Source organism: Balaenoptera acutorostrata, chromosome 12 (assembly GCF_949987535.1).
Source record: "Balaenoptera acutorostrata chromosome 12, mBalAcu1.1, whole genome shotgun sequence".
In the NCBI taxonomy this organism is placed as follows: Eukaryota; Metazoa; Chordata; class Mammalia; order Artiodactyla; family Balaenopteridae; genus Balaenoptera; species Balaenoptera acutorostrata.
This window is the reverse complement of record NC_080075.1, coordinates 15,847,964-15,974,475: the sequence shown is the minus strand read 5'-3', so window position 1 is coordinate 15,974,475 and position 126,512 is coordinate 15,847,964. Positions and strand designations below refer to the sequence as shown.

Sequence of the window (126,512 nt, the reverse complement as noted above, 5' to 3'; positions counted from 1 at the left end):
AGAATTTTTCAAAATTAATGACCGCTTAAAACCACAGATCCAGGAAGATTTAAGAATACCAAACATAATAAATAAAAGGTCTACACCTGGTTATATGTTCAAACTGCAAAACCAAAGGCAACAAGAAAATCTTAAAAGAAGCCAAAGGAGAAAAACAGCTTACCTGTAGAAGAATAAGGATAAGAATTACATCCAATTTCTCATCAGAAACCATGTAAACAAGAAGAGAATAGAGTGAAATATTTAGTGTTGAATGAAAAAAACACCTACTTAGATGTCTGTATCCAATAAAATTATTCCTCACAAGTGAAAGAGAAATAAAGACTTCCCAGACAAAACCTCAATTTGTCATTCATAGACTTGCCCTTCATTTTAACAAAAAATGTTAAGTTTTTCAGAGAGAAGAAAAATTATAAAAATCAGAAAATCAGATCTACATAAAGAAGTGTTAGAAAGTAATGCAACATTGTAAATCAACTATACTCCAATAAAATTTTTTTAATAAAATAAAATAAAAAAGACGTGTTAGAGAAGGAATAAATAAAGGTTTAAAAATCTTTTTTCTAACTCTTAATTGATCTAATTGATAATTGTTCAAAGTTATGATAGCAACAATGTATTTGGCAATTATAGCATCTGGGTAAATGAAATTAATGACAGCAATCTTACAAGGGACAAGTGGGAAGAATTGGGAATGCTCTATTATAAGGTACCTGCACTACTTGTGATACTCATGAAGTGGTATAATCTTATTTTAAAATACATCTAGTTCATTGGAAATGTATACAGCAAACTCTAGGATAACTACTAAAAAAGAAATATATGTGATATGCTGAGAAGAGAAAAATAAAATTTAGAAAATACTCAACTAAAACCAGAAAAGGAAGGAAAGGCAGGGAAGATAAAAAAGAAATAAAGAAAAGCAGGAACTCGAACAGATACATATATGAGGATGTTCATAGCAGCATTATTCACAATAGCCAAAAGTGGAAACAACTTTTATCAAAACAATAAATGTCCATCCATCAACAGAAGAATGGATAAACAAAATATGGTATATCAATACAATGGATTATTATTCAGTCTTAAAAAGGAATGAAATTCTGATGCATGCTACAACATAGATGAAGCTCAAAAACATTATGCTAAGTGAACTAAGCCAGACACAAAAAGACACATATTGTATGATTCCATTTATATAAGATAGCTAGAATAGGCAAATTCATAGAGACAGAAAGTAAAATAGAGCTCACCAGGGGCTAGGATGAGAGGGGAATGGGGAGTTATTTTTTAATGGGTACAGATTTTCTGTTTGCAATGGTGAACAGTTCTGGTAATAGATAATGGTGATGGTTATACAACATTGTGAGTGTACTTAATGCCAATTAATCATACACTTAAAAATGGTTAAAATGGTAAATTTTATGTTATGTATACTTTACCACAATAAAAAATAAATTTAGAACAATTGCCATGAATAGAAAACAGTTACAAGCATGGTAGATATTAATATCACTTTGTCAATAATCAGTGTAAATGTGAATGGTAAAAATACACCAATTAAAAAACAGAGACTGTCAGAGTAGATTTTAAAAGAGACCCAATTATATGTTGTATAGAAGAAATCCACTTTAAATATGAAGACACAGAGTAAAGGGATGGAGAAAAACATACATACAAAACCCAATCAAAAGAAAGCTACAATAAGTTATATTAATTTGACCAAGTGGACTTCAGAACAAGGAAAATATCAGAGATAAAGTGGGCATCATGTAATGATAAAGAGGTCAATTCTCCAAGACAATGTAACAATCCTTGATCTGTATGCACTTAACAGCAGAGTGTTAAAATACATGAGACAAAAACTGAGGGAACTGCAATGAGAAATAGACAAATTCACTCTTTTAGTTAGAGACTTCAGCATCTGTCAGTAGTTGACAGAACCATCTGGCAGAAAATCATAAGGATATGGGACTTCCCTGGTGGTCCAGTGGTAAAGAATCTGCCTTACAATGCAGGGGACACAGGTTCAATCCCTGGTCAGGGAACTAAGATCCCACATGCCGGGGGGGCAGAGGGCAACTAAGCCCGCGTGCCACAACTACTGACCTCACGCACCTCAACTAGAGAGAGAAAACCTGCACACCACAACTAGAGATAAGCCCGCGCACCACAATGAAGAGCCCATGCGGCAATGAAAGATCCCGCTTGCCTCAATGAAGATCCCGCATGCCACAACTAAGACCCTGAAGCAGCCAAAAATAAATTAAATAAATAAATAATAAATAAATAAATCTTTAAAAAAAAAGAAAATCATAAGGATATATTTGACCTGAACAGCACCATCAATCAACTGGATCTAATTGACATTTATAGAATAGTTCATCCAACAACAGAATACACATTCTTTTCAGACTCACATGTAACATTCACCAAGTTAGACCATATTTGGGCCATAAGACACTCCTCAATGGATTTAAAAGAATTTAAATTATACAAAGTATGCTTTCAAACCACAGTGGAATCAAACTAGAAATCAGTAACAGAAAAATTGCTGGAAAATCCCAAAATATTTGGAGATTAAACAGCACACTTCTAAATAACACAAGTCAAAGAAGAAGTCACAAGAGAAATTTTTAAATATTTTGAACTAAATGAAAATGAAAATACAACTTATCAAAATTTGTGGGATGCAATGAAAGCAGTGCTTAAAGGGAAATTTATAGCATTGAATGCATATAATAGAAAAGAAGAAAGATCTAAGAATAAACAATCTAAGCTTCATATTATGAATCTAGAGAAAGAAGAGCAATATAAGCCTAAAGCAAAGAGAAGAAAAGAAATAATAAAAATTAGAGCAGAAATCAATGAAACTGAAAACAGGAAATCAATAGAGAAAAATCAATGAGCCAAAAGCTGTTTCTTTGCAAAGACCAATAAATGGATAAACCTCTAACCAGGCTAAGCAAGAAAAAAAAAAGAGAAAAGACACAGATCACTAGTAATAAAAATAAAAGAGGGGTCATCACTACTGATCCCAAAGACACTGTAAGGATAATAAAGGAATATAATGAGCAACTCTATACCCACAAATTTGATAACCTAGATGAAAATGGACCAGTTCCTTGAAAGACACAAACTACCAAAATCCACACAAGGAGAAATAGATAATCCAAATAGGTTTACACCTATTAAAGAAACTGAATCAATAATTAATAACACTCCCCAAAAGAAAGTACCAAACTGAGATAGTTTCATTGGTGAAGGCTTCCAAACATTTTTTGAAATAATATCAATTCTCTACAGTCTCTTCCAGAAAATAGAAGCAGAGGGAACACTTCTGATCTATGTTTTCTTAGACTTTGTATTTATCTATTTGTCATCCATTAGTCATAGGCAAAGTTATTTACATCTCCCCTTCAATCCAGAGCCCTTACCCTTTATCTAACTCTCACAAATAAAGACAATATTTCTCCTGCCCTAAATCAATCCAGGGTCAAGTACCAGACAACTAGGAACAGCCCTGATGTCCCAAAGCCCACCAAAAGTATTCAAACTAGCCAGTCCTAAGCTGTTTCCCTTACCTGCCTTGCCTTTTCCATGGAAAACACAATAGAGGCTCTGCCCCAGACTTCCTTGCTCCCTCTGCCTCCTGACCAAACTTGGTGCTTCCTCACATTCCCCTGCCTGTAGTGGCATGCCCTCCTTCTCTTAGGAAATGTAAGTAATAAATTATTCTTTCAAAAGTGGTTGTCCTTGTGTCTGTCACCTTACCATACCTGAATAAAACAAATCCTGAGAACACATTTTAGAACAACTTCCTAACTCATTGAATGAGGCCAGCCTTACCCTATCACCAAAATCAGATAAAGATATTATAGGAAAGGACAACTACAGATCAATATCTCTCATGAACATAGATGCAATAATCCTCATCAAAACATTAGCAAATCCAATCAAACAATGCTTAAAAAGAATTATAGGGGCGGAGGAGCAAGATGGCGGAAGAGTAAGACGTGGAGATCACCTTCCTTCCCACAGATACAGTAGAAACACATCTACACGTGGAACTGCTCCTACAGAACACCTACTGAACGCTGGCAGAAGATGTCAGACCTCCCAAAAGGCAAGAAAATCCCCACGTACTTGGGTAGGGCAAAAGAAAAAAGAAATAACAGAGATAAAAGAATAGGGACGGGACCTGCACCAGTGAGAGGGAGCCGTGAAGGAGGAAAGGTTTCCACACACTAGGAAGCCCCTTCGTGGGCAGAGACTGCGGGTGGCAGAGGGGGGAAGCTTCGGAGCCACGGAGGAGAGCCCAGCCACAGGGGTGCGGAGGGCAAAGCGGAGAGATTCCCGCACGGAGGATCGGTGCTGAGGAGCACTTACCAGCCCGAGAGGCTTGTCTGCTCAGCCGCCGGGGTGGGCGGGGCTGGGAGCTGAGGCTCGGGCTTCGGTGCTAGCCAGGAGGGAGTCCGGGAAAAAGTCTGCAGCTGCTGAAGAGGCAAGAGACTTTTTCTTGCCTCTTTGTTTCGTGGTGCGCAAGGAGAGGGGATTCAGAGCGCTGCCTAAACGAACTCCAGAGACGGGCGCGAGCCGTGGCTATCAGCGCGGATCCCACAGCAACAGGGGCGCAGAGGGAAAAACGGAGAGATTCCCGCACGGAGGCTCGGCGCCGAGCAGCACTCACCAGCCCGAGAGGCTTGTCTGCTCAGCCGCCGGGGTGGGCGGGGCTGGGAGCTGAGGCTCGGGCTTCGGTGCTAGCCAGGAGGGAGTCCGGGAAAAAGTCTGCAGCTGCTGAAGAGGCAAGAGACTTTTTCTTGCCTCTTTGTTTCGCAGTGCGCAAGGAGAGGGGATTCAGAGCGCTGCCTAAACGAACTCCAGAGACTGGCGCGAGCCACGGCTATCAGCGCGGACCCCAGAGAAGGGCAGGAGACGCTACGGCTGCTGCTGCCACCACCGCCACCAAGAAGCCTGTGTGCGAGCGCAGGTCACTCTCCACACCGCCCCTCCCGGGAGCCGGTGCAGCTCGCCGCTGCCGGGCTCCCGTGGTCCGGGGACAACTTCCCCGGGAGAACGCACGGCGCGCCTCAGGCTGGTGCAACGTCACGCCGGCCTCTGCCGCCGCAGGCTTGCCCCACATCCGTACCCCTTCCTCCCCCGGCCTGAGTGAGCCAGAGCCCCCGAAGGAGCTGCTCCTTTAACCCCATTCTGTCTGGGCGGGGAACGGACGTCCTCAGGTGACCTACATGCAGAGGCGGGTCCAAATCCAAAGCTGAACCCTGGGAGCTGTACGAACAAAGAAGAGAAAGGGAAATCTCTCCCAGCAGCCTCAGAAGCAGTGGATTAAAGCTCCACAAACAACTTGATGTGCCTGCATCTGTTGAATACCTGAATAGACAACGAATCATCCCAAATTCAAGAGGTGGACTTTGGGAGCAGGATATATTAATTTTTCCTCTTTTCCTTTTTTTGTGAGTAGATATGTGTATGCTTCTGGGTGAGATTTTGTCTGTATAGCTTTGCTTTCACCATTAGTCCTAGGGTTAGGTCTGTCCGTTTTTGTTTTTGTTTTTTTTTTTTACATAAAAAAAATTTTTTTTCCTAATAAATGTTTTCTTAATAATTTTTCCTTATTTTCTATTTTTAGAAATTAAAAAAAATTTTTTAGTAAGTTTTTTCATATTTTTTATTTTAAAAAATTTTAAAAAATTTTTTCTTAATAAATTTTTTTCTTAATTTTTTTCTTATTTTTTATTATAAAAAATTAATAAATCTATCTTTAAAAATTAAAAAAAAATTTTTCTGAATACATTTACTCTTAATAATTTTTTTTCTTATTTTTTATTATAATAGCTTTATTTTATTTTATTTTATCCTCTTTCTTTCTTTCTTTCTTTCTATTTTTTTCTCCCTTATACTCTGAGCTGTGTGGATGAAAGGATCTTGGTGCTCCAGCCAGGCATCAGGACTGTGCCTCTGAGGTGGGAGAGCCAACTTCAGGACACTGGTCCACAAGAGACCTCCCAGCTCCACGTAATACCAAACGGTGAAAATCTCTCAGAGATCTCCATCTCAACATCAAGACCCAGCTTCACTCAACGACCAGCAAGCTACAGTGCTGGACACCCTATGCCAAACAACTAGCAAGACAGGAACATAGCCCCATCCATTAGCAGAGAGGCTGCCTAAAATCATAATAAGGCCACAGACACCCCAAAACACACCACCAGATGTGGACGTGCCCACCAGAAAGACAAGATCCAACCTCATCCACCAGAACACAGGCACTAGTCCCCTCCACCAGGAAGTCTACACAACCCACTGAACCAACCTTAGCTACTGGGGACAGATATCAAAAACAACGGGAACTACAAACCTGCAGCCTGTGAAAAGGAGACCCCAAACACAGTAAGATAAGCAAAATGAGAAGACAAAAAAACACACAGCAGGTGAAGGAGCAGGGTCAAAACACACCAGACCTAACAAATGAAGAGGAAATAGGCAGTCTACCTGAAAAAGAATTCAGAATAATGATAGTAAAGATGATCCAAAATCTTGGAAATAGAATAGACAAAATGCAAGAAACATTTAACAAGGATGTAGAAGAACTAAAGAGGAACCAAGCAATGATGAAAAACACAATAAATGAAATTTAAAATACTCTAGACGGGATCAATAGCAGAATAACTGAGGCAGAAGAACGGATAAGTGACCTGGAAGATAAAATAGTGGAAATAACTACTGCAGAGCAGAATAAAGAAAAAAGAATGAAAAGAACTGAGGACAGTCTCAGAGACCTCTGGGACAACATTAAACGCACCAACATTCGAATTATAGGGGTCCCAGAACAAGAAGAGAAAAAGAAAGGGACTGAGAAAATATTTGAAGAGATTATAGTTGAAAACTTCCCTAATATGGGAAAGGAAATAGTTAATCAAGTCCTGGAAGCACAGAGAGTCCCATACAGGACAAATCCAAGGAGAAACACGCCAAGACACATATTAATCAAACTGTCAAAAATTAAATATAAAGAAAACATATTAAAAGCAGCAAGGGAAAAACAACAAATAACACACAAGGGAATCCCCATAAGGTTAACAGCTGACCTTTCAGCAGAAACTCTGCAAGCCAGAAGGGAGTGGCAGGATATACTTAAAGTGATGAAGGAGAAAAACCTACATCCAAGGTTACTCTACCCAGCAAGGATCTCATTCAGATGTGATGGAGAAATTAAAACCTTTACAGACAAGCAAAAGCTGAGAGAGTTCAGAACCACCAAACCAGCTTTACAACAAATGCTAAAGGAACTTCTCTAGGCAAGAAACACAAGAGAAGGAAAACACCTACAACAACAAACCCAAAACATTTAAGAAAATGGGAATAGGAACATACATATCAATAATTACCTTAGGGGCTTCCCTGGTGGCTCAGTGGTTGAGAGTCTGCCTGCCAATGCAGGGGACACGGGTTCAAGCCCTGGTGTGGGAGGATCCCACATGCCGCGGAGCAGCTGGGCCCGTGAGCCACAACTACTGAGCCTGCGCGTTTGGAGCCTGTGCTCTGCAACAAGAGAGGCCGCGATAGTGGGAGGCTCGCGCACCGTGATGAAGAGTGGCCCCCGCTTGCCGTAACTGGAGAAAGCCCTCACGCAGAAACGAAGACCCAACACAGCCAAAACTAAATAAAAATAAATAAATAAATTAAAAAAAAAAATTACCTTAAATGTAAATGGATTAAATGCTCCCACCAAAAGACACAGGCTGGCTGAATGGATACAAAAACAAGACCCATATACATGCTGTCTACAAGAGACCCACTTCAGACCTAGAGACACATACAGACTGAAAGTGAGGGGATGGAAAAAGATATTCCATGCAAATGGAAATCAAAAGAAAGCTGGAGTAGCAATTCTCATATCAGACAAAATAGACTTTAAAATAAAGACTATTACAAGAGACAAAGAGGGACACTATATAATGGTCAAGGGATCGATCCAAGAGGAAGGTATAACAATTGTAAATATTTATGCACCCAACATAGGAGCACCTCAATACATAAGGCAAATACTAACAGCCATAAAAGGGGAAATCGACAGTAACACAATCATAGTAGGGGACTTTAACACCCCACTTTCACCAATGGACAGATCATCCAAAATGAAAATAAATAAGGAAACACAAGCTTTAAATGATACATTAAACAAGATGGACTTAATTGATATTTATAGGACATTCCACCCAAAAACAAGAGAATACACATTTTTCTCAAGTGCTCATGGAACATTCTCCAGGATAGATCATATCTTGGGTCACAAATCAAGCCTTGGTAAATTTAAGAAAATTGAAATCGTATCAAGTATCTTTTCCGACCACAACGCTATGAGACTAGATATCAGTTACAGGAAAAGATCTGTAAAAAATACAAACACATGGAGGCTACACAATACACTACTTAATAATGAAGTGATCATTGAAGAAATCAAAGGAGAAATCAAAAAATACCTAGAAACAAATGACAATGGAGACACGACGACCCAAAACCTATGGGATGCAGCAAAAGCAGTGCTAAGAGGGAAGTTTATAGCAATACAAACCTACATCAAGAAACAGGAAACATCTCGAATAAACAACCTAACCTTGCACCTAAAGCAATTAGAGAAAGAAGAGCAAAAAACCCCCAAAGCTAGCAGAAGGAAAGAAATCATAAAGATCAGATCAGAAATAAATGAAAAAGAAATGAAGGAAACAATAGCAAAAATCAATGAAACTAAAAGCTGGGTCTTCGAGAAGATAAACAAAATTGACAAACCATTAGCCAGACTCATCAAGAGAAAAAGGGAGAAGACTCAAATCAATAGAATTAGAAATGAAAAAGGAGAAGTAACCACTGACACTGCAGAAATACAAACGATCATGAGAGATTACTACAAGCAACTCTATGCCAATAGAATGGACAACTTGGAAGAAATGGACAGATTCTTAGAAATGCACAACCTACCGAGACTGAACCAGGAAGAAATAGAAAATATGAACAGACCAATCACAAGCACTGAAATGGAAACTGTGATTAAAAATCTTCCAACAAACAAAAGCCCAGGACCAGATGGCTTCACTGGCGAATTCTATCAAACATTTAGAGAAGAGCTAACACCTATCCTTCTCAAACTCTTCCAAAGTATTGCAGAGGGAGGAACACTCCCCAACTCATTCTACGAGGCCACCATCACCCTGATACCAAAACCAGACAAAGATGTCACAAAGAAAGAAATCTACAGGCCAATATCACTGATGAACATAGATGCAAAAATCCTCAACAGAATACTAGCAAACAGAATCCAACAGCATATTAAAAGGATTATACACCATGATCAAGTGGGGTTTATCCCAGGAATACAAGGATTCTTCAATATATGCAAATCAATCAACGTGATACATCATATTAACAAACTGAAGGAGAAAAACCATATGATCATCTCAATAGATGCAGAGAAAGCTTTTGACAAAATTCAACACCCATTTATGATAAAAGCCCTGCAGAAACTAGGCATAGAGGGAACTTTCCTCAACATAATAAAGGCCATATATGACAAACCCACAGCCAACTTTGTCCTCAATGGTGAAAAACTGAAACCATTTCCACTAAGATCAGGAACAAGACAAGGTTGCCCACTCTCACCACTATTATTCAACATAGTTTTGGAAGTGTTAGCCACAGCAATCAGAGAAGAAAAAGAAATAAAAGGAATCCAAATTGGAAAAGAAGAAGTAAAGCTGTCACTGTTTACAGATGACATGATACTATACATAGAGAATCCTAAAACTGCCACTAGAAAACTACTAGAGCTAATCAATGAATTTGGTAAAGTAGCAGGATACAAAATTAATGCACAGAAATCTCTTGCATTCCTATATACTAATGATGAAAAATCTGAAAGTGAAATTAAGAAAACACTCCCGTTTACCATTGCAACAAAAAGAATAAAATATCTAGGAATAAACCTACCTAAGGAGACAAAAGACCTGTATGCAGAAAATTATAGGACACTGATGAAAGAAATTAAAGATGATACAAATAGATGGAGAGATATACCATGTTCTTGGATTGGAAGAATCAACATTGTGAAAATGACTCTACTACCCAAAGCAATCTACAGATTCAATGCAATCCCTATCAAACTACCACTGGCATTTTTCACAGAACTAGAACACAAAATTTCACAATTTGTATGGAGACACAAAAGACCCCGAATAGCCAAAGCAATCTTGAGAACGAAAAATGGAGCTGGAGGAATCAGGCTCCCTGACTTCAGACTATATTACAAAGCTACAGTAATCAAGACAGTTTGGTACTGGCACAAAAACAGAAATATAGATCAATGGAACAGGATAGAAAGCCCAGAGATAAACCCACGCTCATATGGACACCTTATCTTTGATAAAGGAGGCAAGCATATACAGTGGAGAAAAGACAGTCTCTTCAATAAGTGGTGCTGGGAAAATTGGACAGGTACATGTAAAAGTATGAAACTAGAACACTCCCTGACACCATACACAAAAATAAACTCAAAATGGATTAAAGACCTAAATGTTAAGCCAGACACTATCAAACTCTTAGAGGAAAACATAGGCAGAACACTCTATGACATAAATCGCAGCAAGATCCTTTTTGACCCAGCTCCTAGAGAAATGGAAATAAAAACACAAATAAACAAATGGGACCTAATGAAACTTAAAAGCTTTTGCACAGCAAAGGAAACCATAAACAAGACCAAAAGACAACCCTCAGAATGGGAGAAAATATTTGCAAATGAAGCAACTGACAAAGGATTAATCTCCAAGATTTACAAGCAGCTCATGCAGCTCAATAACAAAAAAACAAACAACCCAATCCAAAAATGGGCAGAAGACCTAAACAGACATTTCTCCAAAGAAGATATACAGATGGCCAACAAACACATGAAAGAATGCTCAACATCCTTAATCATTAGAGAAATGCAAATCAAAACTACAATGAGGTATCATCTCACACTGGTCAGAATGGCCATCATCAAAAAATCTACAAACAATAAATGCTGGAGAGGGTGTGGAGAAAAGGGAAACCTCTTGCACTGTTGGTGGGAATGTAAATTGATACAGCCACTATGGAGAACAGTATGGAGGTTCCTTAAAAAACTAAAAATAGAACTACCATACGACCCAGCAATCCCACTACTGGGCATATACCCTGAGAAAACCATAATTCAAAAAGAGTCATGTACCAAAATGTTCATGGCAGCTCTATTTACAATAGCCAGGACATGGAAGCAACCAAAGTGTCCATCATCGGATGAATGGATAAAGAAGATGTGGCACATATAGACAATGGAATATTACTCAGCCATAAAAAGAAATGAAATGGAGGTATTTGTAATGAGGTGGATGGAGTTAGAGTCTGTCATACAGAGTGAAGTAAGTCAGAAAGAGAAAAATAAATACAGTATGCTAACACATATATATGGAATCTAAGGAAAAAAAAAAAAAAGGTCATGAAGAACCTAGTGGCAAGATGGGAATAAAGACACAAACCTACTAAAGAATGGACTTGAGGATATGGGGAGGGGGAGGGGTGAGATGTGACAGGGTGAGAGAGTGTCATGGACATATATACACTACCAAATGTAAAATAGATAGCTAGTGGGAAGCAGACGCATAGCACAGGGAGATCAGCTTGGTGCTTTGTGACCACCTAGAGGGGTGGGATAGGGAGGGTGGGAGGGAGGGAGATGCAAGAGGGAAGAGATATGGGAACATATGTATATGTATAACTGATTCACTTTGTTATAAAGCAGAAACTAACACACCATTGTAAAGCAATTATACTTCAATAAAGATGTTAAAAAAAAAAAAAAGAATTATACACCGTGACTAAGTGGGATTCACTCCAGGTATGCAAGGCTGATTCAACGTTCAAAATCAATTAATGTAATCTAACATATCAACAAGATAAAGAAGAAAAATCTTATGATCATATTGATGAATGCAGAAAGTGCATTTGACAAAATCCAACAACGATTCATAATAAATGAACACCCAATCAGCAAACTAGGATTAGAGGGGGACTTTCTCAAGTTGATAAAGAACATCTACAAAAAACTTACAGCTAACATCATACATAATGGTGAAAAACTAGATGCTTTCCCCCTAATGTCAAAAACAAGGAAAAGATATCTGCTCTCATCAATCTTATTGAACATAATACTGGAGGTCCTAGCTTGTGCAATAAAATAAGAAAAAGAGGGGGAAGGGTATATGAATTGGGAAGGAAAGGATAAAACTATCTTTGCTTACAAATGACGTGAATGTTTAGGTGCCCAGGGAATCAATAACAACAAAAAATTCCTGGAACTAATAAGCATTATAGTAAGGTTGCAGGATAGAAGGTAAATATACAAAAGTCTATTACTTTCCTACATACTACCACAAACCATTGGAATTTGAAATTAAAAACACAATACTATTAACATTAGCACCCCCAAAAGATAAATATTAATACTTAGGAATATGTCTAACAAAATATGCACAGGATCCATTTGAGGAAAACTATAAAACTCTAATTAAAGAAATCAAAGAAGATCTGAATAAATGGAGAGATACATTCACGGATAACATTTAATATTGTTAAGGTGTCAATTCTTCCCAAATTGATCTGTAGATTCAAGGCAATCCTAATTGAAATCCTAGCAAGTTGTTTTGTGGATATCTACAAACTGATTCAGAAGTTTATATGGAAAGGCAAAAGACTCAGCATAGTCAACACAATACTAAGGAGGAGGAAGAAAGTCAGAGGACTGACACTATCCGACTTCGAGACTTACTGTAAAGCTTCAATTATCAAGGCAGTGTGTGGTATTGGCAAAAGAACAGACAAATAGATCAATGGAACAAAACTGAGAACCCAGAAATAGACCCTCACAAATATAGTCATCTGACAAAGGAGCAAAGCAGTTCAGTGGAGAAAAGACAGTCTTTTCAACAAATGGTACTAGAATTAATAGACATGCATATATAAAAATAATAATAATCTAGACACAGACCTTACACCTTTCACAAAAATTAACTCAAAATGTATAATAGATCTAAAGGTAAAATGCAAAACTATAAAACTTCTAGAAGATAACGTAGGAGAAAACCTAGATGATCTTGGAAACAGTGATGACTTTCTAGATACGACACCAAAAGCACAACACATGAAAGAAATAAAATGATAAGTTGGACTTCATTAATGTTAAAATATTCTGCTCTGTGAAAGGCACTGTCAAGAGAATGAAAGACAAGCCGCAGACTAGAAGAATATATTTGTAAAACACATATCTAATAAAGGACTTGTATTCAAATATACCAAAAATCTTTGAAAATCAACAGTAAGAAAACAAACAACCCATTAGAAATTGGGCAAAAGATCTAAACATACCGCATCAAAGAAGGTATACAGATGGCAAATAAATATATGAAAAGATGTTGAACATCATATGTCATTAGGGAACTTCAAATTTAAACAACACTGAGAGAGCACCCCACATGTATGAGAATGGCTAAAAAATTTTTTTTAATAAGAAATAAACCTGACAATATCAAATGCTGGTGAGGATATGGAGCAACAGGAACTCTCACTGATTGCTGGTAAGAATGCAAAATGGTACAGCCACATTGGAAAACAGTTTGGCAGTTTCTTATAAAACTAAACATAGTCTTACCAGGGAATTCAGCAATCACAGTCCTAGGTATTCACTCAGTTCAGTTGAAAACTTCTCTGTATGCAAAAAGCTGCACATAAATGTTTATGGCAGTTTTATTTATAATTGCCAAAAACTTGGAAGCAATCAATGGAATATTATTAAGTGATAAAAAGAAATGAGCTATCAAGTCATGGAGGAATCTGAAATGCGTATTACTAAATGAAAGAAGCCAATCTGAAAATGCTGTATGATTCCAACTATCTGACATTCTGGAAAAGGCAAAACTATTAGAGGTGGTAAAAAGATCAGTGGTTGCTGGGGGCTGGGAGGTAGGGGATGAAAAGGTTAAGCACAGGAGTTTTTAGGGTGGTGAAACTATTCTATATGATGCTTTAAGGGTAGGTATAAGACATTATGTATTTATCAAAACCCATAGAACTATAGACACAAAGAGCAAACCTTAATGTAAACTAGAGACTTTAGCTAATAATAATGTATCAAAAATATTGGCTCTTTAATTGTAGCAAATGCATCACACTAATGCAAGATGTTAGTAACAGGAGAAACTGTGTAGGAAGTTGGTCTTGTGGGAACTCTCTTTACTATCTGCTCACTTTTTTCTCTAAATATAAAACTGTTCTAAAAATGATCTATTAATTTTATTTTTTTTTAATATTCATTTATTTATTTGGCTGCGCCGGGTCTTAGTTGCGGCACGCGAGATCTTCATTGCCGCTGTTGCGGCATGCAGGATCTTTAGTTGCGGCATGTGGGCCCTTAGTTGTGGCATGCAGGATCTAGTTCCCTGACCAGGAATCAAACCCGGGCCCCCTGCATTAGGAGTGTGGAGTCTTAACCGCTGGACCACCAGGGAAGACCCTAATTTAAAAAATATATGGAGCTTTATTGATAGATAGCATTGCAGTATAAGTGAGCACAAATGTTTTTGCCTGTGATTTCCTACTACCCCATGATCCTCCCTATCTGGGCAGCTAGAACAAGAGTCTCCCCCTTCCACTGGTTAATGGCAGGGCTGTTATAGAGGAACGAAGAAAAGAGTCTGAGTCTTGGCTTTAAGGTTTCAAAACTCCAAAGATGATTTAGAAGACTATTCTATCCATTAGGTAAGGTTTTCCCATGAAGGAAGAGGGAAAAAATGTGCTGGAGTGAGAGAGAAGAGCTGAAGGGGAAGCAGGAGGGTGAAAAAGGCCTGAGAAGCTCCACATCTCCATCCAGATAGCTTTTAACAAAACATCATAGACTGAGTGGCTTAAACAACAAACACTATTTCTCATGCTTCTAGAAGCTGGTAAGTCCAAAATCAAGGTGCTGGCAGATTCCATGTCTGATGAGGGCCCTCTTCCTGGATTGCAGATGGTAGTCTTCTCCTTATGTCCTCACATGGCCTTCTCTTGGTGTGTGCACAAGGAGAGGGAAAGATCTCATGTCTCCTTCTCTTTTATAAGGACACTAATCCCATCATGAGGGCCCCACCCTCATGACCTCATCAAACTCTAATTACCTCCCAACGACCCACCTCCAAATACCATCACATGGGAGTTAGGGATTCAACATGTGAATTTGAGGGGTACACAAGCATTCAGTCTATAGTAGTCCCCCAAGCTACAGGAGAGGCCAAGAAGAGGGAATAGTGAGAGGAACCCAGAAAGGCATGGGTGATGGTCCAGGGGCAAAGAGGCCTACCTTTCCCTTCCTGGGGATGGAGGGCCTCTGGGGCTCCCTCGTGCCCACAATGACAGGAACACGGAGGGGGAAGAGGCCCAAGACAGCCTCGGGACCCTGACTTCCCAGGCTGGAGCCTGAGGAAGCACGGCCAAATTTCTCCCTCGCAGGAGCTGTGAAAGAACCAGAACTGTGGGGACCCTCAGTCAGGAGAAGCAATGACACAGCAGTGACCTTGATGGACCAGAAGGACAGCGTCCACCACAGTGGGCACCAGCCTGACAGACAACAGCAAGGATGGACTCCGTGCTCACCCCAAATCCCCACCTGATGCCATGATCCCCTCCACGTTCCTCAAAAATCAGGCTAACAATTAATCGAGGAAACTCTGACTGAAAAATAGAAGTTAGGTTGAGTTCTTTAAATACAGAAAATTACATGTCTTACGCACCTGAGTTTGTGGGTTAGGATTCACTCACACAAAGACTAGATAAACCTTCCTTGCTTCAGCCTCCAGGGTAAAGATGCTCTCTCTCATTTACTGCTCTTTTAGCACTCTTTTCTCATCAAAGGCATCCATCATAACTCTCAAAGAATGCCTTAAAGAAGAAAAAAAATTTTTGTTCAAACACAGCATGCTTTCTCCCTTAAAACAGGGTATGTAGCAACACATTCAGAGGTGCATGTTAAACCAGCATCTGAAATGCCCTCCTGGGTAACACAATCTACCCAGGAGCAGCAGTTCTTCCAAATGACATTTCTGATATGCAAATAGAGTGGAGAAGAAAAATTAGTTAAATATCTTTGCTGCCTTTGGTAACAAGGATGATGTGAACAGATTGCTACCAAACACAGAAGCTTCGCAGTGTGGACAGCTCTACCTACCCTCCATCCCACCCGATCCCATGCCCATTCCAAACCTCCCTTTCACACCTGGTACTTGAAATGTGCCTTAATTATCTTTTCTTACCCTGTATACAGCCCTGATTGGATGATTATATAATAATTGTATATACTTACATATCATTATATGTATAGATAATGATTATATATTATCTATATATATGTGTAATAATTATATTTACTGTCTTTTTTAGAGGATGGAAAGACAGAGACGTGAGATACAGGGCTAAACCCTTTAATGTAATGGAGAATGGTTAACTTTTATTGGGTGATTACTATGTACTAGGTTTTCCATTTATTAACCCTTTTAGTCCTCACAATCCTATGAGAGAGCTGCCATTATCAGCCCAATTTTTTAAGTTAAGGACCATGAGGCACAGAGAGGTTGAGCAATGTGTTAAGCAAGGCCACACACACAGGAATCCAACACCAGAGGCCATGCTGGTAAGGACTGTGGTTTACTGCCTCCCATCATGTGGGTCTCATTTAATGACATTTACATACATTATTTACTCTTACTATAGTACTACGAGTTAGACGTCATCCCCAATTTTCTAATGAGAAAACTGTGACCCAGAAAGGTTAAGTGATTTTCCCCGCAAGACACCCAAATATTAAGTGGTAGAGGTGGAATTCCATTCTCAGAGCATTTTCCATCACACCAGTAGAATGCAAGGTCAGTGAGGGCAGAGAGTTTTCACTTTTGCTCATTGCTGTTTCCCCAGCACTGAGGACATTGACTAGCACATAGCAGGTACTCAATACATATGTGTTAAATAAATGAAGGCTTCCACTGCTATAAATGCCGAGCTAAGCAACAATTATTGTCAGGAGATTAGAATCACGTATCCATGCAGACAGCCTTGGTTTCATTGTGCAAGATTCGGGGATCTCCCAGGTGTTTGCAACTCAGACTCTTCAATTTACGTATGAGGGGAAAGTTATATGATATACATCTACTCATCTAACCTTCATCTTTTTCCAGAAAGGGTTTAAGGCAGTTTACAGGCTTATAACCAAAGAGAGATGAAAACTGAGGCAAAAATATTATGAAGACAAAGTAAAGCCAAGAATGGGGCTCAATAATTCGGAGCTTAAGGAACTCAGTGCTTGCTAGGTGAGCCTTATATTATGCTCCAGGCTTCCTAGCAGCCTGTGCGAAAGGAATATCTGATTAGTTACACAATCCACAATGTCTGTGAGATGAAGACAAACTCCTGGATCCGAAGAAGTATAACTGTTCTTAGTCCTAAAATCAGAAAAACCTCTATATTGGAATTTCTCATGAAGGTGACTTGTGTGCGTTTTATTAGAAACTCAAAAAGTGAAACCAAAGGAGGAAGGTCCCAGGGTAAGAATTTAACTGAGCCTTTACATAATGTAACAGAGCTTATAGCTCAGTGTACTGGATTACATGCTAAGAAACAAGTCCCTACACATTGTCAGAGTGACATGCCATTGTGTGATAGACCTTACAGTTTTCTAGTTTACTTAGCTGAGGACACACCAGTAAGCCTGCATAGAAGGGATGTTCCTAGTAGAACTCCACTGGCCCCTCTCAGATCCATGGGGATGCACTGGTGACTATTCCCTTAGCTGCACTAGGACATGACCAACATTAATTCTCTTCAGTTGTTTAGTTACTCCAATCCTTCAGTTAAGTCTCTTCTAGACATATGGAATTACACAGTGATCATGGTGGTGATGGTGGTGGTGGTGATGGTGGTGATGGTGGGGTTGGTGTTGGTGTTGGTAGTGATATTGGTAATATTAATGGTGTTGGTGGGGGCAGTGCTGGTGATAGTGATGGTGGTGATGCAGGTAATGGCAGGGGTGGTGGTTATGCTAGGGGTGATGGTGGGGATTATGGCGGTGGTGACGGTGGTTTGGAGAATACAGGGAATGGGCAGTAAAGCTAAAGCAAATGTAGCCTGCTGCCACATTTCTACAAAGTTGGAAGAAAACACACACCACTAAGGAGACTAATCCTAGGATTTCCAGGCACTGACCAGCAGCCGCAGGAGAAGTACAAAGGTGACCTACCTCTTTTGCAAGGCAGTACCTTCTGGAAGGGCCAGGATTCTCCTCAGAAAATAGTTTTACATTCCTGTAAGTGCACAGGCAAAAGAGACCTCAAAGTTCTACTCTAAATGACCTGGCCAGGGACTTCCCTGCTGGTCCAGTGGTTAAGACTTCGCCTTCCAATGCAGGGGGTGCAGGTTCGATCCCTTGTCAGGGAGCTAAGATCCCACATGCCTCGCAGCCAAAAAACCAAAACATGAAACAGAAGCAATATCGTAACAAATTCAATAAAGACTTTAAAAATGAAAAAAAATTAAATGATAAATAAATGACCTGGCCAAAATGGTTTTCTTCAAAAATGTATAAAGAAAGCTGAAATCTGACACCTGACTTGGCCAAAATAAACACTCATTCAGTCACGCAGAGAACCATTGCCCAGCTTTGAGCAATGCTGCCTCCTAGTGCCCCTCTCTACCCATGAGGTGTTTGCAAAACTGCAAGATGGCATGGAAGGGTGGCTTGACTGTGTAGGTCAGGGGTCAGCAACCTTTTCCCATCAAGGGACAGACAGCAGATAGGCTCTGCAGGCCATATGATCTCTGTCGCAACTACTCACCTCTGCTGCTATAGGGCAAAAGCAGCCACAGACAATACGTAAAGAAACAAGTGTGGCTATGTTCCCATAAAACGGTATTTACGAACACTGATATTTAAATTACATATAATTTTCACAAGTCCTGCAACATTATTCTTCCTTTGATGTTTTTCAACCATTTAAAAATGTAAAAACCATTCTAGCCTTGCAGGTCCTATAAAAACAGGTGACAGACTGGATTTGGCCAGCAAGCCATAGTATGCCAACCCCTGGCTTAGAATGTCAGTTTTTAAACCAGTCAAGAGCTGGGGAACTTCTTTTTTTTTTTTTTTTTTTTTTTTTTTATGAAACCCTTTTATAGGAACATATTTGCAAAATCATCAGAGTACACCCAGAACTGTCTGTAAATGACAAAAGACTTAAAAATGACCATGGTTAAAGATTTGATGAAAGTTCATAATAATGCAGTTGACAAGAAAATTAGTTATTTCTGAGATATACATTTTAAAGTAATAACTAGGATTATTACTTATAACATTATACCAGAACATATAAGATTTTTAGACGTTTCCTGTAATGTCTGAAACATTTATATTAACATATTTCCATACATATTTCCATACAAATACAAATATAAGATTTTTAGAAATTTCATGTAATGTCTGAAACATTTATATTAACATATTTCCATACATATTTCCATACAAATACAAATATAAGATTTTTAGAAATTTCATGTAATGTCTGAAACATTTATATTAACATATTTCCATACATATTTCCATACAAATACAAATATAAGATTTTTAGAAATTTCATGTAATGTCTGAAACATTTATATTAACATATTTCCATACAAATAACCCAATGAAAGTTTAGTATTAGTTGTTTTGTTTGTTTTTTTATACTGCAGGTTCTTATTAGGCATCAGTTTTATACACATCAGTGTATACATGTCAATCCCAATCGCCCAATTCAGCACACCACCATCCCCACCTCATCGCAGTTTTCCCCCCTTGGTGTCCATATGTCCATTCTCTACATCTGTGTCTCAACTTCTGCCCTGCAATCTGGCTCATCTGTACCATTTTTCTAGGTTCCACATACATGCATTAATATACGATATTTGTTTTTCTCTTTCTGACTTACTTCACTCTGTATGACAGTCTCTAGATCCATCCACTTCTCAACAAATGGCTCAATTTCGTTCCTTTTTATGGCTGAGTAATATTCCATTGTATATATGTACCACAACTTCTTTATCCATTCGTCTGTTGATGGGCATTTAGGTTGCTTCCATGACCTGGCTATTGTAAATAGTGCTGCAATGAACATTCGGGTGCACGTGTCTTTTTGAATTACGGTTTTCTCTGGGTATATGCTCAGTAGTGGGATTGCTGGGTCATATGGTAATTCTATTTTTAGTTTTTTAAGGAACCTCCATATTGTTCTCCATAGTGGCTGTATCAATTTACATTCCCACCAACAGTGCAAGAGGGTTCCCTTTTCTCCACACCCTCTCCAGCATTTGTTGTTTGTAGATTTTCTGATGATGCCCATTCTAACAGGAGTGAGGTGATACCTCATTGTAGTTTTGATTTGCATTTCTCTAATAATTAGTGATGTTGAGCATCTTTTCATGTGCTTCGTGGCCGTCTGTATGTCTTCTTTGGAGAAATGTCTATTTAGGTCTTCTGCCCATTTTTGGATTGGGGTGTTTGTTTCTTTGATATTGAGCTGAATGAGCTGTTTATATATTTTGGAGATTAATCCTTTGTCCGTTGATTCATTTGCAAATATTTTCTCCCATTCTGAGGGTTGTCTTTTCGTCTTGTTTATGGTTTCCTTTGCTGTGCAAAAGCTTTGAAGTTTCATTAGGTCCCACTTGTTTATTTCTGTTTTTATTTCCATTACTCTAGGAGGTGGATCGAAAAAGATCTTGCTGTGATTTATGTCAAAGAGTGTTCTTCCTATGTTTTCCTCTAAGAGTTTTATAGTGTCCAGTCTTACATTTAGGTCTCTAATCCATTTTGAGTTTATTTTTGTGTATGGTGTTAGGGAGTATTCTAATTTCATTCTTTTACATGTGGCTGTCCAGTTTTCCCAGCACCACTTATTGAAGAGACTGTCTTTTCTCCATTGTATATCTTTGCCTCCTTTGTCATAGATTAGTTGACCATAGGTGCGTGGGTTAATCTCTGGGCTTTCTATCTTGTTCCATTGATCTATGTTTCTGTTTTTGTGCCAGTACCATATTGTCTTGATTACTGTAGCTTTGTAGTATAGTCTGAAGTCAGGGAGTCTGATTCCTCCAGCTCCATTTTTTTGCCTCAAGACTGCTTTGGCTATTCGGGGTCTTTTGTGTCTCCATACAAATTTTAAGATGATTTGTTCTAGCTCCGTAAAAAATGCCATTGGTAATTTGATAGGGATTGCATTGAATCTGTAGATTGCTTTGGGTAGTATACTCATTTTCACAATGTTGATTCTTCCAATCCAAGAACATGGTATATCTCTCCATCTGTTGGTATCATCTTTAATTTCTTTCATCAGTGTCTTATAGTTTTCTGCATACAGGTCTTTTGTCTCCCTAGGTAGGTTTATTCCTAGATATTTTATTCTTTTTGTTGCAATGGTAAATGGGAGTGTTTCCATAATTTCTCTTTCAGATTTTTCATCATTAGTGTATAGGAATGCAAGAGATTTCTGTGCATTAATTTTGTAACCTGCAACTTTACCATATTCATTAATTAGCTCTAGCAGTTTTCTGGTGGCAGTTTTAGGATTCTCTATGTATAGTATCATGTCATCCGCAAACAGTGACAGTTTTACTTCTTCTTTTCCAATTTGTATTCCTTTTATTTCTTTTTCTTCTCTGATTGCCGTGGCTAGAACTTCCAGAACTATGTTGAATAATAGTGGTGAGAGTGGACATCCTTGTCTCGTTCCTGATCTTAGAGGAAATGCTTTCAGTTTTTCACCATTGAGAATGATGTTTGCTGTGGGTTTGTCATATATGGCCTTTATTATGTTGAGGTAGGTTCCCTCTATGCCCACTTTCTGGAGAGTTTTTATCAGAAATGGGTGTTGAATTTTGTCAAAAGCTTTTTCTGCATCTATTGAGATGATCATATGGTTTTTCTTCTTCAATTTGTTAATATGGTGTATCACATTGATTGATTTGCGTATATTGAAGAATCCTTGCATCCCTGGGATAAATCCCACTTGATCGTGGTGTATGATCCTTTTAATGTGTTGTTGGATTCTGTTTGCTAGTATTTTGTTGAGGATTTTTGCATCTATATTCATCAGTGATATTGGTCTGTAATTTTCTTTTTTTGTAGTGTCTTTGTCTGGTTTTGGTATCAGGGTGATGGTGGCCTCATAGAATGAGTTTGGGAGAGTTCCTTCCTCTGCAATTTTTTGGAAGAGTTTGAGAAGGATGGGTGTTAGCTCTTCTCTAAATGTTTGATAGAATTCACCTGTGAAGCCATCTGGTCCTGGACTTTTGTTTGTTGGAAGATTTTTAATCACAGTTTCAATTTCATTACTTGTGATTGGTCTGTTGATATTTTCTGTTTCTTCCTGATTCAGTCTTGGAAGGTTATACCTTTCTAAGAATTTGTCCATTTCTTCCAGGTTGTCCATTTTATTGGCATAAAGTTGCTTGTAGTAGTCTCTTAGGATGTTTTGTATTTCTGCGGTGTCTGTTGTAACTTCTCCTTTTTCATTTCTGATTTTATTGATTTGAGTCCTCTCCCTCTTTTTCTTGATGAGTCTGGCTAATGGCTTATCAATTTTGTTTATCTTCTCAAAGAACCAACTTTTAGTTTTATTGATCTTTGCTATTGTTTTCTTTGTTTCTATTTCATTTATTTCTGCTCTGATCTTTATGATTTCTTTCCTTCTGCTAACTTTGGGTTTTGTTTGTTCTTCTTTCTCTAGTTTCTTTAGGTGTAAGGTTAGATTGTTTACTTGAGATTTTTCTTGTTTCTTTAGGTAGGCTTGTATAGCTATAAACTTCCCTCTTAGAACCGCTTTTGCTGCATCCCATAGGTTTTGGGTCGTCGTGTTTTCATTGTCATTTGTCTCTAGGTATTTTTTTATTTCCTGTTTGATTTCTTCAGTGATCTCTTGGTTATTTAGTAACGTATTGTTTAGCCTCCATGTGTTTGTCTTTTTTACGTTTTTTTCCCTGTAATTCATTTCTAATCTCATAGCGTTGTGGTCAGAAAAGATGCTTGATATGATTTCAATTTTCTTAAATTTACTGAGGCTTGATTTGTGACCCAAGATGTGATCTATCCTGGAGAATGTTCCGTGTGCACTTGAGAAGAACGTGTAATCTGCCGTTTTTGGATGGAATGTCCTATATATATCAATTAAATCTATCTGGTCTATTGTGTCATTTAAAGCTTCTGTTTCCTTATTTATTTTCATTTTGGATGATCTGTCCATTGGCGTAAGTGAGGTGTTAAAGTCCCCCACTATTATTGTGTTACTGTCGATTTCCTCTTTTATAGCTGTTAGCAGTTGCCTTATGTATTGAGGTGTTCCTATGTTGGGTGCATATATATTTATAATTGTTATATCTTCTTCTTGGATTGATCCCTGGATCATTATGTAGTGTCCTTCCTTGTCTCTTGTAACATTCTTTATTTTAAAGTCTATTTTATCTGATATGAGTATAGCTACTCCAGCTTTCTTTTGATTTCCATTTGCATGGAATATCTTTTTCCATCCCCTCACTTTCAGTCTGTATGTGTCCCTAGGTCTGAAGTGGGTCTCTTGTAGACAGCATATATATGGGTCTTGTTTTTGTATCCATTCAGCCAGTCTATGTCTTTTGGTTGGGGCATTTAATCCATTCACGTTTAAGGTAATTATCGATATGTATGTTCCTATGACCATTTTCTTAATTGTTTTGGGTTTGTTTTTGTAGGTCCTTTTCTTCTCTTGTGTTGCCCACTTAGAGAAGTTCCTTTAGCATTTGTTGTAGAGCTGGTTTGGTGGTGCTGAATTCTCTTAGCTTTTGCTTGTCTGTAAAGCTTTTGATTTCTCCATCAAATCTAAATGAGATCCTTGCTGGGTAGAGTAATCTTGGTTGTAGGTTCTTCCCTTTCATCACTTTAAGTATATCATGCCACTCCCTTCTGGCTTGCAGAGTTTCTGCTGAGAAATCAGCTGTTAACCTTATGGGGGTTCCCTTGTATGTTATTTGTCGTTTTTCCCTTGCTGCTTTCAGTAATTTTTCTTTGTCTTTAATTTTTGCCACTTTGATTACTATGTGTCTCGGCGTGTTTCTCCTTGGGTTTATTCTGTATGGGACTCTCTGTGCTTCCTGGACTTGGGTGGCTATTTCCTTTCCCATGTTAGGGAAGTTTTCGACTATAATCTCTTCAAATATTTTCTCTGGTCCTTTCTCTCTCTCTTCTCCTTCTGGGACCCCTATAATGCGAATGTTGTTGCGTTTAATGTTGTCCCAGAGGTCTCTTAGGCTGTCTTCATTTCTTTTCATTCTTTTTTCTTTAGTCTGTTCCGCAGCAGTGAATTCCACCATTCTGTCTTCCAGGTCACTTATCCGTTCTTCTGCCTCAGTTATTCTGCTATTGATTCCTTCTAGTGTAGTTTTCATTTCAGTTATTGTATTGGTCATCTCTGTTTGTTTGTTCTTTAATTCTTCTAGGTCTTTGTTAATCATTTCTTGCATCTTCTCAATCTTTGCCTCCATTCTTATTCCGAGGTCCTGGATCATCTTCACTATCATTATTCTGAAATCTTTTTCTGGAAGGTTGCCTATCTCCACTTCATTTAGTTGTTTTTCTGGGGTTTTTTCTTGTTCCTTCATCTGGTACATAGCCCTCTGCCTTTTCATCTTCTCTGTCTTTCTGTAACTGTGGTTTTTGGTCCACAGGCTGCAGGATTGTAGTTTTTCTTACTTCTAGCTGGGGAACTTCTACCAGAAATCACAGATTGAGTTTTAGATTCATTGAACTCTGGGGCTTTCTTTCTGATGACAGTTCTGCCAGCTGGGACCCCTTCTATCTACTTCAGTGTGACAGAGCCATCTCTTCATCTGTGACAGAAAGCTGGTCTTTCTGTCCTCTGCAGCAGAGGCTGAGCTTCCATTCCAAAGCTGGCCCAGATCATTAGGAAGAATGTTATCAAGAAGCGAAAAGAGGGAGGGTAGAAAACAGTTCTCAGGCCACCCCACCCCCCGGAGGCTCTAACTGCTTTGCTCCTATTGCTGCTGGCTATCCTGGTGGTGCTACTTTGTGGGCAGAGGAAGGAACCAAGTTCTAACTTCTTGGGGGCAGACCTGGGGAAGGCACTGGTCTACAGGATAGGAATGGAAGCCACAAAAACGCCAGCCCCTAGCCTTGATTTTTCATTCTCTCTCTAACGTCTGTTATCATATTCTTAACAACTGTCATGTCAACGTATAACATTGAAGGGACTTCCCTGGTGGTCCAGTGGCTAAGACTCTGCACTCCCAATGCAGGGGACATGGGTTCAACCCCTGGTCAGGGAACTAGATCCCACATGCCGCAACTAAGAATTCGCATGCCACAACTAAAAATCCCGCATGCCACCACTAAGACCTGGAGCAGCTAAATAAATAAATAAATAAATAAATAAATAAATAAATAAATAAATATTTTTTTAAAAAACATATAACATTAAAAATATAACAAAAAGTCACCACCATTGGTGGGGAGCACCCTGGCTAGAGCCTTAGCTTTGCTTCTGTAGTTCCTGCCGCAGAGTCAAAGGCAGTAGAAATATCAATAAAAGCTTTAAATTGGGTGGTGGTTCCAAGTTCAAGGTCTAGAGTCAGATAGGCCTGCTAGTTACTAGTTCTGAGATCTCAGTCAACTTACTTGAAACTGCAGTCTGTACTCCACTGCCATGGCTACTGAGAATAGTCCCTACTTGTCCACCATCTTTGGGTCAGTCCTTCCAGATTTTTCTACTTGGGGGAAGCTCTGGATTGGCTGAGCCTGTCACATGGCAGCATCCCAGTTGCCGGGGGCAAAGCATCTGGCCACCTTTCAGCTTCTACCTTGCTTCCTATCAAAGTACGTACATTGGGAGATGCTCCCCAAATAGGAAGGAATACAACTAAAAATGACACTTCACTGAATTAATTACATTGTAGAATTATTGTAGAATAATGCTTAAGGACATAGAAAAAATGCCACTTATTGGTAAGTCAAATTTTAAAAGATTACAAAGTGAATGTATACAGTATGATTTTATATATATGTATATATATATATGTTAATGGAAAAATTAAGACCAAAAAGTTAAAAGTGGGTACCTCCAGTAGGATGATAGGATTATGGGTGGCTTTTATTTTCTCATTTGTGGTTTTCTATCTATCCCAAATGTTTACAAAAGTAAATAGAATACCCACTAAGCTGGCTATAATCAAAAAAACAGATAATAACAAGTGTTGACAAGGATGTGTAATGGTGCAGTCACTTTAGAAAATAGTCTAGCAGTTCCTCAAAAGGTTAAATATAGAGTGACCATAATACCCAGCAATCCCACCCCCAAGTATATTCCCTAGGGAAAAAGAAATACATGTCCACATATAAACTCATACACAATGAATGGATAAACAAAATGTGGCATACACATACAATGGAATACTATTCAGCCTTTAAAAGGCATGAAATTCTGATACATGCTACAACATGAGCGAAGCTTGAAGACATTATGCTAAATAAAATGTCAGTCACCAAAGAATAAATATTGCATGATTCTACTTATATGAGGTACTAAGAATAGGCAAATTCACAGAGACAGAAAGTAGAATGATGGTTGCCAAGGGCTGGGGGGAGGGAAGAATGGGGAGTTATTGTTTAATGGGTAGAGTTTCAATTGGGGAAGATAAAAAAAGTTCTGGACATAGGTAGTGCTAGTGGTTGTACAACAATGTGAAAGTACTTCATGCTCCTGAACTGTACACTTAGAAATTTTATGTTTATGTCTATTTTACCATAATTTTAAAAATAATTACCAAAAGTTTTAAAAAGAAGTGGAAATGAAACAAATATAGTTCTATAAATGTAAGCAAATTATTTTATACACTTAATAAAGTATTCTACAATAATTTTATAATGGTTAATATGGTAACTTTTTTTTTTTTGGCCGGGCGGCTTATGGGATCTTAGTTCCCCGACGAGGGATTGAACCTGGGCCTTCAGCAGTGAAAGCACGGAGTCCAAACCACTGGACCACCAGGGAATTCCCTGGTAAATTTTATATTATTCATATTTTGCCACAATAAAAAAATGTGTACATGAATATTCACAGCAGTACTATTCACAATAGTCAAAAAGTAGAAACAGGGACTTCCCTGGTAATGCAGTAGTTAAGAATCTGCCTGCTAATGCAGGGGACTTGGGTTCAATCCCTGGTCCGGGAAGATCCCACATGCCGCGGAGCAACTAAGCCCATGTGCCACAACTACTGAAGCCTGCGTGCTCTAGGGCCCACGTGCCACAACTACTAAGCCCACATGCTGCAACTACTGAAGCCCACGCGCCTAGAGCCTGTGCTCCACAACAAGAGAATCCACCACAATGAGAAGCCCGTGCACCGCAACGAAGAGTAGCCCCTGCTCGCCGCAACTAGAGAAAGCCCGCACACAACAATGAAGACCCCACTGCAGCCAAAAATAAATAAAATTATTTTTTAAAAAGTAGAAACAAACCAAATGTCCATCAACTGATGAATAGATAAAATGTAATATATCTGTACAATGAACTGTTATTTAGCAATAAAAAGGAACAGAGTACTGATACATGCTAAAACATTGGTGAACCTTGAAGACATTATGCTAAGTGAAAGGACGGACACAAAGGCTATATATGGCATAATTCCATTTATATGAAATGATAGAATACACAAGTCCATAGAAAATGAAAGCGGTGCCTGGGCCTGGGGAGTAAATATGTAGTTGCTGCTGTCTGGGTTTCTTTTGGGGATGGTGAAAATGTTCTGATTTTAGTGGTGGTTGCACAACTCTGTGAATGTATTAAAAGCCACGAGTTGTACAATCTAAACGGGTAAGTTGGAGCATATGTGAAGTCTGTCTCAACAAAACTGTTACCAAAAGCAGTTAATGGGGGGAAAAGCAATCTATAAAGGCATAAGCAATTTTAAATTTGAAATGCTCAATGGTAGAGACACAGATTAAATAGTAAAAACAACCAAAACAAATGTTAAAACTATTCAAATCCAGGGCTGACCTCTCCTTGAGATGCCATATTCATCAAACAGTCTTTGGTTCCACAGGGCCTGGGGGTCTTGTCTGGTACAAGGTTGCTGTGGTCTGAATGTTTGTGTCCCCCCAAAATTCATATGTTGAAATCCTAACTCCCAAGGTGATGGTATTAGCAGGTGGGGGCGTTTGGGAGGTCATTGGGTTGTGAGGGGGGCGCCTTCATGAATGAGATTAGTGCCTTATAAAAGAAACCCCACAGAGCGCCCTAGCCCCTTCCTCCATGTCAGGACACTGTGAGAAGACAGCCGTCTATGAACCAGGAAGCAGGCCCTCAATAGACACTGAATCTGCTGGCTCCGTGAACTTGTACTTCCCAGCCTCCAGAATGGTGAGAGAGAAGTTTCCGTGGTTTATAAGCTACCCAGTCTGTGGTAGTTTGTTCTAGCAGCCTGTAAGGACCAAGCCAAAGATGAAGTATCATGCAACCATCCTAAGGCAGTCCCAGACTAAAGGCTTCCTGCTGAGGGGTGCCTGAGAAAGCCGGCAGAAATACAACTGCTTTCCTAGGGAAGAGGATGTGCTCAGGAGGCCTACGCTGGATTGCGACACTCGTAATGTTTCAAAGATGCATGAAATTTCATATCAAAGTCTCATGTGCCTCCACCCCTCAAAAAAAAAAAAATCCCATGTACCTATATGGGCTGGACCAAGGTAGCACCTGCCTCCTGTGTAAGGCATGGATCTCACGGCTTCTACAGCACCCCACTCCTACCTGACTCCCGGTAGGTACTCACACTTGCTTTACCTGCCTGGTCCCTACGGTACACCCCAACCCCCTGCTTAAGGTGTCTAAGGGCAATGAGGGAGTCAGCTCTTTGGTTTGAGGGGGCAGGGGTATCACCCTGTGGCTGGTTTCTGCCTTTAAAAAACGTTCTGCAATTCTTGGCTAAATTTAAAATGTGAATCAGAAAAGAAAAGGCTTGGTGGCGAGAGAGGCAAGGGACAAAATCCCTCCCTGGGGGGAAAACAAGTCTAGATTTAGAAATTACCAGGAGCTGGGTTCCTTGAGCCACCTTGGCCTTGAACGTCCTACAAAAGGAGGGCATCATCGAGGATTTAAGAGGTACTTGAGACCCCGCCCTTGTGGTGGCCTTTACACTTTGGTTTCGGTTTTAAGCACGTGGCTTTAAAGGGGACTTTCCCCATCAGAGCAGGAAGCGTTGACAACGGGAACAGCCCCAGAGCAAGAAGCAAACTGAGCTGAATTCAAACAGCTACATCTGGTGAGCAATAAGCTTGAGATGCTGGATTGTCACACAGCTGCCAGCAGCTGAAACCAGCCAGCGGCCCGTCCGATCGGAGACTTGGGACCTGACACAGACCAAACCCTGAGGCTTGTGAAAGCACAGAGCCTTTCTTAGGAGGTGGAAAAGGAAATGAAAGCTAACATTAGGTTGAGCAGCTACTGGCAACACTGAAAGTTCAGGCCAAGTCCACGTGAAGAAAGATGCCCCAGGTGGCCTTTCTGCTGCAGGATAAAGGGATCATCTCGATGAACCTCAGCCAGGGACACCCTCCCAGAGACACAAATTGCCATTCCCCTCCCTGTCCTCAGGTAAGGAGAGTAAGGAGAGGGGTGCCTTATAAAAAAAAAAAATAGACAATACATTAAAATTGTAAATGATGATCTTATTTGCAAAGCAGAAATGGAGACGTGGAGAACAAACGTAAGGATACCAAGGGAGAAGTGGGGGGTGGGATGAATTGGGAGATTGGGATTGACATATATACAATCTTGATACTATGTATAAAATACATAACTAATGAGAACCTACTGTATAGCACAGGGAACTCTACTCAATGCTCTGTGGTGACCTAAATGGGAAGGAAATCCAAAAAAGAGGGGATATATGTATACGTATAGCTGATTCATTTTGCTGTATAGTAGAAACTAAAACAACATTGTAAAGCAACTATACTCCAATAAAAATTAATTTTAAAACATTTTAATGGTGAGAAGTACGCACTGAAGTTTCCCTCTCATCGTCTCTTGGACACCCAGTTCCTCTCCCCAGAAGAACAGTAAGTTTCTTTTGTTTCCGTAAAGAGCTAGTTTATACATATATGATATATATATATATGTATAATTTATATATATATATATATATAATTTTTTCTAAAAATGGCAGCATATTATAACACAGTTCAGTCACTTGCTTTTCCAGTTCTCAGCATATCGTGGAGAATGTTCCAGATCAGCACATACAGAGCTTCCTCTTCGGTTTTACAGTTGCATAGGATTCCTTTGTGTGGCTGCACCATCTTTTTTATTAATGTTGAACATTAAGGTTATTTCCAGCCTTTGTTATTACCAACAGCGCTGCAGTGAAAAACCTTGTACGTATGTAATTTCTTACATGTACAAGGAAAGGTATGCTCCTGAAAGAGAAAATGCTGGAAAATTTTTGCTCGTTATTGCCAAAAATTTTCCTACATAAAATCCATGCCAAATACAGTGTGTGTGTGTGTGAAAAAAAAAAAAAAAAGTCATGGGATCTCTCTACTACATCTTACATATCAGTCTATAATTATCTCAAAATAAAAGGTTTAAATTGTTTAAATGAAGGAGAAATTCTGACATTCTCAGGTGAACAAAAAGAGAGAATTCATCACTCGCAAACTTTCCCAACAAGAAATGCTAATTGGAGTCCTTCAGGCTAAATGAAAACACACTGGGTGGTAACTCAAATCCTCATGAAGAAGTAAAGAGCACTGGTAAAAGTAACTACAGAAATAAATATATATGACAGTGTAAAAAAAAAAAAAAAAAATCCATGCCAAAGGAGGGAGATGCAAGAGGGAAGAGATATGGGAACATATGTACATGTATAACTGATTCATTTTGTTATAAAGCAGAAACTAACACACCATTGTAAAGCAATTATACTCCAATAAAGATGTTTTTAAAAAAAAAAAAATCCATGCCAATTTACCCCCCCATTTGCAATTCAGGGCATGTGCTCCAGGCAGGAATTGAGATGATTCAGTCCCAGGGGGAAAGGGCTGCTCCTTCTTTCCAGAACTCTTCCTTTCTACCCGTATTATTCGTAGTCATCAAATTCAGGATGATCATTTGGTCAGTCTCCCCAGCTCTGGCCTGTGAACCCCACAAGAGCTACAAATTGGGCCTTATCCACCTTTGTACCTCCAGTGTCTGGTCCAGAGCAGGTGATCAATAAATGTTTATTAGATGAGTGAACAAATTAATAAATTGGGCTCCTAGCTTCCCTCTAGGAAAAAGAATTGGAAACTGTAGAATAAGGACTAAGGCTGTAATAACCATAAGAGATTTCTTAACTCTCTGCATCTTTCCTGTGTTTGGGGGTTTTGCCTTCTCATCTGTATTTCCCTAGAGAGATTAACAGTTAAATATCAAAACTCTTCTATTTGGCTGTTGCTGAGTCATATCCTTTATAAGAAACTGGTGAATACAAGTAAAGTGTTTCTCTGAGTTCTATGAGCCATTCTAACAAATTACTGAACCTGAAGAGGGGGTTGTAGAAACCCCCGATGTCAGGAGTACAGGTGGGAACCTGGGCCTTGCTATTGGCATCTGAAGTAGAGGCATGCTTGTGGGACTGAGCCCTTAACCTGTGGGATCTGACACTAACTCCAGGTAGGTTGTGTCAGAATTGAATTGAATTGCATCTGAAGTAGAGGCATGCTTGTGGGACTGAGCCCTTAACCTGTGGGCTCTGAAACTAACTCCAGGTCAGTAGTGTCAGAACTGAATTGAATTGTTGGACACCCAGATGGTGTCTGGAGAGTTGGAGAACTGGTTGTTGTGAGGAAAACACCCATACATTGGATGTCAGAGTATCGTAAGTCAAAACAGTTCAGGCATCCCCAGCTCCCAAACCGGAGAACCTGGCATCATCTTAGATGCCACCCTCCCACTGCCCACCCTTACCACTAGCCCTGCCCAATACTTTGACAACTTATCCTGATTCAACCTCTCAAATATCTCTCATCTCCCCTCTTCACCTTTTATTCATCGGTTTACTCATTCAGTCCGATATTTACTAATTACCTTTTCTGTGCCAAGTTTTATGCCAGGCATTGGAAACCAATGAGACCTGGCCCCTGCCTTAGGAAAATCACACTCTAGTCATGACTTAGAAAGAAAAATACAATCATAAAGCAATGGAATTCACGCAGAAACAGAGAAATGCCCAGAACCTCACGGAGCTCAGAGCAGGGGTCCCTAGCCCAGCTGGGAGAGGTGGGGGATGGGATGGAGATGTCAGTAAACGTTTCTTGGTGGGGTGATGCCTGCGTTTTAAAAGTTTAAAGACTGAAGGAGAACTGGCCATGCCAAGAGGAGGGAAGAGGACATAGTAAGTGGAGTACGCAGCTTTGAGAATGGCCCAGAGGTAAGGGCAGCATGGACAAGAGATCGTTGACGGCTCTCTCCTCCCATTCTCCTCCACCAGAAAATCTCTCTAAAGCTCAATTTTTTTTTTGTTTAATAAATATACTTATTTATTTATTTATATTTAATTTTTTTGGCTGTGTTGGGTCTTCATTTCTGTGTGAGGGCTTTCTCCAGTTGCGGCGAGCGGGGGCCTCTCTTCATCGCGGTGCGCGGGCCTCTCACTATCGCGGCCTCTCTTGTTGCGGAGCACAGGCTCCAGACGCGCAGGCTCAGTAGTTGTGGCTCACAGGCTTAGTCGCTCGGCGGCATGTGGGATCTTCCCAGACCAGGGCTCGAACCCGTGTCCCCTGCATTGGCAGGCAGAGTCCCAACCACTGCACCACCAGGGAAGCCCTAAAGCTCACATTTGACTTCCTGTTTCCCCTGCTTGCTGCCCTCTGCTAGTTCCCCTTCCTGGTCTGTGGCTTCTCAGCCTCAGCTCTGTTCATAAACTTCTTAAGGTGCCCTGGACAGTATTTCCCGTCTCTGGATCTGCATCTCTGCTCTTCTCTCTGCCTGGAATTTCCTGCCCTGCCTTGGTGGATTTGGCGAACTCCTATTCACACTTCAGAGTGACTCAGCTGTGACTCAGATGTGACCCTTGCACAAAAATCCCCTCCCACTTGCACTCACCTCTGTGGTGCACGTATTCCAGGGCCATGAACTTCACCTATCTACAAGTCTCCCTCCTGCTCCGTCTGTGCGGGTACAGACCTCCTCCACCCACTGGCACCAGGACTAGCCCGCAGCGGATCTTCAGCAAATGAGGAAATGAGGGCTACTGACCAGGTGAAAATGCAGCTGATGACCCGGAAAGCAGAAGCTGCTGGAACATTCCTGAGACCCTTTAGAGCTAGAAGGGGCTTGATGTTGGGGGTTGGGGGGTGCTGACTAGAGAAGGCCTGAGCTGAGGCTTGATGCCTCTGTCTTCAGCTCTGCCTCAGACCCTGGCTCCAGACACAGCCTCAAGCCTCCCAACCAAGGCTCTGACCTGGCTTCTCAACCAACCTGCCTCCTCTTTGTCCAGGGATCCGTGTAGACTCCCATTTATAACTATGAGATGCCATGGCTTAGAGGCACTATGTAATGGTGATTGTGTGGTTATTATGATCGCAAAGTTGTTCTATTTTATGTAGCATATAACTTTATGTACATCGTGACTAAGACTAGTAAAATTCTTTGAATTAAAAACATCCCAATTGAATTTTGTTTAATTACAAAAGCAAAGCTCTCTCATTTTGAATGTGCACAACATTCAATAAAGTCAGGAAAAGAGCCCATCTGTCCCAACCTCCCACTTCCCCAATCCTAATCACTAGGTGTGACCACTGTTAACAGTTGGGTGTGTGTCCTTGAAGGTGTATGCAATTTTGCTCCCTCCCCCGAAAAAAATATACATGTATATATTTAAATGACTTGATGGACATCTTTGTCAAAACACCTAATTCTATTTGATTCTCTTTAATAGCCACATAGTAAGAATTCATCATATCAGAGGTGAGCAAACCGTGGCCTCCACACCAAAGATGGCCCAGCACCTAAATAAAGCTTTACTGGCACACAGCCAAGCCCATTCATTTACATATTGTCTGTGGCTGGTTTTGCACTACAGTCACCGAGATGAACAGTTACATCAGAGACTCTATGGCCCACAAAGCCTAAAACTTTACTATCTGGTCCTTTACAGAAGAAGTGCGCCAGGAAATTCCCTGGCAGTCCAGTGGTTAGGGCTCCGCGCTTCCACCTCAGGGGGCACAGGTTTGATCCCTGGTCAGGGAACTAAGATCCCACAAGCCGCGAGGCTCGGCCAAAAAAAAAAAAGTGTGCCAACCCCTGAAATATATGGCTGTCCCATGCTTTATTTAATCTGTCCTCTATTAATCACATTTACATTGTTTTCATTTGTTCACCATTACAAACAATTCCACCAGTGGGATCAGTGAGCGAGAACATGACGGAATGTGAACTCGATGTGTTCACACAGAAAGACTTCCTTCAGGGACTTCCCTGGCGGTCCAGTGGTTAGGACTCCACATTTCCACTGCAGGGGGCACAGGGTCGATCCCTGGTCAGGGAACTAAGATCACGCAAGCCGTGAGACGCCCCCCAACCCCCGCCAATAAAAAGAGATTTCCTTTAAAGGGGGTCTTCAAGTTAATAGACTGAGTGTCTCATGAGGGGTTTCTGGGGTTCTGAGCAATTGTTAAAGTAATTGAGATCTCGTTTTCATGAAAAAGAACCAGGACACCCACCAAAAAGCATCAAAGCACCCTCCAGGATCCAGGATTAGATGAAAATTCAGGGATGTAAGACAATGAAAAATAGATTCTAGCAACCAATGGCCTACTCTCTATAATGGTGGGACATAAAGGAGCCAAAAAAAAAAGAAGGAAAGGAAAGGAAGAGTTACCAACTGTATGCTAGGCATGTGTGCTGGATACTCTATACAGGCATGGTGTTCTAAATGTTAAATAACCATTACGGAATGGGCATCAACCAGTCAGAACAGACGCAGACCTTAAACAATTGGTATCGCTGAACCAGTGTGAGCCACTGAATATCATCCTGTCCATATTAACTCTCAATTGAATCCCCACAGTATTATGCCACCTGACAGCCAAGAAAAGTAACTTTGAGGAAAAACGTCAACCTGCACAAAATGTCTCTTCCTTCAAGGAAGCCTCAGGGATTATCCCCTCCACTCTGACCACCAATGATAACTGAAGAAGCAATTATCAGAACTTGTGCACAGTCTCAGACTGTACTGGGGAATATGGGCATGTGTGTGTACAGTTAAAGTTATACATAGGTATTTACCCAAAGAAGATATACTAATGGCCAATACATGTTTGAAAAGATGCGCAGGATCATTAGTAGTCAGAGAAGTACAAATCAAAGCCACAGTGAGGTGCAGCTTCACACCCACTAGCATGGCTCTAGTAAAAAGATGTACAATGACATGTGTTGGCAAGAATGTGTGGACACTGGAACCCTCGTACATTGACGGTAGGAATATTAAATGGTACAGACACTGTGGAAAACAGTTTGGTAGTTCCCCAAAAAGATAAACATGGAATTACCTACCATAAATGACCTAGAAACTCTACTCCTAGGTAGATACTCAAGAGAAATAAAAACATGTTCACACAAAAACTTGTACACAAATGTTCATAGCAGCAGCATTGTTCAAATAGCCAAAAGGCGGAAATAACACAAATATCTATCAACTGATGAATGGGTAAACAAAATGTGGTATATCCACATAATCGAATATTATTCAGCCACAAAAAGAAACGAAGTCCTGATAAATGCTACAACATGGGTAAGCCTTGAAAACACTATGTTAAGTGAAAGAACAGAAACAAAAGGCCACCTACATGTTGTATGATTCCATTTCTATGAAATGTCCAGAATGGGCAAATCCAGGGACTGGAAGTAAATTACTTGTAGCCAGGGGCTGGGGGGAGGGGGATTGGGGAGTAACCACTAATAGACTCAGGGTGATGAAATATTCTAGAATTAGATAGTGGAGATGGTTGCACAACTCTGTGACTACACTAAAAACTGCTAGGTTCACCCTTTAAAAGGGTGAATTTCATGATACGTGAATAGAATTCTGTTAACAGTTACACATTGTTGTATCAATGAACTTCACCGCTGATTAGCCTTAATGGTTCATGCCACAGATCTCCCTGTACAAGAGAGAACATTTTCTTCATTTGCGTAATTTTGGCACGTCCCACCTGAGCCCTCATTCCAGCTAATCCTGCTGGTTCCTTTTTGAAACCAAGCTCTGTGCTCAGCCCTGCTACTGAAGGGGCCTGATTCAGACTGTGTTTCTCCCCTAGGCCCTGTGAGCCCCATGCCACACTTCAGACCCAACCTGCTGGCTTTCTTCCTGCATACCGTGCCCTGCTTGGCCAGACTGCCGCCCTGGTGGGGACAAAAGTTAGAGCCACTCCAGGATGGGAAATAGCCTCATTAAAGAAAGAGACAGAGAGAGAGATTGAGGGGGAAAGGGGAAGAGGGAGGGATGGAGGAAGGCAGGGAAGGAAGGTCCCAGGTCACTGGAAGCCAAATCTTGCTCTTGACTCATTTATTTATTTGATTTGCTGGATATTTTCTTTTTATTTCCTTTCTCTTTCCTTCCCCTCTTGAACCCATTTATCCATCCTTTCTATTGGGTTGGCCAAAAAGTTCGTTCAGGTTTTTCCATAACGTCTTACTTTGTTCTTACAGACCAGGCACAGGATCAGGTCCTGAGGAAGCTTCATGTCTTCTCTTTCAGGTTTGTTCTTCCCTTTGGTGAAGCGTCTCCTCCTTCTGGATTACTCCCAGCTGACATCCTGGCTGACTTTTGCCAGCGGCCACATGGCCTCGATGGTGGATGTCCTCGGTTCCGGGAGTCTGTCAGCAACGCCTCAGCAGCTTCTGACAACTTGAAGCGCATTCCTTGTACCTTCCTATTTCAAGGCCCATGTTCACTGGAGTCCAGTTTCCTGCCTAAGAGACACCCCTCTTGCCCACAGTCTATTTACAAGAAGCCAGGGGGTGCTAGACACTCTCCAAGTCACCAGCTCCTTACACTTCTCTAGGTCTTTAGGGGAAGGGCAATTAACAACCCTCAGTCTTCGTTCGGGTGGAGGGTCACTAGTAGCAAGGAAGAGGAGAGATGACTTCATAGGGGGATAGGACTGGATGAAAGGATCTTTGGTCACAAGTTGAGAGCAAAGCCAAAGGAAGAGACGAGGAGGGAGTCCTTGTTCATGAAAGGTCAAGGTGAGTCCTGGAAACTACCTTTACAACAGGCTTTTTTTTTTTTTTTTTTTTTTAGCCGCGCCACACAGCTGGCAGGATCTTAGTTCCCCCACCAGGGATTGAACCCGAGCCCTGGCAGTGAAAGCGCTGAGTCCTAACCACTGGACCTCCAGGGAACTCCCACAATAGGCTTATTATTTTTAACTGCTATATATGTCTTCCTCTTCGGGGGCCAAGCCTTGCCTAGTTTAATTACATGGTAATAACAATAACAACAGCAGTAAATAACACTTATATAGGCTCACTCTGGGCCAGACACTACGCTTGGTGCGATACATGAGTGAATAAACCTTATTGGGTGGGAAGAGCCACTGTTTGTGCTTCTAGACCAGGGATCCCTGAGCTCTCCCCACGGGAGTTCTGAAGAATTGGCCTCAGTGGGATGGTGGGCAGCCGTGGCACAGAGAGAGCACAGGGCACTGGGTTCAAAAAAATCAAATGAAAACTCAGAACCCTAGTAGAGGAGCACCTGGGACAGTGGCCAGCAACAGAGGAACAAGGTGAAGCTCAGTATCAGGAACCAGGCTGCAGACCAGGATTAGAAAAGAAATCAGAGTGGGAGGTGGGTTCCCAAAAGGGGACGATGTTCAGCACCCTATGGAGGGGCTCGTTCTACAACACCTAATCCCAATAAAGCATGATAAATTTAATCCGGGTCTACGTCAAGAGTTCTTAGGGGGCTTCCCTGGTGGTTTAGTGGTTAAGATTCCGTGCTTCCACTGCAGGGGGCTCGGGTTCGATCCCTGGTCAGGGAGGTTCTGCATGCCAAGAGGTGTGGCCAAAAAAAAAGAGCTCTTCGGGCTGCACATGGAGTAAGATTGGGGGCTAGAGGTCTGGGGGTGAGGCCCAGATCTGGACGTGGATCAGGGAAGAGGCCAGTATGGATTTCCAAACCTGGTTTTCCCATGAGTTCTGATAGGGCACTGTCTGGGAGAACAAGGGCAGGAGCCAGTGCTCTGCGTGGTGCTCAGAGTCAAAGATCCAGTCCACAGTGAGGACACGGAAGAGATCAAGACAGAACAGTAGGACCCAAAAAAAGGCCAAACCCAGGGATGGGGATCATGGGCAGGGCAAGAAGTGATTTCAGAAACACGTAGGCTCGTTGGGTGTCCCTGAGCCAGAGACTCCTAGGGCCATATTATAAAAGAAAAGGCATGGGAAACAGCAACACAGGAGCTCAGGAACAGCCCAGGGCTAACAGAGCTGAGTCTCTGCAATGTGCTCCCCGGAATGAAGGTGGGCCCATGGGCTGCATAACAGGATGCTGAGAAAGACGGTCCAAAGTGTCAGTCTGAGGGGCTGGGCAGAAAATACCAAATATCAGGAGGCAAGACAAGGATGTTCAGAATGGAGAGAGGAGACAGTCCTGGAGAAACTCCCCCTTGCCCCTTGGAGCAGGTCAAATGTGGTTTTATGCCCCCGGGAAGAGGGTACTGATGACAGCGTACCACATGCTGGTTCAGACAGAGACTGGGTCCTCACTCCTTTCTTGCTCAACCCCACCACACAGCCTTGGGAAGGACCGGCTCAAGAACTGGATTAGAGAAAGTAGCCATGGGCCAGCTGTGAAGCAGCGTTTATTGAGTTCTTACTGTGGCCAAAAACAGTGCTAAGCATGACTCTTTAGTTACACTTCATCTACCCAGACTTTCTATTCTTTCTTTCTTCAATGAAGTTCTCCTTTTGATTATTTATCAACCATAACCTCTACAAGACCCTTTGTTTTAGGCAAAATGACAGCTTTCTGTTAATAAGGTAATTAGTCATTGTGTGCTTTATTACCAAAAAAAAAAAGGTTAGGTTGGTTTTTTTCTGTTCTTTGGAGAAAAAACCCATCGTAGTTGCTTGCCAAACACTCTAGGGGTGGGGCCCTTGTATACAAGTTATTCTTTGTTTAATTTTTTTTGTAGTTTTCAGTCACTGAGATTTGGGAGTTGTTTGTTACTGCAGCGTAACTTACCTTATCCTGATTGATCTAAGTGTATAGAGGAAGGAAATCAGGACAGGCTTCACAGAGAAGCTTGGGAAGATGAGGCCAATTGGAGCAGCAGAGAACAGAGAAAGGGACACTCTAGAGGGTGATTGGGGGTGTGGAATCACAGAGCTGCACAAGCCACTGACAGGCTCTGAGGTCTGATGTGGCTGTCATGCAGGACACAGAGAGGAAAGGAAGTGGGGTGAGACGAGGCTGCGGGGAAACATCGGGGCCAGATCATGACAGATCTTAAAAATATACTAAGGAGTTGCAGAAAATGAGGAGCCAACAAAGGTTTTATTGAGTTAAACCCTAGTGGGATATATATTTTAGGAAACGACTAGCTGCAGAGTAGAGAGAAAACAGAGTAGGAGGAGGACCAGAGGCTAGAAGACCAGTTAGGAGGCAACTACAAGTTGAGAGTAAAGTGATGAAGGCCTAAATCAGAGATTGACAAAGTTTTCCTGTAAAGGGCTAGACTGGAAATATTTTAAGCTTTGACTACCATGCAGTCTCTGTGACCACTACTCAACTCCTCCATGATAGCACAAAAGCAGCCAGAGATAATATGTAACAAATACACATGGCCATGTTCCAATAAAACTTTATTTACAAAAGAAGGAGGTAAGGGCCAGATTTGGCCCATGGACTGCTGTTTGCCTAGCCTCGGCCTAAAGTAATAATAGGACAGCTACCATTTTTTGAGACCTACCATGTACCAGGCACTTTTCAGACATTGTTACGGATTCTCTCAACCTTGCAGGGAGGGATTATTGGCTCCATTTTACAGAGAAGGAAACTGAGGCTGAGAGCTGTTGGGTAACTTGCCCAGGGTCATACGGCTGGTATATGGCAAAGTCAGGATTCAAAGTCAAGTCTGACTCTAGAGCCCAAGCTCTTAGCCCATGCCACCCGGAGGCAGCCAAGAAGGAAGGGACGGGAGATATACAGGACTGTCAGTTCTCAGTGCCTGAGAGAATTCATTCGCTCACTCATTCATTCATTCATTCATTCACCCATTCTCCCTTCAACAGATATTTTGCTTTATGCTATTTGCGAAGTATTAGGGATTCAAAGATAAATGAGAGGTGATTCCTGTCCTTGAGAAGCTCAGAGTCTAGCATTTAAACCTATAACTGGATGTGGGGATGAAGAAAGGGAAGTGTGATTTATTAATAAGATCAAGGAAGTAAAATAGTGAAGTCGCTTTCATCCCCACCTCCTTCTTTCCTCTAAGCACCCAGAGAGCCCTCCAGTTCTTTGGGATCAGAGACACCCAATATTTTTACCTTCTAGCAGGAACACGTAGGTGATTTACCATGAAACTATTGAAGTTTAACCTTCAGGGTCCCTTGCTTCCTAAAACAGGCCCTTCTAAGGCCCTGTGTCTAATTTTGTATTTCTTTCTTAGGAATCACCCCTCAGAAATGTGTAGGCCTCAGGCTCCCAAATCTGGATCTGTCCTTGAGTGAATGTTTCACAGAGCCGGGTCTCTGAAACACTGTTTTTAGGAATTACCAGGGGCTAAGGATCCTGGTTTGGGTTCTCAGGGTTTCTCTCAGGGAAACTAAGAACCTGGGTGTGCCCTCAAAGTCACAGGTGTGACCGATTCAAAGTCTTTCCCCTTATGTCCACTCTCCACTTAACATCAGCTGGTCTTGCTCCTTTTTCCTTTAAAATCAACCCTGGGCCCAGTGGTTTCTGCTGACTCAACTCCTTGGAATTTAAGACACCCAGGAATTCAAAAAGCTTCCCATCAACCTCTCAGTGGGCCACTGGGGCAGCAAAGGACACAGGCAATCCTAATGGTGCTGGGGGTGGGCCTGAGGCTGGGCAGGAAATGAGAGCCCCTGAAGGTAGGCTGCTGGCCATCACAGGGCTTCCCAGGCCGAGGATGTCTCTCCAGCTCATCCATAGGCCCAGAGGAAATCAAACTCTGCAGAACTGGCTGTTTTACACTCATCCGAGTCACACATGACTCAAAACTAGAATGTTGTTTGTGTGAAAACAGGAGGCCTAACTGGCAAAATAATTGGCTCTGGCCATTGCTCAGAGTCCTGTGCCTTGCCAGGCAAATCCACAAAGCATCCCAAATTACAGGCTGGGAATTGGGTGAGTGAGTAAGCACGATGCTGAGACTCCTTAAGGGCAGGTACTATGCCTGTGTTGCCCACTGTCACATCTCCAGCAGCTGGTACAGCCCCTGGCCCATGGGAGGTGCTCAATAAAGACTTGGATTAAAGAAAGTGCATTAGCTGTTCTTGGGAGATAAATCTGTTTCTCCTAAGATGAACTGGCCATCCTTTGGACAGTTCCCTCTAAATGAACAGCACTGACCAATGGTTTCAGAGCATCTTTGTCCTTGGACAGTGTGAGAGACACACTATAGTTTCTAACCTTGTGGTCTCCCCTTTTATGGATTCCGTGCAAGCCTTTTGTTATGACTCGTTACCTGCCAAGCACTCACCTTATTAACTGTTACATTCCAGGGCTCTTTTCCAAAGCTTGTTTTAACTCCTTGGTGGGTGTTGGGGAGACAGGTGACATACTGAGAATCCCCACCGGCTGCAGGGACTGGCTCATCCATTTGGTGTGGATTCCACTCACTTCACTTTCAAAGGGCCTCGTGTTCTGACTTTCCTTACAGCCACCAATCCTCCTTAAGTCCATTCTTCCCAGGATCTTCCTATGTGCGTTTGTAAGGGTTTTAGTTAGCATATGATTTTTTGGCATAGTTGAAGCAGGAAATGCTTTCATGAAGAATTCAGCGGCTTGTGGAGATAAACCATGATGTCAGAGGGACATCAGGACGCCTGGACTCATTTTGGACACACCATTCAATTCACAAATTAGCACCCGAAGCCCTCTGTGGTAGCCAAGTGCAGGGCTGTACGCAAAGTTTGTAAATGAAGAGACACTCCCTCCCAAGGGCAGCAAGCTGGTAAAAGGGAATAGTTTGATTGCAGTCATGGAGAATTGTAAAATGAACTGGGAGCACTTAGTGGGGTGATCCTCCAACTTTGCATGACCGGGATCCCCCGTGGGTGTTCTTTCAAATGCAGATCCTTGAGCTCCACCCCTCAGAAACTCTGACCCAGTAAGTCTGAGGGGGCTGGGAAGGTTTTAACAAACAAGAACTCCCCCCTCAACCCCCCAAGAAGGTGATGCTACTGGAAGTGGCCCCAGCACACTTGAAGGAGTCACGAAATTGTTCACAAGGGCAGGTGTCTACTGCTGACGTTTTTTTTTTTTTTTTTTAAAGAGAATACTTTCTTGAACAGAGTTACAGGTATGGTTTAATTCTGCTTTGTATAATTAGAAGTCTGCTCTTAATACAATCTTTTTTTAAAGAGATTGGAGTTTATTTATTTATTTATTTATTTATTTTCGGCTGTGTTGGGTCTTCGTTTCTGTGCGAGGGCTTTCTCTAGTTGTGGCAAGCGGGGGCCACTCTTCATCGCGGTGCGCGGGCCTCTCACTATCGCGGCCTCTCTTGTTGCGGAGCACAGGCTCCAGACGCGCAGGCTCAGTAGTTGTGGCTCACGGGCCCATTTGCTCCGCGGCATGTGGGATCTTCCCAGACCAGGGCTCGAACCCGTGTCCCCTGCATTGGCAGGCAGATTCTCAACCACTGCGCCACCAGGGAAGCCCTGCTGACGTTTTGTTGTTGTTGTTTTTTGTTTTTTCTGTCTGCGCCGCAGCGCGCAGTTTGCAGGATCTCAGTTCCCCAGCAGGAATTGAACCCGGGCGATGGCAGTGAAAGAAGTGAAAGCAGTGAAAGCGCCAAATCCAAACCACTAGACCACCAGGGAACTCCCTCTACTGCTGATTTTTAAAGGAGGAAGGAGTAGAAACTTACCAGGCACAGAGGCACAAAATGGCCTTACCTTTGGCTTTGAGAAAATGAAGGCCAAGAGACACAGCTCTGCCTAAACCAACTTTATTTCTCCTGATGACTGTCAGCAGAGAATAAGGAGTCCTATTGCCTGGTGAACGCTTACTTCACCTGGGCTCCTCTTGTCTCCTCCATCCTCCCCGCTGCCCTACTCAGGCACAGACACACAGACACACACACATGCCTTCCCCTAAGCCTCTAAACACACTGGAGTCTCCCGCATTCCTCAAATCATCAGAACCATCCCCTTCACTCTGGACCCCTCCACTTACCACCTTCTAGTTCCCATTTATTTCAATGAGAAGCTTCTTTAAACATAAAAGAAAGAAAAATAAGAAACAAAAGGGATATGAAACTAGTACTTGTTCATTACAGAAAATTTCAAAACTAAGGGGGAAAAGGCCCTTCACATACACATCATAGGCTCTCAAGACACTCTTATCAGAATGGCAATTCAATTAATTCTGTCACCAGAATGTAAACGGCTTGAGGATGAGGACGTGATTTTCTTTTTCATACTTGTAAGCTCGGTGGACACAGAAGACTCCCAATAAACATGTATAAATTGAACAAATAACGTAAATCCTTCATATTATCCATTCAGTCTTTATTTTATGTATTTGCTTTATTAGAAAACAAAAATGGCATCATGCTGTTTATACATCATTTACAAAAGGATCAGTGTATGTTTGAAATCTGATTTTCTTATTGAAAAGATACCACAAATATATTTCTAACTGCTTTGAGTTTGGATAAATAATTTATTTAGGTTGTCTTCAGTCTTAAGTATTAAAAAGAACATTGTGATAAACGTCCTTGTATCTAAAATCTTTACATGTATCAATCATGCTTTAAAGAGACCAAGTGGGGCTTCCCTGGTGGCGCAGTGGTTGAGAATCTGCCTGCCAATGCAGGGGACATGGGTTCGAGCCCTGGTCTGGGAAGATCACACATGCCACGGAGCAACTGGGCCCGTGAGCCACAATTACTGAGCCTGCGCGTCTGGAGCCTGTGCTCTGCAACAAGAGAGGCCGCGATAGTAAGAGGCCTGCGCACCGCGATGAAGAGTGGCCCCTGCTTGCCACAACTGCAGAAAGCCCTCGCACAGAAATGAAGACCCAACACAGCCATAAATAAAAAAAAAAAAAAAAAAAAAAAGAGACCGAGTGAGTTGAAGTGGGATTGCTATATCAAAGCCTGGGCAAAATTCTATGGCTCTTTGAAATCCTGTCTTGGAATGGTTGTAACAATTCATATGAATTGTTATTAATAAAATAAACAAGATTTTAAAAAATCAGTGATGGGACCTTATATTAGATAAAGTAGTCAGGAAAGGCTTCTCTGAGGAGATGACTTTAGGTTAAGGCTGTTACAGGAAGAATCAGGTACAGACACTCCAGGGATAGGAAAGGAAACCACTCTGCAGCCAGAGCAACCCATCTAACACGGATTACATAGTAGGGGCAGAAGACAAGCTGAAGTTAAGTGGAGGCAGACCCTACCAGGACTTTAGACCTTGGTAGGAATTGGAGTGATAGTCTGTAAGAGATGGGGAGCATTGAAGGTGAACCATCTGAAGGGCTCTAAGCAGTGGATATATGATCCATTTGTGACTCTGAACTGTAGCTCTAGGAAGGAAACACATCAAACTATAACAATGTTTACCTCTGGGTGGTAGGTTTATAAGTGATCTTTATTTTTTTTCTTTATGTTTTTCTGTATTTGCCAAAATTTCTCCAATGAGTATGTATTACTTCTATAGTTTTAGAAATTTAGTCAAAAAAGGGAAAAAAGCTAACTAGAAGTGGTACAAAGGACAACAGAAGGGGTATGATTGGTGGTGAGGAGCCAAGAATGTACTGAGGCTGGAGGAGGGAGGGTAGCAGCCTGGAGTGGTTTGGTTGCCATGGGAATGGAAAGGGATGAACCTGACCAATGTTTAATGGGTAAAATCCACTGGTGACTGATTGGCCACGGGAGGTAAATGGGAAGGAAGTCTAGAGGACTGCTGGGTTTCATCTTGGGTAACTGACTAGGTTGATGATGACTTTGCTCAACCCAATAGAGGATGCAGGAAGAGCACAGACATGGGAGGGGAGGTAAGAGTGGTATCACAGGAAATGAGAGTGGCCTACAGCATCAAAAGCCAAGCAATCAGATGAATCAGGTTATAAAGCTGAGGAAGAGGAGTGACATTTTATGAAGCTTGACTACGAAGAGAAAGAAACAATAGGGTGGTAACCAGAGGAAGTGTAGGGCTGGGGTGTTTCTTGGCCAAGGGAAACAAACCAGCAGAGGCTGAGTGGTTGGAAGTATAGATAGATGTTAAGGAGGTGACTGAAGAAGTATGATCCAAGATGGGGTGAAGTGGGCTTATAAGCAGAGGTGGGATTGAACTGGAAAAAGGACATCTTGGTTCTTCTGGGATGGCAGTGAGGGCATCAAGCAGTAGGATGCACATGTACAGATTCCTTCGGGGGTTAATAGTGGGAAGGGGAAGTTCTTACTTTGTGAACTATATTCCCTCTGTGAGTTACAAGGTGAGGTTATCTACTGGGGATGTGGATAGTAAGTAGTTGAAGCCAAGTGGTGAAGGTCTGTAATAATCTGAGAAAGGAAGAGGGTGCTGATCGGGTAAGAACTGCTCAGTGGTACTGAGGTCCAACTGAAGTTGGATCCACTAGATTTTGTAGCAGTTCCCCCCTGCCCAACGAATCCGTTTATTTCCATCATATTTTACATTGTGTTCTGCATGCCAAGAAAATATAGGTGGGGGGAAATCGTCATGCAATTGATTCTGGATTGGGAGTTTGCAGGGGTGGTGCAGCTTGAGAATGAGGGGTCTAAAGAGTTGAAGGTCATGAATGAGAATCGTTTTAGTTGACCATAGGGAACCCACTGGGTCAGGAAGAGAATAGGGTTAAAAGAAAAAGAAAAAAAGTTAAGTGGAAAGATCAAAGGATTGAGGTTCTGAAGAAGTAAAAGAATAGATTTAATGGCAGAGTAAGAAAACTGGAAAAGTAGGCAGTCACAATAAAACAGGAAGTCGTATATTAGAGCTCTGGGTGTGGTCAGTAGAGGGGAATGGGTGGTTGAAGTGCAGGTGCACATGGTTAGATTGTTAGAAACCAAGGCATTGCAAGGCTGTGCTTGAAAATACTCAGGGTGGCAGAATTTGAAACTAGGGAAGTTGGAGGCCTCCATGACTCTTGCCTAGTGACAGTGAGGTCGGGGGAGAGCACAGAGCGGGGAGGTACCAGATAGCATGAGCCTTTCTGACCCTTTCCAGGGCTCTAGGGAGGTGGCAGAAAAGGGTGGTTAGCAGCAGGGCCTCTGAAACACACGGGGGCTCAAATCCTGGCTCTACCAGTGACTAGGTATGCGGCCAAGTCAATTAACTTCTCTGTGCCTCTCTTGCCTTATGAGTAAAATGAAGCTATAATAGCACCCACAAGAAAAGTGCTTATCACAAGGCCTGCTACCTGTAGCAGAGCACTACTTAAATGTCAACATCATTATGATTTCTTATTTGTGCAATGAAGGGGTTGTAACAGTCTCTAAGGCAGAGATTCTCAAACTTTTTGGTCTCAGGATCCCTTTATGCTCTTAAAAATTACTGAAAACTCCAAAGAACTTTTTTTAAATGTGTATTATACCTATTGATTTTTTTAATACATTTATTTATTTTATTTTTTTGGCTGCATTGGGTCTTTGTTGCTGCACGCGGGCTTTCTCTAGTTGTGGCAAGTGGGGGCTACTCTTCGTTGTGGTGTGCGGGCTTCTCATTGCGGTGGCTTCTCTTGTGGAGCACAGGCTCTAGGCGTGCAGGCTTCAGTAACTGTGGCACGTGGGCTCAGTAGTTGTGGCTTGCAGGCTCTAGAGTGCAGGCTCAGTAGTTGTGGCGCACGGGCTTAGTTGCTCTGCAGCATGTGGGATCTTCCCAGACCAGGGATCGAACCCGTGTCTCCTGCATTGGCAGACGGATTCTTAACCACTGTGCCACCAGGGAAGTCCCCTATTGATTTTTAATTAAAATTAAAATCTTAACATAACCCATTTCCTAGAAAATCTTTTAACATAACCCATTTCCTAGAAACACAAATATTTTTAAGAAAAGTAATTTTTCAAAATAAAAAATATTTGGAAGTGTGACATTGTTTTACATCCTTGCACATAGTACCTCTAATGTTTGGCTTAACTGAAGACAGCTGGATTCTCTTAGCTGCTTCTGCCTTCTATCTATTGAGATGTGCTGTTTCAACTATATAAGAAAACCCAAGCAACTCACTGACCCTCTGAAAGGGTCTTGAGGACCCTGGACAACACTTTAAGTTTTCTTCCAGCTTTAAACCACACTACTGGATCCCAGAGACAGAAAGGAATCATGTGATTGTCTGTCTTGGAGGAGTTTAGCTAAGAAACAAGATGAGAACTAATTAAAAATTATGCACAGCATAAGTGAGCACAGGGGAGGAACTTACTGGTGTGCCTGAGGGGCAAGGAAGGCTTAACAGAGTACAAGGAATTTGAATTTAGGCTTGAATTTCTTGTCCTCCCTTTAAGCAGAGGAAAGCACACGTGCAAAGGCCCAGAGGCAGGAATCAATATAGTACAAGATAGCACAGGGCACACTGGCAGAGGCAGGAAAAGTCCTTATGCTGGAAAAGAATGTTGGGCCTTATATGAGAAGTTAAACTTCACCCTGTAGATCACAGGAGGCTGGGGTGACAAGAGCTTGCTTTTCTTTTTTAAAGTTAGGTTTAGTGAGGTACAATTTACACAGAAGTAAAATGTAATCTTTTAGGTTCACAGATCTATAGGTTGTGACAAAGGTATACGGTAAACACAACACAATCAAGACAGTATTCTCATCACCTCAGTTAAGTTCTCTGTAGTCAATCCCCATCCCCCCACCCTCTCAGCTGCAGGTAACTATTAATCTGATTTCTGTTCCTACAGTTTTTTTCTTTTTTTTTCTTTTTCTTCTTCTGGCCGCGCGAGCATCTTGCGTGCTCTCAGTTCCCCAACCAGGGATTGAACCTGGGCCACAGCAGTGAAAGCCTGGAATCCTAACCACTAGGCCACCAGGGAACTCCCTAAGTTTTTACTTTATAAAATAATTATACACTCACAAGAAGTTGCAGAGAGGGGCCATGTACGCTCCCCCCTGCCCCCCATGGTAATATGTTACAAAACTATAGAAAAATATCAAACCAGGAAACTGACATTAGTGCAATTAACTAGACTACAGACCTTATTCTGATTTCACCAATGTTTATGAGCATTAGCTTGTTTTAAGCTACATAATTGGGCCATCGTATGGATTTGGGTTGGCAAGGCAAGGACACAGAAGAACTCAAGGAAGAGCAGGCAAAGGAAAGGCCTGGAAGAAGCATTTCTGGAGAACAAAAATCTTTTTTTTTAACATTTATTTATTTATTTGGCTGCACTGGGTCTTAGCTGCGGCACGCGGGATCTTTTTCTTGCAGCGCAGGCTCAGTAGTTGCGACGCGCGGGCTTAGTTGCCCTGCGGGATGTGGGATCTTAGTTCTCTGACGAGGGATCGAACCCGAGTCCTCTGCCTTGGAAGGCGGATTCTTAACCACTGGACCACGAGGGAAGTCCCAAGACCAAAAATCATTTGATGAACAATTTGGTGTGAGCGTTTACATTAATCCTTTTTTGGGAAATGCAGTCTCCTATACGCAGGACAGCAAGCAGGTTGTTTTAATTGAAGGGCCTGCTCTCTAGTTGAATTGAGGAAATGTTTCATCTAGTCATGAAAACCCTGAATAAACATAATATTCCTTCTTACTCTTATTCAAATAGGAAAAAATACATTTTTTAAGTTAACTTCTTCATTTTCTTACTTATGCCTGATTGAAAACAATAACGTAACTGTCAAAGATCTGATATTCCCTTCAGGTTTAGACAGTCATCTGTATGCTCTCCGTAACAGGATTAGCTAACATTTCCCCAAACCAAAAGAAACTAACTCTTATTCCTTCCTGGAGTTCGGCAGTATTTGTCAGCTCTCCTATCTGCTCCAGCATTTTATCTGACTATATTATTGATAATGCCTTAACCTCTATAACTTATTATTTACAGACATCATTTACTCATCACAAGACTATGGGGTGTTGTTGTCTTCACTTTTACAGCCCAAGAAATTGAGGGTCCTAAGAGTTTGGTACCGGGGATCACAGACACAATACTGTACAATGCTTAGAAAGACACTGGCACAGGGCAAGCATTCAGTAGATATTAGTTAGCCTTGTTGGAAGCCCTATTTTCTCTATCCCACCAAGCCCCCTTACGGCCTAGATGATCCTCTTTCTTCAACAGCTGTGCTGGACTGAATTTAGGCAAAAGCTCCATACATGCACTGGAAGTATTTCTGGTGACAAAGTCCTCATTTAAACCCCAGTTTGTTTAAACCTTAGTTTGACTGGTAACTAGTTCATCATTAGTTACTACCAAATACAGCCCCTGGGTAGAGCTGAGTGACCTAATACTTAGCTCCTTGACTTTAAGATGAGCTTTTAAAAATACCTTTCAAATCGAGAAGTGTCTTGAAATCAGATTTAATGAAATATGGTAACAAACTGTGTTTTTACTGTGTCCCGTGCTGGATATTTTATATACACTTTAGCTCTTAATCCTCCAAATACCTGTTGTTATTATTATTGTTATTAGCATCATGTGTAATCGCACTCATTTTAAAGATGGGAAAGTCAAGGCACAAGGAGGCTAAGTCATTTGCTCCAGGTCACACAGCTAGTAATGGTGGAAAGGAAAAAGAGTAATCCCAAAGCAAGCAGTACTTTAGAATCCAATTTCAGTAGATTTAGCCTAGGCACACACTTCTAGTTTATGGAGAAAAAAAAATTCAAATATAAAAGGGTAAATGCCCAAGGTTACATAGAGGGTATCAGAACCAGAATCCACGGCAGATGTCTTGACTCCAAAGTGCGATCTCTTTCCACCAAACCACGCTACCAACCGACACGTGGTAAGGGGCTGTATAAATATTTGATGAACTAATTAAGGCCTGAAAACAAAGTTGACAAGGAAGAGGGTAAAAATGTAAAAGATAGATAAAAACAGAAAAGTAGTTCACGGACAGGAAAAAAAGGAAACACACACATACAAACACACCCCAACAGTTTTCAGAGAAGAGTATTCAGGGTGAGCCAAGGTGCTGGAACAAACTTTGCGCGGGTGCTGCCGAACACCCGGGCTGGCGGGAGCGGAGTCTTCGAAGTAGGTGGTTCCCGAGGAGCCGGCCTTGGAGCACAGCAGCCAAGACCAGCCGCCTCCCGGCTGGCCTCTCGCGTCCACGCCCTCCCGACCGCGAGTCACCCTGCCGAGCAACACCGGACGACTCCCGGAGGCCAGCCGCCTTTCCCTTCGGGGCCGCTGGCTTAAAAAGAAATACAAACACATGTCCCCAGCCGGTGCGCAGCCTCCCGTCTGGGTCGGGGGCCGCAGGGCGCTGCCCGAGGTCGGCCCGGCAGCCATGCGCCCGAAAGGGGGGAGCCTTCCGGGGTCGCAGCTCGCTGCCGGGAAGCACCCGCCGTCGCGGTTGGCCCGGCCCAGCGGCGGGGCGCCTACGGCCCGGGCCCGGATAGGCCCCAGGCAGGGCTGGGGGCGGCCGAGCGCCCCTCGAGCCGCGCGGGCCGGTCATACCGGCGAGCAGCTGGCGCCGGCGGCCGGGCATTTCCTCTTCCTCCCTACGCGCTGCGCGGCGGCGGCGGCGAGGCCGGGCTCGGGCGCCCGACCGCGGCCTGCCGACGAGCGCGAGCAGACGCCGTGACCCGAGCCGCCGCCGCACCGCACCGCCGCCCCCGCCGCGCCCTCCAGCCGTGGGGCTCCGGGCTGCTGGGCCCGGCGCGGGCTGCGAGAGGCGGGGCCGACGTGCGGGCAGCGGAAGGAGGCGGAGGAGGAGGAAGAGGAGGAGGAGGAGGCGGCGGCCGGGAGCCGGGGGAGAGGGGCGGGGGGTGGGCCTGGGGAGGGGAGGAGCGGGATTTGCGGAGCGCGGCGCCGCAGCCCGGAGCCGGCGGGCCCGAGAGTGACCGAGTCACGGCGGGCGCCGGCGGAGCCGCGGCGTCGGACCCGCCTCCTGGAGGAGCTCAGCCCCGGCCAGGCCCGGCCCCATTCCCGCCCCACGCCGCCTCCCCGCCGCAGCCGCCGCCGCCGCGGGAGCGCTCCGCTGCCCACCCCGCCCCCGCGGCCGAGCCCGGGAGTCGAGTGGGAGTCGGCAGGCCGGCGCGGGCAGCGCCGGGACCCCGCGGGGGACACTGCAGCCGGAGCCCGGGAGGGGCCGTGCCGCCACCGTCTGAACTAGGATGTCCCGACATGAAGGTGAGAGGAGCCCCCACCCCCACCGCCAGGGCCTTGGCCTACCCCGCCCGGGCCGGGCGCCGCGGAGGGCGGCCGGGAAGCGGCGGAGACTTGAGCCGATCCCGAGCCGGGCCCGAGCCGCCGGGCCCGAGAGCGAGCGAGGGCGGAGAGCCGCGGCGCAGCCGCCGCCGCTGCCGCCGACACCGTCGCGGCCCTGAACTGGGCCTGGTGCCGGAGGCGGGGCGGCCGGGCAGGCCGGAGGGTTTGCACTGTCATGGGGCGGGGGAGGGGGAGGGGAGGCGGCGGGGCCCGTTACCGGCGGGAGCCGGGCCCTCGGGACTGATACCGGACGCCGCGGCCCGCCCGCCTGGCCCCGGAGCCGCGGGGCCCCGGCGCGGCCTAGCGCTCCCGCCGTCCCGGAAGGGCCCGGCGCGGCCGCTGAGCGGGGCCGCAGAAGGCGGCAGGAGACCGGGGAGCCGGCCCGGGACCCAGCGGGCGCGTCCAGTCGCCGGGAGACGACAGCGAGTGCCCCTGCCTGCGGGCGACTGTGGGGCGGGCGGGAAGGCTCTGCGGCCGGGGAACGGGAAGCCCCCGCCGCCTGGAGCCCGCCCCGGCCTCGCGGCTAGGCCTCGGCGCGGCCCTGAGCTCGGGTAACCAAGTTCCCGGGGCGGATCCGTCCCGGCCGGGCGAGCAAACTCCCTGCTCGGTCACCCGGTCGGAGGGGGACTGGCTCCCGGCCGGCCGTGGGCCCCTCGCCCGGCGTGCATGTCTCCCTAAACCAGGTTTTGGTAAATTACCGTGGTGAGGTCTGTTAGTGGTCAGGGAGCGTTCTGGACTTTGTTTTGCGATTTAAAAACATGATGGGGATACAGTTGCAAATCAGCAGACAGCTCTAGCCCGGCCCCAGGGCACAAAGAGAAAATTGTTTAGAGCCGAGGTATAGGCGTTGATCTGGTAAAAAATAAGTTAACTTCAATTTGCTGCCATATGGTTTAGAAAAGGGGGAGGGGGGTTGTGTTTTCTTTGTTTCACTACCACAGGTCTTTAAATAAAAAGCATTACGAGACTTGGCGAAAAGTTTATCCTGGTAAGGTTAATGCAAGATTGTAGAAGTGGCTTGAAGATATTGTGTACTCTGGATGTTAAAATACTGTATAGGTGATGTAGGAGTGGAGAAAGTTTAGTGAGTCACATTCGTGTGTGCATCACACTGTTAGAAGGGTATTCTTAGGGAAATACAGGCCTTAGAATTTAAAGATTGAAAAACTCAGATTGTTCAAAATTATATTCAGAGCATTACTAATTATAATGTAATTTGAGATCGACTCAAAGAAAATATTGTGTCCAAGCGTTCTGTATTTTAAAGTCAGAAAACTAATGGGAAATAGGCTATATTTTCTTCACTTACTGTGTACCAGTGTTGGACATTTTGAAATAATAAGGTACATAGGCTCATAGAAATATTTAGAAGCTATGCCTATTTTCCCATTTTTTTCTACTTAATGGCAATACATTCCCTATCTTGTAATTTAAAAGAAGTTGTAATTAAAGTTATAATAAAATTTTAATTTGGGATATTAAAGTTTATCTTAGGCTGAAGTCGTGTGTACATTGACCACCTTCAAGACAAAACGAAAGTGAACAATGGCTGCAGGCTCTCTTACTCATAAGAACTAGGAGAGTTAAAGTTACAGAATCATAGCAATGGAAGAAGGGTGTTTGAGACCCATTCTCCTTGCTTTAAGAAAATATCCAGGTAGTTCCAGACTGAGTATTCTGATTGAATGGTGTCCTGGGAAGATTCCTTTACCCTCAGTAATCTTTTAGAGTAATTAAAATCCCACAGCGTGAACATTCTTGAATGTAACACAAATTCTGTAATTTAAGCCCAGTTTTCCATGTTTGGTCCTGTGGCAAGGCATGTGGTCATGAAACTTACATTTACCTTTTAGTTACTTGAATATCATTGAACTCCTCAGCACATGAATAGCACACCTTTTCTGGTAACTTACATAATGCCAGAGGTTTCTGAAAAAGGAGCATTCCTATAATATATCAGTTGAAGACTTATAGTACAATATTTGACAAGTGATTACTTTTTAAGGGTCTGGTTTATGGCCTAAGGCAGGAATGGCAATCTCATTAAGAATCACATTTAATTCATTAGATATATGTTTTGTGGAATTTTAGTTTAGGCTGCCAGTTACTTTCATCAGTAGAAATTTAGCCTATCAACAAATGTAGAGTTTGACACCCTCGGTATTATAGTTTGTTTCTTACCCTTTCTTCTTTGGGCCAAGTAATCCCATTTCTTTAGTGGTATGATTTTTGAGCTCTTTTAATCATCTGTCCACCTCCAAATTCTCTGTAGTTGTTGTTTTCCTTTCAGTAGTATGACCCAGGACTGGGTGTAGTAGTCTGCGAAAAGATCTGAACTGAGCTGCCTGTACTGTTGTGCTTGCATTGTGCTTCCTTTTCAGTGCCTTCTGTAAGCATGTAATTTGTTACTTTGTCTCTGGGCCCATCCTAATGAGTTGCACTATTTTATACATAACATGTAACTTTGGACAACACAGCCCCAGGATGGATATCTGTCAAGCTTAGAGTCTGTACTTGGTGAAGCAGTGGACTACCTCTGAGAAATGAGATGCAACTAGAAGCACAGAAAAATGTCCTAGCCCAGGGGCCAGCATGCTTTTTTCTGTAAAGGACCAGGTAGTAAGTATCATAGTCTTGGCAAGCTATAAGGTCTCTGTCTGCTCTGCCGTTGTAGTATAAAAGCAGACAGCATGTAATGAATGAACACAACCATGTTCCAGTGAAAACTTTCTTTATGGAACTGCTGTTGAATTTCATTTTAATTTTCATGTGTCATGACATATGATTCTTTGTTTTACTATTTAAAACTGTAAAAACTGTTCTTAGCGTGCAGGCTGTTCAAACACAGGAGGTGGCCGAATTTGGCCCATTTTGGCCTGCGGGCTATAATTTGCCTACTTTTACTCTAGAGGAGAGCTTTAGAGAGTTGATAGAACTGGAATTGTTGGGAGTCCGGAAAGGGCCCGCTCTGCTTGGTGTTCTGTTGTTTCCTTTGGGGAATGGGGAGCAAGTCCATGGACTGAACCAGTTCTGTACCTGTTGCCAGCAGTACCGTGTTGACTGGGATAGAAGTCATTGTTCCTGAGGCATGGGAAACAGACTCCCCACCCACCTTCCCAGACGCTGTCTGAGTGGAGATGATGGTACTCTACATTGTCTCCTGCTTGCCCAGCGTGACTTTTCCAACCAGAATTCCAGGGCCTTTTAATTCTCTTTGTAACGTTCTTGTCATGTTAACAAACACTTTACAACATCAGTTCCTAGTCACTTTATGTTCAACATACCAACACCATCTAGTTCCATGTTATACACAGTGAAACCAATCATTTTCTATTTCATTTGTAAGAGTATGTTTTTTTAATGTTTCACTACATACTTTCCTTTTAAATACATTTAAAGTATAACTGTGCTATGCAGAGCTTAAAAACTATATAATAGCTTTGCAGATGTTTTTAAAAACACATCAAATTACTCAGTGCTTATTAGCTAAAATGAAATTATGAGTGTTCTTGCATGAGTTGGAGCCTAATTGATTACCTGGGGTTAGGAATACATTTATTACCTTAAATCATTCAACCTTTTTTCATTCGCTACTATGTGTAAGGCCCTGGGTTAGTTACGAAGAATGTGGGGATGAATGAACAAGACACAGCTTCTCACCTTAAGTTTGGTGGGGAAGGTGCATGTGTGCACAGCTTCTACCGCCCAGTAGACATACCATAAGGAAGGGATAAACAAATTGATGACAAAATAATTACCAACTTTTTTCATACTAATTTTGCCCAATTTCAGAGAGGGAATCTATTGTGATTTCTAACTCCTTTTTCTTGAGTGCCTCCTTAGCTTTTTTGTGGGCTACTCTCGATTTTGGATAAAATTGTTCGAGATTTCAAATAGAGTTCCTATCTCTACCTGATTTATATTTCCCCTAGTTTTTTTAAGATTTTCATATGTAAAAATGATAGTGAATAAATGGACAAGTGATGATACTGTGTTATTCTCAGAAGCATCTGATACTGTTTATTTTCAAAATGTAATATACAAGAGTAAGTAGGCCATTACTCTAGTTTTTGAAAGTTGTACCATTTTTTTGAAATTTTAGAACTCTTTTATTGGTAGATTTCTCTTCTCTGAAAGTGCTGTCTGATGCTAAAAACGCACATGCAGACAATCCCGTAGTGAATTGCAATAATTTTGTTTTCAGGATTTGGGGACTGGAAAGCCAGGATTGGCAATTAGCATGTGATTTTAATGTGGTGACTTTTGCCTTCCTGTGGCAAAGTAGATTCACTCCCACTGAAAAGATCTTTGCCATCATGTCGGACAACTTATTTTACTTAAATGATCTGTTAAAAGATTATGACGTTCTTACTTGACTTTAAATTTCAGTAAATCATGAATTACATTTACCTTGACTTTCAGTAAAGGATAGAACATAAATATTTTAATTTCTGGGGTCTTTGATTTCATGATTTTGTATAAAGTTGATTTTGAAGCCCATTTTCCCCATATATTGACATTTGTGTTAAAGTTAAAATATGACGAAATATAACTTTCCTCTCTTATTTTAAATTAGAAATTTAATTTGGAAGAAATTCCTTTTAGTCTTAGAATTTTAAGAATTTATTAGCAGCAATCTTGCTTAAAGATTGAAAACTTTTTCACAGTGGAAAATTAGGAAGCTTCTGATGTGAAACTACCAAACAAATTCCTTCATATTACGCTTGCAACATTTCAAAAAAGAAATCCATGCCCTTATGAGTCATAACTTAATTTTCAAAAATCAGCTTTATAACATCTACCATATATATTTGCTGAGGTTTGGGTGTTTTTTTTAGACTGGGGGTTCCAAAAGTTGTTTTTAGTGAAGATTAAGGTATCGTTGGGTTATCCTAAAAATAGTGTGTTTTTAATTTCTTTATAAATATTGCTGTGTGGCTACGTTCATGAATATGGAAACATTTCCCACCCATCATACTCATAAAATTTAAAAGGAGTGCTGTTCATAATTAAAATCTTTGTTAATAAAAGTTTAATTTCATGTTAATTTTAGTATTGTGCTAGGAGCCATGATGTTGTTCATTTCCTTAAAATGATATGGTATACTTTTTTAGTCACTTAAGCTATTCATTATAATTGAGGAAAGAGTCTGTAAGAGGTATACAGATCAGAGCATTTTTTAAATGTGGTAATTTTTATATATTATCTGTGTCCTGATTCATGTTGGAGATATTGGATAAGGCAGACAGCTTCCTGCAGGAACAAATTACCTACGTTCCATGGGAAGGAAGTGAGTATTTTGGGTGAAAAGAGAGGACGTTTTGGGGATGGTAAGGACACGAGGCCAGGAGGGTGATGGCAGAGGAAAGTTAGGGTGGGCCTGAAGCTTGGAAATTATCTGTAGTCACAGGGAGGCAGAAACACAAAACTAACTCTTGTGCCGATGAAATGTCTTAAGAGCTGCATACCAGGAGGTAAAAACTCACTGTCCTGTGAAACTAGCAAGAGCTGAATTGCCTGATTAGGCACCTTCCAGGGTGCCGTCCCTGCTACCTTTCTCACTGCCCTCCCACATGTTTGTTAATCCGTGTTTTTAGCTGTGTCTTTCTGAATAGTGACAAGCAGAGTGTGAGTCTATCCAGTTCCTGTACATGGTCTGTGTATCTTTTCAGGGCCGCAGTACCAGCCAGCAGTCCAGCAGACTTTGCCAGTAGCCACAAAGGGTATCAGGGAGAAAGTATGGATGGATCCTTGCAAATCCATCACTGCTGTGAGAAAAAACCAGCTGAAATCACAGGAGTGGGTCGGTCAGTCAAGTCACCTTCAGCTTGGAGGGACAGACAATAAGTGGGTGAAGCCTCTTGACGTCATGACTAATTAGGTTTGCACATTATGTTCTGCTGAAGTGTGTGTCTGTGTGTTCCTTCTCTTGGTAGTACTCAGTGCCACTGTCATGAACTTCAAATTTTTCTACAGTCAGAGGATCTTCATTCAGAGCGCCACTTTAGAGTGCTAACTTGATGAGTTGACCATTCGAACAGTGACAGGTATATTCAACTATAATGTTTGGTTTTGACTTTTGTTTCTTTTGTTCCTTAAGACTCTGTCACCCTCCCCACCCACCCAGCAAAGTTAAGTTCCTCCAGTGGCACTCCTGCCTCATTCTCCAGGCATTTTTTTATGCTGCATTTGTTTACTTGTCTGCCTGCCCCACAAACTGCCTGAGGGGTAGATATAGTGTTACACTTACCTTTGTACCCTACCACCTAGCATAGTGTCTGGCCTTTGGAGGCCCAGTGAACATTTGCCGGTGATTGTTAGAGATGTTAATACTTGTCTAAAAAATGGTGAGACTGGACAATGCATTCCTGTTTTTATCTGGGGGAACTGGTTAAGAAGGAGAGAGATTGTAGGAAGGAGAACTTGGAACTTCCATAAAAGTAAGAGGGGATGAATAAACTATGTACATAGAATGAAAATAACTTAGGGTAGCTGACTCCTGTGGGAATGGCCTGGGACTGGACTCCGAGGTGCTGTTTTGTTCTCCTTCTGGCGCTGGTTTCAGATTAACTGGCTGTGGGTTCTGCATATTAATTGCACTTTGTATGAGTTTTCTGGTTCATTCAGTCATTCATTCAGCAAATATTTATGGACTACCTACTCAAGTACCACTCGAAGTCATCTCCAGAGCTTGCCACAAGTTGTTGACCCTTGCTGCAGGATGATGATATTCAGCGGGTTAGAAACACATGTTTGGGAATTAAATGCTGTTGCATAGGTTGTGGCTCTTTTCCAGTGTGCTCGAATTAGTCCTTGAAGTTTATATTTTATGACAGGATAGTTAAGTCATGTAAGTGTTTTAATGTTTTGGCAATATTTGCTCCCCCCTCCGTTTTTGTTTTTGTTTTTTTTTTTAAGCTTATTTTCATTCAAGCTTTACAATCACTTCTAATGCTGTCCAGCAGTACATTTCTTTAACAATATTATCCTTAGACTGCAAGACTCAACACACATCTGCATATATAAGTATCTTTTTGATATTGAATACTTAGAAAAGAGCTCAAGAGATTAAGCTTTTTGTATTCAGTATAGTTTTTTTGCGAAGTCCATATGGTTATATAGCAACTGTTGGGGTGAGTAACTAGACCCTACTTCCTTCTGTTATTCTTCCTCAGCCAGCATTCTCCTTTGGTGTCCTCTGTGATTGTAGAGGTTTGGCAGTGGAAGCAAATGAGAAACTTTCTAAATCAGGAGTTAAAAACATTGAAGTAAAAGGGGCGGGGATTATATAAAGGAGCTGTCACAGATGTGTCCCTTCTCTGCAAGAACGAAGTACATGCTGGGAGCTGGGGGGTGGTTAGGTGTTGGGAACCAGGTAGTTTTCATAATCAGAGATCTTATGTTCATCCTTATTAACACTACTAGGGATTCTGACACAGTTAAATGCAATTTGAAATGAATGTAACCTGTTCACGTGTTTGTATAGCTATAGATATGGATATACGTAGTAGTCACAGAGGTAGAACCAATCTTCCTATCCTTGGGAAAAATGGTGATTAGAACCTCAAGTTACAGTGGATGAGCACCTGGCCCGTGGTGATCCTGTATTAGGCCAGGATCAAGGAGCTTCACTCCGTGTCAGACATACTGCATATCTTCATGCTCATTCATTGCTCCATATCATTTTCTGCAAGCTTCTTAGAAATCACCCAAATGGAAGAGGAGATAGCAAATCTACTTGCAGAATTGGGGTGCATGATCACACTGTCCAACAGAAATCTAATTGCAAGTCACATGTAATTTTAAATTCTCTGATAGCTACAGTAACAAAACTAAGGAAGTGAAATTAATTTTAATAATTTAATGCTTTTAACCCAGTATATACAAAATAGCATTTCAACATGCAATCAATATACAAATTGTTTATGAGATATTTTTACATTCTTTATTCTTTACAATGCTGTAAAAATCTAGGGTATATTTCACACTTAACACTTTTCAATTCAGATGCTAAATTTTCATAAAGAATACTTGGTCTTAGCTGAGACATACTTTAGACTCATACATCGGGGCTCTGCTGATTCATCTTTTGATCATGTACTGTCTCTTTTTGTAAGTACATGTTGATGCAGTATTGCCATCTACTTAATGGTCTATTCATTAGCATTCTAGATTTCTGTTCCTAGAATTTCTCTCCTATGAAGCTAGGTTTTACCTTACTTTTTCACCTTAAAATTATTTTTAACCTACTTTAACTGCATATAACCATCACAGTAGAAACCTACTTTATAAACAGCTACAAATGTATATAAATTCTAATCCCTTTGTGGGCTGTTCAGATTGATGAGGTATAAAGTAATGGCTTCGGGGTGATTTTAATGTGAGTTTGGGGGTTATTTTAAAGTCCCCTGCCTTAACAAATGTAGAATTTGCAAAAATTGTTACTAGTCCATTTCAAGTTCGATTACGGTGAATTTTACATTTGAAAAAAGTGACCCCTAGGCTTGGTAATTTATTGTAGATATATTTCATTGTATAGATTAGATCTCTAGTATCCATCTCCAAAAGTCTCTTTGCATCTAGCAATAGAAAGACAGGTGGTTATGATTGTTCTTTAAAGTAAATTTAAGGAAACTATGGAGTTAATACTTAGCCCACTATCAAGGTTAGCCACCCACTGGTGACTTCTCTCTTTTACTCTTCTCTCTTTTATTTGGCTTATTGTTTTCCAGTTACAGCTAGATTTGCAAGTGAAAATAGAGTGTTTGGAAGACAGTCTGTTAAAAATTAAAGACCTAGTGTTTTTCTGTCTTCATTTTATTGGAGCAACATTTCCACTGAGCAGTCAGTTTTACAGTTCTTTTTTTTTTTCCCTGCAGTCCCCCTCCAGCCAGATCACTGGAACATAAGGAATCTGTGACTCTCTCTCTCTCTTTTTTTTTTTAATAGTATAAAAATGCTAGTACTGTCATTTTTGGGTACTCTCATCCAGTGGTTCTCAAAGTGTGGTTCAGGACCAGCAGTATCAGCATCACCTGGGAATTTGCTAGAAATGCAGATTCTTGGACTCTACCCTAGACCTACCAAATCAGAATTTCTGGGGGTGGGGCCCAGCAGTCTGTGTTTTAACAGGCTCCTACCTGGACCCAGTTATAACCAAAGGCATTTTTTTGCCTGAGGTTGTTATTGCTGGTGACAGGCACACAATGGTTGTGGGACCACTTTTCATGGTATGATCCTAACCAAATGGAAATGGAGCTCATGACCTTGGCATCATTCTTCATGAACGTCATGCCATTGTCACCTGAGGAGGTGGAAGAGGAGCATAGCTCCCCGCTCCAGACTAGTTCTATTTGTTTGTTTACTCAACATATATTAATTGAATGTGTACTTGGGGCTAGGCACTATTTTGGCCACAAGGAGACCAGAGTGAACAAAACAGAGAAGCTTCCTGTCCCTCTGACGCTCGCACTCTGTTAGAAGGAATATACCGGGGGTGGATGGCCTGTGAGCCAAACTCGGCCACTGCCTGTTTTGGTAAATAAAGTTATATTGGAGCACAGCCACATCTCCTCTTTCCCATACTGTCTAAGCTGCTTTGTGCTACAGTGGCAGGGTTGAGTAGCTGTGACAGAGAAAGCTGAACATATTTATTCTCTGGCTCTTGGCAGAAAAGGTTTGTGGATCCCTGGGAAAGACCATGAAAGAATGAATAGGTAATAGAGTGTTAGGAGGTGACAAGTGTTATGAGAACCCATACAACAGGTTAAGGGAATAGAGAGTGGGGGCCTACTTTAGATATGGTGGTCAGGAAGGGCCTTTCTGAAGACAGAACTCTAAAAGAAAAAATTTGAATTAAGGGAAGGATGTGTAAAGGAGGCTACAGCAAGCACAGAGGCCTTGAGACTTGGAATGTTCTGGGAACAGCAGTGAGGCCACTGTGGATGGAGGACAGTGATCGAGGGGGAGAGGTAGGAAATGAAGCCGGCATAGCCAGGCCAGACCCTGCATAGCCTGTGTGGTGGGCTGTGGTGAGGACTGTTGAATTGTTAGTGCTTTGAGAAATACACTGTAGAAACCCTTCTTTAGAGAGATCTTTCTGGCAAAGGCTGGAAACTAAATACCTAATGAAGCACATTCCAGCATCTCTAAGAAACATTTCTTTTTGAACTTTCCCCTGTACTCTTCACTCTAGGGTGTCCACCAAGTAGAGGAATGGGAGGGAGTAGACTGCAGAGCTAAGAAAACGTGAGCGAGTTGGAGAGAGGTAGATGGGACAATACTGAGGAGACCAGGGTTTCTAGAACAGGAGACTCCCATGTGCACGTAAGTCCTGACTTCCAGTTCAGTGCTAGGAATCTGATTTCTGTAAAAGGATACTAATATACCTCTTTGGCCTCTTCCCAAGGGTTGTTGTGGAGATGAAATGCCAGCGCATGTAAGAATGTTTTCCAAGTTAGATAAAGCGCTGCACAAATGTAAGGTGATGGTATTTTTATTATGGCAGATAAGATTAGAAAGGAAGATTGGAGCAAGGTAGATAGGGAAGGATTTTGATTGCCACACTAAGGTCAGTCTTTGCCTTTTTCCATACAGGTTATGGGATGGAAGGGGGGTGGGGGTAGTGCATCAAAAGTTTTAAGCAGAGAAAGGGCATGATGAAGAGTGGCATGTTTTAGGAAGAGTAGTGGGGTCCGTATGCAGACTAGGTTGGTGCCTGGGGCAGGGACAAGTTAGAGACTCTGGCAGAATGAGCTTGAAGTTAAAAGGACCTGAATTGGTCAGTGACAGTAGGAGCAAAAAGAAAAAAATATGACTTGAGAGAAAGTCTTATTGCAAGAGAAGAAGGACTAAAGTATAATTTCAGGACAACCAGCCAGGGTGCTGGAAGGATAGCAGGTTCTTCTGGTAGTTAAGGAAGATAGGAAGGGACAGGTGGGGAAAAGATGGGGAAAAGAATAATTTTCAGCTTTTGACGTTCTGAATTTAAGGTGATGGTAGGCCATTAGGTAGAAATCAGGAGTTGAGAAATCCTACACTGGGGCTCAGGAGAGAGAAATCTTGGTTAGAAAAAAGAATTTTATAGCCCCCTAGATTGAAGTCTGGGGATTGGCTAGATTTCTGAGGAAGAAAGCATCTAGAGAAGGGAGGATCAGAGAGCAAAGGGAGAACCATGATTGTGATGTGACTTGGAAGCCACAGACCGTTCCTGACCACCCATCATCTGCAATAGCACTTGTCATGCAAGTATTGACTTACTCCTTTAGATATAGGCTGCTTTGAATAGGGGTGAGAGATAGAGTAGATGAGGAGGTGGGAAGGGGAGAAACTAATACTAACCAAACATCTGCTATAGTAATAGTAATATTTATTGAGTGCTTACTATCTGAGGGGCACTGTGCTCAGCATTTCACAGGTACCAACTCATTTAGTTCTCACAACTGTCCTGAGCTGTATATTTATTATCCCAGTGTAATGGATGAGGAAGTTGAAGCACAGAGTTCAGTACCTTGCCCAAAGTCACGCAGTCTGTGATGAAGCTGGAATTCAAACCCAGGTCTGGGTTCTCAACATTAAGCTGTACTCTGTACCAGGCACTTTATAGACTGGTTCCTACAGCAGGGATCACAATGAAAAGGCTTAGTAAAATTTCAAAACAACCCAGCAGATATGTTATCCTGCTTTACAAATTAGGGATTTGAGTCTAAGTAAGAGAGGTTAGCTTATTTGTCCCAAGTCACCCAGGTAGTAAGTGGTAAAGCCAGGACTTGAACTAAGTACTGTCAAAAACCAAAGCCCATGATCATTTTATTTCATTCAGAGGTCAGTAAACTTTCTGTACAGAGCTAGATAGCAAGTACGGCTTTGCAGGCCACATGGTCTCGACTGCAGCTACTCCACTCTGCTGCGGTGGTATGAAGGCAGCCATAAGACTAAACATAAACAGATGAGCATGGCTATGATCCAATAAATCTTTATTTGTGGATACTGAATTTGAATTTCATATAATTTTCAGGCATCACTGAATATTATTCTTTTTAAAATTTTCTTTTCTAAACATTTTTAAATGTAAAAACTGTTCTTAGCTCGTAGGTTGGACAGAACAGGTGGTGAGCCAGATTTGGCCCATGGGCAATGGTTTGCTGACTCCTACTTCAATCCATTCATTTAATAAATATACATGGAATACTTTCTCTATGCGGAGACATTGTGTTGGGCACTGGGGATGAAGAGCAGAGGGAGTTCCAGTTCCAGCCTTCTAAGATGAGACAGGTAATTATAATACAGTGTAGTATGGACTATAATAAATTTATACCTGCAAGGTATAGTGAAGGAATAGATATGGGAGGCTTCTCAGTTTTATGGATGAATTCATGAATGCATCCCAAAAGGAGTTATGTATTTGAGCTGTATCTGATGTTGGGGAGAGTATCCCATGGAAAGAGACATGGGCAGAAAGAATTTTGCTCTGAGGGGAGACCATAAGAAATTTAACATTATTGGAGAAGAAAGGGAGGGGCTGATGCCAGGAGATGAACCTTGTCAATAGGATAGGTTAATGGGAATGAGTTTTTAGGAAATTTTAAACCAGTATGACTTTTTTTTTTTTTTTAATTTTATTTATTTATTTATTTATTTATGACTGTGTTGGGTCTTCGTTTCTGTGTGAGGGCTTTCTCTCGTTGCGGCAAGCGGGGGCCACTCTTCATCGCGGTGCGCGGGCCTCTCACTATCGCAGCCTCTCGTTGCGGAGAACAGGCTCCAGACGCGCAGGCTCAGTAATTGTGGCGCACGGGCTTAGTTGCTCCGCGGCATGTGGGATCTTCCCAGACCAGGGCTCGAACCCCTGTCCCCTGCATTGGCAGGCAGATTCTCAACCACTGCGCCACCAGGGAAGCCCAACCAGTATGACTTTTGTGTTCTAGAAAGAGATGCTCTGAAGGATGGATTTGCGGGGGGTGGGGCAGGGGGACGGACAGGCAGGTTACCACAAGATAAGATAATTGCTGTAGTGGGTGCAAATGAGAGACCTATCTGGTGAATGGTTAGGCGTGGGGATTTTGGAATAATGAAAAGTCTAGGAAAACTCGGGGTTTGGGCTTCATTAGTTGAGCAGTGCTATTCATCAAGATGCATATCTAGGACAAAGAAGCATGCTTTAAGGGTGAAGGTGGGAAGTAGGGAAAAGAGAAGTGACTTCCATTTTTAGCATGTTGGGTTTGAGGTACCTGTGGGACATCCGAGTAGAGATGTCCAGGGACAGTTGAACATGTGGGTCTGGAATTCAGGAGGAATAGGTCTGGGCTAAGATAAATCCATAGTGGTAGAGTTGATTGCTCAGTGATGGTGAGAACATATAGATTAAGAAGATCGGTAGACCAATTATTAAGCCCTTGGGAACACTTAAGTTTGAGGAGCAGGAGACTGGCTGAAGGGAATAGCCTGGAGAGTAGGAGGACCAGGAGAGAGTATTGTCATTGAAACTTAGGAAGGTGATTTTCTGGAAGGAGGATGTGGTTAGTATTGCTGCAGAAAGGTCAAGAAGATAAGGAGTGAAGTGTTCTTTGGCTGGGACTGTTGGAGTGAGGAAGGTTGTGGAACTTACTGAGCACCTTCAAAGGCACAGGCTAGAGCCCAGATTGCAGTGTATTCAGTCCTGAATGAACATGAGAAACTGGGAACACTTCTTAAAGATTAAGCTGTGAAGGAAAGGAGAGATGTCTGTAGCTAAAAGGTAGATACTACAGACTGATACTAAAGACTGGGAAAAGTCATTCACTCAACAAATACTGTGCCAGGTACTGGGGTTGAAACTGGGGATAGAGCAATGAAAGATAAGAGGAAGTTCTCATTGTAGAGCTTATGTTTTAATGGGGAGGGTGGGTACAGAAAAGGAACATATAATTTAATTTTGGTTAGTGATAAATATTCTGAAGAAGATAAAGCAGACTGAGGGATTAAGGATTGAATATGATGGGAGGTGAATGAGTGGTCTGTGTGTTTTTTTTAAAAAGAGTGATCAAGAAAGCCTTTCAGAGGAGGTGACCCATCTCAAGCAGAGACTTCAGGTATAAAAGCCCTGGAGTTAGAATAAAGTAGGTTATGCGAGGAACAGGGTGGCTGGAGCTGACTAGGTGAGGAGGTGGGGATAGACTGGGTCCAGATTAGATGGGGCTTTATAGGTGATGGTGAGGCACTGGGGTTTAATCCTTTGAATGTAGATCTAACAAGGACACAGGCAAGCCAAGTGGGTGAGAGGAGGGCCATTTACTGAGATGTGGAGGGGAGGAGCATTTTTGGAGGCTGAAGTCAGGAGTTCTGTTTCAGACATATTAGGTAGGGGATGTCTGTTAAATGTTCGAGTGGAGATGTGTGATGAATAACCTGGAGTTGGTTGGATGAGTGTGAACAGGTACCCGCTCAGCAATGTCATTAGGGATCTTAAAGTCAGGACTTGGTGTGATTCTGCTGCCTTTCTTTCCAGTTTATTGTGGCTTGAGTCCCTGAACCTTTTAGTAGGTAAGTGTCTGTTTGGGGGGCCTATGAACCTGTTTTTTCCCCCAAAGTAGCAGGAGAGAGGAAGCATAGAGGTCACAAGCCCGGTGTGTCTCCTGTGCCAGTGTTGCAGTGATACAGGTCCAGGCCAGGAGAGCTCAGCGTGGGACTTAGGCCAGTTTGGCAGCTGGATAATGAATTAGTTTATTTTAATCCTTTTCTCTCCAATAAAATCAAGAGAAGATAGAATAATAGACCTTTTGGTCCAGAAGGAAATCAACCTTTTTTTTTTTTTCCAAATAAAATTGCAGTCTGGAAAGGCTGAGTCACACTACTTGAGATCACAGTGAGGACTAGAATTCAGATCCCATGACTCTTACTCCAGGCTCATTTTGTGCTATATATGCTGCTGGGATGAAGTTACCCAAAACTGTAGGCTCGGGGAGAGTTATTAGTTTATAGATACTCTGAGGCTAGATTTCTTCAGTGGACAAAATTTTCTGTTCACTCAAGTTTTTTTTTTTTCTGAGATGCTGAATAGTAAATTTATCAGTGGGACTTTGGAGCCAGACCGCCAGGGTTCAAACCCCAGCCTGGTCACTTACTTTACAAACTGTGACCTTGGGTAAGTTGTTCACCTCTGTGTGTATCATTTCATGAGGTGGGCATAATGCTAGGGTGGTTATATTTGATGGTTATTATATATAAAATGTTTAGAATAGTGCCTGGCATATGGTAAGCACTCATTGTCTGAGCCATCGTCATCATTTTCATCTTGGACGTACAAAACAGTTGTCTGCCATACTTCTCAGTTCTGTGCCTGTAATTTGAGTGTTAACGTTATGCAAACTATATAAGAGAAGATATAGGAAGGTAGGGTAAGATAAGGTATATAAGGTAAGATATAGTCTCTGCCTTTGAGGAATTTGCATTATAATGGAGGGAGAGGTTTTCAAAGGCTTACCTATTTGTTATAGGACAGTGAAAGCCATGAATAGTCTCTTACTGTCCTAACATTCTGTGAATCTGAGTGTTCAGATGAAGGCAAAGGGACTAAGGAGAAAGAGGTTTGAGCAAGTTTTGTGGATAAGGGACTTGCCTGGATAGAGGTGAAGCAGACATTCCAGACCAGTGGGGTGGGCAGAAATGAGTATGTAATAAGAAGGCCAAGGTAGGAAAACACAATTTGTGAGAATTTGTGAACAGTGAAAAGAGCAGTTTTGCTAGGGAAAAGGCCCATGAAAGATAGTAGTGATTAGGATATATTGAGGATATATCAAAACCAAGCATACCAGACTTATCTCTTTTTTGATTGGGCTTCTAAATTGGTATATCAAAGTATCACCATAGACAGTATCTTTCATTAAGCTGTATAAAGACTGTCATTGTCCTTGTGGACAGGATATTAGCTATATTAGATGATGATGTCAGAGGAGTGCATCACTGATTGAGTAGCTCAGAGTGTTGATCCGTAGGTTAGTGGCAACCTAGAGTAAAGAGAGGACTAAGGAGGGCTTCCCTGGTGGCGCAGTGGTTGGGAATCTGCCTGCCAATGCAGGGGACACGGGTTCGAGCCCTGGTCTGGGAAGATCCCACATGCCGCGGAGCAACTGGGCCCGTGAGCCACAATTACTGAGCCTGCGCGTCTGGAGCCTGTGCTCCGCAACAAGAGAGGCCGCGACGGTGAGAGGCCTGCGCACCGCGATGAAGAGTGGCCCCCCCACTTGCCACAACTAGAGAAAGCCCACGCACAGAAACGAAGCCCCAACACAGCCATAAATAAATAAATAAATAAATAATAAAAAAAAGAGAGGACTAAGGAGGTGATTCTGTACCTCTTTTTTTCTGTTCTAAGATTTTTTTTCTTTAATTGACTGAGATTAACACATTGGTAATATATTCCCCTGTTCTATTAACCAGGTTCATCACATCAGCATTTTGCCATTTTTGTATCAATTTCCTACCCCCTTCCTTTTGGAGGGTTTGAACATTTTTAAAGCAAATCCGAGACCTGTGTATTATTTTACCCACAAATATTTCAGTATTTATCCCCAGTTGATAGGGATGCACTACACACACACACACGTGCGCACACACGTGCCACAGTATCATTATCACACCTCACAAAATTAACAATAATTCTTTAGTATTATATAATACCCAGTTCATCTTCAGTTTTCCCAGTAGTATCAGAAACATCTTTTTAAAGTTAGTTTGTTAAAATCAGGATCCAAAAAAGGTCCACGTAATTACGTTTGGTTGTTATGTCCTTTAAAATCTGTATAACAGCCCCCCCCCTTAAAAATGCTATTTATTTTTTGAAGAAACCGAATCATTTCTTTGGTATTTCTAACATTCTGGTTTGCATTTTTATGATGTCATTTTATCATATTCTTTCATTCTCTATTTCTTTTAAGCGGTAATCAGTTCTAGAGGGTTGATTCAGATGTTTGTTTCATAGAATATTTTATAGGTGCTGAATATTTCATAATACTTATAATATCACATTAAGAGGCCCATAATGACTGGTTGTCTTAGTGGATTCAAATGTCAGCTGTCCCTCCGTTGGCAGTTACTGATGTAAGCTGCCTGGATCTGTTGTTTCATAGTGATTGCAAGATGTTGATTTTTCCATTTTTGTTTTTCCTATGTTTATTCATTGGAATTTTTCTATAAAGAACTCTGATTCACGTACTTTAAAGAAATCACTGTAATGCTCTCATAAAGGATAAATAAAATGAAATAGTGTCTTTCAGGATGTGAATGCTCAGGCATAATTAAATTAGAGGAAATAATGAAGAGGTTAGATACTTGTACCTATGTAAGACTCACTGTGAGTCAGATAGCTTCAAATGCAAATCCATACAGACATGTTGTGTTGGCAATTCACCTTCAACAATGTTGCCATCAATGCTGTTTCTGTTGAACAACTCTTGGTGTCAAGTTTTAAACAATTTACCCAAACAGTTGTATTACTGATGATTTCAGTGTGTGTTAAAATCTTACAAAAGATACTTAGTATCTATATGTAAAATTCAGTTAGCTTCCAAGTTCAAATAATTATAAACAGGTTTTTCTGTTTGGACCTTTGAAAGATATGTGAAAGGTAGAACAACAGTTCTTCATTGTGTCATATTGTCCATCACATTGCAGGTTTCTGGAATCCCTGGCACTGACCTCCCAAATGCCAAGATGACACCCAAATTTCAAAATGCCCTTTCGGAAGTAATACCACACTCTTTAAAAACCACTAGTCAAGTGCAAATATTATTAAGACAGGAAATCAAATAACCACTACAAATAAACATTTGAAAGTAGGAGATAAAAACCACCTCTCGGGCTTCCCTGGTGGCGCAGTGGTTAAGAATCCGCCTGCCAATGCAGGGGACACGGGTTCAAGCCCTGGTCTGAGAAGATCCCACATGCCGCGGAGCAACTAAGCCCGTGCGCCACAACTACTGAGCCTGCGCTCTAGAGCCCGTGAGCCACAGCTACTGTGCCCACGTGCCACAACTACTGAAGCCTGTGTGCCTAGAGCCTGTGCTCCGCAACAAGAGAAGCCACCATAATAAGAAGCCCGCACACTGCAACGAAGAGTAGCCCCCGCTCACCGCAACTAGAGAAAGCCCGCGTGCAGCAGTGGAGACCCAACACAGCCAAAAATAAATAAATAAATTCAAAACAAAAAAACCCAAACCACCTCTTTTTTTGCTAATATCACTTTATGCCTAGAAAACGTGAAACTCTTTTAAAATTATTACAATTATTGAGATAATTTAGTAAGCGGATTGGTGTATATACCTAGAGGTGAGAATTGCTAGGTCATAGGGTAAGTGAGCAACTTAATTTTCATTTAAAAATTGTTCTTGCACTCACTTTTTTTCCTCCTCGTAGAATCGCTTGTTTCTTCCTGATTGTTACCAGTCTTAAGGATATTAAACCTTTTTTATAATATAGGACTTTTTTCTGAATCGTATTTGCCTTGTATATGTCTTGGCTCCCCCGAAGACTTTTCACTTTTACTATAGACTTACCTCTGCCTTTTCTGTATGCCTTCTGGGTTTCATCATGCCTAAAAAGGCTACTTTTTTGCCCTTTGCCATGCCCACAGTTTTTTTGTTTATTTATTTGTTTTTTAAGACAGAAAAGATAAAAAGAAATAGAGCGAGTGACTTGAAGGCATCCATACGGGGAGTAGGGAAGGTGAAAGCACCTGCTTTAGAGAGACAGGGAGGACCTGGAGGTGGGAAGTAGATCCCAGAGAAGACTGAGAGCCCAGGAGGTGAGGGACGTCTGTGAAGCAGGCGGCGAGTGTGAGGGACCTTGTAGGACAGTTGTTGGCCACCGGTCTGTTCAGTAACTGGGGGACCACAAATTTATTTGACCTTGACTTCTAGCAAGAAATACATTTTTACAACACCCAGAAAACACACACAATGGAAGCAGAAGTTTCATGAAACGGTCCCCTGTTTGCAGTGTACTCTGATAATTTTCAGTTCTGTTTTCAAGAAATTCTGATTAAGATCCACTGAATTAATGATTCTCAACCCTATCAGACCTAGTGCCTCATTTATTCTTATAACAAATATTTTAAGGCTGTTGATTATCCTGAAATAAAGTTAATAGGTAGGTCATCAGCTACCTTAGATGTTACAGTGAAGTAGTTGACGGCCTGTACCTACTTACAGTAAATACCTTCGATTTAATGTAAAATAGATAGTGGGAAGCAGCCGCATAGCACAGGGAGATCAACTCAGTGCTTTGTGACCACCTAGGGAGGTGGGATGGGGAGGGTGGGAGGGAGATGCAAGAGGGAGGAGATATGGGGATATATGTATATGTATAGCTGATTCACTTTGTTATAAAGCAGAAACTAACACACCATTGTAAAGCAATTATACTCCAATAAAGATGTTAAAAAAAAAAACACCTTTGTATTTAAAAGAAATAGGCTCAGAAGACATACCGTATAAAAATTATAGGAAAATGAAAGAGCTGAGATATATGTAGATACTAAAATAAAAACTGTTAGAATAAATAAAAACAATATATAAGAGAAAGAGGGATATTTTTAAAAATGGAAAATATGATAAGAGAGGGAAGTAATTTTACTTGATGTGAGGATAACATAAGAAATTAGACTGTCAACATGGAGAAGTAAAAGTAGTATCACGTACTCACCAGTGAGTTTGACCTTATTTATACCTGTGGTGTCAAAATAATTCCCTGTGAAATGACTTAGCATGAGACAAGGAAGTGATGAAGTCTCACAGAAAACCTGAAGAATCCATCATTAGCAACCTGCTTTCAGACTCTAGTACTTAACTACCCTGCAGGGCATATCCTTTGATGGGCAGTGGGGTGTAGAGGATGGATTAGAAAAAGAAACAGTTAACAGCCGTGTGGTAAACTTGGAGAGACATTCTCAGAGTAAAAAAAGAAAGAGAAGCAGCCCCAAAATAAATAAGTTTAATATTTACTTTTCACAACATAGATTTCTAATATAGGATAACATATAGGATGATCTTGATGTGAAATTTTTTTAATGTTAATGAAGTTTAGAAAGAACCCTCTGTTTCATAAATCCTTACTAACTTAATAATGTTTAGAAATAAATCTATTCAGAGATGTCTCTGTTACATACTATTTGAAAGTTACGGCTATAAAAGCAGTCTGATAGAGGTATGCTGTACTGGAAACTCAGCTACTACAAACAGCTTGTCATCAGATTTTCTGAAATGCTAAACAGTCTTAGTTCTAAATGAAGCAAAACAATCTTTTCTTAACTTATGGGATAGTGTCACACCTGGAAAATAAGTGTACTAAAGCGTCAAGAAATATTGTGTGTTTATGGGGAAGATGGAGTTTGGTAGTATGCTCAGACAATTTTAAAGTTTTTTGTTTGTTTTAATTTCCTACTTGAATGTCTGGTGGGAGATTTGGAAAATCTTGTTGGGATGCTGGGCAATTCTTTACTGCATTTCCAGACTCCTAGCATCTTTGGTACCTTTCCCCCAATAAATGCCAGTAGGACCCCAATCATTGTGATGACCAAAAAATAACCGCCATAAGCTCCCTGGGAATGGTACCTCCCAGTTGAAAGCTACTGTGATTAAACTGATTTTACTGGGTCATGAGCTACAGTTTGAAAAACACTTAGAGAAGCCTCTGGGTCCTCCTGAAAACTAGTAGAAGAATGACTTGCAACATTATTGCAAATATAAGATGGTTATTTCCCTAGTGTTGATGGGTCACTTCAGTTAGCTTTTGTTCTTTATATTCTGGCTTTCATACTCCTAGACAGATATTGATGGTCTTAATAAACTCATTTGACCTCCAATTTAGATGGTTTCATTGTCCGGTGAAACATGCAGAAATTCTTTGAAAGGCATGTGTCAGTTTGTCTAATCTCTAAACACAGCCCATGCATTGACAGAGCACTCACTACACTGTTTGAGTGTCATTCGTTGAACCATCTGCCTCCTTGTTTCTTGTTTTTTGGGGTTTTTTTTAATAAACTTTTTATTTTGTAGTAATTTTAGATTTACAGAAAAGTTGCAAAGGTGGTAAATAGACTTCCCATGTACCCCTCACCCAGTTTCCCCAAATGTTAACATGTTACCTTGACGCGTTTATCATAACTAAGAAACCAACATTGGTATATTGTTACTCACTAAACTGTAGACTTACTCAGATTTTTACCAGTTTTTCCCCTTATATCCCCTTCCTGTTGCAGGATCCAGTCCCAGATTCCATGTTGCACTTGGTGCCTCCTGGTTTGGACTTGAGTAGCTGCGCGGAGAGCAGCGCGCTCTCTCTCTGTACTAGGTCTGGGTGGAGCCGGCACGTTTTCTCCACACTGCCTGCTCTCTGCTCTTCTGCTCGTTTTGTCTCTTAGTAATTTCTCTTGACTGAGTTTCTAGATCTTTTGCCATTCTGTCAGTATGTTGTATTTGTTTCTCATTTTAAAACAAGACATCCAGAACTGAATGCAGTTCTTCACATATAGTCTGACGAGAGCAAAATGTTGTGGAAATAGTACAGTTGTGTATCCCACATGACTGTTAATGTAGCCTAAGCTTGTTTGTTTATTTCCTGGCTTTTTTAAGCAACTGCATCCCATATTGGGCTAATACTGAAGCTGAAGTTCTGCTTAGTTAATTCACCCAGAGTTTTTTTTGTTTTGTTTGCTTGTTTGTTTTAATCACATGAATTGCTCTTTAATCCAACAGCAAGACGTTATGTGAACCCCTTTAAAAATTCATCTCATTTGTTTTGGCACACCCATTTGCCTCTTTGAATTTCCATCCTGTCCTCCAGTGTTTTAACTGTTTCTTTTATGCAAAGCTTGTAAGTATGCTTTCTGTCATTTTCTAAGACACTAATAAAAATATCGTATAGAACAGGGTCAAATACAGGACCTTACCATGGCCAAGATGGCAAGTGAAAAGAAGCTGTATAACAAGTATGTAACTGTATGAGGAAGCTAAAAAATGTTGTTAGCATAGGCTGAAGGCCGTGATTCAGTCTTACTTATATGCTGACTGGGGTGGCACCTAAACTAGAACTCCTGCAGAATGAGAGCAAATGAATTTTTTGGAGGACTGGTAGGTGGAGGGTCAATTTTACCTAAGAATGGAGCCAGCTGTTATTCATAAGACTGTCAGCTTATGCTTCATTTGACTGGATGTGCCTGAAACGTCTACTTGAAGGTTTCATGAGCCTTTCTTGAATTAGGCCTTTTTATGAATGGCATTGAAAATTTTAGAGGACTTTAGTCACACTTTTTTTTATTATCAAGGATTTTTTTTTTTTTAATATTTATTTATTTATTTTTGGCTGTGTTGGGTCTCCACTGCTGCACGCGGGCTTTCTCTAGTTGCGGTGAGCGGGGGCTACTCTTCGTTGCAGTGTGCGGGCTTCTTATTATGGTGGCTTCTCTTGTTGCGGAGCACGGGCTCTAGGCACACAGGCTTCAGTAGTTGTGGCACGTGGGCACAGTAGCTGTGGCTCACGGGCTCTAGAGCGCAGGCTCAGTAGTTGTGGCGCACGGGCTTAGTTGCTCCGCGGCATGTGGGATCTTCCCGGCCCAGGGCTCGAACCTGTGTCGCCTGCATTGGCAGGCGGATTCTTAACCACTGCGCCACCAGGGAAGTCCCTCAAGGATGTATTTGAATGATACTTCCTTTTCAGTAGTGCCTGTTCATGTATCATTTCCCATTTTTCTTTTTTGTTTTTCCTGTTGGTCTTTTCTTAATCTTTAAGAGCCCATTGTTTGTTGTATTTGTTGCAAATATTTCTCTCCATCTGTTGTAATTGACTTATTTTGTGGCTCTTTTGTCAATATTAAAGTTTTATACTTACCTATTATCAAATTTACATTGTGCTTCCTTGCCTCCTTTATGGTTTCAGGTTCCCTGTATTGCTTAGAAATTTCTCACACACTAAGAGGTAAAATAAAGAGATCCTCTTGTAGTTTCTTTTAAGAAGTTTATAGCTTTTTAAAAAAATCTAAACATACTTGCCATTTTTAAGATATATGCCAACCAGTCAGTCCTTTTCGTTGAGAATGGAATTTTTATGCATGTGTGAGAAATGTGTCATGCATTCAGAAAGATGTCTACATTCAGTAAAAAGATAATAAAACAAAGGAATTTGTATCCATCTATATTAAAACATAGGCTATCTCCCAGACATGTCCATAACCACTATCTGGACCTTTGTCTTCATCATCCTCTTGCCTTTCTTTATAGTTGTACCCCTAGTAAATCTCTTCCTATCTAAGCAGCGTATCGTTTAGTTGTAAAGCACGGTGTGACAAGCTCAGAGCTCTCTGTGTGAGGAAAGGGCAGTTTGCACCATTGAACACAAGCTTCTGGGAGAGGAGAAGCTGAACAAAGTCTGTCTTCAGCCTCCCTGGGAGTTTCCCAGAGACCCTTTGCAGAAGTCACTGGGTGAGGTCACGAGTGAACCTTGAAAGATCAGGGCCACCACAGAGCGGGGGATTTGGCTGGGCCTTCGTGTGGACCAGGGTGGATCTCCAGCAGAGATGTGGTCAGAGGACAGCCACTCACATCCCCTGCTCTCAGGAGCAGGTCAGAGCAGAACACCTGTGGGGTGAAGCTGAACCTCCCTCCTGGAATGGAGAACAGGAACTTACTTCATCAGCCAAGTCCAGATGAGCAGCTGAGCCTGGGCCAGACTGCCTGGGCATCATTCTGTCCTCAGGTCAAAAAGAAAAAGTATATGATTTTGTGTGTGTGTGTGTAGTTGATTCTTGTTGTTCTTGGTAGCTGTGTTCTATAAAGTTGCCATGAACACTGAAGTAGCACATACTCAACCAATGCTCCAGTGGAAATACAGGGCTAGGTTCCTTTGAGCCTCTGGTCACACTTTCATCAACAGATCAATACATAACCTTGTTTTCTGTGTGTTTCTGTTGAAAGACACCTTATTTAATATACAGTTGATTCATAAACATAGAAGTCATAGCTAACAGCACTATAATTCATGACTGGACAGAGTTTATCTAACATATTTTCTCAGCCTTGTGGTGCTTAGGAACACTCGACAGCACTTCAGCACTACACTAGGGGCCACTTTAAACAGTGAGATCACGTACAAACAATACAGAAAGTTGAAAAACATGACAGTACATAGACCATGGAAAGGATGCTTGTTTACAGGATGAACTGAAACAAGAAGGCAGAGCGGCCACTTGTTTGAGCTCAGCTAGGAATGTGCACACTGGTAACTCAGATGTGCATGAGTGACTTTGAAAGCACTGCAGGTATGCTGTGTATGTATGTACGTGTATATATGTGTGTGTGTGTATATATATACACACACACACATATACACATGCATACACACACAAAACAGGGAAAGTTAATCCAGGATGTTAGACGTCAGGATAGTAACTTGGGGTAGTTACTAGAAGGGGCGTAAGGGAGACTTTTGTTCCGTTAACTTGATCTGGGTGTTAGTTACGCAGGATGTGTTCACTTCGTGAAAACCAAGCTGCGTATTTATGATTTGTGTACTTTTCTAAATGGTGTTCCACTTCAGTAAATAGTGTAAAACAAACAATACTGTGGCTTCAGGATCTGGGTGGTGACCACTCACTGTGTATGGCTCTTGAGTGTCACTGCTCCAGTGTGGACAAGTTGTTCTCAGCTACTGCATGGCTGTCATTCTGGGGGTTCCCACTTCACCATCTTCCTGGTGATTTTAGTTGCTTCTCTCTTATTTTGGATCTCCTGTTTCCTAGATTCCATCTCCCCATTATTTCCTCTTCTCACTCTTCTGTAGTTTCTGGAGAAAGGGTGCACTGGGAATAATTTTGTAAGAACTTAACAAATCTGAAAATATTGTTAATACTACCCTCATCCATGAATGATAACTTTCCAAAGTATATAATTTTAATTTGGAAGTTCTTTCCTTTAGAACTTTGATGACATTAGTGTATTACCTTTTGGAGTCCAGTGTTCCTGTTGAACATATCAAATTCTTGATCTTTGTGTGTGACCTCTATTTCCTTCTTCCCCTGTTCCCTCTCCTGGAAGGTAGTAGAATCTCCCTTAAGCCTGCTCTTGTGAAATGTGGTTAGTTGCTTTCCTTTTATGCATTTTGTTCGGTACTCTATGGGTCTTTTCAGTCTGGCAATTCATATCCTCTTTTCTGGGAAGTTTTCTTGAATTATTCTGTTGATTATTTTCCTCTCCTCCATTTTCTCACTTTCAGGGTTTTTTGTTTTAAGAACTCTTAGGATTTACTCTCTTAACAACTTTCATATATAACACACAGCAGTGTTAATTATCTTTGTCATGTTGTGCATTTCATCCCTAGTACTTATTTATCTTATAACTGGAAGTTTGTACCTTTTGACTGCCTTCATTCAGTTCCCCTTTCCCCCACCCCCTGCCTCTGGTAACCACAAATCTGATCTCTTTTTTCTATGAGTTTGTTTGTTTGTTTTTGAAGTATAATTGACCTACAATACTGTGTTAGTTCCTGTTACACAACATAGTGACTCAGTATTTCAGTACATTTCAAAATGATCACTACAGTAAGTCTAGGTACTATCTGTCACCATGCAAGGATATTACATAGGTATTCACTATATTCCCCACACTGTTTATTTCATACCTGTGACTTGTTTATTTTGCAACTGGAAGTTTGTACTTCTTGATCTCCCTCACCTATTTCCTTCCTTTCCCTATCCCCTCCCCTCTGGAAACCACCTATTTGTTCTCTGCATCCATAGCTCTGTTTCTATTTTGTTATGTTTGTTCATTTGTTTTGTTTTTTAGATTCCACATATAGCTGAAATAATACAGTGTTTGTCTGACTTATTTCACTTAGCATAATACCCTCTAGGTCCATCCATCTGTCACACATGGCAAGATTTCATTTTTTTGTAGCTAGGTAATATTCCATTTTATACATATGTATGTATACACACACACGCACGCACCCCACACACACATACACACACACACCCCCCACATCTTTACCTATTCATCCATTGATGAGCACTTAGGTTGCTTCCATATCCAGCCCATTGTAAATAATGCTATAGTGAACAACATAGGGGTATATATATCTTTCCTAATTAGTATTTTTATTTTGTTCAGATAAATACCCAGGAGTGGAATTGCTGAATTGTATAATAGTTCTATTTTTAATTTTTTGAGGAGTTGCCATAATGTTTTCCATCTCCCTGATGATTAGTGATGATGGGTATTTTCTCCATGTGCCTGTTGGCCATCTGTATATCTTCTTTGGGAAAATGTCTATTCAGGTTTTAATCAGGGGTTTTTGTTTAATGTTGAGCTGTGTGAGGTTTTGGTATATTTTGGATATTAACCCTTTATCGGATATATTGTTTGCAGATATCTTCTCCCATTCACTTGGCAGCTTTTTCGCTTTATTGATAGTTTCCTTTGTTGTGCAAAAGCTTTTTAGTTTGGTGTAGTCCCATTTGTTTATTTTTGCATTTGTTTTGCCTGCTTCAGGAGACATATTCAAAGAAATGCTATTAAGACCAATGTCAAAGAGCTTACTGCCTATGTTTATTTTAGAAGTTTTATAGCTTCAGGTCTTAACATTTGTTTTTTTTTTTTTTTGGTTGTGCTGGGTCTTAGTTGTGGCAGGTGGGCTCCTTAGTTGCGACTCACGGGCTTCTTAGTTGTGGCTCACCGGCTCCTTAGTTGTGGCATGTGAACTCTTAGTTGTGGCATGCATGTGAGATCTAGTTCCCTGACCAGGGCTAGAACCCGCATCCCCTGCATGGGAAGGCAGATTCTCAACCACTGCACCACAAGGGAAGTCCTGCATTTAAGTCTTTAATCCATTTTGAATTTATTTTTGTGTGTTGCTAGAGAGTAGTCAGTTTAATTCTTTTGCATGTAACTGTCCAATTTTCCCAACACCATTTATTGAAGAGTCTGTCTTTTCCCCATTGTATATTCTTGCCTTTGTCATAGATTAATTGCCCATATAAGTGTGGGTTCATTTCTGGGCTCCCTGTTCTGTTCCCTTGATCTATGTGTCTGTTTTTGTGCCAGTACCATACTGTTTTGATTACTTTGTAGTATAGTCTGAAGTCAGGGCGCATGATTCCTCTGGCCTTGTTCTTCTTCCTCAGATTGTTTTGGCTATGCAGGGTAGTTTGTGTTTCCGTACAAATTTTAGAGTTATTTGCTTTAGGTCTGTGGAAAATGCCAATCGTATTTTGATAGGGAATTCATTGAATCTGTAGATTGCCTTAGGTAATGTGTTCATTTTAACAATATTAACTCTTCCAATCCATCAACATAGCATAGTATACCTTTCCATCTGTTTGTGGTGTCTTGAATTTCTTCCATCCGTGTCTTACAGTTTTCTGAGTATAGGTCTTTAACCTCCTTAGTTAGGCTGATTCCTAGGTATTTTATTCTTTTTGATATGATTTTAAGTGGTATTGTTTTTTTAATTTCTCTTTCTGATAGTTGTTAGTGTATAGAATATGCCACAGATTTCTGTATATTAAGTTTGTGTCCTGCAACTTTACAAATTCATTGATAAGTTCTGGTAGTTTTTTGGTGGTGTCTTTGGGATTTTTTATGTATAGTATCATGTCATCTGCAAACACTGACAGTTTTACTTCTTCCTTCCCAATTTAGAATCCTTTTATTTCTTGTCTGATTGCTGTGGCTAGACTTCCAATGCTATATTGAATAAAAGTGGTGAGAGTGGGCATCCTTGTCTTGTTCCTGATCTTAGAGGAAATGCTTTCAGCTTTTCACCATTGAGTATGATGCATATGTGGCCTTTATTATGTTGATGTTTGTTCCTTGTATACCCACTTTGTTGAGAGTTTTTTTTTTTTTATCATAAATGGATGGTGAGTTTTGTCAAAAGCTTTTTCTGTACCTATTGAGATGATCATATGATTTTTATTTTTCAATTTGTTAATGTGTATCACATTGATTGATTTGTGGATATTGAACCATCCTTGCATCCCTGGGATAAGTCCCAGTTGATCATGGTGTATGATCCTTTTAATGTATTATTGAATTAGATTGCTACTGTTTTGTTGAGGATTTTTGTATCTGTGTTCATCAATGATATTGGTCTATAATTTCCTTTTTTTGTGTGATATCTTTGTCTGGTTTTGGCATCAGGGTGATGCTACGCTTGTAGAATGAGTTTGGAAGTGTTTCTTCCTCTGCAATTTTTTTGAATAGTTTGAGAAGGATAGGTGTTAATGTTTGGTAGAATTCACCTATGAAGCTGTCTGGTCCTGGACTTCTGTTTGTTGAGAATTTTTTGGTTACTGATTCAATTTCATTACTGGTAATTGGTCTGTTCATATTTTCTATTTCTTCCTGATTCAGTCTTTGCAGATTATACATTTCTAGGAATTTGTCCATTTATTCTAGGTTGTCCATTTTATTGGTGTATAATTGCTTGTAGTAATCCCTTATGATCCTTTGTATTTCTGTGGTATCAGTTGTAACTTCTCCTTTTTCATTTGTGATTTTATTGATTTAGGTCCTTTCTCTTTTTTCCTTGATGAGTCTGGCTAAAGGTTTATCAATTTTGTTTATCTTTTCAAAAAAGTAGCTCTTAGTTTCATTGATCTTTTCTATTGTATTTTTAGTCTCTATTTCATTTATTTCTGCTCTCATCTTTATAATATCTTTCCTTCTACTAATTTTGGGTTTTGTTTGTTCTTCTTTTTCTAGTTCCTTTATGTGTAAGGTCACTTTCAGGATATTGAAACTTCTAGATTTGGGTTGCAGTTTTCTTCTCTTTAACATTCTATATTCTCTCTTTCCCTCCTCCACCTTCTCCTTCTGGAAATAATTTAGGTAAGATTTAACTCAGACTCTTCTCTTTTCAGTAATACTTGCATATTATTCTGTTGTCAACAGTGCCTTGAGTTCCCTAGGTCAGAGGCCCTCTGTTTTACCCTCTTCAATGAATAAACTTCCCATTTCCACTTGGAGTAGAGTATGTTGGAAAGGCAACTTACAAATGTAACTGCTTCTGGAAGAGCTTTTACATCTTTCATCTTTAAATGATTTTCCACTCTAATCCAAGTTCCAGCAATACCTGATGCTGCCAGTCCTAGACATTTTGTTGAATCTGTACTGTAAATTGGGTGGTTTTTTTGCTTCCCCCTTTACCCATACGAGGATTCAGCTTTCTCCAACCTCCTAACTCAGTTACCACTCATCCATCTGCTTCCCAGCTTCCAAAATTTTGTTGCTATTATTTATTCGTGTTCTCCCTATTCTTATGAAATTGTCTTTTTTAAATTCCAATACTAAATTTTAAGATTTTCAGAAAAGAACAAAATTAGGTTTTACCTTATTATCTGTTCTAGACCTTATTGTCACAGAATTATGGTTCAGTCTCAGATGCCACTGTCCAGTGCACTGTTGTCCAACGCAATAGCCACTAGCCATGTGAGCCCTTGAAATGCAGCTGTGCAATTCAGTGTGGAACTGAATTTTTAATTTTGTTTTTGTTTGTTTGTTTGTTTGTTTTTGGCTGCATTGTGCGGCTTGCAGGATCTTAGTTCCCCGACCAAGGATCGAATCCATGCCCCCTGCAGTGGAAGTGTGGAACCCTAACCACTGGACCACCAGGGAATTCCCTTTATTTTATTTTAATAAATTACATTTAAATAATCACATGCGGCTAGTGGCTGCCATACTGGACGGTGCAGGTCCAGTGCTGGTGAACTAGGAGTTGGAATGTAAATTCTAGTCAGCATATCTACTACATGGAAGTTTATTTCCTGTTTCCTTCTCCTTAATTTATTTATTTCTTCATTCATATCAGTGTGGACACATGGATTTCTGTATTATTCAGTGGGCATTATTTTTTTATTATTTATTTTGATGCTCAAATTATCCCAGATTTGGACAGTGGAAACCCCATTCAGGTTTCTTCTGTGTCCTTTTGACATGTACCCTCTTTCTGGATCATTCATTCTAGACCTTAGACATTACAGGCTCCTCACGTACCCACCCTGTCCTAACCTCTGGAATCATCCATTTCTCCAAGGAGCTTTGGTTCCTCTTGGTGGAGGATACCGGAAACCAAGATCTGGTTGCTTGGTGGGCTCATTGCTGCTGGACCAGCACTGCTTCTAGGCTCTGTAAGCTGACAAGGGGTTTTTAAAGACTGATGGCTTTGGACAGTACAGATAAAGAGGTATTTCTGTCATTGCAAAAAGGGAAAAGATGGGGTTACTAGAATTTAGGAGTTCAGAGACACCTACTTCCCCAGGCCTATCTCTACACAGTTGGTGCTTGGCCTTTGAGTGGATTCAGCTGGTTGGTGATGAGAATGCCAGAAGAGGTTGGTGCTAGAACCCCTCTGCTGCTGGAGGGGTGCTTTCTCTCTCCCCCTTTAACCTCCCATTGGCAGAATGTAAACCAGAAGCCAGCTGCCAAGGGAGTATGAATAACTGAGTTTGCAAACCCTAGACCATTGTTTCTCAGCCTCGGCACCATTGACATTTTGGGCCAGGTGGCCGTCCTGTGCTTTGTAGGATGTTCAGTAACATCCCTGGCCTCTACCCACTTGATTCCAGTATCCACCCCATCCCCAAATATTTCCATATAGGGCCAAATATCCCCTGGGGAGGCAAAATGACCCAATTGAGGACCACCTCCTGGACCATCATTGCAGAAAAGAATATAGAAGGGTAGGCTTGGAGCTGAGAAACAGTAGTACTAAACAGCACTCTACTTGACACAACCTTGAAGTGTGAAGGAAGGGAAGAGAAATTAACATTTATGTTCCTGTTACAGCCCTGCAATATAGAGAGATTAGTATATGCTTTTTTTTTTCTTTAGTTAATGAGGAAAACAAAGACCAGTTAAGTAATTTCTTCGCAGTCAGGCAGGATTCAAATCCTTGCTGATAAAGTTATTCATTTACATGCTCTTGAAGTTTGTGCTTGAATTTTTAGGTTGTAGTTATTGCCATAGTCTTTTTAAGTGGGGCAACTATTCTTTTGAGTGTTGCATTTTCAAGTCATTGTGGGTATATTGTCAACCTGGGTGCATTTTCTGGATGGTGCCCTACCGGAGCCATGCTCACAATAACGGCTAAAAATGTTCACAAATAGAGGGAAGAAGAAACATGAATAATATTTGTTAGGGAATTCCCTGGTGGTTCAGTGGTTAGGATGCTACACTCTCACTGCTGAGGGCCCGGGTTCGATCCCTGGTCAGGGCACTAAAATCCCGTAAGCTGTGCGATGTGGCCAAAAAAAAAATTATGTTAAAGCCAATGTTTTATTTTGTTGTTTAGTTTTGGATACTTATATTTGAGTACTACTTAACTTGATTTCCTAGAGATTTGCTTCAGACTATACAAGCACTGCCTATTTTTCTCATTTTGCCTTTATGCTTAGTCCTTTACTTCTTTCTATTCCATACTGTTGTGTATCACTCTCAGTGGTAGAAAGACATGTCCTCTCTCAAAGGAAATCTCCCAAAGATCAGCCTAATAGTTTACAGTACCTTGCACCTTGCATGACTCATGATCGCCTCAGACCTAACATCCAAAGTAGGCTAGTGTGCTTTCTAAGCCAGACATAAACTGCTTTTTCTCGTCCAGTGCTAGAGCATTCTCTGTACTTTGCGTTATTCCTAGTCCTCTCCAGAGTTTTATATCTGTTGTAGGTCTCTCTGCTTTCAAATCAGTGAAGGAACTAGAGCAGACACAAACATAACGTAACAGTTGAAGGTAGGATTTTTGAAGACCTGTTAGGTTTGAAATCGGTTTGCCTAGAAAAGAGGAAGGGGACTTCCCTGGTGGCGCAGTGGTTAAGAATTTGCCTGCCAACGCAGGGGACACGGGTTCAATCCCTGGTCCAGGAAGATCCCACATGCTGCAGAGCAACTAAGCCTTTACGCCACAAGTACAGAGCCTGTGCTCTAGAGCCACAACTACTGAAGCCTGCACACCCTAGAGCCCACATGCTGCAACTACTGAAACCCACACGCTCTAGGGCCCGCGTGCTGCAGCTGAGCCCGCGTGCCGCAACAACTGAAGCCCGCGCGCCTAGAGCCCGTGCTCTGCAGCAAGAGAAGCCACCGCAATGAGAAGCCCGCGCATCGCAACGAAGAGTAGCCCCTGCTCGCCGCAACTAGAGAAAGCCGCAACTAGAGCAAGCCCACGCACAACAATGAAGCCCCAACACAGCCAGGAAAAAAAGAAAACAGGAAGAAGTGACTTGATTCTTTTTTTAATAAACTTATTTATTTATATTTGTTTATTTATTTTTGGCTGCACTGGGTCTTCATTGCTTCACACAGGCTTTCTCTAGTTGTGGCGAGCAGGGGCTACTCTTCGTTGCGGTGCGTGGGCTTCTCATTGTGGTGGCTTCTCTTGCTGCGGAGCACGGGCTCTAGGCGCGTGGGCTTCAGTAGTTGCGGCACGCGGGCTCAGTAGTTGTGGCACACAGGCTTAGTTGCTCCGTGGCATATGGGATCTTCGCAGACCAGTGATCGAACCTGTGTCCACTACATTGGCAGGTGGATTCTTAACCACTGCGCCACCAGGGAAGTCCCAGAAGCGACTTGATTCTTGTCTTAAGCTATGTAGTGGCTTTCTGAGAGCGGATTTAGAGTAACTGCTTTATGTGGAGGAAACATGGAACAAAGGGACCTGAAGTTGTATTTCAGTGTTTTGAAGAGAAGGTACCTCGGGGACTGCTTGGTATGAAGCGTTGTGTCAGGGTGAGGCTAATTGTGGGGCTCTGTTGTACTCTCCCAACTAGAACAGGTCATCTTATATTGCTCTTATTTGTTGGATGTGTTCCCATAGTTCTCTGCCACTTACTCTTCATACTGTATTTTAATTCCTTGTTTACTTATCTTTATTCCCTATTAAACTTTAAACACTAAATGGGTCCTATAGGTGCTCAGAAACTTGTGTTCATTGAAGTAATGTTGTTACAGTAATTTAATACAAAATTATCTCCTAATATCCATGCAGGACAAATCCTTTACACTATAATAGAAAGGGCTGTCATGTGCAGACTGTGAATTTATCACAAATAAATGTGCAGACATTTCTAGCTCAAATAACCATTAAATAGTATGTTTTCTGGTCCCTCCCTATTCATCTTGTGGTTTTCTTCCCCTTTCCCTAAAACAGTTGAAGAAAATCAGTTTTTAAAGTGTTTAAACCATAGGCAGGATGTTCCGGGGTGGGGGGTGGCAAATCCCATTAAGTATGTTTCACCCTTTAGTTGTTTATAATGACATTCTTCTCTCTCACAAATATATGTAGTCTGTCTTTCCAGGAAAGGCAAGAAGTCCCCTACTGCTCTTTGTACTGTACTGGCCAAGTATGCAATGGGAAGGCGTTCTGAACGGCAACTTCAGCCTGTTGTCAGTGCCCACTAGTACGCTCTCCACGTAGTCTGTGCGGTGTCTAGCGTGCCCAGATTATACACTGTGCTTGGGAGAAGTCATTCTGTGAACGCTTAGCTTGAAACTCAGTGACTAGTTGATACTTCAGCAAGAATTAACAAGTACGGGATATAGAATCCATCTCTGGGGCCAAAAAACATTAGTTTTATTCTATAATTTCATTAGGTCAACTATTTTACCCATTTATACCTCAGTGTAAAACCAGCCATCCTGTCACCTTCCATGCTACTGTACAAGTTGAGATGGGATGGGGGAGTTTTGTCTGTGTTAGGTTTTTGTGGAGTTTTTTAACGAAACATTTTAAACATGTAGAAAGAAAGAAGACTTTGCAGATATGGACGAATTTCACTTTGTACCCTTTCTTGATTCCATTCTATTTCCTTCCTTTTTCTCCCTACTTCCCAGAGGCCATCACTTCTTGGAGTTGGTGTGTATCCTTTCCGTCTACATTTCAACATGCTTTCCACATATGTATGTGTCCATAAACTCTAATTATAGAGTATTGTGTATTTTAAAATTTACATAAATGCTTCCATGTGGTTTGTATCCTTTTACCACTTGTTTTTGTGGGGACTTATACATGATAATAGCAATTTGTTGGAGTACGATGTTCTAGAATTTCATTATGTGATTATGTCATGTATAATAGGTTGTTGATTCCCATGTCTGAAGATGTGTGTATGCCAGATTACCTTATGTTTGAAAAGACCAAAAAAGAAAAATAAATTATATATTTGAGTCATATTGATATTCTGCTGTGATTTGAAAGAGTGAGGCCTGACATGTTTCTTGCTTACTGAAATTTTATTTTTTTTTATTTTTTATTTTTTAAGGTGTTTTTTTTTTTGTCTTTGTTTTGTTTTGTTTTGTTTTTGGCTGCGTTGGGTGTTCATTGCTGCGCGTGGGCTTTCTCCAGTTGCAGTGAGCGGGGGCTGCTCTTTGTTACGGTGCACGGGCTTCTTATTTTGGTGGCTTCTCTTGTTGCAGAGCGCAGGCTTCAGTAGTTATGGTGCGTGGGCTCAGTAGTTGTGGCTCGCAGGCTCTAGAGTGCAGGCTCAGTAGTTGTGGCACATGGGGCTTGGTTCCTCCGTGGCATGTGGGATCTTTGCAGACCAGGGATCGAACCCGTGTCCCCTGCATTGGTAGATGGATTCTTAACCACTGCACCACCAGGGAAGTCCCTGAAATTTTAAATAAAGGAGATGGTAATGTTTTTAAACATTTACCAATATAGGACATGGATTTTCAAAAAGTTAAGAGAACACTACTCTAGAATAAAAACTTAACAAAATAGTGACTTTAGGTAGAGCTGTGTTTGATCAATTATCAACCTCTGGAAATAAATATATATATATATTATATATATATATATATATATATATATAATATATATATATAAAAACACCTGCCTTGAAAGTAATTCCTCAATCTCAGGGTTTCATTTTAGAGAAGTTATGTGATAGGTAAAATTAAAGTCTCTCACAAAATAAAGAATTAAGGGAAGAATAATAAACATGACATTAATGTATATCTCTATGTCATAGTAAATAAAAAGTTCTAAAGACATCCATTTCTGAACCAAACAAAAAACAGATTAACTGTTGTCAGATGATCTGCTTTAGTAGGTAACCCTTCATCGTAATCACTGTCACTTCATGATTGTGTGCCTTTGGAGCACGCTACTTAGTGCTTGTGGTCCTCAGTTTATTCATCTGTAAAAGAAGAACAACAGTTCAGTGACCAAGCCCTTCACAGGTGCCTGAGGCATCAAGGTCAGTTAAACACTAATTGGTTAGTGGAGAAGATCTGAGGGAGAGTCTCCTATGTCATTTTATACCAGTTTTAAAGGCTTTAATTTTTCAGACCGGCCCCAATAGGTTTGAAACGTAGTATATTTTTTACTAGTATTTTCCTTTATAAGTCTCTGCAAAATGCTCATGTAATCACTAGATATTTTTATAAAAATTACCACCTTCTTTAAGGGCGCTTGTCTTTTTGGGAGGGCTGGAGCTTTCTGCCCTTGCCCTGTTGGGCTGCCTGGAGGGTCTTTAAAACAGGGCAGTGTTTCTGATTAGTGTGCATTGTTTATAGCAACTAAATGGAGTTGCACACATATTTGAAAATATTGAGATTTTAGTTTTGGCTTTTACATATGAAATTGTTAACACAAATCTGTGGCTGATAAAAAACCTGCTTCCCAAGAACAAACCCTTCGTTTATACAGCTGGCAACCAAGCTCTTCTGGGCTGATGTTGCCGAATGGGGGCCGATGCCTAGAAGTATTCGGCACAGCATTTTTGCTGACTTAATTTTCCTTTCTCCTACGGGAAACAAGTACCTGTTGTTCAGTCCCTTCTTTTCCCCCCCTGCTTTCATCATTCAGTCATTCTTACATCAAGAGGTCTATTATAGACACACATTAATCCTTGTTTCCCTTCTCTCTTTTGAGCTCTTATCTAAATACTCTAGGAGAATGTCCCTTTCTCTTTTCATCCACTTCATTCATTCAGCAGATACCCACTGAATTCCCACTTTGTCCCAGGCATTCCTTACACACCTCTTCTTCCTTCGTTTTATGTGTGAGTCAGAAAATAGCTCTAATCATGGCTGAGTATAATAGTAGATTGAGTAATATAGAAGCTTCTCTATTTCCAGATGAGAGGTTCTGAAAGACTATTCCTAACTAAGCTTACTCATGAGCAAGTCCATTGTTACTAAGGTAGGTTTCTTTTCGCAGGCCAGGGATGCACTTCTACGAAATAAGAGCATAGAACAGTTCTTTAAAACCAAGCAAAACAGCCAGTTGTTCCAAAATGGACCAAATTTCACTACACTAAAAACTTTTAGAAATGAATTAAACTTCCCTCTTTGACAAAATGCATAAGGAACTCCTTAAATATAACGTCCAACCCTTGCCTTTCTGTCCACTTTGTTGGACAGACGTGAACTAGCTTTGAATCATCCATAGCCATGAAAGAAATTTTATCATATTTTCCAACTACCTCATGACTTTGTTTTGAAGATTAATAAAGTTATTATTATTATTAAATAATAAATATAAATAATAAATATAATAAAGTAATTATTATTATAAGTAGTAGTATTAATTACACAATAAATAATGATGGAAGTTGCTACTAATACCACTGGAGTATTAGCTCTGTGTAGCAAAGACCTTTACTCACTGCTGTATCTTGGCACAGAATATATAGTAGTGGAAGGATAGATGGATGCTCCTTATTGTTACATGTCACCAAACTTGTAGAATTCCACGTGAAAGCAATAAAGCAAAAGTTAGAAAGCTGAGTCCCAGTACAGAAAAGGTTGTTTTAAATGGCCGGGTAAATGTATCACAGGTTCAAGCAAGTCTGCTAAGTGTGAAGAACACACATACTACAAGATCTGTTTACCAGGCTGTTCCATGTTTTTCCCTAAAGTTCCTCACCATCACCCTGCCCTCTTTCTTCTGAATCGTACCCTCCCCAGCTGTATACGCTCCTTCTCATTTCTCTTTTCTCTGCCCCTGGAATCTCTTTAACTGTAGGTCTTTTCTTTTTTTTTATTTTATTTATTTTTTAAATTTTTCTATTTTTGGCTGCGTTGGGTCTTCATTGCTGCGCGCGGGCTTTCTCCAGTTGGGGCGAGCGGGGGCTACTCTTTGTTGCGGAGCACAGGCTCTAGGCGCGCAGGCTCAGCAGTTGTGGCTCAAGGGCTCTAGAGAGCGGGCTCAGTAGTTGTGGTGCACGGGGTTAGTTGCTCTGCGGCATGTGGGATCTTCCTGGACCAGGGATCGAACCCCTGTCCCCTGCATTGGCAGGCGGATTCTTAACCACTGCGCCACCAGGGAAGTCCTAAAGGTCTTTTCTTGAATGGTATCTTTGTATGGGTCTCTCTACCCAATTTTCTCTCCTTTTGAGTCTCTCCCTTTATCATATGGCATAGATTTTTTAAAAATAAACATGTATAGAGTTACATGTGTATTTAATTGAGTGGGGGGGGGGATTCTGCTCCTAATTCTAAAAATAATTGAGTAGGGCTTTCTTTTTTCTTTAAAAAGAAACAAACTCCTAGAGTTACTTTACCTTTGCAAGGCATGATTGATTCTCTTTCTCCCAATGTTTCTTTAATAGAAGGGGGAAAAGCTTTCTACTCCTGATCTAGGCTCCTAGCTTGTGAAGCATTATAAAATTTGTCTTAGGTTCCAGCGATTTTGCTTCTAGAAATATCCCTTGACCATCTTCTTTAATTCTGGCTACTTCTGCTGTTCACTGAATTATAATAGTTCATTTCTTTAATTGCTTGTGTTCATCTGAGATTCTCTTCAAAAGGTTGCATGATTCTTCAACCATCTAAATGCAAAGAGCCTCTTTGGGAATTGCCCTTATCATTGTCAAGTTATTTTAGTGGCATAGTTCTCTGTGCAGATCTTAATATTAAAATTGTTCAATAGCATGTAACACACACACACATTCTTTTTTTAAAAGTCACACTTATTTAGAGATGCATAGGGCCCGAAGAGAGAATTCACTGAAGTAAAAAGAGGGCCTTCTCTCCAAATTACATGGCATCTAGAAGTCAAAATAGATTGTCAGTGGCAAAGGCTGAATAATCCCAGGGCTTCAAATTCATGTGGAGTCTCTTCCTGTTGTGTTCTTTTCACTGTGTATCTTGACAGGTAGCTTTCCCTTTGTCGACCTTCTCTTCCCACCACCTCTCTGTTCCCTACCTAAAAATTCATTCAAATCAAAAGAAAAAGCTGTATCAACCTTTGGGTTTTTCTTTTAAAAGGTATATAAATGTATATATAATGTACACGTAATATATATATAAGTAAATAAACCTTTGTTTATTTTAGAAAATTAAGAAAGGAAAAAGACTTTACATATTATTTCAGTGGATTTTTAAACATCTGTTCCCACTAGAGGGCATTCTTTCCTTTGATTTTAGTTCATAGCTTTTATGTATTTATTTTACAGAACTGCTAAATATAAAGGTAAGTGTTGAGGGTATGAATGTGTTCAGATATACCTATTATAGATAGGGATTGTCAGATATACACCATTCTTTTTATGTAAGTTTCACACATGAGCATGTCAAAATTGAGGTTAAGCTGTATTTCCTAGCATTTTTGTTTGTCTTGTTAGGTGAACTTGATCAGATGGGGAATCACAAATATCCCACCATAACTTTAAGATGTAGCTTGTGTAGATGTAGATGTGGTACATATATACAATGGAATATTACTCAGCCATAAAGAAAGAATCAAATAATGCCATTTGCAGCAACATGGATAGACCTAGAGATCATCATACTAAGCGGAGTATGTCAGAAAGAGAAAGACAAATACCATATATCACTTATATGTGGAATCTAAAATACGACACAAATGAACTTATCTACGAAACAGAAACAGACTCACAGGTACAGAGAACAGACTTGTGGTTGCCAAGGGGGTGGGAGGGGGAGGGATGGATCAGGAGTTTGGGGTTAGCAGATGCAAACTGTTATATATAGGATGGGTAAACAACAAGGTCCTACTTGTATAGCAACAAGGTCCTACAGTACAGCACTATGTTCAATATCCTGTGATAAACCATAATGGAAAAGAATATGAAAAAGACTATATACATGTATAATAATCACTTTTCTGTACAGCAGAAATTAACACAACCTTGTAAATCAACTATACTTCAATAAAATTTTTTAAAAAAGAAAGATGTAGCTTGTGCTAGTTGCTATGTTACAAAGTAGTGATTGTCCGAATTTGTTTATGACAATATGGCTAAAGCTAGATTATTCAAGGATGAGTTGCATATTTTATTATTTGGTTAACTCAGTTTTTGCAGGGTGTATATAGTATAGAGTAACTGAAACCTAACATTTTTTAAATCCAGGAGATCTCAGTGCTAACACTTCAGCCTTGCCTCTTCAAGGTGATATTTTATTTGACAATATTTGAATTCTTGTTTCTATTATAAATGATACTTTTCTATAGGAACTTTTTTCTAACATCTTTATTGGAGTATAATTGCTTTACAGTGTTGTGTTTCTGCTGTATAACAAAGTGAATCAGCTATATGTATACGTATATCCCCACACCCCCTCCCTCTTGCATAGGAACTTTAGTTCTTAGCATCTTAAATATATCTTATCGTTATCTCACCAGAAGCAACTTCATTCTTCCTATCAAGGAATTGATCATTTTACATAAGCCACATATATGTTCTGTTTCAGATTTTCCTGAGTCTCCTGGTACCAGGTAGAACACTGTTATTAACCAAGCGACTGTGCATTGAAGAGCTGGCTTGTTTTCCCTGATAGGAAAAGCACCTGTAGTAGACACAAAGGGAGCAAATTTTGTTAGTCTGTGTTATAGAGTGAATTCTGACAGGTATACTTGGAAGAGGGTCTGTTTTGAGTGAGAAATCTGGGGTTCTTTTCAAAGCTAAATGAGATTTAGTCATTTCAAGTTGGGGCGGAGGGAGACTGGTTGCTGTGGAGAAACTGTGGCAAAGCCTACTCATGCTTCTGTGCCTTTATTCAGAGACTTCGAGCTACTGTCGAGAGGTGGTATGGAATCTTCTCTAAAGTGAGATATTGACTAAAGCTTATGATAACAGATTAGAAGTATTAAATTGGCAGAGCTGTTACAATGAGAAGGAGTAGCAGGTGGTATGGAAAATTATATGTGATAAAATATTTTTACTTCCCTGACTTCTTATTCATAGTACACTCATCACCAAAACAAATCCTCTCTAGCATACTTGCTGCTATAGATTATTATAAAGTTACTCTTACTTATGTTGTAAGAAACCCTGCTGAGAACTTACCTAATATAATGTTTAATGGTCAGACTGAAATATATATTTGTGTTTGAAATAATGACCTTGAATCACAAAAGTTGTTAAATGTCTTTTTTGGGGGGGAGGGGCACACGACTTGCGGGATCTTAGTTCCCCAACCAGGGATTGAACCCGCGCCCACAGCAGTGAAAGCACCGAGTCCTAACCACTGGACCGCCAGGGAATTCCCCAAAAACATACATTTTAGAAATGATTCCATCAAAAATAGTTAATAATTTTTTAAAAGAACCCCGGTTTCTTAAAGGGCTCACAGTTACTGAACTCCAGCTGGATTGTAGGTGAAGCCTGACACCACTCGACATCCTCACCCCTTAGGAGAGCATTTAGATTTAGATAGCTTCGAATTTTATCAGCCGAGTAGAACAGGCAAGGGACAGGCGTCATCAGCATGTCCCTGCTGAAACTGATGCAGTGTTTGGGAGTATCACCACCCCCAGTCGCCTTATGCTTTGCTCATTTATACTTGTCGGTGGGCATCCCCACCACAGAAAGAAAAGTGGGGCCCGCAGAGCAATGGTGGATGGGACATGCCAAAAAGTGAGTGTTCAAAACTGAGCTTGCCTTTCAGGCACCTCTTCAGCTCAGTTCACACTACATTTTGTTTGACAAAGTTATTGTACCCTATTACATTAAACTTTCGTTTGTGAATCTGAATAGATACTTAGCCCTTTTCAATACCTTCAGTGTTGTGCTTAAAGCATTGTCATGCTTGGAAGCTATTTTGAATAGGCAAATTTTGAAGTATTCCATCTTTTTGCCCATCGTCTTTTCGGTGAAGCTTTCTTTGTCCACACTCTTTATCCTTTTTTGCTTTATTTTTCTCCATGGCACCTATCTTGTAACTTGCTTTATAACTTAGTTTGGTTATATGCCTGTCTTCACCCACTATTTTAGGCTATCATTCATTCTTTTTTAATTCATTCTATAATGGATGGTTGATGGCCCTTTGGGTTGTTAACAACCTTTTTTTTTCTTTCCAGTTGCAAAAACTGCTGTGAACATTCTTTTACATTCTTCTGGTGCTCCTGGGCAAAAGTTTCCCCAGGGAATATATTTAAGAATGAAATCACAGTGACAGTAATTGTACATGTTTAACTTGACTAGAATATGAACAAAATTTGCGAAGTACTTGTGCAGATATATGTTCCCACTAGCAGCGTAGAAGAGTTTCTGTTGCTCCTTGTCTTCTGTAGCGCTTGATATCAACAGACTTCTAAGTTTTTGCCAGATTGGTAGATGTAAAATGATAGCTCATGATGGTTTTATTTGCACTTTTTTGATAACTAATGAGATGAGAGTCTTTTCATATATTTATTGGTCATTTGTGGTTGTTGTTCTTTGTAGTGCCCATTGAGGTCTTTGCCCATTTTTCTGTTGGATGTTGGTCATTTTCTTACTGATATGTGAGAGTTCCTTAATGTATTCTGTATACCTTACTTTTGTCTGTCACGTATGTTGTATTTATCACCAGTTTCTGGACCTTGTCTCTTCTATCACTCCAGGGTATTAAAAAGTGAAGGAAACGTCTTAATTTTAATGTGGTTGAATATATCTTTTTATGGTTGGGGCCGTGTGTGTGTGTGTGTGTGTGTGTGTGTGTGTGTGTGTGTTAAGAAGTTGTTTCCTACTCTGAGCTCATAAAAATATTCCCTACATTGTCTTCAGAGGTTTTTTCACTTTCCTTTCACATTTGTCTTTAAACCATTTGGAATTGGTTCTTGTGTGTAGGATCTGTGGAAGAGATCCAATTTTATTTTCCCCATATATGGGTGATCACCTGTCCTAGTACCATTTATTGTCTACTCCCTTCTTTCCCCACTGATCTCTAGTGGCCTTACTGTCATGAAACAGATTTCAACATGTGTGCATCTGTTTGGGGGCTTTCTATTCTGTTCCTTTGGTCAGTTTGTCTGTCTCTATGCCAATGCCATTCTATCTTAATCACTGTAGCTTTATAATAGCTCTTGCTATATTAAGCAAATCCCTCCATCTTGTTATTCTTCAGGAATATCTTGGCTATTCTTGACCTTTGCAAATTGTGTAAAAATTTGAGTCAGCTTATCATGTTCCACAAAAAATTCTTTTGTGATTTTTTATTAGAATTGTATTGAATCCACAGATCAATTTGGGGAGAATGATATTTTATTATGTTGAACCTTCTAGTCAGTGAACCTGGTATTTTTATTTTTTAAAGCTCTTTGTCTTTGAACACATTTTTACTAATTTACTTCATAAAGGGCTGCATATCTTTGGTTGGCTTTTTTTTAAATTTATTTATTTTTATTATTTTTGGTTGCGTTGGGTCTTAGTTGCAGCATGCGAGATCTTCGTTGCAGCGTGCGGGCTTCTCTCCAGTTGGGGCACGCAGGCTTAGTTTCCCCATGGCGTGTGAGATCTTAGTTCCCTGACCAGGGATTGAACCTGTGTCCCCTGCATTGGTAGGTGGATTCTTATTAACCACTGGACCACCAGGGAAGTCCTCTTTGGTTAGCTTTATTCATAGGCACTTTTCAGAAATGCTACTACAAATGACATAATTTTTTTATTGTGGTAAAATATGCACAACATATCATTTTAACCCTTTTTGCATGTACAATTCAGTGGCATTAGTACATTCACATTGTTGTGCAACTATCACCACTGTCCATCTCCAGAATTTTTTTATCATCCCAAACTGAAACCCATTAAACAATACTCCCCATTCCCCCTTCCACCCAGCCTCTGGTAACCACTGTTCTACTTTGGTTTGGTTTTTTTTTTGGGGGGGGGGGGGTTGTTTTTGTTTTTGTTTTTTTTCTGTGAATTTGACTAATCTGAGTACCTCATATAAGTAGAATCATAAATGGCATTTTAAAAATATATCAGTATTTGTCTTTTTTGAGTGAAGAAATCAGTGTTTTATTAAATTGGTTTCGTATTTAGCCACCTTGCTTAAAATATTAATTCCAATAATTTAGCTGGGGTTTTCTACATAAACAAGCATATCACGTGTGAATAAAAGGCTTTTCTACTATTAAACCTGCCCATTGAGTTTTAAATTTTAATTAATTTTTGTATACCTAGATAGTTCATTTTCAAATCTGTTGGTTGCCTCTTCAAGCTCTTCTTTATTTCTTTTAAACTGTTAAGTGTTATTTGATATTCGATTCTGTTATAAACTGTTTGCCATTCTGATTCTGCTGTTTCTGCTACTTTCTGATGGTGTTTTGTTTTTTGTTGGTATTTTGTGTATGAACTGTCATTCCTTCAAATTTTATTTCTGCCAGATGCCTGGTGGCAGTACTAATTTAGGACCACTTTAAATTAAATTCTTGACCTGAGAACCATTTGGAAGTCTGAATTTGGGCTCTCCACTTATAAGAAGTCTGGACTGGTTTGTAGTTATAACTTTTCAGGGTTTTGTTGTTGTTGTTTTGTGCCTGGGGAGAGGGGGATTTCACGGGCAAGTGTTGTAATCCCCTAGGGAGGGTTTCTAGCTCACCCATATACTGAGGGTATATTAGGGTCTCAGCTTTATGAGGAATTGCCTGTTCAGACACTCCGCCATGGCAGACCTTGGTCTTTGCTTCCTGTGTCTGTCCTGCAATGCTGTGAAAATTTAAGCTCAGATTTTTCCAAATAGATGCCCACTTCTTGAGTGATTTCATTTAACCATTCATCTTTCACTTGGGTTTTACCCTCTTGCTAGTTCATCAAGGCATAAGTTTTTCTGCATTTTTTGAAACATTTGAGTTATTTCCATTAGGAATGTAAATCAGGGGAACAAATCTACCATGTAGTTGGAAATTCCTATATCATTTTACTGTGTTGTTTTTAGTCATTTTGGAAAGGAAATCTGGGGTTAAATGTGCATCTTTTTATTTATGAAAATGAAATGGACAGTGGCCTTTTACGGCTGCTAATTAATGATATTTCTTTTTTTTATAGGTGTCAGCTGTGATGCATGTTTAAAAGGAAATTTTCGAGGTCGCAGATATAAGTGTTTAATTTGCTACGATTACGATCTTTGTGCATCTTGTTATGAAAGTGGTGCAACAACAACAAGGCATACAACTGACCACCCAATGCAGTGCATATTAACAAGGGTAGATTTTGGTACGTATTTAATTAAAATTTTAATGAATTATCATTTAGAACTTTGTGTGTATGTGTATGAAGAAGTAAAGGCAAAATGTTCTAAAACTGTCCCCAGTAGCATACATGAGGCTCCAAATTCATTAAAAATAACATGAGTCTTACTTTTTTATTCTAAGTAATTTTTTCTCTTATAGCTTATTTATGAAAGCCATTCAGAAATAAATACATTCAGCAATGTAGGGTTTACATGACGTCTTCAGGCTGACTTTATATCACAAGGTGGGTTGCACTGGCATTTTTGTCCCCATTGATCAGATGAGGAAGGTGAGGTTGACAAAGGCCCTCCTTGACCAAACCTTAGTGAGGCTCCTCTGAGCCCTCTTCTCAATGAGGCCATGGCCTTGGGCTTCCGTGTCCATCACTGCAGAGTCCAGTTTCAGCAAGAACCCTGCTAAGTCAGGTTAGAGACAATCTCTCAACCCCTCGATACCTGAGGAAGTTCCCCATTTCCCACCTTTGATGTCTAAGTCCCTGGACTGCCTTTAGCAAGAATCCTATAAGGCCAGTTTAGCAAGAATCCCCCTACCCTCGAGGTCTCTTCTTCATAATTTTCCATCCACTGCCCCTCACTCTGCTCCTTGGCTACAAATCCCCAGCTGTCCTTATTTTATTTGAAGTTGAGCCCCATCTCTCTCCCCTATGGCAATAGTCTTGAATAAAGTTTTCCAACTGTTTGAACAAGAAAAAATAAAATAAAATTAAAAAAATAAAATTAAAAAAAAAAAAAGGAAAAAAAAAAAAAAAAAAAAAAGAAATAAATACAACCAGCAAGGTATGAAACGGAAGAATGCCTCAGTAAAGAAGGAATAGAATTTAAACTGACCGTTCTTGCTAACAATACACAAGTCTTCTTGCTCTAGTTATCAGGAAGCAGATTATTTCTACAGTTGATTAGAAGACACTGCCAATTCATAAGAAAAGCTTTAAATGTTTCATGCTGTAATTTCTTACTAGTCAACACTTGTTATTATCTGTCTGATTATAGCCGTCCTAGTGGGTGTGAAGTGGTGGTATCTCACGTGGTTTTGATTTGCATTTCTCTGATGGCCAGTGATGTTGACCATCTTTTCTAGTGCTGATTAGCCATTTGTGGATCTGCTTTGGAGAAATGTCTATTCAGATCCTTTGCCCATTTTTTAATTGGGTAATGTGTCCTTTATTATTGACTTTTAAGAGTCCTTTGTGTATTCTGTACACAAGTTTCTTACAGATAAATGACTTGCAGAAATTTTCTCCTATTCTGTGGGTTGTCTTTTCACTTTATTGATGGTATGTTTTGAAGCACATAAGTTTTAATTTTGATGGTGTCTAGTTTATCTGTTTCTTTCCTTTGTTGTGCTTTGTGTCATATCTAGGAAACCATTGCCTAATCCAAGATCATAAAGACTTAAAACTATGTTTTCGTCAAAGGGTTTTATAATTTTAGTTTTTACATTTAGATCTTTGATCCATTTTGAGTTAATTTTTGTGTGTGGAATGAGGTAGAGTTCCAACTTTATTCTTTGGCATGTGAATATCCAGTTGTCCCAGCGTCATTTGTTGAAAAGACTATTTTCTACCCAGTGAATTGTCTTGGCATTACTGTTGCAACTCAGTTGACCAGAGGGAAAGGGGAAATTGGGGTGTGTTGGTCAAAGGGTACAAAGTTTTGTTATGCAAGATGAATAAGTTCCAGAGATCGCATGGTGACCATAGTTAACGATATCGTATTGTATACTGGAAATTTTCAAGGAGGATAGATCTTAAATTAAATCTTCTCAGCACACACACACACACACACACACACACACACACACACACAAAATGGTAACTATGTAGAGGTAATAGAGATGTTAATTAGCTTGATTGTGGTGATCTTTTCACAGTGTATACATATATGAAAACATTTATACCATAAATATATACAATTTTTATATGTCAAAGATATATCAGTAAAGCTGTTAAAAAAGAAAAATCAATTGACCATAAATGTCAGTTTTAATTTCTGGACTCTCAATCTGTTCCGTTGATTTATATGCCACAGTGTCTCAATTATGTAGTAAGCTTTGAAATCAGAAAGTGTGCATCTTCCAGCTTTGTTCTCTTTGAAAGTTGTTTTGGGTATTCTAGATCCCTTGAATTTCATGTGAATTTTAGGATCAACTTGTCAAATTTCTGCAAAGGAGCCAACTGGGATTTTGATAGGAATTATTTTGTATCTGTAGATCAGTTTGGAGAGCAATGTTATTAAGTCTGCCAACCGATGAATGCGGGATGTCTTTCTGTTTATTTAGGCTATCTTTCTGTTTATTTAAGTCATCTTTCATTTCTTTCAGCAAAATTTTGTAGCTATCAGAGGATAAGTTTCACACTTCTTTCATTAAATGTATTCCTAAATGTTTTATTCTTTTTGCTCTTGTAAATGGAATTTTTTTTAATTTTTATTTTGGATTGTCCATTGCAAATTACAGAAAAACAATAGGTTTTTTTATATAGATCTTGTATCCTGTAATGCTGCTGAACTTGCTTATGAGTTCTGATAGTTTTTTAGTGGATTCGTTAGGATTTTCTATATACAGCAGGGGTCCCCACAGCTACTGGAACTGGGCCTCACAGCAGGAGGTGAGCGGCGGGGCGAGCAAGCGAAGCTTCATCTGTATTTACAGCCGCTCCCCATGGCTCATATTACTGCCTGTCAGATCAGCGGCAGCATTAGGTTCTCATAGGAGTGGGAACCCTACTGTGAACTGCGCATGCGAGGGATCTAGGTGGCGCTCTTCTTATGAGAATCTAATGCCTGGTGATCTGAGGTGGAGCTGAGGTGCTGATGCTAGCGCTGGGGAGTGGCTGCAAATACAGATTATCATTAGCAGAGAGGTTTGACTGCACAGAGACCATAATAAATCAACTTCTTGCAGACTCATATCAAAACCCTATCAGTGAGTGGCAAGTGAAACAAGCTCAGGGCTCCCACTGATTCTGCATTATGATGAGTTGTATAATTATTTCATTATACATTACAATGTAATAATAATAGAAATAAAGTGCATAATAAATGTAATGTGCTTGAATCATCCCAAAGCCATCCCCCCCCGCCCCCATCCATGGAAACCAGTCCCTGGTGCCAAAAAGGTTGGGGATTGCTGATACGCAGGGTCATGTCATCTGCTAATAGAGATAGTTTTACTTCTTCCTTTCCATCTCGATGCCTTTCGTTTCATTTTCTTGCCTAATTACTCTGGTTAGATCCTCCAGTAAAATATTGAATAGAAATGGCAAGAGTGGACATTCTTGTCTTGTTCCTGGTCTTAGTGGGGAGGCATCCGGTCTTCCACCAGTAAGTATGATGTTGGCTCTGGGTTTTTTTGTAGATGCCCTTTATCAGGTAAGAAAGTTCTCTTCTTTTTTTTTTTATGTTTATCTCCACCTACCCCAAATTCACTTGGCAAGTCTTATGCATATAATAAATGGTCAATATATATGTAATGGGTAAATATTTTTAAGATAGTCTTAATTTCCCTAAAAATGAATGTGCACGAATCTATCGTGTAGTAAACACTTTCTTTCATTTTCTCTTCTCACAAAAACGATCATATCTTCTTAAAGTAGGTATTTGTTTCATGTTAAATAATGAGATCTTTGTAATGAAGTGACGTAACATACTAAGTGTACTTTAAATTGCATTTCCTTTTGTGCTACTAATGGAGAAAAATAGACTTATTCCTTGACATGTGTTAATCAGGCGAACAAATTATTCCCATGGACTCTCACTAATTGGTCAGTTCTTCAGTAACCAAGTTGGGCAGAATACGTTGTGGTAGTTCCCCATTCAAGTTAGCATTTATAAGAACTGAATGCTTAGGGTCCTTCCTGCTATATGAATGGTATGTTCTGTAGATAAAAAGGTGCATCTAGGAGTTGGCATATTGATCATTGTCATCTGTTCTTTCCCTCTGAGCACTTGTGTTCTTGTATATGATATATCCTGCTGATTCTTTGTATTGACTTTGGTGTTGCCACAGTATATACAGAGATAAAGAAAAAAATAAATTACAATAAAATTAGAACCAGATGTGAAATTAGAGATGTTTCAAAATTAAATGAAGGGATATAAAGCTGTTTGCTTGCTTTTCTCTTAAGGCTGTAGTAGCAAGTAGAGAAGGAATTTGGGAAGAGTGACATAGAGTCCTTGGGAGAATAAGGATGTTACAGAGGGAAACAGAGAGGTACCTAAGCACTCCTTGACAAAGTTGAGGCTGTTGGTGGAGATTTTAGGCACCCTTTTTTTTTTTTTTTTTACATTGTCGTACCACATGATTACATTTTTATATATTTTTTAAAAACGAGTAATAATTATTTCTCAATGCAGTTCCACTCTGCTTTTCAGATCTGTACTATGGTGGGGAAGCTTTCTCTGTAGAGCAGCCGCAGTCTTTTACTTGCCCCTATTGTGGAAAGATGGGCTATACGGAGACATCTCTTCAAGAACATGTTACTTCTGAACATGCAGAAACATCAACAGAAGTGGTAAGTGAAGCAGCCTGTGTCTATAAATGATATGGTAAAGTATATTATTTCTAACATAAATAAAGCCATGTCACTATCATCTACCTCCTGCTAAGTGTACTGATACTGTTTGTGTGATAACTGTTAAATTACCTTTAAACAGCAAATTTTACACATCCTAGGAGGGAGGCTGCACGTGTACGAGATGATGCCCCCTATTTGTCCACACTAGCCTTTCTTGCCGTGTTGCTAAAAGCACGACGTGGAATCTTACACAAATTCAGGAGCCTTCAGTAAACACGTGGTTAAAAGGTTTTAAAGCACCCCGACCTGCAACACATCTCTTTTCATAGTATTCTAGCTGCCTGATTGATTTCTCTTTTATAAGGAAACCTTCACAAGGAAATTTTAAAATCTCTGGTCATGTACTAAGTAGAAATCCATTGTCACATCTCATTGTAGCATATTACTGACCTTCCTGGGTTTTCATCAGATCATATCTCTTGCTTCATAGGTCAGAGCTTTGAGGTCCCTAGAAGTTCCTCCTCCCCTGTTCTTTGCCAGTGGCCAGGGACCCAGAATAATACACAAAGAAAATCTTGGCTTGAAAGCTTTTTGGATATTTTACTTGACACCTGAGTCAGCATATATCCAACGTCAAGAAATGATGAGTGCACCCCAAAGAGTCCCCTTCCCCCCGTTTACCATTGGTAACAGTAGATAAAATGAGCCATGAGAGCTGGAACTGTGGGTGTAGAACTCGGAGAGTGTGGGCACAAGCATTTGCACATTGCTTCAACTCATAAGCCCCTGAATGTACTCAAAACAAATTAACTGAAACTCAGGAGAAGTAAAGTAATAGTGTATCCAAGGACACGCAGCTAGTAAGGGGCAGAGTCAGGTGTTTGAACTCAGCCAGAGTCCCTCTGGGTTGTAGAGTCCCTACTTAACCACTGTCCTATTCTGTCTCCACTACAGCCCTGCTGTTACAGCTGTGAGAGTACAGGTTCACTGTTATCTCCACTTACACTGCTAGTTGATGTTAAAGTTGTTATAAGATTTATAGTTCAAACAGTTGGTAAATTTACATTATGTAGTTCTCAAATCAAATTTTACCATCTAACAACTCAAAAATGCTCTCATCTTGCACCTTGGGGAACCTCAGAACACTATTGTCACATTTTACTTGTGTTCTTAATTTGTTCTTTTTATTCTACAAAGGTGATTTTGCTTCCTTTTGGAACAGTCGCAGATAACAGTGTGAAGAATGCTGACTTGATTGCATCTCTGTCCTGGTTGTTGTGGGAAAGTTGGAATAATTTCTCTTTGATTTAAATTCTGTTAAGTTTGAGAATTTATTTACCTAGATATAGTAAGGAGGGGTTTCCCTGTTGTAAACCTGGCATTCTTAAAATCAGTGTTATATTAGCCAGTAGGCCCTAGTGTAGTAGTTCCATCACCCCATTGGGACAGGACAATGTGTCGGTTTTCCACATCTAAAATTGGGGAATCCAGTGGAAATTCAAGTCCCCTCCATGAATGAAAAGCTAATTATTCATTTTTAAAAATGAGAGTCAACTACCAGCAGCCTTGCCTTTATTTTTTTCCAGAAAGTAAATATAATTTATTTATACTCCTTTGTACCTGATACACAGTTTGAAAATTAAATACCGTCTACAAATAGTTTTATGGTCTGTCTCTCATAAGTTGTGTTCAGTTATATGCCTTCGTTTAGTTCCCCAACTTTTGGAACATAGCTCAAGGCAGCGGCCATACCATTTTTTCATATTAGTATTTGTGGAATATTTTAAGGATTTCTCCCTCCTCATGGGCTCTTAGTCTGCATGAGCACTGCATCTACCTCGCTTCCCACTCATAGCACACCCAGACATTTCAAAGTGAAAAATAGCAAGCAGGCAAGAATCTTTGATACTAAGGTGCTTGATTCTTAATCATGTAGGTCGTGTCCTAGATCCAGGGCTGACATCAGCGGGTGTACCACGTGTGGAATACTGACCAGTGTCCATGCTCAATGATTGCTGCCTATGCCTTGCCAGGTGTTAAGTATTTTGAATGCCTCTAGGTATATATGTGAAACACATTATCAGCTCTGATGTGTTAGTTATACGTAAATGTCCATGTGATATTATTATGTGTCCCCTCTCAACACCCTCCCCCCTGTGTTTTGCCAAGTCATGGTAATTAAAACATTTTTGAATTCTGGAGTTCAGGAGTGACTCATGTCATTTTGGAAGGTAGGGAATTAGATTCACATAATAACTGTATCTCTGTTTCTATTCCTGTTTATATTTTTCTTTCTAAATGCTCAATTTGCTATCCTTCCTTGCCCCTGCATTTCCTGCATATCTCCTCTGTACCACCAGCTTGTACCTTCCTCTGGGACTTAAGGATCTCACTCCTCTAACCAGCATCCCTTTGGAACATTTAGGAGCGAGAGGATATATCCCTGCAGGTATTACTGTCACCACTAGTAAGCATTTACCGATACCTGACATAGCTAGTAAGAAAGTGTACGGAAGGTTAATTTTTAAAATAACTTTGTAGTCTTTGTCTATATTTTTGTCTCCTTTTTCAACTTGGGACTCTAAGGCCCCAACCTAAGATTTGCCTCCTTTCTTAAGATTAATTTAAGATTGCTCAAGAGGCTTTTGATTTTGAGGATATGGAGGATCCTTCAAAACTAGATATTATTAAAAACAACATCTGACATAGAATACATAGTGAAGATGATTAAAAACTTTACAAGCAGATTGGGTATAGTCTCAGGGATCTTTTTATAAACACCAAATCTGATAAGCAATGTGATTTTGAAGTTAAGTGCAAGTTCTTAAAAACCCTCATAGTTACGAAATCTGGTAGATTGGGACAACTAACTAGTTTTTGGTTGCGGGAAGAATTAAGAGGGGAAGTAGCACAGTATGTAATTATCAAAATCCATCAAGCTGGTAGTAGAAGTGAGCGCTAGAGGTCAAATGGGATTGCAAACATGAAGGATTTGTTGAGGAAGTGGTAGGAATGTGGAAGAAACACGGTGGGAAAGCTTTGAACATAAAAGCATTAAGCATGACTCCTGAAATTTTTCTTAAATCTTACATTTGAGCTGACTTGCACTGCAGCTAATTAGAAAGCCTTCAGGGATTTTTGTTGTTGTTTTTAAATGAAATGTAACTTTGCCTCTAATTAATGATATGTAATTAATCTTTCAGTTCCTTGTTTAATAAATCTCTTGCAATTTATATTAAGAACATTATGCTTTAAAGAGTAAAAGCACTTTTGTTCACCAACATTTTCTTCTCAGTTCTAGAAATCTGTGTTGTAGTATATTATTCCGTTCATAATTGCATCAGTTCTCTAGCATTCCCTGCTGGAAGCTTTTTGCTTTCTATTTTTTATTTGGTTTACTCTTTGGTTTCTTTACTCTCCAAAAAGGGGAGGTTAGGGCAATCTCCAGCTTTTAGGTTTTCATACATGTAAGTGATACAGTCCCTCCCTTTTTTTTTTTTTTAATTGTGTTAGTTTGTTAATTTTTATTTTCCTAGGGATACATCTGTATAAATTTCTGAACTTGGCACAAGGTTATTCATAATATCATCTTATTATATTGTCGATGTCTACACTATCTGACTCTTTCTCATTTCTTTTTTGTTTTTTTTATTTTTTTTACCTTTTTTCTTTTTTTTAATTAATTTTTATTGGAGTATAGTTGCTTTACAGTGTTGTGTTAGTTTCTACTGTACAGCAAAGTGAATCAGCCATACATAAACATATATCCCCATCCCTCCCTTTTTAATGAAGACCTAGATGTGTTTGTAACAAATTGAGTTTAATTTTGAAATAGCATGGTTGTATTGTGTTCTGTTTATACTGATTTGATAAGAAGTAAAAACCAAGAAGAAAGAATGATTTTAGAAATTTTTCACAATCTGACTTTATACGATTTTATTCTTATGGAGAAACATGGTGACATAAAAGGACTTTTACAATTTTTTTTAATGAGTCAGAATAATCTGTTTTAGCTGATTATTTAATATTTAGACAGTTGTTTGAGTGTCAATTAAAAGGAGCCATAGAACACAGAATAGAAATTATCATCATTGTGGCATTTTGTGTATAAACAGATGCATTTGATACCTAAATTAAACAAGCAGGAAAATATAAGATCAATTATACTGCAAACCAAAATAATGTGACAGATATGGTTTATACATGAGGGCTATGAAAGGTTACATATTTTTAAATTGTGTATAGGACTTTTAAATTTTGACCATCAAAATAGTATCTGTATTTCATTGAAAGACCATTTTAATATGTAGATATATAGAACTAACTTCCCAACACAGGTATTTCCTTATCAGGAACAATAATAGTGGAGTGAACCACAATTTTTACAAATCTTCTAATCTAATCTTGTACATTTTCTTAAATATTATAATTACCTATTTACTCTTATAATCAGGTAATCAAGAAAAGTAAGCATTTAAAAGCCAAATACACATTTTTTTTAAAAAAATAGGCTTGGATTGACTGTTACTACTTGCATTCTTCTTCTTCAAAGAATGCAGTTGGATGCTGTCTGCTTTTCTGTAAACTAACAATGGTATTTTATTTAATAATAGTGGAGGAATACATAAAACTACCGTTGCTACAGGCAACCGTATAGCTACTACTCAACTGCATTTAGCTAGAGAGATTATAGCAGACCAGGATTTGGTACTTTTACCATTTGTGCTTTTCATTACTTTTGACTCAGAACACTTTCTTTTTTATAAATCACTTTTTTACTATCTTTAGTATTTGGCTATCTTTGCACATTTTTAATAATAGTTATTTTGAGCATATTGTTTAAAATCAGATAGTAATACTTTTGATTTTAAGGGTGATACAGCCATTGGTTTCCCAGTAGATTTTTGAGTTGATAGCACAGAAGGAAATGATAGGAGACACGTTGGGGATTCCAGATTGTTCTAGGATAATTCAATTTATGTGTGTGTCATGATATTTTAAAAGATATTTCTATAAGAGATCAGTTCCTTAAGGTGATATGAAAACCAGGAGGGGAATCATTTAGAATATTATGAAAATGAGGTAATAAAAGCTTTTCCAAGAAGGTGTCGTGCCTGGTATTTCAGAGTATATTGTTATCCTGGGTAGGGTTTTCATTGCTCTGTGCTTCCCTCTGTGTTGAAGTAATCTCCTGTAGGGAAAGGTGAGTAGGCAGTTTTCAGAATGGGAAGAACACCCAATATGAAGGGGAGCGCTGGGTAAGAGAGCAGCAGGTGTAGAGACATTCATTTTGAGTTCTTTTTTCCTTTGGCCACTGGTTTGGTTTGTTCTTTGTCCTGTGAAATACTGGCTTGTCTAGTTCAGTGTCTGGACAGCTAATTTCAAGTCAGTGCATAGAAGTGGGGCCTCTTCTTGCAGGGTTTGCAGAAAGATTTGTAGGGAGGGGGGTATAAATTAAAGATGGGACCTCTCTGGCAACTACTGGAAAATTATAAGGTAGCTCAGAAGTCCTTTAAACACTTTTCAGCCTTGTCTCTTCTCCTGGTACCCCTTTTTTCCCCATCGTGCCCCTCAGGTTAAAAAAAGAAAAACTGGTTAAGAAAATTATTTGAAGACGCCAGTGTCGGTCTTCATAGCTGAGGTTATTTTTTTCTAGGAAATCCTACCAAACTCAGCCTCACTTGACAAACTTGTAATGCTCTTGAGAAGAGGAGCTTACAAAGCTTCTGTCATTGCCAGACACTAAACTCATTATAAACAACATAAACCCACTAACTTACGTAGAGTCATTTCTGACTTTTCACTAAAACTGTTGCTGGCTTTGGGCTCTGCCTCCCTGTGCCTGTTCCCCTGCAGCTCACAGGTGCTTACTGACGCACTGTGCAACAAGGGGTGCCCGTTTCCTTGTCTTTCTCTAGGTCTACAGGGGAAATATATAGCTTACCCCAGGATAGGTGGAAACAGTAAAGCTCACATTGGGGTTTTTCTTCTAAGTACTCATGGATGTGAGTGCTCATATTCAGAGTGAACTGTGAACAGGATAAAGAAATGCGAGCGCCCTGACCCCTTTGGAGTTATTTTTCATTGTGGCTAAATTATGTTTTTTCAAGTGTTATGAATTCCCAGGACATCAGTATACACATGTAATTTAAATCTATGTCCAAGAAACATGTTTAAAACCAAAACTTTAATTATTTAGTACTTTTAAATCATATATAAAATGTAAGGAAAACTGAAATTTTTGTATTTAACAAAAACTCCCTAACATTCTAAATGCTGCTCTTTGGAAGCAGGTGACAGTTCCAACCTAAGCATTAAAATGGGGAGAATGGAACTGAGGAGAAAAATAAATTCAATATGAAATAGCTTATACTTAATTATAAGGTAATTTGAGTGTTCCACTGCAACAGCAGAAAATTAGATTATAATCGAGTTGAACATTGTGATCACTCGCATCTTGAAAGAACCTATATCTGTATTGACAAAACGGATGGCTAAGGTGCATGTAGCTACAACTTAGATGGTTCTAGAGAAGGCCCAAAATGAGTTTGTTAACCATGTAGCATAGATTTTCCACTAGTGCTTTTTGTATGTCCTCAAAGCAAAACTTCACTCTTGTCTTATTTTCATTATATCTGCAGATTTTACAAGATAAACTACTTTTAATTACGCAAGAGATCCAAAAACCTGGAGTTATCAGTTAGCCTTAGCAGTTATTAATTCAGTAGAATGTCAACTCTCTCTTTAGTGTGAGGATTAAAATATAATGTATGTGAGGGGTTTTGTATGTCATGGCTTTAAATTATAATAGCTCCTTTGGGTCACCACTTTTCAGTAAAAGAAACTTTGTTAAAAACACCCCCATTGAATTGCAGGTGATCAGAAAATCTGCCTTACAGAACAAGCCCGTGGTATTTCTAGAGCTGAATTTAAGAGTTCCTCAAAAGGAGAGACACAAATTGTGCCCCAGACATGAATTGTACCTAAGTATTTACTCAGTAAATACTTAATGAATTAGTTAATCCATAGTAACAAAATTATACAGTATGGCAAATTTAACCAGTCAGAACTTTAACTTTACCAGCTTACCTGGACCTCACAGCATAAGTCCTTTAACTTACAGAAATTAGGACACAGTTGTAATAAAGAGCCGCACAAGAGAAGGTATGCGTATCGCACTTGCAGAAGTTGCTCTTATCTTAAACGACACTCACAAGGCTTTACTTAAATGTTTTTATTTGAATTTACTACATAGTCTACATAAATATCGTAAAAAAGGAAGACCCCAACTTTAAAAAGAGGCTATTTTTGTAAATGTCCTTTGGACACCTGGTTTGGAACTCAGAGCACAGGAAGCACATACGTTGGCAGAACACATCATGTAGTGAACTTTGATCTCAAAGCTAGCTTGGGAAAACCTAGGTAACCTTATACTAGAAAATTAGTATAGTATTAAACAACACAGGAAAATTATTTGGCTTGCAATTATGTTCTTTCTTGTGTTATTATTGGGGAAAAACAGCACATTCACATAAGGATGAAGAAATAAGCAGAGCTTTTCTGAAGACAGTAGAGCTATGGCAGTGGGTAGGTTCTTCACTGCATTTTAATTTTGCTTCAGAACTTATAACTCCTCAGATACAAGGCTGTTACTTTTAATCTTTTCAACCATGATTAACTTCATAACTTGACTCAGAGCTGTAATAAAGGAATGAGGAATGGAGAAGGGGGAAGGAGTTTTGAAGTAATGACCAGAAAAAAAACAGGGAAACAAAGGAGGATGGGGGCTGCACAAGGGCTAGTGTGTGAGAGAAAGTGTGGGTGCCTGAGCGGAAATTAACTGAGTTGTTAGCTGTGATGGAGGAAATGGGTCAGGGTGGGGCACAACATTTACTTTGCCCTCAGACGGATGATGTCAGAAGAAAGGCTGTTCTGGGTCATGCCTGGGTCAGTTATTAAGGACAGCTTAGGGGAACATTTGCTGGTCTTTCTCAAGACTTCATGTATTCCTAACTTCTCAATGTGTCTCTCCAACTATTAACCAAGAGCGTTACATCTAATATGTCAAGTGTGAAGTAGTGCTTTCCGAAGTCATCAGATTCTTGGAGTAAAGCACGATGGCTGTCAGCATAATAAATTTAAAACATGGCCTCTACCCACACAGACTTTATAGCATGTCTAAAAACCAAACTAGCTCTTCTGACACAATTGGAGAAAAATGCAAGAAGGAGTCAGGGCTTTGTGACTTGAGGTGGGCCTTGAAAAATGGGTGTTACTTCAAAAAGTGGACAGAATGGAAGGAATGGTATTACTCAAGGGAAGAGACATGAACCAAGATGCAGTGTTAGAAAGAACACAGGAGGTGGAGAGGATGGTAAGGCATTGATTGTTGTGTGAAGTAGTGGGAAATAAAACTGAATTAGCCAAATGAGGCCAGAGAGTAGAGAACCTGTAAAACCAGAATATTTGTCCACTTGGCTTGGTGGACAGTAAAGAGAAGTGTTTGCCCCTGTACAGAGGAGTGACATTTTCTCTACCGTCCTGGCACCTAGGCTCTCATTTGGGAAGGGAAGGATGGTAGGGTTTGAGTGATTCTGTAGTTCTTTTGAAACAGGATGAACTTAATCATAATGATTATGTGGATGAACATGGATCAAAAAAGGGTAGAAATTACAAACAAGCTTTTGCTGCCTGTTATAAGACCATGATCATCAGAGAAATGATGCCTCAGACATTTGGTATCACCAGAAAGTAACAATAGAAGATGATGTAAGGAAATCACAGCTTTTGAACATGTATTCTCAAAAGGAAAATGTTTCTCATGGGTGTAAAATTAGATCAGAGAAATAAATGAGTTTATCAAGTTTGTGATCCAGAAACCTAGTCAAGAAATGCTGATTGCCAAGGCAGTTACTTCACTTAAGGTGTTTGCTGTTGAGAAGAAGCATGGTGTCCCAGAATCTGAGTTCAAGGGCAGTTTCAAGTGGTCTAAGAAGATGATGCATCGAAGTGGATCATCCTCATGGTGAAGAACCTCCCTAGCTCCCCAGCAGCTGCTGAATGAATTTGGTGAAAGACCAGTCTCTCTATAATGCTGCAGTCTAGCGTCAGTGAAGGCCAGGTTATGTGCTGGATCAGATAGGCAGTTTTTAAAATGCGTTTTTCTGTAGCAGTGAACAAAATGGGCAAGAAGTGTATTATGAAGCCTATCCAAAAAAAAGGAGGGAGAGAGAGAGAGGAAAAGAACTCACCACATCATAGGAACTTAAATCCTCCTCTCTTGTTGTTTTAAAGCACTGTACAGTAGCCAGACAGAATGCTACCTGGAGAGGGTTTTCGAGTTCAAGAAAGAAGCTGGGGGAGATCCGAACTTGCTTTAGACTGGTTGATAATTGTATGGGGCGCTTGCTTTTAGATTTCTTTTTAATGCACATAGCCTGTCACAGGGAAAAAGGTTTTGTAAATTCAGTAATGACTTAGCATTTACATGTTGAATAGTAACTTCAGAAGGTATGTTCTAGACATTGGTCACACAGGTGGCCACCGGTGTTGGGAATCTGCACTGGTTACTCAGTGGCCATCATGCACTGGGAACATGTGGAAAAATGGAAACTCCATTATGTTTTTGGCATGGGGTCTCACCTCAGTACATGGGTAACGGCTTCCAAAGGTGCTGCAGGTAAAAAGCAGGACTGATGGTGACGCTCAGTGGCAGGATGACGCAGAAGGGGAAGACTCAAGCAATAGCAAAGATTGCTAAGACTGAGAACAGCAAGGACATTTGTGAATAAGCATGTGGGGGAGGGGTAGCTAATGACAACATTTAGTGTTTCATACAACAGGGTAAGTATTATTTTTCAGTACCTTTGTATATTCAAGCAGTATTTACCAAACTTTCTAATTATAAAGTAACTGGGACCCTTGTCAAAATACAGATTCTCAAACCTAGAATCACTTTCTAGGCAGGAGTCTAGGAAACTATTTTTTTATATATATATTTTTTTATTTTATTTTATTTTTTATACAGCAGGTTCTTATTAGTTATCTGTTTTATACATATTAGTGTATACCTGTCAATCCCAATCTCCCAATTCATCCCACCACCACCACTCCCCCCGCCGTTTTCCCCCCCTTGGTGTCCATACGTTTGTAGGAAACTATATTTTTAACAAATGCTCCAGATGAATTATATCCTTAGCACGTTTAGGAAGCACTGACTTAAGCCAATTCAGTAAGCCTTAACGTTGACAAATTGTTGTAATTTTTAAAATTTTTTATTTTATTGAAATATAGTTGATTTACAATGTTGTGTTGTCATAATTTTAAGCTAATGTGTTAGCTTAAAATTAATGGAATTTTCTTGTTCAGGTGATAGATATTTCTATATCATGTGGTGGTAGAAGTATGATAAATATTAATGTTGACAGGCTCATAATTTTAGGGTTAATAGCTTATCCTTTGTGTGGAATTTACCTGTCCTGTAAAAGGTATTAGGTACCATCTCATGGAAGTAAAGACACACTCAGAGCTAAGCTGCATTTGTGCTCCTGGGTGCAGGGTGGCGTCTGTCTCTATTCCCACCTCTTCTCTGTTTCTCCTGCCCCACTTTGCTCTTCTTTTTCTCCCTTCCTCTTGTTCCCTCCATTATCTCTCAGAAAGTACAACCTTGATTTACCAAAGTTTTTATCCTAAAACATGAGTTAGCTTGCTAAGTATAAAATGTAAAAACCTGTAAGGTGACCGGGCCTCCAGTTCCATCAGCACTTAGATTTCCCTTCCAGGTCTTCATCTGAATTAGCTTCATGTGGCCCCAAGTGTCACAGCATCTTCCACTTGGTTCTCATCTGGCCTCTTGATTTTTCTGTGCCAGCTGCCAAACTAGGTGTTCCTCCTACCCCAGTAATTCCGTATCCTTGGTAACTCTTTATCCCTAGTTACTAGAGAAGTGTGTTTGCTTTTGTGTTATTTCTCTCTAAGTGAAGCAGTCTGAATACCTTCATCCTGCCTTATCCCTACAGTGAAATATAAAAGATTTTGAGTTACAGAACTGAAATTAATACACAATATTGAAGGATCTTGATTTTCCTTCTATTTTACATCCCTAACTCAAAGGTGCTTTTCTAGTTTGTAGGAGATTATCAGTCTTATTAGGACATTCTTAGTATGTTTGGTATCTGTACTTTCCCATTCTGTCTTCCTTCCAGGAATGCATGTTCTCAAGGAGACTTGCCTCATCTAAGTTCATTGACATGCCTCCTCACAGTACTGCAACTTCTGTAGCTGTCTTTGTGCAGTTCAAGTTATAAATAGATGTTATCCAAAGGCCAATCCAAAAGGAAATATCTTAGAAGGAAGATGCCTTTTCCTTTTGGTGGTTATTTTCTCTTTGGATAAAAATCTCATACATGCAACTGGAGGTTGTTTCTGCTTCTCCAAACATTGTCGGTCTTTTTGCTTTTAGCAAATCTGGTCACAGTTCCCAAACAAGAAAGAAATCACACTGTCCTGCATTTCTCAAAGAATTTACAATCTAGCTAGACAAGACAGAAACATGTGAAAAGTAAAATAAGTATATCAGACTCTACCCCACAGTGTCACAGCACAGGAGTGGTACAGACAGTAAAACCCAAATTCCTGGTAAGGAGAGAGTTGATAATCTGTAAACTTGTAAACAGATCCAATTGCTTTTCTCTCTGGCGCCAAAAAAAGAAAAAAAAAAAAAAAAACACGTTTCTGGCATCTTCTGAAGAAACACAGGCATAGCTATCTAATTCTTCCTCTCGTTTGCCTCACAAGTATATCCCATCGTGACCGCCCTAATTCTTTTGCACACTGTCTTGCTTAAATGTTATTTTTCCTGAGCAACTTTAGGTTTTCTTGAGGATATTTCTCAGAGTCCTGAGGCAGATAATCAGGACAGCTGACTGTTTGCACATGAAGAGGAACTGGGATCACATCAGAGTCCGGGAACTTCTGCTTTCCAGTCATTCGAGATAGGGATTTGTGTTCACTTAGGCTCTAGGAATCAGAGTGGTTTGTTTTCCCCTCCGTATCCCAGTGTTGTCCTTCCAGGTCTCGCCTTTTCCCTGCCGCCTCATCTCCAGTGCCGCTCTCCTCTTCCACTCTGCTGTGAGCTGGCAGTAAGGTCAACCAGATGCCCAGTTTTACTCCAGGTGAAAGAATTCAGGCACAGGACACATGTATTGGCAAGATGGATCCTGTCCATCTCTCCTGTCCCCGGAGGGGCGCAAGCTGAAGCCTTTCGTTGTCCAGGCCCTGCGGCTTCCTTTGGTTGTGCTCCTTTGCGTCAGACCTTTCTTCTTGGTTCTGTTCTTTAAGGTTGAAGTTCTTCATACTTCAAGGCTTGGCTACCACTCTTAGGCCATCATCTGTCCAGTTGGATTTCTGGAAGAGTAAGGGGCTTTCCCCTGAAAGTTGTGCATTCTTCCTGTCCTTCCCTCTCCTGCCTCCTATTTCACCACTTCTGTTGAAACTGCTGTTTCAGAAACCACATTCCCAACCTGTCAAGCCTCGTCTGCCTGTGGACACGTTATTTCATTTCTTCTTTCTCCTTCTATCCCTTGCCCTCAGGCCCACAGCGAAGTTGTCTTCTACTCCTTGACCTTGCTCTGATCCCAAGCTTTTGTCCTACCTCCCATCCTTCTGGGAAATAAAGTTCTAAAAATGGTCTCTCATACCCACTCGCCACCTTGGAAGTCCCATTCATGAATCGATAGAGTATATTTGCATATTATCGGTAGTCATTGTCTGTCTTACCATACCACATTCAAAGTATTTAAGTTCGTGCAGTTGTGTTTTTAGTAAGAGCTTTGCTGTCTTGTTTGGCTGTTGGCCCTCAAGTCTAGCTTACTTTAGGGAAGCTTATGTCTCAGCCTTTACCAATCAAGACTGGACTTGGTCATGAACGTGCACTAAATAGCACACTAAAAAATTATTTTTATGGAAACTGTGTCACTAGACCATGCAGATGAATCGGCCAGGCTGTTGGAAGCCGTTGCCAGAGCTCAGAGTCGCCCTGTGTGTTTAGAATTGTCTGTCTGAGCCTGACGGACGTCTGCTTCGGTGGGGTCACACCACTGATGCCTGCGGTTCTTGTTCAGCCTCCGCAGCTGTTCACTAGTTCAGGATCTGCTTTGTTTTTGCCTGGTTAAAACCTGGTCAAGGTAAAATGTACAGTAAAGTATTCATCCGGAAAGATGTCTGATCAGTGTTCATCTGTAAGTAAACCTGCTTTCTTTACTTTCATTTCAGATTTGTCCGATCTGTGCGGCATTGCCTGGAGGCGATCCTAATCATGTCACGGATGACTTTGCAGCTCATCTTACACTTGAACACAGAGCCCCTAGAGATTTAATATCCTTTCGAGAGGCAACAAGGGGAAAAGTTGTTTGTAACATTTATCATTTCGATGATTTTTAAGGACAACATCCCCAAAGAGGAAAACTAACCTCCAGACTATCTTAGTTGAATTAACCTTTTCCTAAGAGTGACTCAGTGTTGAGGTGCAGTTTCTTATTTCTCTTTTTCTGTGCTATAACTGTTACATTAATCATGCTCAGTAAGTGAAAGTTCCCTTGCTTGTCATCTTTAGTTCGTTAACCATCAGATTTTTTTTAAGACAATTTGACCAGGTTATAAGTCTTCAGGAGGCTGTTTTCATACAAAAGAGGAAAATGCTAATCCAAATTAAAATCTAGTTCATTAACTATATGGAGGATGGATTTGCTTGCCACCCCTGATCTCTGTTGCCTCACCCTGTTACAGGCTGGATGGTGGGCAGGTGTGCGTCGTGGGGCTTCCTTCCCTTTTGGAGTTTCCTTCTCCAGAGAGAGCCATTTCCTGCCCAGTCTCTGAGTAGGATAGCATAAGGTCAGGTCCAGCTCTAAATTCCTTTCCCACTTTCATTTCTGCTTCCCCTCCCAAACCAATCTCATGACAGTTCCTGGCAGTATTCCCTAATAATCTCCAAGAGATTACTGGCCCCCCAGAGTAAATTAATTTTGTAGACTCGGTGCTTCTGGTTTCAAGTTATGAATTGTTTTTCTGAAACTATCGCCTATTAACGTAGGGTTCTGTTCTCATGTAAAGGTTTTAGCGTTCATTGCAGTTTGAAGCAATTCAAGAGCTAATCACAGCCTTTCTCCCTGCCAGACTTCATTCTGATTCCTTTGCTTGCCTCCTGGCAATCATAATTCAAGCTTAGACTTATTTGAGGAAGAAACTGGTGTGGTGGTTTTCTTGTCCTACAGCTCCCATCCCTTGCTCACAATTCCTAATTTTCTAATTAGAAATATGGCCCTTTAGAGTTAGGGGAAGATAAGTGGAAACTAATGGGAAGATATAAAGATATGAACCCATCCTGAGAAGTTAGAATATCAGCCTGGACTGAGCCAGTCTTTGACAAGTACTGAAAGAACAGAGGAACCCACTCTTCCTCTCTCCTACATGCAGGGGACACTAAAAGCAAAACGAAGAAAGCGGTGCTTGCTTGTTTTTGTTTTTGTTTTTTCCAAGAGAATATGAAAATCCAAATAGGCCAAGAATAGTTTAGCCTTAGAGTCACTTCTCATTTTGTATAAAAGAATCCTATAACAATACCCAGAGTTATGCTTGATCCATGCGTCACTCCATCTTCATGGAGAAGCTAGGCAAATAACTTTTTCAGCAAGTTCAAGGGCCTCTAGTGAAATTAGTATCCATTCAGTAGACTGTCCCATATCATCTACATGCATTTTTGTAAGATTTTTATGAGTCTTTCATTACCAAGAAAAGATTAGCTTATGCAAAATATAAGAATAAAAGAAGTCATGTGTTGCATTTTAGATTACTAACAAGTATTATCATTAAGTTCTAGAAAGCAAAATGTTGGCATAGCAGTTTTCCTGGAAATATAACTGATTTTTCAGGTACTTCAAGTGCTACTGTGTGGTAATTTTGTTTGACATGAGGGAGTGACTTGTTTCTAAGCCTCTTAAGCACCCAAACTTTTTTTTTTTTTTTTTAAACTACTTTGGTGGAACTCTTCCTAAAGTGCACGTTTTACACTTTTTAAAAACAAAGTGTGATGATCACAACATCACTTTCTGCAGAACCCAAGCCACTGTCATGAACACCACCTTGAGACGGTGTGCGTTACGGTGGCGCTTGAGGGCTTCCTGGAGCCACCCAACCTGTCCCCACGGGACTCCTGAACCATCAGCTGACAAAACTGGGAAGTCAGCACAAAAATTAATCTGCATTATATAGCTGTCTGTTGTCTGCTTTGTTTCTTTTTTTAAATTTTTGTTAGAGTATGGTTGATTTACAGTGTTGTGTTAGTTTCTGCTGGACAGCAAAGTGAATCAGTTACACATATACATATATCCCCTCTTTTTTAGATTCTTTTCCCATATGTTGGCTGGTTTGAAAGAAGATCTCCCCTGCTACAACACCTAGCTCACCCAGTCTCCTTGCACACTCACACTCACCTGTGTGGAGGAAACACAGCGTTGTCTTCATGAGTTTTGGCAGCTCTTTGCTCCTCAGGACCTTCTTCAGTGTAACTCACACGCAGGTGTATAAGGTGGTCGAGGCTGCTGGAACTTTGACTTCTTGATAAATGTGCTGTTACTCTCTCTGTGTCCACTTGTACAAGAAATTCAAATCTGGTTTTCTGCTTAGCAGCAGCATTGGAAGAAAAAAAAAAACTTGCCAGATTAAAACTAATAGCCAGAAGGAGTCTTTTACTCCTGAATTTAAATTGTTTATACTGTTCGTTTCTCATTACAGATGGTCATTGAGATTTGATTAGCCTGTATATTAGCACAGTTCTTACCAGATATAAAAAATTGCTGGTTATTATTTGTGGTTACTTCGGTATGAACATATATGGAATTCAGTACTGAGTTGAGGGTAAGAGAATGTCTCACCCTGGGTGTCTGACCAGGCAATGCCTCTCACCTCGTTTGGCAGTGTTAGGAAGGAACTTCTTCCCACCTGGAGAAACTTTTTTTTCTCTTTGAAAACACACACACACATACATAATATACACACACAGTATACACATACTCACATTTTGCTTTATATTTGAGTGTCTTTTTTTAGAGTTAATAGCCCTCATAGATATAGTTGTACCATTTGTATTCTAAATGAAATGTGCTATTTTAAAATGCTTATAATTTGGGAAATCTGCATGTCTATCTTGCAAGGACTTGGGTGATTTTTTTTTTTCTTTCTATGAAATACTTGAGTTTTTTCCTTAACTTTGGAGTTATGATGAATCGAGTGGTGTTCGACATGTACGTAGAATGTTTCACCCTGGCCGGGGATTGGGAGGTCCTCGTGCACGTAGATCAAACATGCACTTTACTAGCAGTTCTACTGGTGGACTTTCTTCTTCTCAGAGTTCATATTCTCCAAGCAATAGGGAAGCCATGGATCCTATAGCTGGTAAGTTAGTTTCACATTACTAAAGGAAATGGCTGGGGATGGTGGGGCTCCCTTTAAAAATTTTTGGTAGGATTTGTATTCTTAGTCTCTTATCACACGCCACATGTTCCTTGACAAAATTCCTCTAAATTTTATAAGTATAAAATGTGTTTAAAGTAGACCACATAAAGTAGTTCATATTATTTTGGCATTTCTTTAAGTACTTTGAGGTATAAGAGAATAAGGAACAGTCAATGTTCTATTTATGGCCTCCAGTGAAACCCAAGAAAATCATAGAAGATTTCAGAGTTGAAAGACCTGCAGAATTCCATGGTTCAGCCTCCACAAGCTCACAGATAAGAAAACTAATTGACAGGACTAAAGAATTAAGCTCTTCTCATGGAAGAAAGTCAAGTAGGAGTGTCTTGTCCTTGCCTTGATTTGAGAACTATATTACTGTGGAACATTCGTGTTTTAATAGCTTGGGAAAATCTTACTTTAAAAACCATTTGGGGCTTCCCTGGTGGCGCAGGGGGACACAGGTTTGAGCCCTGGTCCGGGAAGATCCCACATGCCACAGAGCAACTAAGCCTGTGCGCCACAACTACTGACCCGTGAGCCACAACTACTGAAGCCTGCATGCCTAGAGCCCGTGCTCCACAACAAGAGAAGCCACCACAATGAGAAGCCCACGCACCGCAGTGAAGAGTAGCCCCAGCTTGATGCAACTAGAGAAAGCCCGCGCACAGCAACGAACACCCAGTGCAGCCAAAAATAATAAATAGATAGATAGATAGTTAGAAAAAACATTATTAAAAAAACAACAACAACATTTGAACATGTAGTTCATAGCCAAGTCACTGGTCTCATGCATGACCAACCTGGGAAGCCAGCAGCAAAGCACAGGGTTTGACAGTCAAAATGTCAGAAGTCACTGTAGCCTGAGACCCTGAAAGATTCAGTAAGCACTGGCAGGCAGTAAGAGTCCAGGGAGCCTGTACAGGTCCGAAATGTGTACATACAGCGGAACGCGTACCTGAAATGCTGCTGCGTATAAATCTGCCATCGAAAGTAGCAAGTGTTACTCATAAAATCTTCCTTAAAATGTGAGATATTCAGTGTAAAATCTTTTTTCTTTTAACTTTTTAAAAAAATAGATTTATTTTATTTATTTATTTTTGGCTGCGTTGGGTCTTTGTTGCTGTGCACGGGCTTTCTCTAGTTGCGGCGAGCGGGGGCTACTCTTCGTTGAGGTGCTTCTCACCTCAAGGCTTCCCCTTGCAGTGGCTTCTCTTGTTGTCGAGCACGGGCTCTAGGCGCACAGGCTTCAGTAGTTGTGTCACGTTGGCTTCAGTAGTTGTGGCTCGTGGGCTCTAGAGCACAGGTTCAGTAGTTGTGGTGAACGGGCTTAGTTGCTCCGCGGCGTGTGGGATCTTCCCGGACCAGGGCTCGAACCCGTGTCCCTGGCATTGGCAGGCGGATTCTTAACCACTGCGCCACCAGGGAAGCCAGTGTAAAATTTTAATTCCAAACATGCTTTGGGCATTTGGATGTGGAGTAAACCCCAAAAAACTGAGTTTTGGGAATTTTAAAAAATACTTCTTCAACCAAAAGGAATATTTACCTGCTGTCTTTGGTAACAGGCTCTAAAAGTTAATGTGATTGCTGGGGGCAAAATTCAAAATTGAGACACTTTCTCCATTCAGTTTTTTTCTGTCAGTGAAAATTAGTTTATGTTAGTGATGGACTATATGAAGGAATGGTGTTAAGAGCCCCTGGGATAAAACAACAGTGAGCAGTAAGGCAGAAATGTGCCCTGGAAATGAATTTTAATGGTGAAGAGCTTTGCCAGCCTAGGAATGTTGAAAGGGCAATCATCAAATCCATGTAAGCCAGGTAGACCCTCCACATGGGAGAAGGCAACTCCTGCACCTCACTTAGATGAGAAGGCAGGGACAGAGAGCCACCTGGCTCCTGATGAGCACAGCCTTGTTCAAACAAGAGAGTCTAAATAGGCTGTACAGTCGGGAGCTAATCAGCTTCACTGGGCATCACCGGTGGTCCTCACTGCAGTGGTGCTCTGGGGCTCTCAAACAGCAGTACCAGAAGGTTCCAGAGAAAGAAGGCAGAGGCAAGTGTACAACCGTCACAGTTAGAAATGATGCAGGTCTCTTGGATTTAATTCTGAGAGTCATTCAATCATTAAATAAATGTTTGAGTGCCTACTATGTGTCAGGTGCTGTTCTAAGAACCAGGAATATCGTAAACAGTGGACTTGATCCCTGCTTTCATGGAGCTCATGTTGAGAGGGTTTATGTTATGACTGGACCAGTAGATGAGCCACCTTAGCCTACTAAAATACTAAGAGAAAGTGTAACTAAATCAGCGCATTATGCAAACAACTTAAAAAACAATTTGCTATGTTTTGCTTAAAAATAATTGTATGTGAGCTAATATTCATATGTGTTTGCATTTCTCATACACAGCACATACACAACACCTCTTGCCTCTAGGAGGCATCCTAAAAGGGATTAAGCTCCAAGCTGAAACCGTATGTTGCCACAGGTTACCTTCCTGTTGACGGTCATTTTTAATGTTCCTCTGGTAAAAGCATGATCTGTAGCGTTTTGTTTTCCTCAGATTGAAGTAGACATTAATGTCTTCATTTCCATTGGCAGAGCTTCTATCCCAGTTGTCAGGAGTGAGACGTTCTGCAGGAGGACAGCTTAATTCCTCTGGCCCTTCCGCTTCTCAGTTACAACAACTGCAGATGCAGCTGCAGCTAGAACGGCAGCACGCCCAGGCAGCACGGCAACAACTGGAGACTGCACGCAACGCAACCCGGCGTACTAACACAAGCAGTGTCACCACTACAATCACACAATCCACAGCAACAACCAACACAGCTAACACAGAAAGCAGTCAGCAAACTATCCAGAATTCCCAGTTTCTTTTAACAAGGTAGTTCATTTATTAATGTAACTTTGAGAAGTAGTATTTTATTAGCACCGCGCAGCCTGAGATGACCTTTTCTCTTTTGTGCTTATATGTGTTCTTAAAGACTCGGCCTTTGATCAAACCATTAAAACTCACAGATCTCTAATCAAAACTGTATATTCAGTATTTCCTTAAAAATATGAAAAATAATAGTTTATTTTAGATAAACTAGGAATGCTGATGGTCTTGTTCTAACAGTGTATCATCATCTGATACGAATTTCTTTTCCCATATTGCCCATAAAATGTAAACATCGTATCATTACATATATGGGACATACTAGGTACATTTATTGTCATAATTAACGTTGCTGTCTTTTTATTGCCAGTTTCAGTCTGCTGTGAAATATCCAAAAGTACAAGAGAAGATTTTATAATGTGGTGGTTTTCTCCTGAGAATTTCTAAAGAAATGGAATTTAAATTTTTATGGTTAGCGAACACAAAATAACTACTTTAAAAAAATGGTTCACCACAGTGTAAAAAATACTTAGTATACACAGTAAATGGCTCTGCTGGATGGAGTAGAGTTCTTATTTGCTTCTGAAAACTACCATTAGCAACCAAATATGTTCCTCTGCTGAGACCTCATAGGCATTTTATGTGACTTTTAAAAATAAAAGAATTTTAGAAAGAGCAGTAATGAGTAGACGTAGGCTCAACAGATAATGAACCTGGACTAATTTGGACTTTTAATGGAATAGAGAGGAATATAAAGTTAAAAACTGTGAAACGAAGAAGAAAATTAGTGTAATATATCAGTTATCTCCAAAAAGTAATGTGTGTGACAACTAGATGTTAGAAGAAAACACTATTTCTATGTATATTTCTTTTATCTCATGCTTTTAAACATCTCTGTTAGTACAGTGGCACATGTGTATAGTTGTAAATAACATATTGTTGATGCAGAATAAAAAATGTTTGCAGATCTCTGCAAATAGGACCCCTGTCAAGAGCCCCAGCTTTTACTAGTTTGGACCTTAGGCTAGTCACTTCACTTCTCCAAACTTCAGTTTTATAATATTCCATGAGTTTTGCCGCATTAGAATGAGAATTGTTTTGAGGATGAAATGGAGTACAGGTATGTGTATGGTCTGGCTCAGTATCTGGCATATAATAAAAGCCCAATTAATGGTACTTATTATCATTTGGTATGGTTCTAAGGAGGAAGTTTCAAGTGGGAAATTTACCTTTGGATTATCTCTGCAAAGTGAGTAACTGTGCCTGATTGATTATTACCAGAAAATGTGGCGTCAACGTAAAGAAAGCACAGAGCCACAGATCTAGGTACCTACCTCAGAAAGGAGCCCTACCAGTGTGTGTGTCTGCTGAGGGTTCGCTGGCCTGGGGGTGGAATGGATGTCTTGCCCCACTGCCCCTTGGAAAACTCATCTTCCCACCTTTGCTCCACTCTGGTTTTGTTTTTGTTTTTTGAGCTCCAGACTCAGTGAGCTTGACCTGGGACTTTTCTCTATGTAGTTATTCTATACCAGACAGCCAGCAACCAGGGCACAGTATGGGTGGCCTCTGAGTGCTTTCCTTGGATTCTGGTTGTAGCTTCTGGAAGACCCCCTTTCTGTCATCTGATACTGTATGTTGCATAGTACCTTGCAATTTGTAGACCACTTTCTACATCTTTCATTGTGTCATTAGATCCTGACTCATATGGTTTACCTAAGGCAATATTTCCCCAAAAATATTCCCTGGAACTTTATATATTCTAAGAAACATAAATAGTTATTTATGTTCAAGTTTTTTTTTCCTGATGAATAAGTTTGGGCAAAACTAAGTAACAAATAGTTTATTTACTCTTGGGCGTCTCAGAACTTCAAATACATTAACGTGTGTACTGAGAATCTTCAAGGCTAGGAGAGGGTCTGCGACGTTTCCAAGGGGAAATCCTCGTCCCTGGCCACACAGCTGTCATGTGATATGCGTAGGGCTCCAGCCTCGTCTTTGGTCTCTTTGACCAGGGGCAATTCCTGTTCCTGTTGCCTTGGAACGGATGGTGGGACACAGTTTCTTTGGGATCCAAAAATGGTTGACCTTTTAGAAAGCAGTTGTGTAAGTGTCTATGTCAGATTCCAGTCTCTTGGTAACGGAGCCAACTAGTTTTGCTAACTCCAGTTTGAAGCTCCTTACAAGCTTTGCAGTTACTTCTAGATCCCAAATGAAGTTGGGCCATCAAGACATCTAGTCCTAGTACCGATTTTATCTACCGCCCTCAGGAATGAAACATTTTCTCAGTTACTTCCTAAAAATCAAAACAGTAATACTAGAATTACATGCTTTCCAAAGGTTTGGGGGCCTCAGCCTGTATGTTTCTAGTTTGCCTGCTTGCTACGCAGGTAGTCTTCTGTGCATCCTTTCTCTTTCTAATAGGTTTGACTTTAGTTTCTTTTCCTTTTTAAGGCCTTTTCCAAAACTAAGGATGTGGAATGTATTTCATTTCTTAGCACTTTCAAAGGTTTTGACTGAGAATACGTAGCCTATTGCTCCATCTCCTGTTTCATTAGATACTCTCTTATATTCTTAATTTGGTTTTAATCATAAATGTCATCAGTCATTTCCTTTCAGTGTGGATTTAATGGCTTTTATGTAGTTACCTTCCAGATGTTCTTTCAGTTCTTAAATTTAGATCTTTTGTTTTCTAAGCCATGGATCTAATCATTGAGTGGTTTTGAACTTTGATGGCTGTGAGATTTTTGAGCAAGTCACTTAACCTCTTCAGTTTCTTCTGCCTACAAGTTGATAATAATGAGACCTAACTCATAGGAGTTAAAAGAGATAGTCCATACAAAAAGCACTTAAAACAGAGCCCATGGTGAGTGCCCAGTATGCCTCCTCCATTGCTACTTTGGGATGCCCCCATGCCTTCCAGCATAGGTGGGACAGCAGAGAACAGGTGCGGGGTGTAGACGAGCATGGGCTCCAAGTGCACCTGGCTTCTCCGGGAGGAGCACCTGTCACGCATGCCCACTGAACCTCCTTTCATTGTCACCATCTTCTCCCTGTTTGTTACTTTTCCTGACCCCAGTGTTCCAACCAGTTTCCCTTTCTTTCTTTGCCACTAAAAATGTAGAGAAAGAAAATTAGCACTGAAACTAAGCAGAATTTTGCATAAGTCACTTAACAGGTTAGTAATAAAAATTCAGCTCTTAACATCCGTCCAGTCTCTGTGCAAACGAACCAGGTTTCCCAACATGACACAGGCCTCATAAGTGCCTGTTATCAGATGAGCATACTGGGCCGTTCAACCTTGGGTCAGACCTGTTACACAGTCCTTGGTTTGTAGGTGCGCACATGCTTGTGCGTGCGTGTGTGTGTTTGCCTTCTCAGTCTTCTGGACATATCTTCATTTCAGGAAGAATTAGATGGAAATAATAGAGAAAAGCCAAGAGAACTTTTAGGATTTTTTTCGGTTGACTATTCTAATCACTACAGATTTTGTTTTTGTGACCAATGTTGCTACTTTTCCTCTTTTTACTCCCCACTGGTAAAATTTTGGTTAGGGAAATCACTACTTCCCCAAGTATCTAATCTGTTAGAAATTTTGTTTTCCTTAGGAAATTTTTCACCACAGTTTTCTCTAAAGGGAGTATGAGAAGTGTAAATGTATTTTTTCCTCATTGAATCTAATTAAAGCATAGACTTGCACCTCGGGGTAACAGTATTGCTACAAGTGTGGGGAATTCATCTCAACATAATTAAGGAGGTAAATTAGAGCAAGGTGTTCCATTAATATGTCTCAGATTCTGAGTTTTGCCGCCTGTGAAGCTTGCCCAGAGTAGGACATTGTAGAAATTGACCCCGACATTGTTCCCTGACTTTTTACCAATAAGATCTTTTCTCTTTAATTTACGCAGGTTGAACGATCCTAAAATGTCTGAAACAGAGCGCCAGGCCATGGAAAGCGAGCGCGCAGACCGCAGCCTGTTTGTCCAAGAGCTCCTTCTATCCACTTTAGTTCGTGAAGAGAGCTCGTCCTCAGACGAGGATGAACGGGGGGAGATGGCAGATTTTGGTGCTATGGGCTGTGTAGATATTATGCCTTTAGATGTTGCTTTAGAAAACCTAAATTTAAAAGAGAGTAATAAAGGAAATGAGCCTCCACCACCTCCTCTTTGATGACATCCCAATTCGCAGACAATGTCCTCTGTGCTGTATTTGCCAATGAAAGTGGACAACAGCTATCCTGGGTTTGTTTGGTGATTGTAATTTCAGGTCTGTCACTCTTGTTACATTGTGTACATTCAAAAGGAAGAGAGAAAATATATATGATAATCATTTCCACTTAACTAATTTTTACTTCTAGCAGGTAAATGTAGGTAGCAGTGCAGGGGTGATCTCTGCTTCCTGTACCTTGACATGCAAAAGGCTCTCCTAATACTCCACATTCAAACTGAAGAGGAAAATTGAAATCTCTAATGAAGCTGCTGTGTGTATTTATGAATATTAATGAATAAAAACTGCTTGGATGGTTTACCTTAACTACTGCATGAGGTTTTTTGCAGCGTGCATGAGTTTTAGTGACCTTGTTATTTAAAAAACTTAAATACAAGGAGTAAAACTTAAACAAAAATAAAAGCCCAAAGCTTTCCCAAACATTATTCAATGGTTACGCAGCAAAAGAGTTACTTGACAAAGTAGCTTTTGAATAATGTCTGCCTGAATCACCTTTCTTTGTGTGCCTCTACGCACAAGCCAGCTCTGCAGTGGAACCTGGGGTCGTAGCCGGTGTCGCGCTCCGCCCTGTGTGACTGTCCTGTCGCCTTGTTAGTCATCTTACCGTGTGGAGCTCAGCCTGTCTAACTCGTCCATAGAAGACACACCAGTACAGCTACTGTGGGAATCTGCTGCAGGCGTCTGTGTGCCCTGAAAACAAATCCTGTTCTACTTGTTTAAAGTTTTTACTTTTTGTGGTTGTTTAAAATTTTTTTCAATTGTTAAATATGTTTTATTCAGGTGTAGATGAATTTCATTTATTCACTGTTCAACAAAGTTAACCTGAATTATGTTGTCTTTGTTTTTGAAAATCTCACATTCTCAATCATACTTTGCGTTATTTATGTATTTGCTTCATAGTTTGCTGAGACAGATCAGTATCAGGGGAGCTTTGAGGATTTGCCTTCCCAGACTTTGTCAGTATATTACAACCAAATTCTTAATGCTAACTTTAGCACCTTTTATTTATTGGGTTTTTTTCAGCATAAAAAGTAAAGCCTTTTAATTGAATCATGCCACCTATATGCCTATATTATTAATCCTATGTGTAAAAAAAAAAAAATGTACAGCTCTTTTGGGTTTGTTTTGGGGTTTGGAGGGGCCGGGATATTTTTTATTTTCTGTTTCAGTTTTTGTGCATAGACTTTTCACAATAGCTCCAAGGCAGGGACAGTGGGTTTGGGGTTGGGGGGCAGTTTTTGGAATGTAAATTTAGGACTTTTAAAAAAGGTGCGCACAGCTTCTGATAAATTTATAACTAGACTTAACCTAATCATGTCTTGTTCCAGTGCTCTCTCTCCTCTGAGCCCTTTCCTCCGTCTCCCCTCTTCCGCTGTAGTCCTTTCCTTCCCCGTCTGTGTTTCTCTGTTTCTTCAACACAAGCATACAGACTCAAGCACCCTCCGGTGTTCTCCCGAGAACTGTGAAGTCCATGCTCATCCAGATGTAACCAAAAAAGATGTCACCCCACATTTCTAAAAAACTGTTGCTTCTCCTTCTCTGAAACTTCAAACTCCCAACAATTTTCCAAGTATCCTAGCTTTGTTTTCTTTAGTTTCTGTGATGGAAAATGTTTTAAAGGAAAATTTTACACCAGGCTTCTGGTTATGCTAGAAGTCCAGTCAAGTAGGATTTTTTTTTTTTTTCAATTGGTTGTTGAGACGTTTCAAAAACCAGTTTTCAAGCTGTGGTCTTTTCACACACATCTTCTGCACATACATCACACATTTCAATAAAGCATTTTCAAGACTGTTGACCACTTGGATTTCTTTGGTGTTGGTGAATTAGCCTAGCCATTATTCAGAGATTGTATATCTCTAATCCAGTGTTTTGGTTTGTTTGTGGTTTTTTTGGTTTTTTTGTTTGTTTGTTTCATGCTAGACTTGAAGGTCCTGATTTTGTGTGAATGCATTACGTTGGATGTGAGAAATAGAAATTGCCAATTATGTGCTTTCCCTTTACTGCACAAATTCTGGGAAAATGTAAGATCCTTCCTTTTTTAACATGGTTTGAGGGGACAGCTGTAAGTCCAGTCAAGGGCAGTTTAATTTAGATGATCAATTTGACACTTCAGAAGACCTAAAGGTTTATAAGATTCCATCTCAGAATACTGTATATTAATTATTTTTTACCAGATATTTTACAAATACCT

At 40.6% G+C, this 126,512-nt stretch overlaps 1 protein-coding gene across 1 annotated transcript; it reads left to right on the top strand.

Annotated features, from left to right (window-relative positions):
* The first annotated feature begins 51,322 nt into the window (after positions 1 to 51,322).
* KCMF1 (potassium channel modulatory factor 1) lies at positions 51,323 to 126,114 on the top strand. Its single transcript, XM_057558148.1, has 7 exons — positions 51,323 to 51,681; positions 95,996 to 96,163; positions 100,572 to 100,711; positions 113,987 to 114,088; positions 116,989 to 117,163; positions 119,821 to 120,103; positions 124,003 to 126,114. The coding sequence occupies exons 1-7, from the start codon at positions 51,666 to 51,668 to the stop codon at positions 124,262 to 124,264; spliced, it is 1,146 nt and encodes a 381-aa protein (XP_057414131.1). The 5' UTR covers positions 51,323 to 51,665; the 3' UTR covers positions 124,265 to 126,114.
* Positions 126,115 to 126,512: the final 398 nt, after the last annotated feature.

Bases quoted from the DNA above. Each gene is read 5' to 3' on its own strand.
- KCMF1 (XM_057558148.1), top strand. The intron at 114,089-116,988 runs ATATCCTTTCGA...CTTTGGAGTTAT, and splicing joins ACAGAGCCCCTAGAGATTTA to GATGAATCGAGTGGTGTTCG. The intron at 120,104-124,002 runs GTAGTTCATTTA...TAATTTACGCAG, and splicing joins TCCCAGTTTCTTTTAACAAG to GTTGAACGATCCTAAAATGT.